The 144,179-nt window shown below is 39.4% G+C and overlaps 12 protein-coding genes, 2 non-coding genes and 1 pseudogene across 14 annotated transcripts; 14 read left to right on the top strand and 1 right to left on the bottom strand.

The window, feature by feature from the left end:
* The first annotated feature begins 1,881 nt into the window (after window positions 1-1,881).
* LOC131326291 (aldehyde oxidase GLOX-like) lies at window positions 1,882-3,747 on the top strand. Its single transcript, XM_058359029.1, has one exon. The coding sequence runs from the start codon at window positions 1,928-1,930 to the stop codon at window positions 3,530-3,532; it is 1,605 nt and encodes a 534-aa protein (XP_058215012.1). The 5' UTR covers window positions 1,882-1,927; the 3' UTR covers window positions 3,533-3,747.
* Window positions 3,748-9,868: 6,121 nt separating this feature from the next.
* LOC131326670 (aldehyde oxidase GLOX-like) lies at window positions 9,869-12,208 on the top strand. Its single transcript, XM_058359529.1, has one exon. It carries the CDS (start codon window positions 9,958-9,960, stop codon window positions 11,563-11,565), a length of 1,608 nt encoding a protein of 535 aa, XP_058215512.1. The 5' UTR covers window positions 9,869-9,957; the 3' UTR covers window positions 11,566-12,208.
* Window positions 12,209-26,584: 14,376 nt separating this feature from the next.
* On the top strand, window positions 26,585-31,165 carry LOC131326569 (aldehyde oxidase GLOX-like). Its single transcript, XM_058359401.1, has 3 exons — window positions 26,585-27,624; window position 27,869; window positions 30,546-31,165. The coding sequence occupies exons 1-3, from the start codon at window positions 26,629-26,631 to the stop codon at window positions 31,163-31,165; spliced, it is 1,617 nt and encodes a 538-aa protein (XP_058215384.1). The 5' UTR covers window positions 26,585-26,628.
* A 1,352-nt stretch (window positions 31,166-32,517) lies between these two features.
* On the top strand, window positions 32,518-32,627 carry LOC131328171 (small nucleolar RNA snoR100). Its single transcript, XR_009200445.1, has one exon. It is a non-coding gene; the product is annotated as a small nucleolar RNA snoR100 (small nucleolar RNA).
* Window positions 32,628-35,042: 2,415 nt separating this feature from the next.
* On the top strand, window positions 35,043-36,788 carry LOC131326471 (aldehyde oxidase GLOX-like). The gene has a single exon (XM_058359262.1). It carries the CDS (start codon window positions 35,073-35,075, stop codon window positions 36,663-36,665), a length of 1,593 nt encoding a protein of 530 aa, XP_058215245.1. The 5' UTR covers window positions 35,043-35,072; the 3' UTR covers window positions 36,666-36,788.
* LOC131326469 (aldehyde oxidase GLOX-like) lies at window positions 35,050-77,081 on the top strand. Its single transcript, XM_058359260.1, has 2 exons — window positions 35,050-35,067; window positions 75,332-77,081. Exon 2 carries the CDS (start codon window positions 75,334-75,336, stop codon window positions 76,954-76,956), a length of 1,623 nt encoding a protein of 540 aa, XP_058215243.1. The 5' UTR covers window positions 35,050-35,067; window positions 75,332-75,333; the 3' UTR covers window positions 76,957-77,081.
* On the bottom strand, window positions 47,222-47,329 carry LOC131328158 (small nucleolar RNA snoR100). The gene has a single exon (XR_009200435.1). It is a non-coding gene; the product is annotated as a small nucleolar RNA snoR100 (small nucleolar RNA).
* Window positions 47,927-49,587, top strand: LOC131326468 (aldehyde oxidase GLOX-like). Its single transcript, XM_058359259.1, has one exon. The coding sequence runs from the start codon at window positions 47,959-47,961 to the stop codon at window positions 49,585-49,587; it is 1,629 nt and encodes a 542-aa protein (XP_058215242.1). The 5' UTR covers window positions 47,927-47,958.
* Window positions 59,296-61,219, top strand: LOC131326467 (aldehyde oxidase GLOX-like). The gene has a single exon (XM_058359258.1). The coding sequence runs from the start codon at window positions 59,399-59,401 to the stop codon at window positions 61,031-61,033; it is 1,635 nt and encodes a 544-aa protein (XP_058215241.1). The 5' UTR covers window positions 59,296-59,398; the 3' UTR covers window positions 61,034-61,219.
* A 7,308-nt stretch (window positions 77,082-84,389) lies between the features above and the next one.
* On the top strand, window positions 84,390-86,355 carry LOC131326470 (aldehyde oxidase GLOX-like). The gene has a single exon (XM_058359261.1). The coding sequence runs from the start codon at window positions 84,547-84,549 to the stop codon at window positions 86,161-86,163; it is 1,617 nt and encodes a 538-aa protein (XP_058215244.1). The 5' UTR covers window positions 84,390-84,546; the 3' UTR covers window positions 86,164-86,355.
* A 14,226-nt stretch (window positions 86,356-100,581) lies between these two features.
* LOC131326465 (aldehyde oxidase GLOX-like) lies at window positions 100,582-102,468 on the top strand. Its single transcript, XM_058359255.1, has one exon. The coding sequence runs from the start codon at window positions 100,623-100,625 to the stop codon at window positions 102,234-102,236; it is 1,614 nt and encodes a 537-aa protein (XP_058215238.1). The 5' UTR covers window positions 100,582-100,622; the 3' UTR covers window positions 102,237-102,468.
* Window positions 102,469-107,630: 5,162 nt separating this feature from the next.
* LOC131326466 (aldehyde oxidase GLOX-like) lies at window positions 107,631-109,493 on the top strand. The gene has a single exon (XM_058359256.1). It carries the CDS (start codon window positions 107,686-107,688, stop codon window positions 109,297-109,299), a length of 1,614 nt encoding a protein of 537 aa, XP_058215239.1. The 5' UTR covers window positions 107,631-107,685; the 3' UTR covers window positions 109,300-109,493.
* A 3,406-nt stretch (window positions 109,494-112,899) lies between these two features.
* Window positions 112,900-114,569, top strand: LOC131326464 (aldehyde oxidase GLOX-like). The gene has a single exon (XM_058359254.1). The coding sequence runs from the start codon at window positions 112,953-112,955 to the stop codon at window positions 114,567-114,569; it is 1,617 nt and encodes a 538-aa protein (XP_058215237.1). The 5' UTR covers window positions 112,900-112,952.
* A 422-nt stretch (window positions 114,570-114,991) lies between these two features.
* Window positions 114,992-118,649, top strand: LOC131327894 (aldehyde oxidase GLOX-like; annotated as a pseudogene).
* A 14,002-nt stretch (window positions 118,650-132,651) lies between these two features.
* Window positions 132,652-134,501, top strand: LOC131326462 (aldehyde oxidase GLOX-like). Its single transcript, XM_058359253.1, has one exon. It carries the CDS (start codon window positions 132,707-132,709, stop codon window positions 134,321-134,323), a length of 1,617 nt encoding a protein of 538 aa, XP_058215236.1. The 5' UTR covers window positions 132,652-132,706; the 3' UTR covers window positions 134,324-134,501.
* The last annotated feature ends 9,678 nt before the right edge of the window (window positions 134,502-144,179 follow it).

Raw genomic sequence — 144,179 nt, 5'->3', positions numbered from 1 at the left:
ATATACAGTGAATGAAAACTTTAGTATTCTAACCAACTATGGTGAAGACTTCTATATGATTTTCATCGTACTATACTACCGATAGAGTCCTTATTAAGGGAACTAGTTTTATGATGTCAATTACCATGCATGTAAGTTCCCGTTTTTATTTTCCACCCATCCTAGTATTGGGCTTGTGAAGGCCTGTTTCGATTAGGTTCACGTTTCGTTGAGGGTTTGGGGTTCAAATTGAACAGAGTTGTTACGTACAGTATAACTGATGATGTAAACCATAGGATATACAATACTTGCTATATACTCAATAGCCGATAAAAGTACACACTTTTTTCATTCGATTTATACATAATGAAACTAGCGTGTGCCGTTGATGTACTCAACATTTTGTTGGGGAATCACGTAAAATCTCTATGTTCGCGTTCTCGTTTTTGTTCTCGATTATTCTTTGCGCATTGTGTATTTGTTGAGTTGGCAATTGCTTTTACGATTGTATAATTAATTAGTATTTAATTGGAGCAAAGGATATGAAAGGTAGTACGTGACACTTCATGGTTTTTTTGTTTTCTTTTTCCCCTAGTTCCAAAATGACACTTCACTTTGAAGTGGTAAAAACAACAGTACTACCGTAAATGAATGTCCACTCATTAAAAAAAGAACATTGAATGATTGTTTTCGCTTTAAAAAAAAGATTGGTTTAAAGCATCTCCAGCAGAAGTAATTAACATACTCCAAATTTGATACTTCTGACAGATTTTAGGTGCATCTTATGAAGAAAAAGTAAATCTCAAACTTGAAGAGGGAAAGTTTGTTAGAAAAAGCTTTAAAAAGCCTCTTTAAAATAGTTTGTTGTGTTAATTAGATTTACTAATTGAACTGTGAGTTATGGGGAATAAACATTTTTAACTCCCTTTCATCATATTGTGCATTTAAGTTCCTATTATATGAATGAGTAATTTGGCACATTTATGGTTGACTTGACTATATAAAGGTGGTTGGTACATGATCATTGTGTGATTTTACCTCAATTCGGTGTATTCTGTGCCTCGCTCTCAACTCTCCAGTCTTGATCGATCCGAATCTACGCCTCTCATCCATGGAGGTCTCATATTTCATCCTCCTTTTCATCTCTGTGTATGTGAGGGAGACGAAGGCACCATGGCGGCTGCTGCTTCTTTAATTTCCTCCCACGACGGCTGATTTTGGGTGCGAGGGAGATACAACCACGCAGGTTTTCTACAGAAATGATACGACCACCGCATAGGCCACCGCACGCCATGTGGGGCCTAGAGTGGACCCACAAAATATAAAAAATACTCATAAATTTTAAAATAATTATTTATGAGGTCTTATAAAAAATCAGCTCAAACAAAAATCGATACGTATGTTTTCTAAATTCACAGGGACAGAACTGCGAAATTTTATATCAGTAAGAAAACCGGTACCAAAACCAATACGGTATTCAAAACCGTGGTTCGGAAGGTTGCCGTCCCATAAGCGATACAAACAGCCGGCGTAATCAATAAAACTTACAAAGACCGGTTCCAAGGTCAGCGACTGAAGAATCATTTTTTGGTAAATACTGTACGACTTAAGGTGACGGTCTCATCCGTATTTACCAAAAAAAAAGTCATACTACGTATTTGCACGGACGAAGACAGCAATATTCCACTAGAAATTAAGCGGGGAAAAAAAAAAAAAAAACTAAAATACGATCAAACAGTTGGAGGGTGTGAGTCGTGGGACCCACATCAGTGGAGCCCTTTATCAGCGTTGATCGTCAGCCAAAAGTCCACATCAACTTAATTAGGCCCCACATTTCACGTTACTTCTCTCGATCTCCCTCTTCTCCTATCTCTATATATACAAGTACGTATTTCAGTTCCAATAAAGGTAGCAATATCAGCTGAAAACTCTCTCTCTCCCTTTCACCATGGGCGCTCGCATTTTCTTGTGTCTACAATTCCTCTGCTTGGCCTTCACAATCATCCCAACAAGTGCCCAGGACCTGGGCACGTGGGAACTCCTGGTTGAAAACGCCGGCATTGCCTCCATGCACACCGCCGTCACCCGGTACAACACCGTCCTCCTCCTCGACCGGACCGACATCGGCATGACCGAATTAATGCTCCCAAACGGCAAATGCCGCTACGACGCAAACGACCAGAGTCTACAGTATGATTGCTACGCCCACTCCGCTGTCCTCGACCTCTACACCAACAAAATCCGTCCCCTCAAGATCCTCACCGACACGTGGTGCTCCTCCGGCCAATTCCTACCTGACGGCACCCTACTCCACACCGGCGGCTTCAACGATGGCGCCCAGAAGTTCCGAAGGTTCAAGCCCTGCTTACCCGGTTCCTGGTGCAATTGGGTAGAGCTTGAAAACGTCGAGTTGTACAATGGGCGTTGGTACGCCACGAATCAAATACTCCCCGATGGTTCTATCATAATAATCGGGGGCATCAGCGTCAACACCTTGGAGTTTTACCCACAGCGACCTGGCGGCGCGGTCGATTTCCCATTCCTTGGCCAGGCTGCAGACGACCAGGGGGATAACCTGTATCCATACGTTCACCTTCTCCCTCAAGGAAATCTATTTATATTTGATGACACTCAAGCCGTGCTATACGATTACAATGCAAACGTGATTGTAAAAACTTATCCTCAGCTGCAAGGGGGCCCACGTAACTACCCGTCTGCAGGATCCTCTGTCATGCTGGCATTGGAAGGAGACTATTCTACGGCCACAATAGTAGTTTGTGGTGGGTCTCAGTACAATGCCTACCTTAATCAGACTATATACGAACCGGCCCAAAAGACTTGCGGGCGGATCGTGGCGACTGATCCCAATCCCTTTTGGGAGATGGATACCATGCCGCTTGTTCGGAACATGGGAGACATGGTGATGCTACCAACCGGAGATGTAATAATCATCAATGGGGCTCAGGCGGGGTCACAAGGGTTCGGATTGGCAACGAACCCGTGTTTGACCCCGGTTCTATACCAACCCAACCTACCTCTGGGATCCCGATTTACCATGTTAAACCCTGGTACAGTCCCGAGATTGTACCACTCGACCGCGAATTTATTGCCCGACGGGAGAATTTTGGTCGCCGGAAGTAACTCGCATTACTACTACGCATTCAACGGGGAGTATCCAACGGAACTGAGAATTGAGGCATTTTCACCGGGGTATTTAGCGGCAGACAAAGCAAATTTTCAGCCGGTAGTGGTGAAGGCGCCAAAAATGGTGGGGTACGGGAAGTTTTTCAAGGTATATATAAAGGTGCCGATTTTGGTGGGTGGGACAGTGGAGGTGAATTTTGTAAGTGCGCCTTTCACAACACATTCATTTTCACAGGGGCAGAGATTGATAAAGTTGGCTATCACCGGTGCCAAGCGGGATGGTACTATATACAAAATTGGATGTACATCGCCTCCCAATGGGATGGTGGCGCCACCAAGTTATTATATGATGTTTGTGGTTAACGATGGAGTGCCAAGTGCTGCTCATTGGGTCCATTTGATCGCCTAACCATATCGCCTAAACAACCGCTGATGTATGCATATGTAAATGTATGCCAAACATCTTCAAATGTTGGTTTTCTTTTGTTTTTATTTATTTGTTCATGTCGTCTCGACAAGGTTTTCAAGAATTTATTGTAAAAGTGTTGAAAAAACATATTTATTGTTAAGATTTGGTTTCACTATGTATCTTCTAAAAGATAAGGAAAAGTGGTATTTGTCCAATTCTTTTAGTTTCATTGGTAGTTAATTGATTGATTATTGTACAATAAACTTTTCTGAAACAATCTAAGGCTCTGTTTGGAACCTATGAAAAAGAAGGGAAAATAATTTTCCCTTATATGGTTTGAGTGGAAACAGAAAGGAAAATAACAAAGTAAAGAACATTAAATGTTTTGTTTCTCTTTAAAAAAAAGATTGACTTAGAGCATCTCCAGCAGAAGTAATTAGCAAGAGATAAATTCTTTCTATCTTAGGTTGAATACCCACGATTTCCACCACCTATTGTGGGGCCATCGGATGTTCATTATAAATATCTGAACCGTTCATCTTATACGACCCGCAGTGTAGTATATCTACGCAAAAATCAACTTGATTGAAAATCGATATGTGTACCAAAAATTACATTTTGGTTTATAAAATAGACGGTCATGGACAATTTGACTTTAAAGAATCATATCGTCCATTTTACAAATCAAAATTTAATTTTGATATACCTATCGATGTCTGATAAAGATAATTTTTTGTATGGATATACTATTTTGCGAGTCCTACAAGATGAACGGTTCAGATTAATATAACAAATTCATGATGGAACCCACAAATTGCAAACTTGGGGTGTTCTACCTAAGGTGAAAAGAATTTAATCTCAATTAACAAACTCAAAATTGTTACTTCAGGTTTTAGGTGCATCTTAAAAAGAAAAAAAGTAAATCTCAAACACGAAGAGGGAAAATATGTTAGATAAAAGCTTTTAAAAACCTCTTTAAAACTGTGTAGTATGTTAATTAGATTTACTAATGGAATTGAGTTATGGCGAAAAAACATTTTTAACTCCCAGTTATTATATTGTGCGTTTCAATTCCTATTATATGAATGAGGAATTGCCTTAATTTGTGGTTGGTCTACTATATAAAGGTGGTTGGTACACGATGATTGGTGTGATTTTCGTTAGAGAATTTGATCAAATATACATACGGTATATAAACACATTTTCAGCATACTGGTGGTTCTTGGTTTACTGGGAAATCCTTAGCTGAGCGTGCACACATAGCTTCCTAGATGATCGATCGTTGTATCTTGGGAGTTGAAAACAGCCAGTGCAAGAGGACATGTATTCTTTCTAAAGAGAGCACTATATCCGTGACTCAATCAATTAATTTTCTCTATTCTCCTATATATTTCTATCTACTTCAAATATTAATTATTTCAACATCTTATTGTTGTCATCTCTGATTATTATAGTCTACAGAAATTTTCGAGAATATTTCCAACAAAAAGTCAAATACTCCAACCACTAAATTACATATTAGTATTAAACTGCACGGAACAAACGAATCATCAACTCATAAAAGAATGGGTACCGTTGATCAGTACGTTGCTGTACAAATTAACTTAGGCCTCATTTGGCTTTAAAAGTAGGAACAATAATTTTTTTTCGTTTTATTCAAAAAAAATTTGTATTTGTTAGTTTTGTGCATAACTTTTGTGACTTATTAATTCATCTTGGCGAGAGGAATCGGAAAAGTAAAAAATTTTAATCGAAACTAGTAATTTTTTTCAAAAAAAACAAGAATAAGTAAAAAAAAGTTGATTTATTGACTTATTTTTGTCTTTATTCAAAAAATTATGAATTTCGATCACAATTTTTTCTTTTTTGATACCTCTCGTCGAGACAAATCAATAAGTCCCAAAAGTTTAACGCAAAATAATTAAATGCAAAAAAAATTCAAATAAAGACAAAAAAATAAGTTACTAATCTACATCATCCAAACCCACCCTTAGTTGTCCTCGTGTCTTCACAACTTACTAAAATACAAATTATTCAGTACTACTACCTTGGATGTTGAGAAGATGCGATTGACCTTTGTGGCTTGCTAGGCTTTTTCAGGTGTCCATCGGTGGGTTCTTGTGGTTTGGGATTCCTTCCTTAATTTGATCCTAGATGTTTTGGTTGGCATCCGCCTTCTAGATTTTATTGTCTGTAGGGTGGCGCTTTGCCATTGTGCCATTAGTCCATTTAACCTTTTGTAATTTCCGTTCAGTCTTTGTCGCACCAAATGAAAGGCGACTTTTGTGAATAATTACATTACTTATTTACTCCATATAAGAGGTGATTGGCTTGTTAATATGCACATAATCTTGCAAGTCTACTCCATATAGCCAGTTGTTTTGCTTTTGTTAGAACGTCTCCAAACCTTTACTTAAAATTGAGAGGTTTCAAAAAATTTTTTAAGACCGGTGCGGCGTTTTGACACCGTCAAATTTGACATCAACAAACACTCCTCTCCAATCATAGAGTCAAATCGTATAGTGCTAAACCATTTTTGACTTCTACTTGTTTCTGAACTCTTATAATTGTACTTGGCATGAGGCATAAAAATTGAAGCAAATGGGAAGGCTGCCAAATCCCCGTCGGATTTGGCATCGCAATTGGCATGTGGTTGGATTACAAGAGCAGGCAAAAACTGCCACAATCTTTTGTTAAAATTTAAGTCCACCGATTGTCATTTTTATTGATGCCAATAAGTGGCACCGATGATGATTGCCCTTTCTCTTACTTCATTCACGCCAATAGATATGTATTGAAAAATAACACGAGTTTAATTAAATTAATGGTCCAAATTTGAGAATTGCCAAACTGAAACGTATGAAACTGGTACATCATTTCTTTTTCTTTCTCTTTTTCTGGCAAGTCTGGCACATGATCATTTCAATGATATAGCATTCATAAAAATAACTTTGACAATGACATTTTAGTGCCGATAAGTGGACTTGCTCTACGAGAATGGGTACCCCGACTGCTTATTGTTCATTGTTTTTGTTGGACACCTCTCATATGTGAAGTAAACTTTTTAACAACTTGAGGAATTAAGGACCATATCGATCGAGGATTCTTTAGCAGTGCGCAGCAAGAATTATTTGGCCCCACTGCGCAGAGATAAACTAAACTTTCGCTGTTAGAGACGCAGACATATAGGTGAGAGAGACAACATTTTTTTTGGATAAGTAAGACAATATTGTATTCAAACGAAAAAGGATTGCAGATAAAGCCATGGGACAGCATAATTGGTCGGACTTCATTGGAAGAGTGGAATCAACCGGGGAATCTTGCAGTGCAGGTTGCATTGCAGAGCTGAAGGCGGCTGATCCGGTTGTCTATTTCGGCGATGGAGTAGGTGTCAAAATGGATAGCAGGATCGGCTGTTCTACAGCTCCTGCAGTGCAATTGCACTGCAGGATTTCCCATTCCGGAATCAACGTGAGAATGAGAAAGAAAGTAGAGATAAATTACATATTCAGTTTAATTACCCAAAAAAAAAAAAAGAATACATTTGTAGCTCAAGCTTCAGAAATTACATATATACGATCTAATAAGAAAGAATTAAGCTTTATGAATTAAGAGCCATAGATGGGTGGTTTCTGCTAGAATCATGTCCTTCATTATGTGTTGTTGTGATTACATCTGTGCTTGTTGTCTAATGGTTTGTGCTGTGGATTCTTATGTCGACACTTGTGTCGGCTGTTTATGCAGGGTGTCCTTGAGTCTATAGCCTGGTGTGCTTTGTGCAGTAACTTGTGTCTCAGATTAGGTGGTTTGGTGCTTTCCTGTATATTGCGATGTAATCTTTGCCTTCGGGTATGTTTGAATGAATTGACTGATTTCAAAAAAAATGTCCTTCATTATGATTGGATTTGAGACAGAGTGCGTACAGGGTGGGCGCTCCATTGAATAACACTTCATACTACGTAAAAGAGTGTATTTGTGAGTGTGCACTTGTGTATGTTGCTTACATTTTTTTTTTCTTGACCTTGTACGTTGTTTCTTCGCGCACATTTGTTGGTCAGAATGGATAAGTAAAATTTTGACCTGTTTTATTAATTTCAAAAAATATATATAATAAAAACAGATACACACTTTAGAAACTGAAACTAGAGAATATATCAAATCAGGAATTGGAAATTGAAGGTAAACATAAACAGAATATAGAAATGATTGTGCAAATCAAGGCTCGTTTCACCCATTGTCCTTATTCCGAATACGCTACCTCACCGAATTTGCTCAAGTGATTCGTCCTGCATCGCTATTTCCTGGATACTAGATATATCGTGGCTTCAAATGGTCGTAGTCACTGCACACTCAACAGCTCTTGCAAACAGCAATATGGTGCGAATTTTCGGTGTCTCATTATAACTTGAAGCAGAGAAGCCAATTTTATGCACACAAAGAACTAATGTGTTAGCTTAGGATCTAGCTCATTAATGCCGATCAAGATAAGCTTTTGTACATATGTTCTACTTCACGTACGAAGGAACCTAGTTAATCGACTCCGAGCAAATCAGTTGGAGGTGAGACCTAACTAGACCCAGTCACCCAAATCACTTGAACTACAAAGGACAGTCCAGCTGAGATAACAGAGAAGTCTTATTCACTGAGTAGGCCTTGTAGGTCCATGTGTATCACAAGATATATTTACATTTATATTTTCACTCGATAGATGTCTAGCCTACTCCCAAGGGAATGGGGATGGGATACTGCTAAGCGACATACGGGTGAGGCAAGTCCAAAGGGCACTAACCATCACACCAAACACTTGTGATTTTGGTGCGAATCAAACCCTCACCTTTCATGAGAAAGAGGTAAGAAAGTGCCGGTTACAGCCTTACATGCCTGTTGGCTGTATCAGGATATGGAATTAATTCAGAAAATATGCTACAGAAAAAAGGAAACCAACATTTTCAAGTTCGGCCCAAAGCCCAAAGACTATATATGCAGGCTTGGCCTTTTCATAAAGGCCCTAGTAACAAACCACCCATTAAAAATGTTCCCCCAGCTCATCAGGGGCTAAATATGTAGCTGTCCAATTAACGAAGGGAAACTCTTGTCTGCTCCAGTTCTTCGTACTTGTTACCTGTCTAATGTTAGTATTTAGTTAATTCAAAGTCTAGTTATGGGTTCAGATTACTTATTTGCTCTTAATTTGTTAGCTAGTATAGTTTCTCTACACCATGTTTATTAACTAGGGGTGACCGACTGAATAAAAAGAAGATACTGATCGACGATATTGACAAAAAAAGGGATTTCAAATTTGTTATAAATGGATTCTATCGCAATTTCTATGTACAACAAACCTTGAGTTTGGTTACGTAATAAATTTAAAATATCTGAAATTCTCCCACTCTACCACCAGCATATATATATCATCACCACCACCATCATCACTTCAACACCACCCCACCCTCCGTCCCGCAAAGATAGTTCACTACGAAAGACATACAATTTTATAGTTACTTGAAGTGATTCATGTTTATTTACGTTAATAAACAATAGATTGGCTGTACCTGTATACAAACCACCTAAAGTGAAAGAGGAACAAGAGCAATAATCCATACCATATTGGGAAGTTCATCACTTCAATATTTGTAGTACTCGGAGTATTATTTTTGTGAACATTCATTACTTCAATTAGTCCGCATGTTACTTGAACAGATCTCTTAGCTGTCCGAGTAGTTGAGGAGGACAGGAGGTTGTCCAAAAAGGGCACATTCAGCGTACCATGTAAAACTTTCAAAGATATCATACCGACTCGTTTGTCAATGAGATATAGGAGCAGATATGTTATCACCCCGAATATTATATTCGAAGGTCTTATATACGGTGTTTACCACCCGGATATAGACAACGGATATAATATTCCCCCTTTATATATATCCTTCTTTTTTTAAAATATCATTTCACATGCTATATCTACCCAAAGTTAATCTGATCGGCAAATGACCCGTAAGGTGGTGATTTTCGGTAGGAGTACTAATTATAATTTCAGGAGAACTACCTCTACACTTCGCGCGCAGCTTCCGCGACAGCGCAGTGGCCTTGACAAAAATTGAACTACTCAAGGCTGGGCTTTGACTTCACCGACAATCATCAACTGGAAATTCGTATCTTCTCTGAACTTCTTAGCGGATGACAACAGTATTATTCCCGAGAATCATTCACTAGAAACAAAGCAGAGGACAGTCAGTCAACAAGTTGGTAGGTGGGCAAAGAGCCGTGGGAATCTATCATTTCACCATCATCGATCCCAGTTAAGTTCAGCTAGAAACCCAAACTCTTCTCCCTCTAACGTAAGAAATCAATCTCTCTCTCTCTCTCTCTCTCTCTCTCTCTCAGGTAGACACACACACAACCGAGCAGTGAACACTCTCGCTTACACTATGGCCGCACCCATTTTCTTCGGTTTACAATTCCTCTGCTTCGCCTTCGCGATCATCCAAACCAGTGCCGACCTCCCGGGCACGTGGGAGCTCCTGGTCCCCAACGCCGGCATTGCCTCCATGCACACCGCCGTGACCCCGTTCAACACCGTCGTCCTCCTGGACCGTGCTAACATCGGCCTGTCCAATCTGTCGCTCCCGAATGGTGAATGCCGCGACGACCCATTCGAAGAGGACTTAAAGCACGATTGCTCTGCCCACTCCGCCGTCCTCGACCTCAACACCAACGGAATCCGTCCCCTTGAGATCCTCACCGACACGTGGTGCTCATCGGGCCAATTCCTCCCTAATGGCACCCTCCTCCAATCGGGCGGCAATGACGACGGCAACAGGAAGTTCCGAATGTTCACCCCCTGCGAAGCCGCTTCCTTCTGCGATTGGGTTGAGCTTCAAAATGTCGAGTTGTCCCAAGGTCGTTGGTACGCCACTAATCAGATACTCCCCGATGGTTCTATCATAATAATCGGGGGAATCAGCGTTAGCAGCGTGGAGTATTTCCCGCCGAGATCTAGCGGCGCAGTCGATTTCCAGTTCCTCGTCGAGTCAAGAGACAACCAGACGGATAACCTTTATCCATATGTTCACCTTCTGCCTCAAGGAAATCTTTTTATATTTGCTAACAATCAATCTGTGCTATATGATTACGATAATAACGTGATTGTAAAAAAATTTCCTATACTAGAGGGGGGTCCACGTAACTATCCATCTGCAGGATCCTCTGCCATGCTGGCATTGGAAAGTAATTATTCCACGGCCACGATTGTCATTTGCGGTGGGGCTCAATACGGCGCCTACAATAATCAAAGTGTAAATACTCCGGCTCAGGGGAGTTGCGGGCGGATCGTGGCGACTGATCCCAACCCCATTTGGGAGATGGAGGAAATGCCATTTGTTCGAATCATGGGAGACATGGTGATGCTACCAACAGGTGACGTATTAATCATCAACGGGGCTCAAGCGGGGTCGCAAGGGTATGGATTGGCGACGAACCCGTGTTTGAACCCGGTTCTATACCAACATGACCAACCTGAGGGATCCCGGTTTATGACATTAACCCCCAGTTCAATCCCCAGGTTGTACCATTCGACTGCGAATTTATTGCCCGACGGGAGAGTTTTGCTTGCTGGAAGTAACACACATTACTACTACACATTCGGCGTGGATTTCCCAACGGAGCTGAGAATCGAGGCGTTTTCGCCTGAGTATTTGACAGCAAACAATGCAAATTTGAGGCCGGCAGTAGTGAACACGCCAACGACGGTAAAGTACGGACAACTTTACAATGTATCTGTAACGGTGCCGACACCGTTGACGGGGATAGTCGAGGTGAATTTTGCAAGTGCGCCTTACAATACGCATTCATTTTCGCAGGGGCAGAGGTTGGTGAAGCTGGTTGTCACCAGTGTCGTGCCGAACGTTAATGGACAGTACATGATTGCGTGTACGGCGCCACCCAACGGAATAGTGGCGCCACCAGGGTATTATATGATGTTTGTGGTTAACCAGGGAGTGCCGAGTGTTGCTAGTTGGGTCCAATTGACCTCCTAATTTTCAAATGTTGGTTTTCATTTATTTTCGTAGTGACTTATATATACGGTCTGGCACGCATATGCATCCGAGAGTACTTTTATACCAAAACTACCCTGGGCAATTTTCCCTCCACTGCTCAGACTCCCTTCTCCTTTTCTATCAAGTCCACTCCACCCCGATCACCGCCTGTGCCCAACTCCGCCACACCACTGCCGGTAGCCAGCTTAACACTTACTCCATCAAGCAGATTAATTTGTGAATTTTAGCCTGTTAAGTATTTTACTTACTTGAAATTGGAGTTCCTAGGCAGCGGCCTCTTGGGCCTTGCCCTAGGACCGGGCCTGGTTGCGGTCGGTTTGGAATGCGATAATCACGGGTTGTGCTGAAAATAGGTATTCAGATATTGCTTTCGATAGGTTTCGGAGAATGCACTTGTGCACATCGGATTATGAGGTATTTGAAGAGACAGAAGCCATATATATACATGATCAAATTACTGATAGTGCGACGATGAGTGGTATTCAATAGTAAGTCATCGGAGGGAGAGAGTATACACCGGCCGGGAGTACTGAATAACCCATTGAGCTGACTTTCGTGAATGTACTGAAGTGTTTGTTCATGTGGAAGAATCGGCCATCAAGTACTATTCTGGTTTCTTATATATCATTTTGGAACATTTGTTTGGTTCTCATTTGATTTTTTTCGCATGTGGTAGTTTTCTGTCAATTTTTTGTAAATCAGCCCAGAAATATGAAACTCACTAGGTGGTTTAATTTGTTGTGTTTTGAAATTCAAAAAAATTCATGACCTCAAAGCAAATGAAATTCAGTAGGTTGTTCTTATGGAGTTCTACAATAGCTAGTTGTGTTTTGAAACCCGGTGAAATTCAAGTCGAAACTAATGAAATTCACTAGCTTGTTGTTGCATGTGTTTTGAAATCGAGTAATATTCACGAGCTCGAAGCTAATAAAATTTACGATGTGGTTCTTACATTTTTTTTTTTTTTTACTCAGCAAAAGAAGAATTTTATTAATCTCAAAACCATAGTTACAAAGTTCTTACATATTTTTCAAAGAACAAGTGTGTTTAGCAGGGAAAGAAGGCATCACAACGAGTGAATGAAATCCCAACTATATTGACACCCCATACGCTCGACAATCATATGCTAACTCGACTCCCATGAGGTACCACCGTTGGCAAGTTTTCAACCATACAATTCAAACACAAAACAGCAAAAGCCAACACCCACAAAAACAGCCAAATTTGGTCCTATTCTGAAGAGGGACAACCCACCTCAGAAAAGACTACCTGGTGTGCTCAACAACCCCAAAACAAAAAAGCCCACCTGGTGTACTCCCCAAGCCTAAAACCAAAAAACTAAAACCAACTTTCCTAGGAAAGAGACCCAACCTGATGGGAAAAACTTATTTACAGAACCTCCGTAAATAAAATTTATGGCACCCAATCTCCCGTGTTTAAAACTGTTTTGGATGGTCCGTGTTAAAAACACACTATTACCGGTTAGAAATATTTATTACCGGTCAAAGTTTAAATCCGTATCTCAACCATTTATTACCGAAACAGATGTCTGTGATTGTGCCGAGCCGTGAATAAGTTTCTTTCCAACTTAATACTCCCCCACCAAATATACAATTTCACAAGACAAGCAAAAAACTACTAACTACCAAAAAGAAAGAGACGCACCCAGACACAAGAGAAGAAAGAATAAAAAAACATAAGACTATGCCAACGCCATGATGAGCACATAACCAAAGACACATGAGAAGCACACCCACAAAACAGGAACACAGTTCAACACTAACAGATTGCAGCATCAATGAAGCTTTTTTAACCTGAAAATAAAGTCATCCACAGTGTAATCTTTGTCCCAAGTTATAGTTTTGACCCAGAGAGCCGCCCTTATCTTGATAGTTTCTTCCACTCTACCCCAATTAAAGTACTTGTGATCAAACACAGTTTCATTTCTTGTTAGCCAGATGATTCATATGACTGCAAACAATCATCTTTTTCGGCTTTAAAGTTCCAGTCATCCCACCATTTGAATAATTCCTCCAGTGATTGAGGTAAGGCTCATTGAGGGTGTGTTCTAGATTTCCCCCTTAAAAAATAAGTACTTATTTGTAATTTTCAAGCTTAAAAATAATATGCTTACTGAAATAAAAAAAAATGCAATATGAATCTTATTTGATAGATTTCGATGAGATCTATCAAATCCTAAAAAACAAATTAAAAAATTATTTCGTAAGCACATTATTTTTAAGGGAAAAAAATCGAAATGGTCCTTGTAGTTTAGTGTTTGTGTCAACTTGGTCCCTGCAGTTTGAATTGACTCAATTTACACTTTGTAGTTCTTATTTTGTTCCAACTTGGTCCAATTACTAACTGCCGTTAGACTTCGTTAACCCCAGACACGAATGAGCCCTTTTTCTAGGGTTAAAATCGTAATTTGTCATTTTCCTCTTACCCTAATATACCTCTAAACCAAAACACAGAGTCTCATTGTTCCATTCTCCATTTTTTTCACGGCTTCCATTCTCTATTTGTCGCGCCCGAAATTTTACCTTCAACCGAAACGAGTCTCGTTCACCTTCGGGGGGAAGGAGTGAGAGGGATTATGGCCAAAATAAATTATCCGATTCTTATGGATTGCAACGTGGTTCTTGAAAAAAAAAAAGAAAAAATGAGGAGTTTTATATTCTATAAAAGGGGTTCGGATATTTTGAAAAATGTTTGGATTTTAGAAAATGAAGTGAGTTTTATTTTAAAAAGAACCGAGCTTTCATCAAGCTACCTACATATCTCCGGGTAAAGGAGAATCAAGTCCGGCCATAGTTTGGGCCATAAAAGGGGTTTAGAAAAAAACTTAGTGTCTCCACCGGGTATAGAGTTTAGGTGTGCCTTGTAACCTTTTGAATATCGGAAGAATAATTCAAGTATTTTAGAAAAAAAAACACGGGCCAGAGAACCCGATTTTTAGAAAAAATTGACTCGATTTTGCTTCTTAGGAAAAGGTTTTAAGTCTGCGAGGTTAGAGAAGAAAGCGTTTGGTAATTTTCACTAGAAAAGGGACCCATTTGTGTCGGGAGTTAACGGAGGCTAACGACAGTTAGTAATTGGACCAAGTTGAAACGAAATGGAAACTACAGAGTGTAAATCGAGTCAATTCAAACTGCAGGGACCATGTTGACACAAACACTAAACTACAAGGATCATTTCGGTTTTTTTCCCTATTTTTAAACTTGAAAATAGATTTTTATTTTGTAAATATTTATCTGAGAAAGCAGAACAGGGCCTGAGCACCCCACCTTGACAGAATATTGCACCAAGTGTCCCACACATGTTCACAATGAAGCAACATATATATGATTTGCTGATTCCATTGATGCAGAGCAGAATTTGCACAATACTTCTTCTTCATTGTTAATGATCCCAATCTGAAAAGATATTCTGAAGTCACGGGCGGTGTGACAAGTGCCACCCTTCAAGAATTCCAAAAAAAAAAATTTACACGAAAACTGTTAAATAACATTCATGCATGTAAAATGAACACCAAAGGTACTTTGCTCGAGTGGCTAAGTTGTATGCCAATGAAATGTGATAGCTCCCCCTATTGGTGCTACTTGTTAATTGGGAGAATTTTTCATAAGTCCACTATAGCATATTTCAAACCCACTAAATCCACTTCTAAATTTCAAAACCCACTAAGTCCACTAATCTATTATTAATGATATAATAACACTGCTTAGTCTAAAATACCCCTGTTCTTTAAAAGTTGATTGCCCCGTTTTTCCATCAATTTCAAAAATATTTATTTGAAATTTTCGAACCCCGAAAATCTCTCACATTTCAGTACAAATGGAATCCCCACTCCCCCCCTTCCCCCCCTTTCCCCCCCTTCCCCCCCTCATTTCTCAGAACGAACCCCAGTTCGTGAAAAACGAGAAAAGCCCTAGACGGTTCGTGAGAAGAAATTGATCGCCTGACATTTTGTCGTCGGCCTCCTTCGTCGTCGGCGTTCTTCGTTCACCAACGGTCTCGCCTTCTCCATAATTTCAGACGGCCGTTCTTCTCCGTTCGTCGCCGTCCTACGACGCGTTTCAGTCGCCCATTCTGGTAGGGTGGTAGACGCCATACTTCGCCCATTGTATTCGGGTGGTAGTAGCTGTTCTACGCCGTTGTTCTCCTTCGTTCCAGTCGGACGCCGTCCCGCTCTTCGCAGTTGTTCGCTTTCGTTTATCAAAAACCGTCAAATCCTACATCGAAATCGATTACCAGGTATGTTTGTCTTTGAATATATGGTTATATGAATGGGTGGTTGTTTGAATATTGGTTTACAGGTATGTTTATTCCTGTATATATGGTTATATGAATCCTTTAGGGTTCTGAACGGTAAAGTGATGGTTAAGTTAAGATAGGGTTTTGATTGAAAGTAAATGTGGTTATATCAATATTTGATCCGTTAGGGTATGATTGAATTAAGTTATGTATTTCATATATGGTATATATGGCATATATGGTTATATAAGTGTTTGTTGTTTGATTGTTGGTTTACAAGTATGTTTATTCTTGATTAAATGGTTACATGAATCATTGGCTCAGTTATGGTTCTGATCAGTAAAGTGTTGGTTAAGTTCAATTAGGGTTTTGATTGAAAGTAAATGTGGTTATATCATTTTTTGATCAGTAAGGGTGTTGTTGATTTAAGTTAGGGATATCATTGATGGAATATATGGTTATATAAACTGTGTGTGAATAGATGTTCTGTGTGGCATAATTTTGAAATATGGTTATATAGTGATATGCTAATGCTTATGGTTATATCTGGTTAGGTTATCAGTCCAGTTTTTTTCCTTGACTGACGGATATATAAATTTGAACTTGACTGACTATCAGTTTTTGTTTTTTACGTCTATGATTTACATTTGATTTTCACCGGTCCATGTTAGAACATAATTTGTAATATCAGGGTCTGATGTATGTTCCCATGGATTTAATTTACTTATTGTATGTGCAGCAATGACTAAACCAAAAAGAACAGGTAAAGAGTTGGTACCTGCGGCGTACGCTACAGAAGCCCGTCCGTTAGCAATGATTGACCCCCCAAAAGAGATCAGGCAGAAGAAAACACCAAGGAAACGGACATCAGACCCTGCTGTCATAACTATAGAAAAAAGTAAACAAAAATCCGAGGTTGTCAAGTCTTCCTCCCCCTCCCCCTCCCCCCGGAAAAAGGTGTCCGCAAGGAAACGGACAGCAGACCCTGCTGTCATAAATATTGAAGACAGTGCACGTAAGTCTGAGGTAGTAAAGTCTTCCTCCCCCTCCCACCGGAAGAATGTGTCCGCAAGGAAACAGACCATAATTAATGAAGACATTGCACATAAGACTGAGGTAGTAAAGTCTTCCTCCCCATCCCACCGGAAGATTGTGTCCCCAAGGAAACGAAAAAGAACAAAAGAAGATGCCGTAGAAGCAACTGTCCAAAGTTCCTCCCCAACCCCAATTCATATCAATAGGAAACACCATGGAAAGAAGCCAGACACTAAAATGGTTTATGAGAGAAAGAGGAAAAGGCCAAATAGTGGAGACGTAGAAGTTATAGATCTGAACACCCCAACAAAGAGAGTCACACGGTCTGCTGAAGCATTGAAGAAAATGAAAAGGAGTAAGGACAAAGAAGAAAGGGAGGACAAAGGGTTTAGACGAAAACCAAAGTATCAAGTCTCCGAGAGTGGAAGTTTAAATAGAAAACCAAATGTTAACAAAAAGGGAAAGGGGGGTCAAGAAGAAGAGGAATGGGATGAAGACAAGGAAGATGAAGAAGAAATTGAAAAGGAAAAAAAGGTGCAGAAGAGAAAAGGAATGAAGAGCACGTCAAGCCGTCCAAAGCAGGAAAAAGTGGAACACAAGAGGGCCATTCAGTACAGGTAAAATTACATGATAATATGGATATGAAAGTAATGATATAACGTCATATATTTTATACGGTGAATGTGCAAGGATTTATATGTTTAAAACCTGTAATATATATGGTTATATATGATTTTATGTTTCATTTTAATCATATTGCACCATCATATGATTGTTGAATGTTGCATATTAAAAATGATATAATGTTATATATGATGTACATAATATTGGAAGGTTATATGTATTGTTGTAACCTGCCATATATATGGTTATATATGTTAATCTGTATCAATTTCATTGTATTTGCAACACCATACAATTGTTATTTGTTGCATATTAACTTTGATATAATGTTATATTTAATCTAACTTGAAATATATGATGTCATAATTTGAATTATATATGGTTGCATGTGATATTCTGTAACAATTTCTGTATTTTATGTAGGTCAACTTTAAACACTGTGGTAAAACTTATAAGGAGTATTCCTACTGGGCAATTCACACAACTTCAAGTTCAGGAGATCAAGAAGACACCATTTGCTGAACTTCTGTTGGGTATTATCGAAGCAAATCTGGATGAGGCCTACGTACGGAAGAGTGATACCGACGTTTTAAAGTTGGTAAAGCAGTATGAGGGGACGAGTGGGAGGTTTAAATTGGGTGGCAAGTCTGTGAGAATAACGTCGAAAGAGGTAACACTCATATTTGGAATACAATCCGGTCCTACAAGGATTGTACTAAATCCAACTCCAAGGGTACCGAAATCAGACTTTGCTGATCGACTTTGCCCAGGTCCCAAAGGCCAAAGGATATTAACAATTCCGGTACTAAGGGAATTCTTTACCAAGGCTGTTAAAGGCAACACTTTGCAGGATGCGAAGGACTTGGCACGTGTCCTATGCCTTTTGTTAATAGGGACATTATTTTTTGCAAACACACAAGCGAGAGTTAGTTGGGGTTACTTGGAGTTTGTGGAATATTTGGATAATAGCACCACATACGATTGGGCAACATTCATCACCGAAGATGTCATCCAAGAACTAAACAAAAGGGCTTCTTCCTTACCAACAAAAGTAGGAGGATGCGTAATGGGGCTTATGGTAACAATAACATCCCACTTTTTAACTTCCATAGTCTTTCCATTTTGTTGTTAAGTTTTAAACTAATTTGTGCTTTATTTTGAAAACAGTATTGGCTATGTGAGCATGTGTCTATAATTAAACAAGGAGATTCACAAATCATACCAAGGTTCATAAAGTGGAGGCTTGGTGACCTAACCAAGGAATTACGTACAAACAACTTGGACTCTCTTGATCCGCAATTGGTAAAAACTAGATAGAGTTATGTGTTTTGTTAAGGAACATAGATGATCAATTATAAAACAGTTTTGTTGCTGCATGTGATTTATAAACATCATTGTTTATGGTATTTTTTTGAAGGTATTATCCTCAGAGTTGCAGCCATACGACAAGGAGGAAGAGTTGTATCGGTTTTCCCAATTACCCGAACACGATGCTGATGTGAAGGCCAGTAAGTTGAAGACAGCAGTTAACAAGTCGGAGGACGAGGTCGTGGAGGATACAAGTGATGAGGATACGGATGATGAGCAGGATGAAGTGGTAAACCTCCGAGCTATAATCAGAAAGTTGACAGAAGAAAATCTGGAAAAGGATCGGATAATTTCTGTTCTTCAGAAGGAAAATGAGGACAAAAATTCCACAATTTCTGAACTCAGGAGAAGGATTGCGAATCATCCACAAAACACAACAGCTGGTTTAGGATTCGAAGGCATTTCCGCACAGTTTGACAAAGACCACCTTGAACACGTAAACATTACTTTACAGACAGAAATTGGTGGCATGATCATAGATAAAGACATTGTTGAAGAAAAACTGGAAGTCGCCGGAGATATCATTGATGATTTTGTGACACACAATGTTACACAAATGTACCAGGTACCTCATAGATATTAGGTTATATATGTATGGTTATATATGTAGGCAGTAATTTAACAATTATAAGTGATGACTGTTTTTTGAAAACAGACTACAAAAGTGGAAGAAGAAGACGAAGAAGAAGAAGAAGAAGAAGAAGAAGAAGAAGAAGATGAAGACGAAGAAGAAGAAGAAGAAGAAGAAGAAGAAGAAGAGGGGGGGTTTGATATTGTCCAGGATGAGGGTGGACCAGAGAAAATAATGGTGCCAGATGCAAAAGTGGACAGTACAACAGTAGAGGCATACACAAGTATACTAGAATGCAACACACCTAAAGGAAAAAGGGGAAGAAACAAAATAAAAGTGAAATCATCATCTTTGACCAGAGGAGTCAAAAAAACTTTAACCAGAGTGGAGAAGCGATCAGATGATTATGTATACGTTGAATTGAAAAAGGGGACAAAGAATATACCGAAACAAAAGTGGAATCCACGTGAAGCACCATTGATGCACTTGCTCCCGAATACCGATGCGAACCTATTGTAACAAATTGTTGATTGTTCTGACGCTGATATGACGTAAGTAAAAATACTAAACTAATCTAACCTCATATGTAAAGCTTGCATAACATGATATTTGCTGCTGTTTTCAACATGATCTATGAGACGAATCTTTTTTGGTACAAATTTTTTTGCGCATCACATGATCTCAAGTACATTTTTTCTTACAGTTTTTTGGTACACATGTTTGATAACAGTTGTACTGTCTGGACCAATGATGTGATGAGAGAAGTTGTACCTCTGGAAGACATAATGAAACTCTTGCAAGGAGGGGACGTCTCAAACTGGGTATGGAAATCATATCTTATATCATACTGCAAATACATATCAAAACTGCGTATTGGTCGATTCTGTTCTTAAATATGCAAACAAATGCAGATGATCGACGGTCTCGCGCGTATGTTAACAATCCAACTGGATAAAGATAACCTTAACATTGGTAACGTTGCATATTTCCCATGTACAATCTGGGTAAGCAACATATACTTTACTTCGTAAATGCCTGCTTATTTAAGGTTATATATGATTATCTGTCTAATATATTTGTCTGTAATTCTGCTGCTGCTGTAGTTCTGTTAGTCCAATTCTGTTATTCCAGTTGTAGCAGAAATTTTGGTACCAAAATCTAATTGAGAAGGGTTGCAACTGCTACTGATCCTGTTTATTTCTGTATTGGCTACAGTTTATAAGTACAAATGGTGTCTTATACGACTGGAATCTGATATTTCGTACAGCTATGTACCAGAATGTCTCCTGATTTCATTCGTATATATGGTTATATAAACGTTGCTGGAATTAAGATGCTTCTGCTGTTCTGTTGTGTGCATCAGATGTAATGTTATGTTTTCATTTGCACACAGCTGTTCTGATGTTTTATACATCTTAACTCAGTTGAACTTCATAATCTTACTTAATCATAAAGTACATTAACGTTAGAAAAACAACTGAGTTAAGATCCATAACTTTTAATTTACGAAGCATATCTTTAAACTTGGGTTATGAATGTAATATTATATAACGTTTTATAACGTTATATAATACAACCTCACATGGTACTATTGAATTACATGATATTTGCATTGTTTATCATATTAACTCAAGTAAGTCATTGCTATATGTTTTTTTTGCAATTACATGCATGATTATCTACATACTATCCTTATAAGATTTTCCAATGCATCAGACTATACTGCACAACGACAAAAGTGACATGAGAACAGTTCTGCTAGACGTAAAGCTTCATCGTGTGTTTGAGAACGTCCAGCAACATGGGTCTAAATACTATCGGTACTTGGTATTCCTTATGAATGGCAGCGGGAACAAACCGCTAAGATTTACACCGTACCATTGGACCATCCTGTTATTTGATGTTAGGAAAAAGAACTGGATGCACTACAATTCGTTGAAGAAGAGAGACGGCAGTGATCCAATTCTGAAAGACGCTACCGTTGTGGTACACTTACCAATACCATATACACAAATACTCATACTATAAATCACGAACAATATCAACACCACTAATGTTGTGCTTTCCAAATGTAGAAAAAATACGTGGAGAATTACATGAATGCCAGGCATGCTGAGCTGAAAAACCAAAGTACCGATACAGAAGTTCTATTTGAAGACCAGAAGTTCGATGCTCCAATATGCTCACCAAAAAATGCTCCACAACAACTAAATACATCGTAAGCTTCAAAAATCCTACATACAGCAGTTTGTCAAGAACTGAAAATAAACTTATCATATTTATTTGCCTCGAAACTATGCAGGGTTGATTGTGGGGTTATCGTATGCATGCTCATGGAACTAGTGGCGCACCTTGAGCCAATCCCAAAAACATTGCCGAAGTCTGAAATTGATCAGTTCAGAGCTAGTTTAGTCTCTCGATTTTTGAACGATGAAGGTAGAAGCTGGACAATAAAGAAATGGGAAGCCAGACGGATGGGGAAGGGATCGCAATGACCAATGAAGAGATGGACAGTGAGATGATGATGGTGTGCTCAGGACAATTGTGGTTTTAAGTTTTGTGTAAAGATATAAGAAAGATTGGACTTACATGGTACTAAACTCTTGAATGGTTCATTCCAAACGAAGTTTGACTTGACCACTGACTTGTAAACAAAATCCTATCTTATATAGGTCATTCCAAACAATCTTTTTTGGGCTGTAATAATGCTGCTGCTGTAGTTATGTTAGTACAGTTATGTTTGTACAGCTGTTCATGATGTTTTGGTACAGTTTAATATAATTGAGAAGGGTTACAGCTGCTAATGCCCCTGTTTATTACTAATCTGTTAATGCTCCTGTTTATTACTAGTATTATGTCTTGGATACTTTGTTAAAATAAAGATGGTGTCTTATCTCATCTGCTGCAGTTTGTTTGTATTCTGAAACTAGGTTCATGCTGTTTTTCTGCCTGTTATGCATCTGTTTTGATTCTGTTATGCTGTCCAATTTAAACACATCTGAAGTTCCAAAGGCTTTTGTAACAGAATGTATAAAACGGAATGTGTAAAGTTCTGCTGTTATGCTGTCCAAATCATGCTGTAATGCTATTAACAGAATGTGTAATCTCATTTTGCAAGCTGGTTTTTCCAAAAAAAGGATATATCTCCATACAACTGACAAAGACCAACCACAAGTTTTGCAATGAAAAATCAGGAACATAACTTTTCATGTGCAAAACATCCCTTTAAACCTTGGTAATGATTTAGTTATCAAAAAACTGGACAACATTACGAACATATATGGTCATATAATTGAGTATGACATACGTAACTTTAAAAAGCAGACATATATAATGTTATATAACGTTATATAACTATAATAACGTTATATACAGTGTACCTGAACATGGGAACAATCTGTGCAAAACTCATGTATACAAAATATTAAACTATTTATTTATCCATAATCCAAACGAAACAACTTCAATATTTAAACATGAATAAGGAAAAAAAAAAAAACTAAAACCCTCCAACTTTATTCCAGTCTTCATCATAATCTCTCCTTTATTCTCATATTTGAATCCTTGCCTCATATATCGCTTGGCTCTTTGCATGTTCTTCGGTTGTGCTTTGAAGCCTTGTGACACCTCCCACATTTATTTGGCCTAGTATATGAATCTTCACCCCTTGAACGAATGCGTTTTACTTTGGGCCTACCTGCTGGCCTCCTGTTCCGTGGAGGGTTTATAACTCGCTCACCTCCATTTGTAAAATCAGGAATGTCACTCTCTACAACTGAATATATGGGTTCTTCATATGAACGACGATACGCATCAACAAGGTATAACGGATCCATGTGGTCCACCAAAGTTCCTTCCCCTCCGCAAGCTTTTATAATAACCGTTGCAGCATGCCTACAAATGAAACCGGTAGACTGCCATTTACCACAAGAGCACGTCCTTTCCTCAACAGACACTACCTTAGGGGGAAGACAACGCACCTCGTACAAACCACCCTTTGACATAATAATCCTCCACGACCTTCCTTTCTTGATAAATCGAGCTAACTTCTTATCCATATTCGGACAAATAACTGAATTCCATTTCATCGACTTTACTCTCCTATCTGCCATTTGCTTCATAATTTTGCGACGAAGTTCATCAACTAAATAAAAAACAGGCATTTCACGAGCTTTAAGAATCCAATTGTTAAACGACTCCACAGCACTAGAGCTCATCTCACCGTACCGTTGACCTTTAAAATACGCGTTACTCCAATGCTCTTTAGGGACACTCGCAATAAAGGTCCTAGCTTTATCCCCACCAAATTGGTAAAAATCTTCCTCCGCAGCTTTGTAAACCGACACCGATGAAGCATATGCACATTTGTTGAACAATTCTACGAGCCTGTTCCGAAAACCTTTTCTAAACCGACCAGGAAAGTGATCCTTCAAGTTAAACTGTAGGTGATAAAGACAGTATGCATGATGACAACCGGGAAACATAACAGGAATGTTGTTGACAAGACCTGCGTTACGATCAGTAATAAAGGTAACAGGACGAGTGGACAATGTACTCCTCAAAAGGCCAAGAAACCAAGTCCAATTAAGATCATTTTCAGCGTCACAAATTGCATAAGCTATAGGGAATAAACCTGCACATGAATGATAAACGTATAACGTTATATGCGAACCTCTTTCACATAATAGAACATATAATGTTATATATTAAAAAATCTACAAATGAAATATAATATATAAGGACATAACATAAACAACGACAACAAACTTACATTGATTTGCATCTTTCCCTGTTGCAGCAAGGAGTGTTCCTTTGAATCTACCTTTCAAATGGGTGGCATCAAGACACAGAAAAGGCCGACAGTAATTGAAACCCCTGATACAAGCATCAAACGACACAAATAGCCGTGAAAACTCTTTGGTTACAGGATCAGATTCTAGCCTCAATACGCTACCCGGATTCGTAGCCCTTGCAGCTTCAACGTACCACCGAAGCCTATCGAATGAACCTTCATAATCTCCAACACATACTTACAAATAAACATGACTGTTGAATCCATAACAACTGCACACGTAACAATACACAACAAAAAGAAAAACCGATAAATAATGTTATCTATCAAAAAGAGAACAAAGTTTCAAACATATATGGTCATATATTTCCGTATGTCATATGTAATTCGTAACTCTATGTACAATGTGATATAACGTTATATAATACCAATAACGTTATATAAGTTGCAAAAACGTTTTCCGTATGTCATATGTAATTCGTAACTCTATATACAATGTGATATAACGTTATATAATACCAATAACGTTATATCAGTTTCAAAAACGTTATATAAGAACACTAACGTTATATGCATAATATCTGGAAAGGATAATATAGAAAGTTATATAACGTTATATAAGTAAAACTTTGTTATACTTACATATAATTATATAACGTTGTATATAGATACAGAGACTGAGAGAGAGACGACAGATAGAGACGAGAGAAATAGAGAGAGACAGAGACCACATAGAGAATGACAAAGATACCCAAGAGAGAGATAGTGCCTACAACATAAACAGAGAGATACGATAGAGATAGAGAGAGAGAGTGAGAGAGATACCCGATATGGAGGGAGGCGATACTGCTTGGATCAATACAGGGAGACGACAGACGATCACCGGAGAAAGATTATGCGAGATCAATCAATTTTCACGAGACTCCTCTTTCTCCCTGTCGCTCTATTCAGCGTAACCGTTATTCCCCGAGATCTTTGCGTGAGTGATTTCAAACATAAGGTAAGATAATGGGGTAAACAGAAAAGATTTCAATTGGAGGGTAAATTTGTAAGTCATTATTTCCCTTTTAAAATGTAATGGACTTTATGCCTTATCAAATATATATTAGTGGACTTAGTGGGTTACAAATTTGATCAGTGGACCTAATGGGTTAGAAGTAGGCTATAGTGGACCCTAGGCCAATTTTTTATTGTTAATTTTATTTTATGACAATATTCACCAAGAGTAAATTCATGTCGCCGGAGAAGGGATAAAGCGGGATATAGCGGTTTCCATGAATTCAATTGGTGCCACCTCTGTATGCAAATCCTAGCTCCGCTCCTGTTTGAAGTCTTAACCCTGCCAAGATAGACCAACCAACCAAAGCATTGGACTCTATAAGGTGCTGCATTTCTCCAGATAAGATCAAAGGTTTTGTCAGGAGTGGAGGAGTAAGCTCTGAATAAGTTGTAAAAAGATTTGACTGAGAAAACATTAATTTGAGTTGCAACCAACCCAAGATAAATCTATCCGACCTATATATCCTCACTTGCAACCACCCCAGAAGCATTAAGAAAATTAGATAGTGAGAATCCTTTTCCCAATCATACACAGGTTTCTTCTAAAGAGAAAGTTCCATTCACTAAGTGCAGCTTTCCCTGCCAGAACATCACCCAAACTTTCCTCGATCTTTGTAACAGATGACTCTGAAAAGATTAAGGATGCTGCAAACACAGGCTTGTATTAATTACCACCCATATTGTCATTTGAACGACACGACAAAATGCAATAATTTGTAATTCAAATTTTTTTTAGAGAAAACGCCCACTTAGTGATATAATTGAAAGAACAGGAGAAATTACGCGGAAGCCGCGACAGCGCAGTGCCTTGACGAATTGAACCACTCAAGGCTGGGTTTTGACTTCACCGACAATCATCAACTAGAAATTCGTGTCTCCACTGGATCTTCTTACCGGATGACAACAGTATTATTCCCAATTTCCCAGGGCTGACCGATAAACATTCACTAGAATCTAAGCGGAAAAAAAAAAAAAATTAAAGAACTCACCGGGGTGGTGTGAAGGCTCTGGGCTCGTGTGGAAACTCGTTTACTATTTCAAACGGAATTAAACCTATTGCAGAAGAAGACCCAGAAGCCATTGGGGCTCAGGCCGCCATTGAAACTGTTCTGGGTATTTCTCACATGGAGGACAGGTTGGCAGCCCTAGCTTGGGTTTTCTTTCAGTTGACCTTGCATCAATGCGACAACTGTTTTTGGACAACTTGATCATTTTCCCCAACTCAACCATCATCTCTCTCTCTCTCTCTCTCTCTCTCTCTCTGGACATATATATCTCAGTTCAAATAACGGCAGACACACAAAACTGAACAGTGAACACTCACTCGCTTTTCACTATGGCCGCTCCCATTTTCTTCTGTCTACAATTGCTCTGCTTCGCCTTCACAGTCATCCGAACGCGTGCCCAGCCCCCGGGCACGTGGGAACTCCTGGTGCAGAACGCCGGCATTGCCTCTATGCACACCGCGGTCACCCGGTGGAACACCGTGGTCCTTATCGACCGGACTGACATCGGCGCGTCCAATTTATCCCTCCCAAACGGCGTATGCCGCATCGACCCAAACGACCTGGCTTTAACGACCGATTGCTATGCCCACTCCGCTCTCCTCGACCTCGAAACCAACACAATCCGTCCCCTCATGATCCTCACCGACACTTGGTGCTCCTCGGGCCATTTCCTCCCTGACGGCACCCTACTCCATTCCGGCGGCTGGAACGACGGCAACACCAAGTTCCGAACATTCACCCCCTGCATAAACACTTCCGCTTGCGATTGGGAAGAGCTTCCGAACACCACGTCGCTGTACCAAGGGCGATGGTACGCTACCAACCAGATACTTCCCGACGGTTCTATCATAATAGTCGGGGGCATTGGCATCAGCAGCGTGGAGTATTACCCCCCGAAACCTGGCGGCGCAATCAATTTTCCATTCCTTGCCAATGCAGGAGACAACGAGGGGGATAATATGTATCCATACGTTCACCTTCTCCCTCAAGGAAATCTGTTTATATTTGCTAACAATCAATCTGTGTTATACGATTATGTTAATAATACTATTGTACTAGATTTTCCTCAGTTGGAGGGGGGGCCACGTAGTTATCCGTCTGCAGGATCCTCAGCTATGCTAGCATTGGAAGGGAATTATTCCACGGCCACGATCATCATTTGTGGTGGGGCCCAGTACGACGCCTTTAATAATCAGAGTGTGAATAGTACAGCCAAGGGGAGTTGCGGGCGGATTGTGGCGACGGATCCCAACCCAGTTTGGGAGATGGAGGAAATGCCGTTAGTTCGGATAATGGGGGACATGGTAATGCTACCAACAGGAGACGTATTTGTTGAAATCAGCACATGGGCTGCTGAAGTGTGGCTCCAATTCTCTCATTGGTCAAAGATGGCAGCCTTGGCAGCCTTTGTAGACTTCAAAAGATTTGCCTAAATCTTGAAAATCCCAGGCATGGGATTGCAGTAAATGAGCCTCTCGTGGCTCATGAATAGGGCTCCAGGTTTTGGCTATAAATTGGAGTCCTCTGCTTGGGGTTTGTATCTCTCTTGAGTGAGAGACCAGAGAGGAGAGTGAGGTAGTGTAGAGAGAGTAGAGCAGCGTGAGGGCTCCTCCTTCGGGAGGGAGCCGAGCTCATCCTAGGAGGCTCTGTCAAAAAGAGAATGATAGAGCATCTGAAAATCAGAGAGAGTTTGAGAGCAGCATATGTATGCATTTGTATCAGTCTCTGAGTGAGTGTGAGTTTGAGTGATTTTGTAATCCTCCTCTTCCTCTATAAATAGAAATTTGTCGGCCCTCTCCCGTGGACGTACCCGATTTTGAGGAACCACGTAAATCTTTGTCTCTGTGTTTGTATATGTGTTTGTGTTCTGGTTTGGTCCTTTGTTTCCGCAACAATTGGTATCAGAGCATTTGGTTACCAAGAACACAAACTCTGTTTCGGCTCTGTTTTCCGTTTCTGTCCAGAAAATTACAGTCACGGAATTCTGATCAAAAACTCAGTTTGATCACTGAGTCTCGTGCGTCTCTCCGAGACGATTCCAACGCACCAAGGCCCGTCGCGAACCGAGCACCACAGAAGCAGAACGCTCCGTTCGACGGCGGCGTTCACCGCTAGTTCTGTCCAGATAGAACCCAGTTCCGAAAAGTGATCGGAAATTTTTTTTTGATCAAAGACCCAAATTCGGATTGTTGAGACGATCACAACGGTGGTCGGAACGTCGTCGGAGGTGGCCGGAGGAGCGAGCACGCGCCGGTCAAAGGTGGGGCGTGCGGAGCGCGTCAGATCTGCGCGCGCGCGTGGATAGCGCACGCTGGCACGCGGAGAGCACACGCTGGCGTGTGGAGAGCGTGTGCCGGTCAACGCCACATGGGCGGTCAACGCTGACTAGGCGATGAGTCAGCGGCCCAGTCAGCAGCCACGTCAGCGACCACGTGGCGGTGCCACGTCAGCAGGAATGTCCCATTTTGGTGACACGTCAGAGGTCAACTGTCCACGTCAGCAGGTCAACGCTGACATGGCAGTCCAGTCAGCGGTACAGTGGCTGGTCAATGGTCAAACTGCCAGTTTTGGTTTTTTGCGATTTCGGGGCCATTCGGACTCCGTTTTTCGCGTATGATTAGTCGATTTTGACTATCTCGACGTTCCGGACGCAACCGCGGGCTCCATTTTCGGATTGGGGGCTCCTAGGCCGGTGCGAGCGCTTAGCGGAGCAGACTTGCAGAGATCGGAGGTTGATCGAGGCAAACATGCGCGGAGCTAGTGAGCAAGGATACACTCGGGTTGGTAGTGACACAGGCGCTCACTAGTGCATTGGTTTGCGGAGATGATTGACAGTGATCGGAAGCAGTCTGGTTCAATCGGATTTTGTGCTCTGTGATTGGGCACGGTGCGTTCGGGGTTCAGTCGCGGAAGATCTGGTCTTGCAAGGAGACACTCGGTCAGTTGGTAGATACACTTCCGGTGTGGGGGTGGTGAAACTTCTGATGGCTAGCAGTGACACAGGCGCTTGACTAGAGGGGCAGAACGGGATTGACGAACGCGGAAGGGGGTGATTGTTGGGGTACACCCTTAGTGGGTGGGTGTGACCACAGGGGATCACTTCCCCTTGTTGTATGAAAAGTGCAGTGTGTGCACTGTGTGTGTGTGAGTAAAGCTGAAGGTGGAGCTGCCACCGTTATTGGGGAATTTGATTTTGAATCTACTGCAGATCTGTCCGCTGAAGTTATTGGGAGTGAGTTTGATGGTGGTTCAAGCTCAGTCCACCTGATTCAATGTTAAGCACCTTCGGGGTGCATGCGCCTCTGGGGCGCCTGGCTCAATCGAGGTTGAGCATTTGGCTTGATGTGGGTCAAGCATCTGAATTTGTATATGAATCTGTTGCCGGGACTTTTGAGTTGTCGCGCGACTTGTCCGAATCTGTTCTGAAGTTTACTCGAAGACTTCGGAAATCTGGCTCTTCTGTTGGTTTGTTCCGGTATTTTGAATTTGTTAAGAGCATCTGTTATCTGCAGTCAGTCTGTTTGTTTGTTCTGTTTTGAGAGCACTGTTGTTTGCTTCTATAGTTTGCTCTCTTGTCTCTCTTTGTTTGTTCGAGTTTGTAGAGAGTCTGTTTGTTCTGTTTTTGGATTGTATTTGGGGGCAGCATCGGACTTTTTGGAGAATTGTCGTCAAGGTGGAGATTGTTGAAATCAGCACATGGGCTGCTGAAGTGTGGCTCCAATTCTCTCATTGGTCAAAGATGGCAGCCTTGGCAGCCTTTGTAGACTTCAAAAGATTTGCCTAAATCTTGAAAATCCCAGGCATGGGATTGCAGTAAATGAGCCTCTCGTGGCTCATGAATAGGGCTCCAGGTTTTGGCTATAAATTGGAGTCCTCTGCTTGGGGTTTGTATCTCTCTTGAGTGAGAGACCAGAGAGGAGAGTGAGGTAGTGTAGAGAGAGTAGAGCAGCGTGAGGGCTCCTCCTTCGGGAGGGAGCCGAGCTCATCCTAGGAGGCTCTGTCAAAAAGAGAATGATAGAGCATCTGAAAATCAGAGAGAGTTTGAGAGCAGCATATGTATGCATTTGTATCAGTCTCTGAGTGAGTGTGAGTTTGAGTGATTTTGTAATCCTCCTCTTCCTCTATAAATAGAAATTTGTCGGCCCTCTCCCGTGGACGTACCCGATTTTGAGGAACCACGTAAATCTTTGTCTCTGTGTTTGTATATGTGTTTGTGTTCTGGTTTGGTCCTTTGTTTCCGCAACAGTATTAATCATCAACGGGGCTCAAGCGGGGTCGCAAGGGTACGGATTGGCAACAAACCCATGTTTGAACCCGGTTCTATACCAACCTGACCAACCTGAGGGATCCCGGTTTATGACGCTAAACCCCGGTTCAATCCCTAGATTATACCACTCGACCGCGAATTTATTGCCCGATGGGAGAGTTTTGCTTGCCGGAAGTAACACGCATTACTACTACACTTTTGACTGGGATTTTCCGACGGAGCTTAGAATCGAGGCGTTTTCGCCGGAGTATTTGGCGGCAGACAACGTGAATTTGAGGCCGGTGGTGACAAAGACGCCAAAGACGGTGCAGTACGGGAATCTTTACAATGTGTATGTAACGGTGTTGTCGCCAATATTAGAAGACTGTGAGGTGGAGGTGAATTTTGCAAGTGCGCCTTTCGCTACCCATTCGTTTTCGCAAGGGCAGAGATTGGTAAAGTTGGGTGTCACTCGTGTCGTGTCGCAAGTTAATGGAGACTACAGGATCGTGTTTCAGGCGCCGCCCAATGGGATGGTGGCACCGCCAGGATATTATATGATGTTTGTTGTTAACCAGGGAGTGCCGAGTGTTGCTCGTTGGGTCCAATTGACCTCCTAATTTTCAAATGTTGGTTTTTCATTTTTTAATTCATTTATACCTTCTGTTCCATCTATGATGTTTTCAAAAACAAATTTTGAGAGAGTGATAAAACGCATTTGCTTTTAAGATTTGGTTTCCCTCATGCATTTGCAGAAAGATAGAAATGGGGTACTTGTCCAATGCTTTTAGTTCCATTGCTAGTTGATTGATTCCTGTACCATGGACTTTTCCAAAAAAAAAAAATCTAACACCTATCTAATCGAAAGACATGTTAATAATTCAAGAATGGGTGCCCTTCCAAGATTGTATTCGGGTGGAAATTTGTTACTGTATAATATAGCTTGATCTATATTCCGGTGATAATATGTAGATGCCGTATGGATTTTATAAATGGATATGCTTCTTCCGTTGATGAGAGAGAGAGAGAGAGAGAGAGAGAGAGAGAGAGAGAGAGAGAGAGAGAGATTTTGTGTGCATCTATGATATCAATGGTAGAAGTTAATTTACGTCGCCTTTCAGTTGGGAAAAAAAATTCCAATTTTCGCCTTTCAGGCTCTGAACCAAGGGGGAATTTCTTTTTCTGACTCTATCATTTCTGATTGTTTATAACTTGTTACGTTATTCTCCTCTCGTATTTTTTGTCAAGTTAACGTCCTGTAAATAGGGTAGCTCATATTAGGTGTCCGATTGGAAGATTTGGGGGTCCTGTCTCCCAAAAATTTCTTAATTTGGCCCTTGCTGATATGAGGTCTTCGGACCGCGCCTCTACTCAAATAAAATTTCGCTCCTTTCGTGTTAAAAGAAAAAACTGTGAAACCCTGAGTCCGTCACTATTTTGGTAGGTTCTGATTTTATGATTTAGTAGTTTAATGGGGTCACTTAAATATTAGTCCTTCACATGCAGGCATTTATGTTTCATCCCGATCACTATGGAAGTTACGTTTTTATCTCAAAATTTGAATAAGCCTGAAATTGCCCTTGTTTCATTAGATACCCTATTTTTAACTCATGTGTCAGGTCAGTTTATGTGCACCTCACCTAATCATGGTGGACCAATCCCACGGCCTACTTGTTAGGGTTTCAATTAAAACCAGAGCAAAACTCTATGTGTACTGGCCTCAAATGAGTTGATAACACATTTGGTTTCGAACCTAAAATCTTAGAAAATAGCAAACCCTAAGTCTCAAGTCTTGACCACTAAACGAACCCCATGGGGTTTACAAATGTTCATGTAACAAAAGAATTTTACACATGAAAATCAAATTTTTGGTGTTCATTTGTCAAGAAAAGAAAAACAATGAGAAGGTTCTTTATTTTGATTCAATGACTAGCTAACTATGGGTAATGTGTTTTTTAGTGCTCTGGACTATGAATGAAGAAAGCATGATAATATGCATATATAGTTGATTTTGGTCTTTAGGCATATCCTCTTTGATGCCTTTCGGCTTTGATTTGTAGGCTATGGTTCTACAGCAAAATGCCCCTCCTGAACCTCGGTTCTTGGAGGTATAGGGGTCCACTGTCAATAGTAATCTGAGAGCAATCACTTTATGCATATATATATATATATATATATATATATATATATATATATATATATATATATATATATATAAAGTTAGGTTCCGGTGAGGGATCCCTCATTTTATTAAAATGTGGGACTCCCCTTCCCGATTGAATTTCAATGATCCGAGCTGCTCAAAGTGATCAGAACGTGATTTTAAGGGTCCCCACAAGAAATCAGCAAAAAAAATGACCGGGAAGGGCTTCATCCGAGCAGTTTTCATTGAACTGTTCAAAAAAAACTGCTCGGATGACGCCCTTCCCGGTCATTTTTTTTGCTGATTTCTTGCGAGGACCCTTAAAATTACGTTCTGCACACATTGAACGGTTCGGATTTTCAGAATTTGATCGGGAAATGAAAGTCCCTCATTTTAACAAAATGAGGGATCCCTCACTTGAAAATTCCTCTATATATAATGTTAGGTTTGTCTCAAATCTCTCCTCCCCATACCCCAATAATTGAGGACTAGATGATCAAGTTCTGTTCTTATTGATGTTGTTGTAATGACTAACTATGGATAAATTTATATAGCAAAAAATAAAAAAACTATGGATAAAATTAAATCTGGGAGCTAAGTAATAGACCACCAAATTCTTCAAGATAAAGGTACTACCATAACATACACACTAAGAGCAAGTCTAATGGTTGGGCCCATTTTGGCTCTATCTAGGCATTTTCTTAAAATGGCCATGAATAGTGTCATTTGGCCAAGAAATGACAATGATAGGACCAATGGTGCATTTCCATTTGTAAGGCCATTTTTTCAACAATTCTCCTTGTATCCTTTTCCTAACTAACTTTCACCGACTATCACACTACCCACATGTAGTGAATCGGGTGCAATTTATTTCAATTAAGAGGGCAATATTCTTGAGCAAATGTGCAAGAATATTATCCTCATGGAACAATGTTTTCATTTTCTCAAGCGCGCGCACACACCACATGTACACAGCCACAGTTTTGTCGGGAAGAAGACTCGAGTGAAGGATCGTTGGTTGGTTTTTGATGATGTGGCAAAAATGGCCGAGCCATTTTAGGTGCCATTTCTTTTTGTTGAAAATGGCTGAAAAATTGGCCCAACAAATAGCCTCCCATTGGGGTAAGGTTTTATGTCAATTGTGCCATTCTTTGGGAATGGCTTGAGCCATTTCTGCACCACTGGACTTGCTCTAAAAGAGGAATAGTGTATACGCAATACGCTTTGAATTGAGGGCAATCCAATGGGTCCATAACGTACCTATTAATACATCATTAGGGAATTCATCATTTTTTTGTTATTTTGAAAATTCATCTTTCATTAGCGAATTCATTATTTTTGGGTTGTCACATATTTATACAAGCATGACCCTAATTTGCAAGGCCGTTTGGGACCAGATATTTATTCTTATAAAATTGGTTGATAATGAGTAACTCATTTAGAGACCGCAATTATTAATAGTTAAAAGAGGGTTTTAGCAACAAAATGGAGCATTGGGGTGCAAGGCCTTTAGGGACCAAATTGGTTGCAAAAAGTGATTTCAAACCTTATCATATGAAATATTGTCTCAAATCTCATTGGCAACCAAAATTTTGGCTTTCCCAACCAATGTATGTCTCGCCCTAAAACCATTATTTGTTGTAGTGATGTACCAAAAAAAAAAAAAATTATTTGTTGCAGTGGGCTTCTCGTTTGAAATTTTTTAAACAATATATGGAGTGCATATTTTTATGTTTACCAACTACTTCCATTTTCATTAACCCAAAAAGTTTGGCCAAGTAGATACGAGAAAGCAAATAAGTGCTTGTCTTATATGAGTTCGCATATTCAATTCTCAAGGAGGCCAAACATTCCATATCTTGAGGCCGCTAGAGAGTTTGTCTGTTCCTAAACTTCAGAGCCCTGATATTAGTCGCGGTGTAGCTAGTCCGGACATCCGATTTTGTAAAGAAAAAACCAACTACTTCTTGTACATTTCTTATAGGAAAGAAATCATTAACTTGTATATAGTTGGTGAATTGAATAATATTGGAGACATCGTGGATCATTCAATCCATTCATCCAAATCCATTCATCCAATCTGTTCCAAAAATATAATAGTTGATTGGTGAATGACAATGATAAGATCGTGGAAGCGACGTGCTATTTTCAAGTAAACAAGTCTCAGTTCCAAAAACATTCCCTATGAGTCCTGCAAGAAATCCAACTCTCTTCTCTGTATCCTAAAACATTATGGGTATTTCAGTTGACATTCCCCTCTCTCTCTCTCTCCACCAACCACCAACTACAGGGTTGGCGGTCGTTGGGTTTTATTACCTATATATATCAGTTCAAAAAGCGGTAGACACACACATCTGAACACTCTCTCGCTTAATTTCAGCACTATGGCCGCTCCGATTTCCTTGTGTCTACAATTCCTCTGCTTCACCCTCGCAATCATCGGAACACATGCCAAGGGGGGCTCCTGGCAAGTCATTGTGCCAAACGCTGGCATTGCCGCCATGCACGCCGCCGTCACCCGGTACAACACCGTCGTCCTGCTCGACCGGACTGACATCGGCCCGTCCAATATAACGCTCCCAAACGGCAAATACCGCAACGACACAAATGACCTGGGTCCACAGCCCGATTACACCGCCCATTCCGTTCTCCTCGACCTCAACACCAACACAGTCCGTCCCCTCATGATCCAAACCGACACGTGGTGCTCCTCGGGCCAATTCCTCCCTAATGGCACCCTCCTCCAATCCGGCGGCTGGAACGATGGCTCCAACAAGTTCCGAATGTTCACCCCCTGCGAACCCGGCTCCTTGTGCGATTGGTATGAGCTTCAAAACGTCAATTTGTTCGAGTGGCGTTGGTATGCCACGAATCAGATACTCCCCGACGGTTCTATCATAATAGTCGGGGGCGTCGGCGGCAGCACCTTAGAGTATTATCCACAGAGACCTGGCGGCACAGTCAGTTTCCCGTTCCTCGCCAATGAGGGAGACAACCAAGGGGATAACCTGTATCCATATGTTCACCTTCTCCCTCAAGGAAATCTGTTTATATTTGCTAACAATCAATCCGTGCTATACGATTACAATAGTAACGTGATTTTAAAAACTTTTCCTCAGCTGGAGGGGGGCCCACGTAACTACCCGTCTGCCGGATCCTCTACCATGCTTGCATTGGAAGGAGACTATTCCACAGCTACAATTGTCATTTGCGGTGGGGCCCAATACGATGCCTACCTGAATAATAATGTGAATCTACCGGCCAAAGGGAGCTGCGGGCGGATCGTGGCGACTGATCCCAACCCTTATTGGGAGATGGATACCATGCCAATTGTTCGAATCATGGGGGAAATGGTGATGCTACCAACAGGAGACATATTAATCATCAGCGGGGCTCAAGCAGGGTCGCAAGGGTTCGGATTGGCAACTGACCCAGCTTTGAACCCGGTTCTATACCAACCTAATCAACTTTTGGGCTCCCGCTTTACGACCCTAAATCCCACTACAATCCCTAGATTGTACCACTCGACCGCAAATTTATTGCCCGACGGGAGAATTTTGCTCGCTGGAAGTAACACGCATTGGGCATACACGTGGGTTCAGCCTTTCCCCACAGAGCTGAGAATCGAGGCCTTTTCGCCGGAGTATTTGGACAAGGCGTATTTCAGGCCGATGGTGGTGGAGCCGCCAGAGACGGTGTGGTACGGGAAGAATTTCGAGTTGCTCGTAACGGTGCCATTATTGGGGAAGATAGTGGAGGTGAATATTGCAAGTGCGCCTTTCTCTACGCATTCGTTTTCGCAGGGGCAGAGATTGGTAAAGTTGGTCACCAATGTAATTTCGAAAGGTAATAAACAGCTCAGGATTGGGTGTATGGCGCCGCCCAATGGGATGGTGGCTCCACCAGGGTATTATATGATGTTTGTGGTTATCGAAGGCGTGCCGAGTGTCGCTAGCTGGGTCCAATTGATCTCCTAATTTTCAAATGTTGGTCTTCATTTATTTTTTTCTTATTTATATATCGTTCTTTCCATAATGTTGTAAATCAGTTATTCTGAAAGCATTAATAAAACTCCTTTTTTTTTTTTGTTAAGACTTGGTTTCACTCATGTATCCGAAAAAGATAAGGAAAAGTTGTACTTGTCCAATTCCTATGCTTCCATTGCTAGTTGATTTTACTGTACCACAAACTTTTCTAAAAACTCCAACACAAAGGGAGCAGAAGTGAACCGATTGGAGGCGCGAGGCGTGGTCTGATCAGAACAGAAGGAGATGTCAGTGCCTTCACAAAAATTGGGGCACGTTCCGGGCGATCCGTATATTGATCAAGCGAGGCGTAAGTGTAGAGTGAACAATAATAGTAGGTCAGTGGCTGTTATGGAAATTTAGTTTCACGTTGCTTCGGAGTAAAATGTGTGATAACTTAATATAATATTAGGACTACTCTGTTCGTTACCAATTGGTTTCAAGATGGATAAAAAGTTTTAAATGATATCAAAGCGGAGCCCATTCCGCCCCATGCACGTTTTAAAAATTCACCATCCATACCCCACAATGATAAACCCAAAAGATGTTACACATGACAGACAATAGATGTGATTGAATGTAAAGTATGATGTTAAAGAAATATAATCACACATTCTTTGAGTGTGGAATAAGTGATCACTTAACATAAACTTTGGACCTCTTCATTCATTATCAATTTGTTTGGAAATGAGAGAGGATGTTCAAAAATATCTATATAATAAAGAAAAATTCTAAAAGCAGCCAAATGGGCTGACAGTAGTAGGTGTGTGAATATATATTAAATGGTGTAAAAAATAAATATAAATACATACTTTTCTTGGCTTCTAATGTGCTTATCGTCAGCCCAATGGGCTGAAAATAGCAAGACCGTTTAATAAAACAAAGCTGCTTTTGAATCCTAAACATAATCAACGCTCTAGATTTATCCCCTCATTCTGCATAAATCTCCACCTTCCAATGTTTCTCTTTTATTTTACAAAATGGCATTCTGGTATATACTTTGTTTTTTTATGACAAAAAAAAAAGAAAGAAGAGAGCACATTTATGGTGGAACCGAAATCTCAGACTCTGTTTTTTAATTTTCATTATTTTCAAATGGGTAAGATTCGAAACTGAAATGGAACATTACTTTAACAAAACTTCATCTTCTTTGATTAAGGTAATGTTAGTCAATACATAAATCACATCCTTCCTAATCTAATGGAATTTTTAATATATTATCTCATTCAAATTCAAATTTTGTCACAAATTATGGAAAGCAAGGTAATTTTGTGATTGATCCCATAATCTCCATATGCATATAGGTATCTACTGATTAAAAAATTGTTTAACTGATAGGTTCGCTTATAAGAAACTTTAAAAAAACAGAAGATTTACAGCTAATCATTTCGTCCTTAATTTTATGGGATTTCTAATATCAATTTTCAAAATAAATGGAGAGAGAGAGAGAGAGAGAGAGAGAGAGGTGGTTAGTTTGTTCTTAGGGGCATTCAACGTGGAGATCATGTGCAACCAAAGTGAGTGTGATTTACATAATTTTTCTATGATTTTATTTTCTTACGTATTCAAAAGAAAATTCATGGATTCCTATGGTTTTAGACGTCGTTTACAGATTTCCTGAGGTTCTTTTGAGCAAACCAAACATCAACCAAGGTAATGACATGAATTTAATTTAGTGTAATGTTTGTTCACGCGATGTGTGATTTTTTCCGAATATTAATTTGATTTTTGCCTAATCTTAATTTGATACAATTAAGCTTTTGTTAATTGGAAATGGGCTTTTTCTATTATCTATTGACAGATATCAATGTTTGGATTGCCCTCTTCATAATTGCTTTCTAGGGACACATCGTAGGCAAGAAAAATGGTATACAACCATATATTTTGTCATTTTATTATTATTGATTTTTTTCCCTACCCAAAATTAATATTGTTAGTTATAGTTAATGAAGTTTAAAATCCTATCAAATGCATGGAGTGTATGGTGCCTACCAATGACTAACACTCCTCTTGCTATTATTGATCTTTTCCTTTTTTTTTTCTTTTATCTTTTTACAAATCTATGATTCAAAAAACTTCTTTAAGAATTTTTTTTCCTTTTTTGGTGAATGATTCAGCCTTTAATGCTCATTCACGCTTTTATTTTTGTTTAATCTTGAAAAATTCCAAAGAGATTTTTTCTTAACAACAAACATATATGTTTAATTTTTGTTTTTTTTGTTTTATAATCTTTGCATTACAATGTTTGGATGGGGTGCAATGTAAGGCGAATTTCTTCGAGGACACATAAAATGGTTGTATTTGTGGTTAAACCACGTAAAGTCGAAGGAGCAAATAGGTAAACTCTCAATTTTCTATAATTTAATTGTGAGATATTTTTTTGTTGTAATTTAAACGTTTAAGTTTGAAAATTAGGTTTATTTCATGTGACACTATAGAAACATTGAAACACCCTCATTATGTCTATTTAAGCACATGTGTATTGCCCACAAATATGTGTAATAAAGTTTCTCTTTTTGCTCACAATATTACTAAAAAAACCACCTCCTTATATTTTGCACAATTTGTTTAAAAAGTATCAGTACTATGATAGTCTTGCAATTTTATTCTTTGTATATTATGAATCTTGACAGTTGAAGGGAAAACGGTTAAAAGTTAAAACTCATACATTAGGTTTGTATGATCCATATGTAGTGTTTTACGAAGTATTTTTGTGAGCAGATACATGAGAGAGGTTGAGATCATTTTCATTTAGAAATTCAAAATGCATATGTATCTTTGGTGTTGAGATCCTTTTGTTGAACTCTCGTTCATAGCACGGGTTTGTTGCTAGAAACAAACCAAAAAGAAACAAAAACAAAAGAAAATCATTGGAATATGGCAGTGGAGGTGGGTGGGTGCATGAGTCTTACTATTCCTGGTTCCAGGCTAGAAGGTAGCGTCAATGGCACATGAGTTTTACTATTGCTACAGGCAGATGAGGATAGAAATTTGGCGATGGAAAGTACTGAATAGGGATTCGACAAACATCTAATATGGGTTAGAATCTTATGAAAAATCTTGATGTAGAATGGTTTCGGATTTTCTTGCAAATCCTGATTAGTACCCATAATGCAATATATATATATATATATATATATATATATATATATATATATCTTAAATATCTCTTTACAGGAGATACAAAGATACATATGTTTTTGTGTTTTTTATATATCTACTCGAGACACGCATTTCCAGTATTATGTATTATTTTTTGTTTGTATTGGTGTTTGGATGGCGTTTTTATTTTATCAAAGTTTTATGCATTTGAGTTTGTGCAAACAAAAGTTAGGAATTGAAAAATTATTTGCTTTTCACTTGCTAATTCAAGTTAAACAGGTCAATAAATTTGTTTGGGTTATTGTTTTCCGCAAAGTTGAATTCATTGGGTAGGGGTTGATATATTAGGTTGAATGTCCAGTATTTGTTTGCGCATGCTGATTGTTCAAGCCATGCCATGCATTAATAGTCTCATATTACTTGAAAGTGAAAAAAAGTGATCACTTAACATAATGTTTGGACTTCTCCATTCATTGACAAATTAGTTTGGAGACGGATGTAAAGTCTCCATAGGTGGAAAACGAAGGATTTGCGTGTTTGAGAGAGAATTTAGAGATGGATGTAAAGTTTCCATAGGTGGATAGGGGAGGATTTGCGTGTTTGAGAGTGAGAGAACTGCATCAGATGGTTTGAATTTTGAAATCCTTATCTCACATGACGGCTGGAAAAGTAACAGCAACCTAGGGTTTAGGCTTTTGACAATTAAATGATAGCCGACATGTTGAACCCTTGAATCTGTTCGTAGATGTAATCTCATCCCTCCAGTCTGCCGCATAGGATAATTGTGAGAGAAACATTTTGCAAAATTATTATGTGTGATGTAATACAAATGTTAATTACCTTTAATAATTGAATTGTCAATTATGAGGAATAAACATTTTTACCATATTATGCATTTAAGTTCCTATTCTATGCGATTAATTAATTGCATATGTGGTTTGTTTAAAAAAAATGTTGTTCGTACACAATGATTGTGCGATTTCGATGACACTTTGATCAAATATCATCTGGTATACCATACATACTTTGAGGAAAAGTTAATATTATTACAATTATAACGGAAATAGTCCACAACCAAAGATTGGGCTAGAGACAAAAAGTGTACATCCCAACCATATATGTTGGCACCTAAGCCCTCGACAATTATGTGTTGCCCAAAATCCCCGTGAAAAAGAAAACAAAGAGAAACATGGTTAGCAAGACGCCAACCTACTAGTAAAATGCTACATGTTACATCACCACCAAAAACTTAGTAGCCCTATGGATTGGGGATCCTGTAGTGCACGGTCAGTTTCCCGTTCCTTGCCAATGTGGGAGACAACCAAGGGGATAACCTGTATCCATACGTTCACCTTCTCCCTCAAGGAAATCTGTTTATATTTGCTAACAATCAATCCGTGCTATACGATAGTAACATGATTGTAAAATATTTTCCTCAACTAGCGGGGGGGGGGGGGGGGGGGGGGGGGGGGGGGGCTCAAGTAACTATCCCTCTGCAGGATCCTCTGCTATGCCTACTTTGGAAGGAGACTATTCCACAGCCACAATTGTCATTTGCGGCGGGGCCCAGTATGATGCCTACCTAAATAATAGTGTGAATCTACTGGCCAAAGGGAGTTGCAGGCAGATTGTGGCGACTGATCCCAACCTTGCTTGGGAGATGGAAAACATGCCGCTTGTTCGGATCATGGGGGAAATGGTGATGCTACCAACAGGAGATGTCTTAATCATTAGCGGGGCTCAAGGGGGGTCACAATGGGTTCGGATTGGCAACTGACCCGTGTTTGAACCCGGTTCTATAAAAACCCAAAAAACGTTTGGGCTCCCGCTTACGACCCTAAACCCCACTACAATCCCTAGATTGTACCACTCAACCGCAAATTTATTGTCCGACGGGAGAATTTTGCTCACTGGAAGTAACACGCATTGGGCATACACGTGGGTTTAGCCTTTCTCCACGAAGCTGAGAATCGAGGCCTTTTCGCCGAAGTATTTGAACATGGCGTATTTGAGGCTAGTGGTGGTGGAGTCACCAGAGACGGTGTGGTACGGGAAGAATTTCGAGTAGCTCGTAACAGTGCCATTATTGGGGAAGATAGTGGAGGTGAATATTGTGAGTGCGCCTTTCTCTACGCATTCGTTGTCGCAGGGGCAGAGATTGGTAAAGTTTGTCACCAATGTAATTTTGAAAGGTAATAAACAGCTCATTCGTTGTCGCAGGGGCAGAGATTGGTAAAGTTTGTCACCAATGTAATTTTGAAAGGTAATAAACAGCTCAGCATTGGGTGTATGGTGCTGCCCAATGGGATGGTGGCGCCACCAAGATATTATATGATGTTTCTGGTTATCAAAGGCTTGTCGAGTGTCACGCTAGTTGGGTCCAATTGATCTCCTAATTTTCAAATGTTTGTCTTCATTTGTTTTTTACTTATATTTATATATATCGTTCTTTCCATAATGTTTTCAAGCACTTATTTTGAAAGCGTTAATAAAACCCTTTTTTTATTATTATTAAGACTTGGTTTCACTCATGTATGCAAGCAAGATCTGCATAGAAGTATGCCACTGACATAAGTAAAACCAAAGCAACAGTAGTATTTATATCACTCGTAGATGCGGCTAACTCTCCATGAGGTAATTGTATGATTTCCAAGGTAAAAGTGCTCCTGACCAATTTGAAACAAAAATAAATAAAAATATAGTTCCAATAAAGAGAACCTAAGGACCATGCTCTTCCCCAATTTGAGTTGTCCATTTCTTCAATAAGATAAGGAAAAGTTGTACTTGTCCAATTCCTTTACTTCCATTGCTAGTTGATTTTACTGTACCACAAACTTCTCTAAAAACTCCAACACAAAGGGAGTAGAAGTGAACCGATTGGAGGAGCGAGGCGTGGTCTGGCCGGAACAGAAGGAGATGCCAATGGCTTCACAAACACACAAACACTTATACACACTCACAAAGGGGTGAATCCCACATATGCTGAACACATGCAGTGTATGTGGGGCCTACCCTCTTTGTGAGTATGTGTGCAAGTATTTGTGTGTTTGTGTATGGTTGTAGCATTGTTGAAAAAAAATTGGGCCACATTTCAGGCGATCTGTATATTGATCAAGCGAGGCGTAAATGTAGAGTGAACAATAGTAGATCAAGGTGTGTTATGAAAATGTAGTCCCACATTGCTTCAGAGTGAAAATGTGTGATAACTTAATATATAATATTAGGACCTCTCGGCTTGTTACCAATTGGTTTCAAGATAGAAATAAGTTTCAAATGATATCATAGCGGGCCCATTCCACCTTACATTTTAAAAAATCACCATCCACACCGCATGATTACAGACCAATAAAAATGCTGCACGATAATAAATCCAAAAAGATCTACACATGACAGACTACAAACGTGATTGAACCAGACGAATAGATTAAGGAAATATAGTCCCACGTTACTTTAAATTGGAATAAGCAAATCAACGTTTGGACCTCCATTCAAAGTTTCCATAGGTGGGTAGGGAATGATTTGTGTTTTTGAGAGAGAGAGAGACCTGTATTTAGAGCATCCGCATCTCACTCACTACTCCCTCTTCTACACTAAAGTAGCGACCCAAACCCTGAAAATCACCGTTTACCAGCCTCGTGGAAATAACCGGAGGAGTAGCTGGAGCTACAGTGCCTCGTTTCTTCTTGCGAGGCCCTGTTCATCAACCATCCATTTTTTTACTATTAAATCTGTACCCCACTTGCCTTCACCGACAGCATGGCCTTCTCCAAGCAGCTCGAGCCCCGACTCCGTTACTTCACCAACCGCATGGCCTCGAGCGACGCCGGCAATGGGCCTTCTTTGATCGACTGGTTGGAACAAAAATTGGGGTTTTGATCGAACCCCTGTAATCGACGCCTTCGAGAGGGTGAGTTCAGAATAGAAATTGAGGTTTGATCAACTGGTCGGAACAAAAAGAGGGTTTTGTTTGGGTTGGGTTGAAAAACAGAGAGTAAAGTGAGAGATTGAGAGAGAGGGATAGCCTGGGTCGGAACAAAATTGGGTTTCCTTTTGTTGGGGTTGGGTCGGAACAAAATTTGTGGTTTTGATTGAGAGATTTTTTTAAAGATTAATAAAAAATAAATAATATTTTTAATAGGATAATTTTAATATAGAGAGCTTGATGCAGTAGACATTTTAAAAGTGAATAACTAAAATAATAAAGTAACTTTTTAAGGTGTAATTTAGTCCAAAATATAAAAAGTCTAATGTGGATGTCTTTAGATGGTTTGAATTTTGAAAGGAGAGAGAGAGAGAGAGAGAGAGAGAGAGAGAGAGAGAGATCTGTATTACGTAGATAGTTTGAATTTTGAAATCCTTATCTCACATCACGGCTGGGATTGTAACAGCAACCTAGGGTTTTATGCTTTTGACAATTAGCTTTAGCAGTGCAGCAAAATTCTTTGGCCCCACAATGGAAAGATAAAAAAAACTTTTGCTTTTAGAGAAGCAGACATATAGGTGAAACTATGACAATTTTTAAAAACGCTACTTTTACATTGGGGAAAAAAAGTATCATAAAAAATAAAAATCTGGACAGCATAATTGGTTGGACTTCATTAGAAGAGTGGAATCAAAGTGAGAATTAGTAAGAAAGTATAGATAAATTACATAGCTAAAGCTTCAGAGATTACATACACTAATAAGAAAGAATTTAGCTTTACGAATTATGATGACTATCAAACAAATAATTAATTAAGAGACGTGGATGGTTTGTTTGCTGGAATCATGTCCTTTGGTATGATTAATTGGATTTGAGAATTTGAGTGCGTACAGGGTGGGCGCTCCGTTAAATAAGACTCCCATCAAGGTAAATGAGAATATGAAGTACTTTTATTTATGCTGTGTTTGGATGGATTTTAGAGAATTTTTTAGTTTAGTTTTTGGGGTAATAGTAGATAGAAAAATAAGGTAATGATTGAAGATGGAGTATTGAGTGGAGAGAGATATAAAAAGAAATGAGAATAATGATTAGAAAGTGGAGAGAGAAATGAGAGTAATGATTAGAAGTAGGGATAATGAGTGTTTTTTGAGTTTGAATTTTTTTTTCAAGTTCTCATCCAAACAAATTCATTTTATGGAAAGCCAGGAGGAAAATAGATGAACAACATTAGAAATTTAAATTACAGAGCATATCAAATCAGGAACTTGAAACTGAACATAAATAGAAACAGAAGTTGGAAATTATTATGCAAAACAGAAGTTGGAAATGATTATGCAAATCAAGGCCCGTGTCAAATCAGGAACTGGAAACCAAACATAAATAGAAGGGAAACAGAAGTTGGAAATGATTATGCAAATCGATGTCCTTAAAACGCTTTAAACAGATTCAACGCCTCACCGAATCACTCTGGGAACAACACTACGGTGCATGCCCTCTTCCTCACTAGAACTCGAAGAGCAAAGGTGGATCGAAAATCGATTTTGCAGAAGTTATGGAATTGTGAATTTTCGGTCTCAAAACTTAAAGTAAAGAGGCCCATTTTGTACCCGAATTGGGAGACCTTCAAGTTGCAGTAGACTGAATTGGGCCATAATTCAGGAAAACCTTTTAGCCAGCTCTTCGATTTCGTGCGTCATGGTGAATTTTAACCTGCATTAAGTGTTGCAACTAAAGATGGTTCAGTTGGAGAGTCTAACGGTCCACTTTTATTTTGGATCAAAGACAAAATGTGTATTTTCAAACACCATCTAGACTACACCGTGCGGTTAAGATATTTTGGGTCTATTTGGGGTTTGCGGTTTGCCTCAAATGCCGAACCGTACAATTTGTAGATACCCCGTCATTTCTGTCAAACAGTATTGTCCCGTCACACCATTCACTATTTGTATGGGACAGCACTGCACCTATGTCAAAACCGAAGCTAAGGTCACGTAACTTTAAACCAGTTCCATTAAGGATCTAGCTAGATGTAATTGGTCTATCATAAAATTACAAACAACAATCCCCTAGATAAATCAGGATTCCAAATTCATAGAGTTAATTAGCACATGCCTATAATGATCACATGCTTATGATGGCATATAGAAAATGACATTCTTACACTTTGTCTTGTGGAGAATAATTTCTTTTTTATTTTCATAAAATGGATATATATATATATATATATATATATATATATATATATATATGATACCATGTCATATCTTTTTTAGGAATGTTGTTCAAAAACAAAATATATGTTCGCCAAAAAATATTGATATGTTAAACCAACCAATGTCCATAGAAGAAAGCACCATACCGCACCTACGTTAGAACCAAAGCTAAGCTCTCACCAATTTTAGGAGGATGATCACTATACCGACTATCATCCACTGGAGCTTAGGAAGAAAAAATAAGCAAAAAAGGACATCACTAGTATTGAGTTCAGCTAGAGAATTGGTTCTCATCTCTGTAACGTATAATTTGATTTCATCATTTTGCCCCCCACATTTGACACTAATCTCTCTCTCTCTAAAAAAAAAAAAAGGCTCTTAGCTTTCAGCCTTTCACTATGTCCACTCCAATTTCCTTCTCCCTCCACTCACTCTGCTTCGCCTTCACAGTCATCACCGTCACCCAGAATTCCATCCCAACGCGTGTGGGAACTCCTTGTCTCCAACGCCGGCATTTTCTCCATGCACACCGCGTTCGCCCGGTGCAACACTGCCGTCCTCCTCGACCGGACCGACATCGGCCCGTCCCGTTTAAAGCTCCCAAAAACCACCACTGCCGCATCGACCCGGACGACGCCGTTTTAATTAAAACGCGATTGTCACGCCCAGTGTTTACAAATCACAGCACATTACCACGTCTCCTTTTCTCAAAGTGCAAAGAATAATGTCTCCTTATAATTTAGTGCCTCTCGGGCACAATGTTCCACGTTCCTAATTAATTTGTCCTGAGCTCCGTACTAATTTATGATGAAAAAAGATTATAGTAGTAATCCATATGTTAATTCGAATGGATCTCTTAGCTGTCTTAGCTGCTGACAAGGTTGTCCAAAAAATAATCCAGACCAGCATTGGGAAGCTCGTTATAGTAGTCCACATGTTAGCTGTCCTGGTTGTTGAGACATGGGAAGGTTGTCCAAAAACGTCATGTACAGCGTACCCAGTAAAACTTTCAAAGATACCGGATACAAAGATAAATCCGTTTCCGTTATTATATAATTTCAGGAAAGTCACCTCGGTCGTCTTCCCAGCTTCCGAATTGGGGGATGGTGTGCAGAGAGTTCACAGCATCAAGTTGTGCGCATTCGGATTGTTGATTTCGGTAATTAATGGTTCAGATTAAAAATAAACTTATACTGGTAAAACAACAACAACAACAGAACCCATATAGTGACTGCTCTCAGAAAATCACTGAAACAGTAGCCCTCAATACCCGTTTTGCTGCTGAATCATACCCTCAAATCAATGCCAAATGGCATCAGAATGAGCTGGCCAAGAGACCCAATTCAATTTATGTGCACATTATCATACTTTTTTCATTGATAGTCCAAAGCACCGGTTAAAGAAAGATATTTATTACCAGTCAAAGTTAAAAACATATCTCAACTATTGATTATCGATATCAACGGTTCGGATGTGCACAGCACGGCGCTGTACCCCGGGTTCGCAGCTTCCTCGACAGCGCATGCAGTGCCTTGACGAATTGAACTAGTTAGGCTGGGTTTTGGCTCAACCGACAATCATATTCAATTAGGAATTCGTATCTTCACTGATCTTCTCAGCGGATGACAACAGGATTAAAATTCCGTGGGCAAACTGAACAATCAATCAATTCGTTGACTATTTCAACAGTCCACATGCTCGACGACGAGTAGAAAAACCATGGCGAAATAAATATATACCTTCTGCTACTGGAAGGTGACGAAAGCAGAAGAAGACCCAGAGGCCATTGAACCTACCTTTCACATGGAGGACAGGTTGGCGGCCCTTCTTTCAGTTGACCTTGCTAAAACGCGCCAACTGTTTGTGGCCTCTGTCAAGCCTTTGGGCAACTACTTGATAATTTTTCCCGACTCTCCTCTCTCTGCAAATGTCAACATCAACTTAACCCCCTCATTTCTCTCTCTCTACACACACACAACAGAACAGCGAACACTCTCTCCCTTTCACTATGGCAGCTCTCATTTACTTGTGTCTACAATTCCTCTGCTTCGCCTTCGCAATCATCGGAACTCGTGCCCAGTGCCCGCCAGGCACGTGGGAACTCCTGGTTGAAAACGCAGGCATTGCCTCCATGCACACCGCGGTCACCCGGTGGAACACGGTCGTCCTCCTCGACCGGACTGGCATTGGCTTGTCCAATATATCGCTCCCAAACGGGGAATGCCGTGACGACCCGACGGACTTGGCTTTAACACACGATTGCTCTGCCCATTCCGTTCTCCTCAACCTCGACGACAACTCAATCCGTCCCCTCGAGATCCTCACCGACACTTGGTGCTCCTCGGGCCAATTCCTCCCCGACGGCACCCTACTCCAATCGGGCGGCAACGACGACGGCACCACAAAGTTCCGAACATTCACCCCCTGCGCATCCACTTGCTCCTGCGATTGGGTTGAGCTTCAAAACATCACATTGTCCCAAGGGCGTTGGTACGCCACGAATCAGATACTCCCGGACGGCTCTATCATAATAGTCGGGGGCATTGGCATCAGCAGCGTGGAGTACTTTCCACCAAGACCTGGCGGCGCCGTCAATTTCCCATTCCTCGCCGAGTCGGGAGACAACCAAACAGATAACTTGTATCCATACGTGCATCTTCTCCCCCAAGGAAATTTGTTTATATTTGCTAACAATCAATCTGTGCTATACGATTACAATGAAAACGTGATTGTAACATTTTTTCCTCAGTTGCCGGGGGGCCCACGTAACTATCCGTCAGCAGGATCCTCTGTCATGCTAGCATTGGAAGGGAACTATTCCACGGCCACTATTGTCATTTGCGGTGGGGCCCAGTACGGTGCCTACCTTAATCAGAGTCTCGGCATTGCTTCGAGTGTGAATAGTACAGCCAATGGGAGTTGCGGGCGGATTGTGGCGACTGATCCCAACCCCGCTTGGGAGATGGAGGACATGCCGCTTGTTCGGATCATGGGGGACATGGTGATGCTACCAACCGGAGACATATTAATAATCAACGGGGCTCAAGCGGGGTCGCAAGGGTTCGGATTTGCAACGAATGCGTGTTTGACGCCGGTTCTATACCAACCCGATCAACCTGAGGGATCCCGGTTCATGATGCTAAACCCTGGTTCAATCCCCAGAATGTACCACTCGACCGCAAATTTATTGCCCGACGGGAGAATTTTGATCACCGGAAGTAACACGAATTACTACTACACATTTACCGGGGATTTTCCGACGGAGCTGAGAGTCGAGGCGTTTTCGCCGGATTATTTGTCAGCAGACAACTCTAATTTGAGGCCGGTGCTGGTGAAGACGCCACAGATGGTGCAATACGGGAACCTTTACAATGTGTATCTAACGGTGCCGTCATCGTTGGCGGGGATACTGGAGGTGAATTTTGCAAGTGCGCCTTTCACTACGCATTCATTTTCACAGGGACAGAGATTGGTAAAGTTGAATATCACTCGTAATGTGTCGCAAGTTAATGGACAGTACAGGATTGTGTTTCAGGCACCACCCAATGGGATGGTGGCGCCACCAGGATATTATATGATGTTTGTCGTCAACCAGGGAGTGCCGAGTGTCGCTCATTGGGTCCAATTGACCTCCTAATTTTCAATTGTTGGTTTTCATTTATTTATTTTTTAAAAAATTTATTTATGTCTTCCACAATGCTTTCAAGAACTTACATGTTCTGAAAGTGTTGATATAACACTTTTTTTTTTTTTGTTAATATCTGGTTTCCCTCATGTATTTACAAAAAGATATTAAGGAAAAGTGGTACAGTATTTAGTCCAATACTTTAATTAGTTCCGTTGCTTGTTGGTTCATTACCATGCCACAGACTTTTCGTTTTAACATTGATATGAATGCAAGATTATATGATCTATTTTTACTTGTACGGCCATAATTTTCCTGACCCACAGTGAAACCCTGCGTCAGTCCCTTTTTTGGTTGGTTCAGATTTTATTGCAGTTTTGTAATTGAATCTAGTTCGATAATAGAGTATTAAATAGGCATCCTAAATTCATCCCCTTCTTATGTTATGATATGATAATAGAGTATTAAATGGAATGATACTCCGGCTGAAGATAATCATATGGCGGATGAGGGTCCTTGCTTTGGGATTGTGCAGGGGGATATGCTTAGGGAAGTTTCGAATCCTCTTGAGAGTCTTTCATTTATAAGTCCTATCTCTCGGACGCCGAAATCCAATCGAAAGGGCTCGAGGTCTTTGACTAAAGAGAAGAGTGAAGAGATTAATTAGCACTTATGGGGAGAGATCCACCCATGATGCTATTTTAAAAATGGAAAGGAGGTTGAATAGATCTAAAAGAAAGATAAATTAAAGAGAAGAAACTTATTTCTGAATTTGGGATCAAGGCGGCCAAAGTTTCAAAAAAATCTAAGATGGTTTCTTCCTCCTCTCTTTCAATCAGAAACATTCAAACTAGGAATTCTACTTTATTCAAGAATGCTAGTAAGGCTTTGGATTTTGGTGCTCGGTTGGGAATTAAAATCGTAGGACGGATAAACTATAATTTGAAGAAATTGATTGAAATGGAAGAGGATGAAATTGCAGAAAGGAAAAATGCTTTGAAGAAGCTCGCGGAGTTAAAAGAGGGAGTCACATCTGATTGGGAGAAAAATGCTTCTATCTCTTTAGAGTTTTCGAGGCATTTAGTGCATTTTCGTTAGGTTTTGGAGTCAGTCTTTCGGTTGGCTTCAGATTCTTACTTTGGTCTATTTTCGCTATTTGTGGAGTTTTGCTCTTTAGGGTTTGGTTTGGAGTTTTTTGTTAATTTAGGCTTTAGAGTTGCAGTTTGTTTTCGCTTTTGTGGAGTTTTTGGGTCTTGGGTTGGTTTTCGGGTGTCTTTAGTTTAGGCTTTCCTTAGGTTTTTATTGTTTTGGTTGGTGTCTTACCGGCCCTTTTTGGTGGTTTTTGGTGTCTTTTGCCCAAGGCCGGCTCAAGACTTTTGGGGCTTGAAGCGAATTCCTATAGTGGGCCCATATACATTTTGCACAAACAAAAGAAGAAGCAAACTAACAAATAATCCAAGACGCACGAAATCAGTAATACCTAATTGTTGTTTAATATAATCCCGAGCAAAGAAAAGGCTGAACTTGAAAGCATCCAACTGAAAAAATTATGATAATTTATTCCCATGCAGGAAGCATATTTAAAACAATGAGTCTTATTTCGACTCCCTTATGAAAAGCAAATAAGTAGTGAGTGATATGAGTATTTGTTTCCCATCCCACATCGCCTGTGTAGGAATGAAAACACTCCGAAAGAGGCTATAGCTTATAAATGCCCGAGTAGTTCAGAGTCTTTACATTTTTGGAAAGTTTAAACTAGAATTCTCTTCCTATTCGATGGCGGGCCTACAGCACCATGTAATTTATAGTAAATCTATATGGACGGAATACCAAAGTTCAGGGGCCCTAGTATGGATCACAAATTGGGGGCCTGGAAGCATCTTCTTCCTTTCCCTACCCCATGAGCCGGGCCTGCTTTTGTCGGTGTACCTTTGTTTCTTTTAATCTTTGTAATTGTTTATAAAAATTAATAAAATCTTTTTTCTTAGAAAAAAAAAAACCATTGTTATGCAAATCAGTATAAAGTCCATGATGAACAAATGTGACATAAAATAAGACACTCTCTGTTACCATAGGTCATGTTTGCGCTCGAGTCTTCCTGTTGTGAATTGCGCCTTCCTTTCCGTACCCCTTCCTATCAATGAGCGGATAAAACTGTAAAAACTTTATATCCATCTCAAAATTAATTGGCAATGAGTAGAGAGGTCTCATATATTATTAACTGATCACCCATTCTACTCCCAAGCAATATGAGATTCATTTCCTTAACATCCCCCTTCATATGCAGCCGCTAGGGGTGTTACCGGTCCGGTTTCGACCGGTTTGGATGTATTTTTCGGTCGAAACCGGTTATCCGGTTTGAGATTTTTAGAAACCGGAACTGGTTGAAATAAATCGGTCCGATTTATCCGATTTTCATTCATGGGCCATATTTTGGGCCCAACACATCAAAAAATTTACAATTCAACCCATAAAATATCAACCAAAAATCTATAATTCAACCTTTTGTTCTTTGCCCAACAAAAAATTATCAATTTTGAGCCCAATACATAAAAAAAAAAAACCCATAAAATATAATTAAGCTCATAAAAACAATTTTTATGTAATAAATATCTTTATTAGACTAATATACATCACAAAATATCAACTAAAAATCCATAATTCAACCCCTCCCCTATGTTTATATATATATGTGTGTGTGTGTGTGTTATACATATATATAACCGGTCCGGTTTCAACCGATTTTTAGAACACATAAATCAGATCGAAATTATTTTTTCGGTTTATAAAATTTTATAAACCGGAACCGGATTGAAATTATTCAACCTGTTTAAAAATTTCGGTCCAGTCCAGTTTTTCCGGTTTCGATCGATTTTCCGGTTTCGAGTAACAGCCCTAACAGCCGCATTTTGAGGTCTGTCACGTGTGGCCACTTTTTGGGTCCTATCATTGTGCAATTTTTTTGCTGGTCTGTCATTGTAGGGTGTGAATTGTGAATTTTTTTAAATATGAGGTGGAATGGGCTCCGCTGTAATACCATATAGAAACTTTATGTCCATCTAAAAATCAATTGGCAATGAATAAAAAGGTCACAGATGCTATTAAGTGATCACTCATTCCACAAGTCTTTAATTGATTCCTTTATTACAAGTGCCTTCCTTTTCGTATCCCCTTCAGTCCTGCTATCTGCAGAGACAATTTACAGAGAACCACGCAGAGACAAACGCGTTTGGCTCCATCTCGGGTTTCGAAAAAATCTAGAAAAATATTCATAAATTTTTGAATATTATTTTATGGGGCCCTGTAAAAAATCAGGTCCAGCGGATATCGGTAAATATTATTTTTGGATTCGTAGGGGCGAACTAAGCCGCTGGACCTGATTTTTTACAGGACCCCATAAAATAATATTCAAAAATTTATGAATATTTTTCTAGATTTTTTCGGAACCCGAAATGGGGCCAAACGCGTTTGTCTCTGCGTGGTTCTCTGAAAATTGTCTCTGCTCGTAGAATTTTTGTATCCCCTTCCTATTAATGAGCGGATAAAACTGTAGAAACTTTATATTCATTTCAAAACTAATTGGCAATGAGTAGAAATGTCTCAGATGTTATTAAGTAATCACTCATTCCACTCCCAAGCAATGTGGGATTCATTTTCTAACATCTTCCCTCATGTGCAGCCGCATTTTGAGGTCTGTTACGTGTGGCCATGCAATTTTTGGATCCTATCATTGTGCAGCCTTTTTGCTGGTCTGTCATCGTGAGATGTGGATTGTGAATTTTTTTAAATCTGGGGTGGAATGGGCCCCACTCTGATACCACGTAGAAACTTTATGTCCATCTTAAAACTAATTGACAATGAATAAAGAAGTTTCAGATGTTATTAAGTGATCACTCATTCCACAAGTCTTTAATTGATTCCATTATTACAAGTGCCTTCCTTTCCGTATCTCCTTCCTATCAATGAGCGGATAAAATTGTAAAAACTTTATATCCATCTCAAAATCAATTGGCAATGAGTAGAGATGTCTCAGATGTTATTAAATGATCACTCATCTCACTCCCAAGCAATGTGGGATTTTTTTCTTTAACATCTCCCCTCACATGCAGCCGCATTTTGAGGTCTGTCACGTGTGGCCATTTTTTGGGTCCTATCATTGTGCAGGCTTTTTGCTGGTCTATTATCGTGGGGTGTGAATTGCAAATTTTTTTAAATATGGGGTGGAATGGGCCCCCCTCTGATACCATGTAGAAACTTTATATCCATTTTAAAACAAATTGGCAATGAGTAGAGAGGTCCCAGATATTATTAAGTGATCACTCATTCCACTAGTCTTTAATTGATTCCATTATTACAAGTTTGGGATCACTACGCCAAAAATTGCCTTTGCCGGCAGTTTTTTTACCGGCGGTAATAAAACCGTCGGAAAAGAGTCCTATTACCGGCGGTAATGACAAGCCGCCGCAAAAGGTAATTATAAACGCCGTTTATTAACGGCATTAGTAAAACCGCCGGTAAAAGTAACTATTACCGGCGGTAATGTAAAACCGCCAATAAAAGTAACTATTAACGGCGGTAAGCAAAAACTGCCGGTAATAATACATTATAATATAAATATTATTATTTTTCTAATAAAACACATAATTTTATGTAGCTTAGTGGGTAAGTGCCCGGGTATTAATCGACGGGTCGCGGGTTCAAATATCGGCAATGTCATTTTTTTTCCGAAACTATTAGCGGCGGTACAAAAACCGCCGTTAATAGTCCGAAACCTTTACCGGCGGTAATTTACCGCCGTTTTTGTATTCCCGACAATTGTTTTGCCGACGAAACTTTTACCGGCGGTAATTTATTTTTACCGGCGGTAATGTACTTTTACCGGCGGTTTTCAGACTATTACCGGCAGTTTTTTAATGCCGCTAATGGAAAAAAATGGCGTAGTGGATCTAATTTTGCACTCAAGGATCTTGGTCAGTTACATTATTTTCTAGGCATAGAGGTCCTTCCAGTCTGATGGCTTCATCTTGTCCCAAGCCAAGTATGCACTGGATCTTCTCAAAAAGACAGGTATGACAGATTGTAGACCTTGTGCCTCTCCTTCCTCTCGCAAAGTCTACAAAGATGCTTCAGATTCTCCTTTTGCTAATCCAGAGTTTTATAGAACTCTAGTTGGGTCTATTCAAATATCTCACCCTTACTAGGCCTAAGATTTCTTATGTTGTTAACACTGTTTGCCAGCATATGCACAACCCATTGGAGAGTCATTTTACTTGTGTCAAGCGTATCCTGAGGTACATCAAAGGGACTTTGACTCATGGCCTGCTCTTTACTAAAGGTTCTCTGCAACTCTAAGCCTATTCTGATGCTGACTGGGCAGGCAATGCCATTGATCGTAGGTCTACCGGTGATTATTGCATATTTTTAGGGCCTAAACTTGTGTCTTGGTCAGCTAAGAAATAAGCTATTGTGGCACGTTCCTCCACAGAGGCAGAATACAAAGCTTTGGCCAACTCAATTGCTGAACTGGTGTGGCTCATGCAACTTCTTCAAGATCTTCATGCTCCACTACCTTCAGAACCTCCTATTCTCTGGTGTGATAGTAGTTCTGCTATTGCGCTTGCCTTCAATCGTGTTTCACGCCCACACCAAGCATGTAAAGGTTGATTTTTATTTTGTTCGAGAAAAAGTTCAGCTCAAACGGTTAGTGGTCAAGTACATTCCTTCGACATTACAAATTGCAGACATCCTTACCAAGCCTGAAACTATCTCACGGTTTCAATGGCTGTCTTCCAAACTAAGGCTTCTCATTCTTCCAGCCACAGTTTGCGGGGGTGTGTTAAGCACTCAAGGAGCCGAGCATGTAGCTGATTCTAGCCCAGCTCAGGAATGTAGCTCAGCTCAAGAATGAAGCTGCCGGCTCAGCTAATTAGTGGAGTTAGTTAGCGTGGTTATTAAGTAGTTTAGTAGTGCAGTTAGTTAGTAGTGGTGTTGTATAAAATCAGTGGTGTGCGTTGTATTCTGTAACAAACTCAAAGATTAGACATGATGATAATTCAAGATAAGTTTCTCTCTCTAAAAGTTTTCAAAAACAACATGATATATATCGGGAATGGGGAGGGGAAGAGTCTCCAATATGATGGAAGCAACAAATCTGCATTCAAAAATACCACAAATTACTCTGGACCCAAGATTGCTAACAGCCCAATTTGAGTTTCCATGGCTATTCTATTCACATCAAATGGATCTTTGTCTGTCAATATCCTGGGCCTCGGGAAATCAATGGAGCGTAGTTCCATTTGTTAAGGGATGCAGACAAGTGGAAAGGAAGTTATTAGTAAGACAATCACACCCTATCCCAAACCAACGAAAGTTGATACGCGCGGCTAAGAAACTTGGGAACAAAAGGAAAAAAGAAGTCTACTGAGGGTGATCTTGAGCATTCCAAAATCTGCAGATTGCAAGGAAATTTGGTGGAAGAAGGCATCAAAAGAGTACTGTTGTTGGTCAGAGGTCCGATATATGCAACTGCCGGCCTCTATTGCACTCCCTATTTGGTCGGAAGGAATTCACAACAGGAATAGGATTCTACTGAATGAATCCCAAGCCTTTTTCTTGGGCTGTTACACAAAATAATGGGCAATGGCTAACAATGGCCATTATACTTTTTAATTCTACCATTTAATCTTGACTTCTCCTTTCCTCCCACCGCATGGGCATAAGACAAGCCATTCTTCACCCAGTTGTCCTTACCACCACTTAATTTGCTTTCTTTCCTCTACTTGTTTGCTCGTTTCAGTAATACCTTTGTGTCTTTCTGACCTTATATGATAATAGGAAACTACAGTATTTCCTACATCGGTGGATGAAGAATCGCGAGCATAATAATTTCTGTTTGACCATGTTCCCAGATAAAAGATGCTTTTGAGAAACGACAACCCAAAACGAAATTTCAAAGAAATACCTTGAATGAAAACCTAAAACCGACGAAATAGCCCGAGAGAGAGAGAGAGAGAGAGAGAGAGAGAGAGAGAGAGAGAGAAGGCATGCAAAATTGAGCGTTGGATCAGGCAAATCCCAGCAGTTATGGTGGCCCGCGGCAGCTAGGGTTTCCTTCATTGTCCATGTCACCTTAATGGTTTTAGGGACCAAACATATTGGTTGCAAAAGCCAAAATTTTGGTTGTCAAAGAGAATTTGGGACATTAAGGTGACCAAACATATCGGTTGCAAAAACCAAAATTTTGGTTGCCAAAGAGATTTTGGGACAATATTCCATGGACGGAAGGTTTGTGCTTAAAATATAGTCTAGAAAAGTCAAAAATCACTTTTAGAGGCCAAATTATGAGTTTGTTGCTAATGGGGTGAGCATCAGGGACAGGGACCAAATGCACAACTTGTCCCTAACAACTCGCGGCAAAAAATTTGGTCCCTACAGGCCTTGCGGATTTGGTCTCCAAAGGTCCATTTTGTTGTTAAAAACTTCTTTCAGCGACTAATAAATGTGGTCTCTAAAAGAGTTACTCATTATCAACCAATTTCATAGAATGAAAAATTGGTAGCATAAACATTTTCCTAGCTAGCTAAAATATTTGATTGCTAATAGAAAAAACCATAGAAGCCTACAATCGTAAAAAGTTTCAAATAAATGAGCAAAAAGATGATCAAAACCCTCCAAAGGGTGATTTTCCAATCAGAGTTCATAATTCCATTATCCCCAAAACAATGTATACACCATACAGTTGTCATGGTTCCTCGAAAACAAAAGAAACCGAAACAACATGGGAAAAACCATAGCATTGCCATCCCAAAACACTTCAAGCTAATACATTTCAATAGTTAGTACCCAAAAGAAGGCACAGTACCCCAAGGCAGACCTTTTAACTAAGTGGCAGCAGCAACCGTGAGTTAACATAACAGAACAAGCTTGATCATCTAAAATACAGCAATCCATCTTGGCCTTTGCAAACCTTGTCAGAAAGGATACTCCACTATGCAACAAAAGTTGTAGCAATTATGTATCAAGAGCAACAACAATTTGCAGCCCCAGCAGAAAAGCATCCACTATGCAACAAAAGTGGTTGAGCATCTAAAATACAGCAATTAATCCATCTTAGCCTTTGCAAACCTTGGCAGAAAGGATACTCCACTATGCAACAAAAGTTGTAGCAATTATGTATCAAGAGCCACAACAATTTGCAGCCCCAGCAGAAAAGCATCCACTATGCAACAAAAGTTCTGCCACTTAGTTAAAAGGTCTGCCTTGGGGTACTGTGCCTTCTTTTGGGTACTAACTATTGAAATGTATAAGCTTGAAGTGTTTTGGGATGGCTATGCTATGGCTTTTCCATGTTGTTTCCGTATTTTCCCAAAAAAAAAAAAAAAAAAAATTGGAAATGACCAAATGGTTATTGAAGCTGAAACCTTTCCTTGTACACAATCAAATTCTTCCATGATAGCCTCCCAACAAACTCAAAGTACTCCCTTTGGTTTAAAAGGCATACAGAGAATGAGAACACAAGGGAAAGTCCGTTAAAGAATCATTTAAAAGCAACCAAAACGTAACTTCGAACTCTTGCGTTAGTTGGGATTGGTTTTTGTGAACTTTTCATTCATTTGGGATCAGTTTCATTTTGGACTAGTAATCAAAAGTACCCTCTCTCTCCTGTATTCTAACTTGCTTGTTGGAGGGGCGAGAGGCGGAGCAAAGGAGGGACAATCCGAAGAAGCTGTGAAGAGAAGCAGCAAAGGAGGGACAATCCGGAGGAGCTGTGAAGACAAGCCACCACCCACAAGGTCTGATACCACTTGTTGGGAGTTTGTCCGATGCATCGATCAACCATTGCATGCTCAAGGCCCAATTTGTATAGGAGTAACTGCAAAGAGTTCATCACATTATTTGGGCTCAATATACATTGAATGACCCATATCCACTTAAAAAGCTAAGCCTTGTAAGTGATGAGTCATCCAATTGTATATTAAGGTCCAACTTTTTTTCTGTTTATCCGATGTGGGACTCAATGTTCACACTTGTTCTAACAGTTGGGATGTAGGTCGTTGGATTTGATGCATTGTTTTCCCGTTTCCCTTTAATTTTTGTAACTTCAATTCGTTGATTAATAAAATTTTCTATGTTGATAAAAAAAATAAAAAAATAAAAAAGCAGAGCCTCAGACCAAACCAGACGGTGAGATGGAGTCAAGGCAGCACGTAGCTTTTAACCAGTTCCGTTAAGGATGTAACTATAATTATTGTCCTATCATAAAATTACAAATCCCCTAGCTAGATAAATCAGGATTCCAAATGCATAGAGTTAGCACATGCCTATAATGATCACATGCAATAACATTCTTTCACTTTGTCTAGTGGCGGAAATATATATTTTTTTATCTTGATAAAATGAAAGTACGTGTATGATATATACCACGTCATATCTATGCCAGGAATGTTGTTTAAAATTAAAATATATCTCGGCCAGGAATTATTGCTCGGCCAAATTAACCACTATTAGTAGGAAAAAGCACCGCAACGCTTCTACATTAAAACTGAAGCTAAGCTCTCATCGGTCTCGGGAGGATAATCACTCAACCGACAATCATCCACTAGAGGTATAAGAAGAATAAAAAAAGGGAGTACATCACTAGTGGGACCAACATCAATGGATAGTGTCCGTGCTCGGGGGCTCCCTAATAATTTCCGGTCATCTAGAATTGTTTCTCATCTCTGTGACGTATAATTATAAGACTTCATCATATCTCTCTCTCTCTCTCTCTCTCTCTCTCTCTCTAAATAGCAAAACAGGCTCTTAGCTTTCAGCGTTGTTCACAATGTCCACTCCAATTTCCTTCTCCCTTCACTCACTCTGCTTCGCCTTCGCAGTCATCACCGTCACCCAGAACTCCATCCCAGCACGTGCCGACCTCCCCGGCACGTGGGAACTCCTGGTCTCCAACGCCGGCATTTCCTCCATGCACACCGCCGTCACCAGGTTCAACACCGTCCTCCTCCTCGACCGGACCGACATCGGCCCGTCCCGTTTAAATCTCCCAAACCACCACTGCCGCATCGACCCGGACGACGCCGTTTTGAAACGCGATTGCCACGCTCACTCTGCTCTCCTCGACCTCCACACCAACAGAATCCGCCCCCTCAAGATCCTCACCGACACGTGGTGCTCCTCGGGCCAGTTTCTCCCCGACGGCACCCTCCTGCAGTCCGGCGGCGACCGCGACGGCGCCCGTAAGTTCCGGAAATTCGCCCCGTGCAATTCCACGTCCCTCTGCGATTGGGAAGAGCTTCGAAACATCAAATTATTTAAAGCGCGTTGGTACGCCACGGATCAAATACTCCCTGACGGTACTATCATAATCGTTGGGGGCCGCACCGCCAGCAGCGTGGAGTACTTCCCGCCGAGATCTGGCGGTGCGGTGAGTTTGCCATTCCTCGCCAAGGCGGGCGACGTAGACGACCAGATGGATAACCTGTATCCATACCTTCACCTTCTCCCTCAAGGACATCTGTTTATATTTGCTAACACTAAATCCGTGCTATACGATTACGATAAAAACCAGATTGTTAAAGTTTTCCCGCAGTTAGAGGGGGGGCCACGTAACTATCCATCCGCAGGATCCTCTGCAATGCTAGCATTGGAAGGGGACTATTCTACGGCCACGATTGTGATTTGCGGTGGGGCCAAGTACGGTGCATACATTAGGCGGGAAGTGGATAGTCCGGCCCACAAGAGCTGTGGACGGATTGTGGCGACTAAGCCTGACCCTATTTGGGAGATGGAGGAAATGCCGTTTGATCGGATCATGGGCGATATGGTAATGTTACCAACCGGAGATGTGATAATCATCAACGGGGCTAAAGAAGGGACTCAAGGGTATGAAATGGCAACGGATCCGTGCTTGAACCCACTTTTGTACCGACCCGACCAACCTGTGGGACTCCGATTCATGACACTGAAACCTAGTTTAATCCCCAGAATGTACCACTCGACGGCAAATTTATTGCCCGATGGGAGGATTTTGATCGCCGGTAGTAACCCACATTACATCTACACATACGACAGGGATTTCCCGACAGAGCTAAGGATTGAGGCTTTTTCACCAGAGTATTTGGCGACAGACAAGGAGAATTTGAGGCCGGTGGTGGTGGAGACACCAGAGACGTTGCGATACAGGGAGGATTTTGAGGTGCATGTAACAGTGCCACTACCGGTGGTGGGGATAGTGGAGCTGAATTTTGCGAGTGCGCCTTTTGCTACGCATTCGTTTTCGCAGGGGCAGAGATTGGTAAAATTGGTTGTCACCAGTGCGGTGCCAGATGGCAGCGGACGTTACAGGATTGGGTCTACGGCACCGCCGAACGGGAATGTGGCACCGCCGGGGTGGTACATGATGTTTGCGGTCAACCAGGGGGTGCCTAGTGTCGCTCGTTGGGTCCATCTGATCTCCTAATTTTAAATATTTCGCGCTTCTCTATATTTATTGTTTTCCTTCCCTTTTGCGTTCTTTTTATTTTTACTTTCCACAGGGTTTTAAGGAACTTGTTTTGAAAATGTTGATGAAACATTTTCACCCAAAAAAAAAAAAAAAGTTGATGAATAACACCTTAGTTTGTGAAATAATAAAGTTATGGGTACATATGAGCTTATAAATACTTTTGTGTGAAAATGTTGGTTCAATGTGTTTTTTTTTTTTTTAATCTCTGTCGGCTGAATGGACAATGATGTACTCCATCCGCTAGAAGTAAAGGAAAAGTGGTACTCGAGTAGTAATTGTCCCATTCCTTTTAGTTTCGTTGCAAATTAATGGACTTTTTTGACAAGGCCGACAATGGGTCGAATAAGTTTGGCCCCATTCCAACACAATTTGTAAGTTTGCCGCACAATATTTTTCAAGAAAATTCGACCATGTTTGTTTTGTTATTTGGATTTTGGATTTTGGATAATGCATGGAGAGAGATAAAAAGAGAAATTAGAGTAATGATTGAGAGAAAATTTATTGAGAATCGTGCGAAAAAAAATAATACAAAATCCAAAATCCCCAAATGAACATTCGGCCATTCCAAAAAAAAATGTACATTATGGTTAAAATTTTGCCTTTCAAAATCAATATGAATGCAAAGGATTTTGTGCATCTCCCTCTCTCTCTCTCTCTCTCTCTCTCTCTCTATATATATATATATATAGACACACACACACACACCATGTATTATCATGAAACCTTTTGAAACATAGTGGATCGACCATGTTTTTCATGAATTATTTTTTGCAAAATTACCTTAAAAAATATTTTAGAACATATACAATAATCAAACCGACCATATTTTTAATGGTTAGTTCTACAAATTCACCATAAAAAAATAATGAAAATTTTGTTTAACATGACATATTCCGGTACAATAAACCAACCATACACCATGATTTCAGAAATCGGCTTCAAATTCATGACATATATATTTTGACATGACATATTAAGAATCACTAATACAAAAATAGATAAAGACCTCGGTCATTTGGTGTGATCTTTCACTTTTAATCTCGCATTTAAAATCGTGGTCTATCAAGGTGTAACTAAAAGTCGATCTATCTTTTAACTCCAGGATAAAATCGTGATTAAAACTCATTAAAATCGTGACTAAAACTATAAAAACTGTGATTAAAAATGACAAAATCGCGACCTTTAATAGCTTAATTATAAAACCGTGGTTGTTTAGAGAGAAATAATCTCAGTTTTTGAAAAAACCAAGATTAAAAGTGGCGTTTTGCTAAGGGAAAAAATCCCACATTATTTTTCCTAGTGGGTTTTGAACCCAAGTTTCTTGAGTTTTGCATAGAAGCTTCAACCAACTGCACCACATACACTTTTCAATGTATAATTGAAATATTTAATATAAAACATATGCGTTTAACATTAAAATATATTTCGAACATCATTTTGAACCTTTAAATATTAAAATTAGCAATTTTGATAACACATGAAAGTTGTAGCCTTTTGTGTTATTGTTCAAACCCAATTTGAATTATCTCAATTAATAGAGTTCTGAACATAAAGTTATACTCGAAATACATTTGGCGACGAAAAGCAGCCTTCATAAATTTTGTCACTAAAGGTACTCATTTGGCGATAAAATATATTTTCATCGCCGAAAGTGCCTCATTTTGTGACGAAATATTTTTTGTAGAATGGTTGAGAGTGACATTTATTTAGGGGTATTGCACGAGGAGTCGATTAAGGGATAAGCGACTTTCAGCTTTTCCTATATAAGAGCTTTCATCTCAAGTCTAAAAAAAATGTTCTCTAACTTAGGACCTCAGTTTCTAATTGACTGAGATTAAATGTTCTTTTTATCTCAGTTTTTCCGAAATGAGATATATATTCTTTCATATACAATCTCATTTTTTGGAAAACAAGATCTATTCTTGAAGTTACAATCTCACTTTTAAATTACTAAGATTAAAAAATCTTTTCATCTCAGTTATTTTCAAAACGAGATATATTCTTTCATATATAATCTCAGTTTTTTGAGAATGAGATCTATTCTTCAAGTTACAATCTCACTTTTTAGATTACTGTGATTAAAAAATCTTTCTACCTCAGTTTTTTCGTATAACTAAGATTAAAACTATAGTCTATAACATTTTATTACGTTTTTATAAAAAGTGAGATCTTTTTAGTTTTTGGACCGTGATCTTTTTATCATTTTGTAGTAGCGAACGTGAAATCATGATTTTATGAAATTGACTTCAAATTCATGACATATTTTGAAACAAAAATACTTCATGTCATGGCAAATGAAGAAAATAATCTACCATGAAATTAAATAAAACTAAATAAACCAAAATCTTCATTCTCATATCATGGCAAATGAAACTGAAAATCAAATTCATGACATATTTTGAAACAAACATATTTCATGGCAAATGAAGCAAATGATTTACCAAGAAAAAAAATAAAACTAAACAAATCAAAATCATGATTTTTCAGCGAAACTTGAAAAATCATAACATTCGACAAGTGGCGGCGGCGAGGGTTTGCGGTGAACCAACGACGGTGGGGCGAATACGTCGGGCCATCCGGCGGCGGCGGCAGTGATCTTGAATTTTGATCCGAAAAGAGGAGAAGAGAGAGTGTGGGTTAGCAGTGAACCAGCGACGGTGGGGTGGATATGTTGGACTGCAGTGGTAGCGATCTTGAATCTTGATCTGAGGCGAGGGTTTGCGGTGAACCAACGACGGTGGGGCGAATACGTCGGGCCATCCGGCGGCGGCGGCAGTGATCTTGAATTTTGATCCGAAAAGAGGAGAAGAGAGAGTGTGGGTTAGCGGTGAACCAGCGACGGTGGGGCGGATATGTTGGACTGCAGTGGTAGCGATCTTGAATCTTGATCTGAAAAGAGGAGAAGTGAGAATGTGGATTTTGCTGTTTTCTGTTTTAGAACATCAAATACCTGAAAAATCATAATATTCCGGCGAGTGGTGGCGGCGAGTCGGCAAGGGTTTACGGTGAATCGGCGACGAGGACGGGCTTAATTGGTTTTGCCGATATAATAGGAATTTGTTAGGGATTATTAAATGGCTTTGCCGATATAATAGAAATTTGTTAGGGATTCTTATTCTGAAATCACGCTATAGGACCTTTAAGATTAGTTTTCAGTCCCGAAAATCCCTACCTATATTTAGATATGTTATAAATAAAAAATTATTCGTAACTGTTCAAAATATGTCATCGACTGGCGCTCGACATCCGCACTATTGAAAACGCAATCCAACGACTGGCTCTCGACTTCCGCAGATTGTATATATGCAAGCGCCCTTACCTGAAACAGATTGTATGTATATAATACTCAATGTATATGTATATAATAAATGACAATCCTGGAATTATTTAAAAGCGGGGATGAAAACATAACTATTGAAAATGACCGGGATGGATATTTGCGTGGGATGGAGTCTGAGGATAAATCTTTATAAACTCCTTTTCTCAAATCGTGTCGATCAATTGAAAATTTATAGGACAATACCTCTAGTATTATATGTAATGTAGCTTTATGTTTAAAATTTTGCATTTCAAAGTAGATACAAATCCTGGAGTGAGAGATCTAGGTTGGTAGATGAAGTCTGCTCCAGTATGACAAACTCCATTTGGTTTCATTACCGATTTTTCTCTTTTTTGGTTCTTTCTTTGGTGTCCACTGTGTAGGATTTCTATCACCCCTGTGTGGGTGTTTTTGGTTGTTTTCTTCAGTGCTCTAACTATTTGGAGTGATGGGTTTAGTTTTAGTTAGAGTTGAGTATAGTCTTTGGACTGAGTTCCCTCCTGTTTGGTTTCTTGATCCTTTGTTTACGGATGAAGTTTCCTCTTGATATACTGTTTCTTAGATCTATAATATCATCTGTTATCGTTTTAGCGGGGAAAAAAAAAGTAGATACGAATGCATGGGATTTTATGCGTCTCCGTGTATGTATGACTATTTTTCTCTAGCTAATTGGTTCGATCGATTGAAAATATCTAGGACAATACTTCTAGTGTATCATATAATATATTCTCAATTTGGGTCTTGAGCTTTCATGTGTCAACGAAAAAGTTTAATAGTTGTGTACCCATCGTTGAAATTCTGCATGCGTCCATTTCTGTTTTGGTAGTTTCCTAACGTTATTATGTGGAGTATAATTTGGTGTCTTAATAGATTACAAAAATGAGAGGACTCTTTCTTTGAAGCTTTAGTTACCAGGCCAGTGGAGTTGTGGAGCATCCGCCTTTTTCATCGTACTGCCGCATCGAATATTATTACAAGTAGGGTACAACTTTAATAGTGTCAGTTTTTCACAACTAGATTTCTGTATTAGACCAAGGCAGTTTAGATTTCTGATTCTGCCATTGGATACAATTAGATTTTGGATTAGATTTTTGATGTAGACTTTTGGTCGAATAATGTTGGAACAAATTTTATATTTTGGGTAATTGAATTTTATTAACCAAATAATGGATATATATATATATATACACGCACGGGACGGTTCAAGAGACACCTAAAAAAACAACTAAAAAAACACCTCAAATCTCAAACTCGTAGTTCCCGATCAAATTTTTATGATCCGAACCGTTCAATATATGTAGAATGTGATTTTAAGAGTGCTCGCGAGAAATTAACAAAAAAAATGACTGGAAAATGCTTGATTTGAGCAGTTTTTATTTGAACCGTTCAATAAAAAACTGTTCAAAACTGTTCGGATCAAGCCCTTCCCAGTTATTTTTTTTGCTGATTTCTCATGGGTACCCTTAAAATCACGTTATGATCACATTGAGCGGCTCGAATCATCAAAATTTGATCAGAAACTATTATAATCGGGGCGGTTCCGGGGACACCCAAAAAAATACCTAAAAAAACAGCTCATAGTTTCCGATCAAATTTTGATGATCGGAGCCGCTCAATGTGATCAGAACGTGATTTTAAAGGTACTCGTGAGAAATCGGAAAAAAAAATGACCGGGAAGGGCTTGATCCGAACAGTTTCGAACAATTTTTTATTGAACGGTTCAAATAAAAACTGCTCAAATCAAGTCTTTCCCGGTCATTTTTTTTGCTAATTTCTTGCGGGCACCCTTAAAATCACATTCTGCACACATTGAACGGTTCGGATCATAAAATTTTGATCGGGAACTATGAGATTGAAATTTGGGATGTTTTTTTAGGTATTTTTTTGGGTGTCCCTTGAACCGTCCCGTATATATATATATATATATATATATATATATATATATATATATATATATATATATATATATATAAAATCAAACACTTTAGCTAAGGTGGAACAAAACATTTCTCTTGCAAACAAGAGGATAGACACCTATTATTAGGTAGACAAGAAAGAAAACAAAGGTATAACCCAATCTGAAAAACTATAAGCACTTGCCACACAAACATAAGCATCCAAATACACAAGGCAAAACTTGGCTACTTAATGTCATCCTAAGACTAAGGTGGTTCATGAGGAATTGAATTCTATATCCCTTTACGTGGAGGAGGAACTATCATTTGTAGGTAGCTTTCCGTTCCAAAAATCTTTTTAAAAAATAAGCTGTTTATTCACATTTTCAAACTAAAAATAATTTTTCATTTTTTTTTGCACCTTTTAAAAGATCTCAATGAGATTTTTGAAATAAACTCTATATTGATAGAAAAATTATTTACATAAACATATCATTTTGAAGCTTGAAATTGTCTTCTTAAAAAATAAGTACTTATTCGGATTTCTCAAACGGAGCAGAATCCTCCTATTGTCCTATTTTGTTGAAGTACTAGTACTGATATGGTTATCTTGTACACATACTTTCTTTGTATCCTTCAAATCTCTTTTTGAGATGTGACTGTTAGCCCATCTCATTGTATTCCTTGATTTTCAAGAAAAAGGTCTAGGATTTGAATCTATAAAGAGACTTCAAATCCCCTTTAGTTGTGGCCTTGAACCGGCCGGACGTGACAGAGAGTTCAAGAGATAGGGACTTGTTCTTTCAAGAGGGAATTGTTTTTTATTTTATTTTATTTTTTTGAGATTGGCGAGGAGGGAATTAATTAGTAACCAATTCTTTTACGTAATTCCTTCTAGAAGGTATTTTGGAACTTTATGAATGAGTTTTAAAAGGAAAAAACTGGTCCGGACCCCAACCGGCCGTCGGCTTGATCTAATATATAATAGAATACCTTCAGATTCAATTTGACATTTTCCCAAATAATATCCTTTGTAGTTGACATTTTCCAAAATAATATCCTTTCTGATTGACAGTTTCCAAAATAATTCTCATTGAGCCTATTATCGATTATTGTGCACACAAGGGTATATACTAAAATGTTTCCTTTTTATTGGCAAAGGTAACACTATGTTTTGAAAGATCTAAGAATAAGTCGGCAGTTATTCGTGCATATTTAAGAAAACTTACTTGCACACACATCCCGTGTGTTCGGTGTCTAGTATATTATACAAGACGGCCGGCCTCTCAAGCCTCATTTTTTAGAATTTATGCCTTAAGTGTCCTCGTGGGCTCCCTTGGCATGAACACATAATTGACCTTCGGTTAGGGGGTGTCTTTTGTTCTTTAACCATTAGCCTACACTTAACTGTCTTTTTTGGAGTGCATGGGAAGAGGGGTCCAAAACAGGAGCTACACATCAAAACCCCTTGATTCAATCTATAATATAAAGCATCGATGTCTTTTCCCTGGTGGGTAATTACAAAAGAGCAATTCGTGTTTTAAGCGTTTCTATTTACGGTTCATTGCACGATCACATCATTGCCTATAATTTGCACAATTGTTGCTCGCTTTTAGAAACGCAATGTGTCCGAAAGAATTTTGAATATTTTCGGTTTATTCCATTTCACATCTCTCTTGTCCGTTTATATGTAGAACTCATTATTTCCATGCGGTGTCTTCTACAATGGCATTGAACGTAATTCGGCTTTTTGCTTCATTTATAATCACCATTCAAAATAGTTCGGGGTGATTCTCCATCAGCACCAAATCCTGATGGCATTCTTTTGTTTCAAGAATGGAGAGCGATTTTCGCTAGGCTTGCATGAGAATCTACATGTTTATAAAGGAGAAAAGAAGTCACGGAGCTCAATCGCGACCGTCTAAAGTGTTTTTGGATGATCCGGATTGAAAATCAATTATGACCCGTAGTAATTAATTGTGATTAACTTTTTTCGAAAAAATTTTTATTAAAATTTGGACCGTTCAAAATCGAAATGAACACGCGAGACTGAACAGTTCCATGAAGTCTTTGTGAAAAAGACACTCTCGTTTATATAGATATCTTTTCGGATGACGAAGACCCAATTATGGGTATTCAAAGTGGGGTTCTAACGGTTTTGGGTGAAAAGTGATTTTCAGAGCGTGCTTTAGTTAACTGTGGCAAGTGACGAAAGAGCTGAACCAAATTTTAATGGAATTTGCAATGTACAATTTGCACTAAATTAAACGAGTTATGTTTCCAAAAATGTCTTAAAAAGCGAACAAGTTAATCTCAAACTCGAAGAGAGAGAAATAACTATACGTTCATGACATCGTCAAGTAAAGTAAATCAGTCCCAAAGAGACTAAAATTCAAAGACCGTTGATTTTGTCACTCTATTTTTTGTTATCACTACTCCCCTGCAAGTGCACAAAAAATACACTTGTAGGAGAGTAGCGTTCACAAAAAATGGAGTGACACGGGGAAAAATCATTTCCCAATTCAAATTGTCTAAAACAAAAGTCTAAAAAGTCAAATAGATAAAAATTAAATAATAATAATAATAAGTTACTCTCTTCGTCTCTTTTTAAGTGTCTCAATTTGCCTTTCACGCAGTTTTAGGAGTCAACATAATTGTACCTCCAAAATATTACTTTTCATACTTACCATCTATGAAGATATCATCATTACACTTTTACTCATCAACTTTTCAAAAAGGAATATATTTTTAAGAGCAAAATAAAAAATGTACCACATTTTATTCACTAACTTTACAAATGACACTTATTTAGGGACAGCCCAAATGAAATACAGGATACTTAAAAAGGGACGGAAGGAGTACATATTAAGTGTAGAGTGCACGGAACACGCGATCAACTCATAAAAAAATGGGTGATGAGTGGATTCAAGAATTTTTTTTTCACGCCGTAACAAACCTTCATCTAAATCTCCATACATTTCTCTCGCACCAGACAATTCAAAGAATGATACATTTTACTATAATGAATGTGATGCAGATTTGATTGCCATTGAGTACATGGATCAGCATCTAATCTAATACTATATTATTGCAGAGACACTTTTTGTGAGGTGGACTCTGAGTGTGACAAGTGGCATGAATCAATTGGTATATACTTTGCGGATCAAAAAAAAAAAAAAAAATTGGTATATACTTTGTTTAGAATTTTTCAGGGAGCACATGTACCTATGTAAGACTCCGTTCCGGAAACTTTCTTAAAAAATAAGTATTTATTTTGCCACTTCTTATTCAAAAAATAAGAAAGGTCATTCCACAAAATTCAAATAAAAAGTTTATTTCACATTTTCAAACTCAAAAATAATGTAAATGAAAAAAAAAATTCAATTTTTTTTTGCACCGTATTAAAGATCTCAATGAGATCTATCAAACAAGATTCATAGTGATAGAAAAATTATTTGCGTAAATACATGATTTTTGAGCTTGAAGTTACCTTATACAAAAAATAAGACTGTTGCTATGATAATGGGCGCCGGGGGAGGGGTACCGGCGGCCGCGCCGGGCCGTTTTCGGCCACCGAACGGCCGATCCGAGCCGTCCAAAAATTCTATAAAAAAAAATCGAGATAGATACACCAAAAATGGGTGCTCGGATCAAGCACCCTACACACCTCGGATGCCGTTGATTCCCGCGCTAGGCCCCTCAATTTTTTTTTATAGAATTTTTGGACGGATCGGATCGGCCGTCTGGTGGCCGGAGACGACCCGGCGCGGTAGCCGGTACGATTTCCCTCCCCCGGCGCCCATTGGTACCTATATAAATTCTTCCAAAATAAGTATCACCCTTCTTATTTTCCGGAACAACCCTTCTTATTCAACAAAAAATAAGTTCTTAACTTGTTTCTGGAACCCAACCTAAGTATTGCAATATTACACCTATCTTATAGATTTTTTTAAAATCCCAAATTCAAAAAATATCTACTCTTTGGCACTGTAGTATTTTTGTCTCAATAGTATTTATATTCCCCTAATGAGACAAAAATCCAATAAACTCTCTCAAGTAGTATATACTTATACAAGCACTTCTAATAAGTGCGCCCTTATTAGAGTTAAATGCGAACGTCGCTCGTAGCCGTTAGATCATAATTTCAATGGTCCAGATTTAAATGAAACTTTTATAGGGAAAAGTTAATTATGACCGGTCATAAACCATCAGCAGATTTGGACCATTGAAATCACAATTCAACGGCTGACAACAGAAGTCCGCAAATAACGAAAATAAAGACGCCCTCATTAGAAGTGCCCTGTATATACTTATATAAGAACACAAATTAATAGAAGTATAATCTTCATGTAAAACCCTTTTTGACAAAACACTATTAATACTTTTTGTCTAAGATGTTATTGAGTGATCAATTTTATCTTTTTATCGTTCTGTAACTGAAATATATTAAGGTATCCAATTTTTTAAGTTCATCCTAGGCCCCCAAATGTCAGAGCCGGCACTGGCTGCTTCAGCCCTCAAGTATCTTTGATCAATTCTATTGGTTGTACAAATCAACTCAGTCTTCTACGGTACTTCTCAACTCGCAAGAATATAATTTGAATGTAAAACTTGCTTCTCCCCTAAGAATTATTCAATGCTACTTGGGAAGAAGTTGACATTGATGCAATGGCACGTTTTATCTGTCTTTGTTGCACCAATTCAAAGACGGCCGTTGTTAAATAAATAGTTACATGCTTAAAAGATGATCGATTTGTAAATGAAGACATAAAAGAAATGGGTACCTCTAATTGGCATAATGTTTTTACATAACTCGGTGTCGGATCAGCTTGCGCGCACACCTCGACTAATTTTGGAGGACTAATATCTCCTTCCACTTGCACAAGCCGCAAAGGAGTTGATAGCACATAAGAGATTTTGAGCTTGTCTCCGGTTGTGTATGGTGTGTGTCTCATTGGCTTATATATTATTCATTTGCTTTGTTTGGCATCTTTCTTTTGTATTCCTGCAAAATTCTTTGGCCCCACTGTAACAAGATAAAGTATATAGTTTTGCTATATATTATAGACACAGACATATTGGTGCAATAATATATTGTAATCAAACGAAAAAAGGATTTCTTTTTTTTAATGTCACGGGACAGCATCATATGGCTGGTTGGACTTTATTGGAAGAGTGAAATCAAAGTGAAAATGAGTGAGAAAGCAGAGATAAATTACAACATAGGCGCTCCAAAGAGTACGACTTAAGATGTTTTGTCGCAATCCCATTTGGACTATACCGTATGGTCCAGATATTTTGGATCCATTCGAGGTCCATCTCAAATTCTGAACCGTTCGACTTGTGGGCTCAATGAATTATAAAATTCATGTTATAGTTATTTCATTTGTGTATGAAGTACCCTGAGCTACACACATTTGTGTTAAAAAAAAAAAAATGTAACTTGTTTGCAATTGTCACCTTTAACTTATTCTTTTTTAAATACGAATAGATTTTGACCAAGCCCTATTTATGCCGATCAAGCTTATAAGTTTTTGTTTTGATATTCTACTCTACTGGGCTCACAAGTAAATCAACTCCAAGCATTCGAGTTGAGCCTTAAATAAACCCATAACACTTTGAGCTCGATGGTGCAGTCGAGATGGAGATTGCCGAGAAGTCTTATACGTTGAGTACGCCTTGTCATCCCATGTGCATCCGGATGTGCTATGCACAAAATATGATACAACAAAGGCAAACCAGTGGTGAATTCCTAGCTTCGGTCCCAATATAGGTGTGGCAGGGTCTTCTATATATAATGGTGGGATGTGATGGGATAATATTTTCCTTGGCGGCTGCCGGTTGGGGAAGGTAAAAGGGTACCATACTTGCACTTTCATTTGTGCAGGACAAAGAAAAGAAGCAAACCAGTCTATTCAGGTTCGGTCCAAAGCCCAGAGACTATACAGGCTTGGTCTGTTATAGAGGTCTACTAACAAAACAAGAAAAATTGTAAAAACAAGTCTACAATAATCATCTCCCGTGGCAAAAACAAACAAAGCCAGAGATTATTGGGCCGAAAGCCTCTTTTTGAGGTAACGTTTGGTTATGGACAATAAGAGGCCGGCCTCGTTTTGTCATAGTGTAACTGTCCAAAACTCCAGGTTTTTTCAGGGTCACACGCTAGCTACCCGCTTAAGCCCTTTCTCTCAATGACGGAACCACTTGACCGCTATGGGCCGGGGCAAAGGCGCCTGCATAGTTTCGGTTTTTTTTTTATTTAATTTTAATATGAATACTTCAAGTTCACGTGATCAATTGGAAAGTATTTTTCAAAAATTGGGAAGTTCAAACTACATTTTCAATAATAGAGCTTAATCATTTTGAGCATAATATTGTTCGGCATCCGGAATTCGAACAACTGGGAAGTATTTCCGGGCTATATCAATAGTTGAACGTGATAATACGTGTGCTTATTATTCACAGTTCCCCACAATCCTGGGTTGAACATTAGGACACATTATTCAGTGTGGAAGGCACATTACCCATTGGTGCTCAATTCATATAGGATTGATTAATGATGTTGGACCAATTATTTTTTGGTAGTTATTTAATAGACAATTAACATGTGGCATTTTGTGAGTGGTTGGAATAATGTTTTACCACCAAATAATCTCTTCTAATCATTAACTATTCTTTATCCACGACAAATATGGACGAATCATCTGATCAAAGCAAAAATGAAAACACCTTTATTTTGGCATCTTAAAACGAACACCCAAAGCTAAGGCTTCATCTGATCAAAGCAAAAATGTCCACAGTCTCTCTCTATCAATTTTAATAGACACGTATCGTCTACCCCAAGCTATAAAGTGAAGATGTTAAAGAAAAGTATAAGTACATGTAGCTTTCAGAATCGGGAGGGGCTGTAGTGCATCCGCTGCACTACACCGTGTAGTGCAGCCGATCTGGCCATCTATCTCGGCATGAACGGCTCTGATTTAATCCGAGCTCCTACAAATCTTAATTGTCCATTGTTCGGATGAAAATCCGAGCAATCCATTGTCGGGATAAATGACCTGATTGGGCACACTACGGTAAGTGCACTACAGCACCCCTGGGTTTTCAAGTTCTCCCCTTAATTCGCTCTTCTACGTGGCCTTCTCTTGATAAAATTCATTTTCTTCTCTATCTTTTTCCCTACTACAATTTGCAAAATACAATAAGTTCAATATAAAAGGTTAGAAAAAGATGCCAAATTTTTTTTTTTTAATGCTAAAACACTCTTTCATTAAAACATTAAAATTTAATGGTAAATCATAAATAAATGATGGGTAAAAATAATATATAACAAGACTTTACTCATAGCTATAAATAACCTAAAGCATAATAGGGTTTTCCTCCACTGTTCCAATTTAAGTATCCATTACGATTTTACGTGTTTTTTTTTAATTGCTTATATCTCTCAATATATATTGCTAAAAATATGCAATATGTATCTTGTTTGATAGATCTCAATTATTTCTATAAGACAATAATTTTAAAAACATAATATACATTCAGACATATAAGCAATTGAAAATGACACATAGAACCATAGTAAACACTTAAATTAGGATGGAAGGAGTATATATGTATATCTCTATCATCTCATCTAATATTATATATATGGCCATAGTTCTGTAATTGTGTATATATATTGATTGAAATATCTACAATAAGATAAGATTTCTCGTACTATTTTTTTTAATCTACAATAAGATAAGATTTTTCGTACTCCCTATGTCCATGTTTTAGAGTTCAGTATTCAATTTTGGACTGTTCCTTAATAAGTATCCATTTTGTAAAGTTAGTAAATAAAAATATAATCATAATGTTTTCATAAAGGGTAAAGAGAGAAAGTGAAGGTAAAAATTGATGTGAAAAATGTAATGATGATATCTTTTTAATAAGTTGAAATTACAAAGCATGACACTTATAAATAGGCGGAGGGAGTACTATTTTGTTTAATATGTATTTGGCAGAATTTACATCAATTCTCATCCAGTAGTTGTTTCGTTTAGGTTCCTAATTTCATTATCCAGTAGTTGAATTTAGTATGTTTATAGAGTAGACATTTCAGTCATTGTTTCGAACTTTCTTTTAGGTTCCTAATTTTATTATTATCGGTAGTTGAATTTAGTACGTTTAATAGAGTAGACTTTTTCCTCTTCACGTTTCTCACATTCACCAACTAGAATTGAAGAACGTGATTAAAGAAGTTATTTCCCTTTATAGAGAAACTTATTCACGACTCACGGCTCCGCGCAATTTCAGCCCTTCAAAAAATATTTTAGACAACACGGATTATAAATAATCTATTAACAGTAATAGATTATCTATTACAGTTAATAGATTGTTTTCGATCCGAATCGTACGGTCGATAATGAACATCGTAAACCTTATTCATGATTCCTCCGTGGATAAGACTTTCTCTTTCCCTTATTAGATTTGGTTTAACCACTCGAAATTCGTATCTCAGAGGAATGACATGACAACAGAATTATTCCGAAGGCCAAACCAAAAAATCCTCCACCAGAGAGTACGCGGGAAAAAATTTAAACAATCAACCGGACAATTTTCCCGTTGAGTTCAGCTAGAAACCAGTTCTCGGCCGGGGAGGTGGAAACTAGCTAGCTCGTTGAATATTAGAATTTAAGAGTGTAAACCTGGATCCCAAACCGATAAGAACAAAAACGCAGACGATTAGAAAAACCATGGCGAAGAAGAAGAAGAGGAATGGCAACAGTTTGTGGGTCTCTGTCTAAGCGTTGGGCAACTAATTGATAGTTTTTTCCCAACTCAAGGATCATGTGATCGAATAAACGCTCAACTGAATAGTACTGAACGATGATCACCGGAATAAACGCTCGACTGAATAGTACTGAACGATCAACATCAACTTAACCCCCGCATTTCACATTCCTGTAGTCTCTTCTTCTTCCCTATATATACCACAGTTCAAGTAACGGGTAGAGACACACAACTAAACAGTGAACATTCTCTCGCTTAATTTCAGTACTATGGCCGCTCCCATTTCCTTCTGTCTACAAATCCTCTGCTTCGCCCTTGCAATCATCGGAACACGTGCCCAGGGGGGCACCTGGGAAGTCATTGTGCCAGACGCTGGCATCGCCGCCATGCACGCCGCCGTCACACATTGGAACACCGTAGTCCTCCTTGACCGGACGGACACCGGCGCGTCCAATTTATCGCTCCCAGTCGTTAACGGCGTCCAGCAATGCCGCAACGACCCGAACGACCTGGCTTTAACGACCGATTGCACCGCCCACTCCGCTCTCCTCGACCTCGAAACCAACACAATCCGTCCCCTCACGATCCAAACCGACACATGGTGCTCCTCGGGCCAATTCCTCCCTGACGGCACCCTCCTCCAATCTGGCGGCTGGAACGATGGCAACACCAAGTTCCGAACATTCGTCCCTTGCATAAACACTGCCTCCTGCGATTGGGTTGAGCTTTCAAACGCCACGTTGTCCCAAGGGCGTTGGTACGCTACGAATCAGATACTCCCCGACGGTACTATCATAATAGTTGGGGGAATCAGTGTCAGCAGCTTGGAGTATTACCCACCGACAGGCAACGGCGCGGTCAATTTCCCGTTCATTGGCAATGTGGCAGACAATGAAGGAGATAACCTGTATCCCTACGTTCACCTTCTCCCCAGCGGAGATCTGTTTATATTTGCTAACACTCAAGCCGTGCTATACGATTACAATGCAAACAAGATTGTGACAACTTATCCTCAACTGCCGGGGGGCCCACGTAACTACCCGTCTGCAGGATCCTCTGTCATGCTGGCATTGGAAGGGAACTATTCCACAGCAACTATCGTCATTTGTGGTGGGGCCCAATACGACGCCTACCAGAATAATAGTGTGAATCTACCGGCCCAAAATAGTTGTGGGCGGATCGTGCCAACTAATTCCGTACCTACTTGGGAGATGGATACCATGCCGCTTGATCGGAACATGGGAGAAATGGTGATGCTACCAACAGGAGACGTTGTAATCATCAACGGGGCTCAAGCAGGGTCGCAAGGATTCGGATTGGCAACTAACCCGTGTTTGAACCCATTTCTATACAAACCCGACCAACCTTTGGGCTCTCGCTTTACGACCCTAAACCCTACTACAATCCCCAGAATGTACCACTCGACCGCAAATTTATTGCCCGACGGGAGAATTTTGGTCGCTGGAAGTAACACGCATTGGGCATACACGTGGGTTCAGCCTTTCCCCACAGAGCTGAGAATTGAGGCATTCTCGCCGGATTATTTATCGGCAGCCAACTCGAATTTGAGGCCAATGGTAGTGAAGGCGCCAAAGTCAGTGCAATACGGGACGACGCTTTACAATGTGTATGTAACGGTGCCGTCAAACCCAACGGGGAATTGGGAGGTGAATTTTGCAAGTGCGCCTTACTCTACGCATTCGTTTTCACAGGGGCAAAGATTGGTAAAGATGAATATCACCCGCCCTGTTACGGAATCTAATGGAGAGTACAGGATTGTATTTCAGGCTCCGCCCAATGCGAAGGTGGCGCCGCCAGGGTATTATATGATGTTTGTGGTTAATGGGGAAGTGCCGAGTGTTGCTGTTTGGGTCCCTATAGTCATCTCCTAATTTTCAAATGTTGGTTTTTATTTGTTTGTTTGTTTGTTTGTTTTTTTTATTTTTTTATTTTTATGAAAGCTTATTTATGTTGTCTGTTCCCTAATGTATCCGCAAGAAGATAAAGAAAAGTGTTACTTCTCCAATTCTCTTAGTTCCGTTGCTAGTTGATTGATTATTGTACCACGGACTTTCTAAAAAATCTAACACCTGCATATTAAAAAGAAATTTTAATAATGCAAGAAATGGCCTTCTAAGATTTTGTCTGCATCTATAAAAAGCTCAGCACCAGTTTAAATATCTGTTGGAGAAAAAATATGCGATAGGAATTTTTTCGTAGAATAATAATTCTAAATAATATTCATCGATCAAATACAGCAATATAAATTAATAGAGAAAAGAATAAAATAGCCTGTGGGATAGTCGAGACACGTGATAGCGCTCTCCTAAGGAACAATATACCCCTTTTTGCACAGAGTTGAATTGTACTCTTTTCCCAAGATACATTGGCCTTCAAGTTTTCTTCTGTGTAGTAAAGCAAACTCATGAACCATGTAGTTTTCTGACACTCGAAAGAAAGCAACCAATAGAGTTTTTGAAATAGCAAAAGCTTTTATCTTCTAAAATAGATTACTGCTTGAAAGGAAGAAGGTAAAAGCATTTTTCTGTGCTAGTAAAACCAAGACCGAGGAAGGAAGTAGTATTCTAGTGTATTAGTATGGGCTTGTTTGATAACCTAAATTTAGCACTTAAAATTGAATCAATTAAATAATAAATGATTCAGTATGTTTGATAACGACATTTTACATTGCTTAGCAAATTAAGTATTACTTAAAATATAGGCTAAAAAGTTTAAAAAAAAATTAAGTAGCATTGGCTGAATTCTTGTGTACTTGCATTTAATCACCATACTATCACCACTTCGCCACCATCACCACTACCACCACCACTTCGCCACCATCACCACCACTCCACCACCACCATCACTCCCACCACCACTCCACCACCACCACCACAACCACTTCACCACCACTTCTCCACCACCACCATCACTCCCCTATCATTCCATCATTGCCACCACCATTACCACACTACGACCACCACTACCACACCGTCGCCGCCGCCACCACAATACTACCATTGCACAACTATCACTCCACCGACATCACCCATTGTCACCATTATACCATCACTCCACCGCCACCGCCACCGCCACCATTGCACCACCACTGCCACTGTTACATCACCATCACTCCACCACTACCATTATACCACTATCGCCAGCACTCCAACACCACCACCATTGCACAACTATCACTCCACCGACATCACTCATTGTCACCATTATACCATCACTCCACCGCCACCGCCACCATTGCACCACCACTGCCACCACTCACTGCCACCGTTACATCACCATCACTCCACCACTACCATTATACCACTATCGCCAGCACTCCAACACCACCACCACCACTGCCACCACACCATCACCACCAACACCACACCACCACCACAATCATCATTCCACCATTATTATAAGTATATAGTGACCATTAGTAAATTAAGAAAGAATCAGAACTAAAATTAATTTATTATTTTTTTAATTCAGTACTTAATATGTTTACCAAACAGCTTTTCAGCTTAAAAAATTCAGCATTTAGCTTTCAGTACTTAATTTTTCAGTATTAAGTTTTAGTTTTTAGTTTTATCAAACAGGCCCTATATCTCTAGCTACATAGGCATACGAGTATATATATAGAAAATACGGTAACGATACTCCTCTATTTTTTAGGAGAAATATTAGGAGAAGAGGAGACCAAGTCTATAGTGGCTTCAACCACCCTTAATAATCTCTAACAACATTTTCACTTAGAGCATCTCCGATCAAAGAGGTTAAAAGTGGAGATGTCAAATTATATTGAAGGCTTATGTGACAATTTGACATCTTTAATTTGACATTAAGCTCTCTCTCTCTCTCTAACCCTTATGTCAAATTACTTTGAAAGTTTATGGTCAATTTTTGAAAATTAGCAATCTAGAACGTTGATGTCAAAATTGACAAGTTGAGACTTATCTTCAAAACCACGTCACATCCCTTTAAAGCCATGTCACTTTTAGTATGATAGAAGGTATCGTGGTTGGATGGTGACTTAATGCCAAAACTAGTCATTTGATTGTCCACCTCAGCTTTGACATCTCCCGTTGGAGCATAGAGCATCTCCAACAGGAGTGGTCAAAAATGGAGATGTCAAATTATTTTGAACGCTGATGTGGCAATTTGTCATCTTCAATTTGACATCACGCTCCCCCTCTCCAACTCTTATGTCAAATTATTGAAAGCTTATGGTCAATTTTTGAAAATTGACAATCTAGATGTTGATGTCAAAGTTGACAAGTTGAGACTTCCCTTCAAAGCCACGTCACCTCACTTCAAAGCCATGTCACTTTTGGCATGATAGAAGACATCATGGTTGGATGGCAACTTAATGCCAAAACTAGCCGTTTGATTGTCCACCTCAGCTTCGACATCTCCCATTGGAGATGCTCTTAGAAACCCACGTGATATGATCACATGTATCTGAAATTTAATATACCAAAATCTAATCAAATATATCTAATTTAAATATGAAAAATTCTAAAATCAGCCAAATATGCTGACAATAGTGAGTGTGTGAATTTGTATTAAAGAGTATAAAAATTACACATAAATACATGCTTTCCTCGTCTTCTATTAGAGTAAAATTTTAAATTAGACCAACAATATCTTCCCTTTTAACATGGATATGAATGAAAGATTATATGATCTGTTATTGTATATACGGCAATAATTTGCTAATCATGTCAAGAGAAAACATCCTGTTTCCAGCCCCTAATTAATAAAGTTGATATCCATGACATCATCACCAATTAAAGGCCTGTTTAGACAAATAAGTCGCAGTGGCTTATTTTTTGATCTTATTCAAATTTTTTTCGTATCACTTGGCTTATCATCAATTTTTTGGGGATTATTGCTTCGTCATGACGAAAGAAATCTAAAAAGTAAAAAATTTCGATCAAAACCTAATTTTTTTGAATAAAGACAAAAAAAAAGTAAAAAATCTCTCTCTCTCTCTCTCTCTCTCTCTCTCTCTCTCTCTCTCTCTCTCTCTCTCTCTCTCTCTCTCTCTCTCTCTCTCTCTCTCTCTCTCTCTCTCCAATAGAACTAAATTGTCTCAGGGGATGCAAAGGATACAAAGAAAGATCAGCTAAGTTTTTTTTTACATATGCTCTACTCCACGGAACCTACAAGTTAATCTACTCTAAGCAAAAATATGTTAGGCCCATGTGTATCAGGATATGAAATCAGAAATGTTATTACAGTAAAAGCAATCCAATCTTTCAAGTTCGGCCCATAATTCTATGCCGGTTTGACCTATTTAAAGAGGTCCTAATTAACGTTTGGTAATTCTATGGACACTGACGAAACACAGACCGACACGCTGATCCATTCCATAAGTCGAATAGAGAGGACGCTGATCCAAGAAATAATGTAATATAAAATGGGACACTACTAATGCCTTTAAATTCTTATTACATGAACCACTTGATCGGGATACCTAATAAAACTCCATTTTTTATACCACCGATTAACCAGTTACGTACTCACGTGACATCTTCTGTACCCAATTGTGTAAAGAAAGAAAATTAGAAACTGCATAATTAAAATGGGACAGTTAATGAGTAATTGCTACCTAATTAACATAATTTGCTCATACTTATTGTTTGTTAAGCGTATTATTTACGAGGAGGATATTTCTTTACTCGATTTGTTTTGTGCGCAGTAGATGATATGAAAATGATTTTGGTACTCCACTTTTTGGTAACTATGCACCAAAATTTGTCAGTAATTTTTTTTTTTTTAACGGCATAAAGGCGATCATATTATTAATCCAACCAAAAGAGTACAACAGTTATACGAAATACGAGATACAATGCTAAAAAGCCGATGGCATACAACATCGCAATGATAAATTAGCGTTCCAACGAGATTGGCACTCTAACCATCAACAATCATATGCCACTCACAAATCCAAAGCAAAACAGGAAAACTAACCAATCAACCAGGCAAACTAAAAGAAAGAAAACACTAATTGTCAAATGGAAGAAGTGAAGAGTCTAGGAGAGAGAGAGATGAGAGAGTTTGGGGGGAGGGTTCCTCCCCTCTTTTACTAGTTCTCTTCCTACTTCTTTCCCTTCTCAATCCCCCTATAGTTCCAAACCCTCCCCTCTCCTCTTCTACCTCTATGGTTGAGAGATGACTGAGACTCTCTCTCATTCTCCCTATCATTTTGGACATTGGGGACCCAGATCTAGGGAACCAGGTCTGGGTTTTTGGCTCTTAGCTTCGATCAATTTTTATGACGGACTCTTGGGCTCTCCAACAGCAAAGGTAATGTCGTCATTGCAGCTCGACTCCGACGTGACCAGGCTACCGCTTGATGCAGATAATGATTTTTCAACCCACTGAGACGTGTAGATTTGTGGGTTCCGATGCGCTGCAGGTTTTTTTTTCCTTTTTCCTTTCGGTATTTTGTTTTTCTTGTCTAATGGGACCTTTTGTGTTCTTTGTATTTGTTTAGTCGTTAATATAAGTTTATGTTTCCTAAAAAAAAAAAAAAACGGAAACAACATAGTGATAGAACAAAGAAAGCATGCAAGAAATTATCCAGGAGATAAATTATGGGAGACAACAGAGATCTAAGATTATGAGAGAGAGAGAGAGAGAGAGAGAGAGAGAGAGAGTATCCCGGTAACAAACATCCAATAACTACGACGGAAAGACTAATCCGAAGCCGTAGAGATAACGTAAAGTCTCGGCTTCTCGCACACACATTTTGAACACAATTTCAATCACAATTGAATTTGAAGCAGTTCGATGCATATGTACCCAAGCACACAATTTTTATATGTCCAAAAGCGCTCGACGCACATGGATAGTCAATTTTTCTTTTACTCCCAATTAAGAAACAGGCATCGTATATCAACATGTCCTCTTAACCTCTGGTCAATTCATAATTAATACTTCTGATAAATATATGTGCGTGTATATATACTAGAGTTTGTCCGTGCCTGAAAGCACGGCGCAATACGTTTTGAACACAACTGAAATGAATTGCGAAACTATTAACCACCCCTGCCAACGAAAATAAATTATATGGGAAGAATTTTTTTACCCTTTTGTTTAGTTTACAAAAAAAACACACACACCAAAAAAATTGAAATTGATCAACCGATAAACAAAAATATTTCTTACCCTTTTATTTAGTTTACAATCTACCTTGCACTAATTTTATACATGAAATTTAAAGAAGATTTCGCCTTGTTTCGGAGAGAGAGAGAGAGTGTGCTAAAGTTTCAAAAATTACTTCTCTTATTTCAAAATCCGTCTCTTTTTTGGGTAATGAAATTTTATTGCTTTCTATCTTTCCATAACAAAAGAGAATTGGAATAGAAAATGTTAGAGAAGATTGAAAATAAGATTTTCTAGCCCTAGGACTCTTCTCAGCTGTAGGATTATAAGGGATAGTTTGGGCCGTTAGATTTATGTACATATGATTCAAATACTGAGCTGTTTTATTATATAGATATAGATATACACATAAAACTTCAAGTAAGGGCGCCCTTACCGTATTAAGTTACGGACATCCCTTTCCCAACAAATTTGAGATGATCCGAGCCACTCAATATGTTCATAATGTGATTTTAAGGTACCCGCAAGAAATCAGTAAAAAATAAAAAAGACCGGAAAGGAATTGATCCGAGCAGTTTTTGTTTGTATTTTATCGAAAGATTAAAATGAAAACTGTTCAAATCAAGCCATTTCCGGTCATTTTTTTTACTGATTTCTAAAGGGTACCCTTAAAATCACGTTCTGAACACATTGAGCAGCTCGAATCATCGAAATTTGATTGGAAAATATAAGAAAATGGGACGTCCGTATTTTATTTAAAATGAGGATGCCCTTACTTGAAGAGGACTCATATATGTATGTATCCTCATCTACTATTATATTATATATGGCCATAGTTCTGTAATTGTATAATGTGATTCAAACGAAAAAACCATGGTACGCCATAGGTATCATCTTCGTTGGCAGAATTTACATCAATTCTCATGTTTGACCCCAAAAAAATTAAATTAAATTTTTGTCTACTTAACGACAGCCGTTGTTTCGCTAGGTTCTATTATCCGGTAGTTGTATTTAGTATGATAAAATAGAGTACTGGAGTAGAATTTATCCTCTACACGTTTATCACAATCACGAACTAGAATTGAAGAATAAGAAGAAAAAAACAAAAGAGATTGTGGTTAATTAGGGGTCTTTTGGATAAATAATCCATTTGGACTATTTTTTGTTCTTTTTTTTTTTGCATTTATTATTTTTTCATCATTTTTTTAGATTATTGCATCATCATTACCAGATGAATTTTAAAAGTAGTAAAAAATTACGATCGAAACCCAATTTTTTTAATAAAGACAAAAATAAGCCAATTTTTTCATATTTGTTCAAAAAAATCTTGGGTCTCGATTTTTTTATTTATCAGCAATGAAAAAATTTATTAATCAACGATCCAAAGTTACATAGTTTAAAAGGAAACGGGATAAAAAGGCATCACAACCAACGACTTACATCCCAACTATGTTGGCACCTAAGTTGAGGACAATCATATACCGCCTGCTACCAAAGGAAAGGGAAGAAGTTGGCGATCGAGAAGCCAACCAAAACAACCAATCATAACAAACTAACATACAGACCATAATTTCCCCAAGACAAATGGGGAGAACCTGAACAATTAAATTATTTATACCGGCGGTCGAAACATTTGTTTCCTCTAATTCAATTACATAGCGCCAAGTTGTCATGTTCTATTAATTGAGACACTGTTTTGACGACATAGTGCAACGTAATTGATTTGGAGAAAACAAATGTTTATACTGTTAGGGTATATAATTTATTCTCATTCGATGTTAATTTTTTACTTTTTAAATTTCTCTCGTCATAATAACACAATAATCCACACAAAAGTCAACGCAAAACTAATAAATACAAAAAAAAAATTGAATATAGAAAGTGAAAAAAAAAAAACCCTTCCCTTGTTTAGCCACTTTGCTTATTTAGATTTGGTTTCCATTATTACATTTAACCGACATGACAACAGAATTATTCCATGGCCAAACTGAAAATCATATATCCACCAGAAATTACGCGGAAACAAATTAAACAAACAATCATTCCCCGCCGAGTTCAGCTAGAATCATTCTAGTGGTTGAATATTACTCCCAAGAATGTAAATTAACTTAATTGGTCCGAGAAGGATAAGAACAAGAACGCAGACGATTAGAAAAACCATGGCGAAGAAGAAGGAGGAGGAGGAGGACAGGGTGGCAACTGTTTGTGGGTCTCTGTCAAAGCGTTGGGCAACTAATTGATAGTTTTTTCCCAACTCAACATTTGACATTCCTGCAGTCTCTTCTTCTTCCCTATATATACCACAGTTCAAGTAACGGGTAGAGACACACAACTAAACAGTGAACATTCTCTCGCTTAATTTCAGTACGATGGCCGCTCCCATTTCCTTCTATCTACAAATCCTCTGCTTCGCCCTCGCAATTGTCGGAACACGTGCCCAGGGGGGCACCTGGGAAGTCATTGTGCCAGACGCTGGCATCGCCGCCATGCACGCCGCCGTCACACATTGGAACACCGTAGTCCTCCTCGACCGGACGGACACCGGCGCGTCCAATTTATCGCTCCCAGTCGTTAACGGCGTCCAGCAATGCCGCAACGACCCGAACGACCTGGCTTTAACGACCGATTGCACCGCCCACTCTGCTCTCCTCGACCTCAAAACCAACACAATCCGTCCCCTCACGATCCAAACCGACACGTGGTGCTCCTCGGGCCAATTCCTCTCTGACGGCACCCTCCTCCAATCTGGCGGCTGGAACGACGGCAACACCAAGTTCCGAACATTCGTCCCTTGCATAAACACTGGCTCCTGCGATTGGGTTGAGCTTTCAAATGCCACGTTGTCCCAAGGGCGTTGGTATGCTACGAATCAGATACTCCCCGACGGTACTATCATAATAGTCGGGGGGATCAGCGTCAGCAGCTTGGAGTATTACCCACCGACAGGCAACGGCGCGGTCAATTTCCCGTTCATTGGCAATGTGGCAGACAACGAAGGAGATAACCTGTATCCCTACGTTCACCTTCTCCCCAGCGGAGATCTGTTTATATTTGCTAACACTCAAGCCGTGCTATACGATTACAATGCAAACAAGATTGTGACAACTTATCCTCAGCTGTCGGGGGGCCCACGTAACTATCCGTCTGCAGGATCCTCTGTCATGCTGGCATTGGAAGGGAACTATTCCACAGCAACTATCGTCATTTGCGGTGGGGCCCAATACGACGCCTACCAGAATAATAGTGTGAATCTACCGGCCCAAAATAGTTGTGGGCGGATCGTGCCAACTAATTCCGTACCTACTTGGGAGATGGATACCATGCCGCTTGATCGGAACATGGGAGAAATGGTGATGCTACCAACAGGAGACGTTGTAATCATCAACGGGGCTCAAGCAGGGTCGCAAGGGTTTGGATTGGCAACTAACCCGTGTTTGAACCCATTTCTATACAAACCCGACCAACCTTTGGGCTCTCGCTTTACGACCCTAAACCCCACTACAATTCCTAGAATGTACCACTCGACCGCAAATTTATTGCCCGACGGGAGAATTTTGGTTGCTGGAAGTAACACGCATTGGGCATACACGTGGGTTCAGCCTTTCCCCACGGAATTGAGAATTGAGGCGTTCTCACCAGATTATTTATCAGCAGGCAACTCGGATTTGAGGCCAGTGATAGCAAAGGCGCCAAAGTCGGTGCAATATGGGTCGACGCTTTACAATGTGTATGTAACGGTGCCGTCAACCGCAACGGGAAATTGGGAGGTGAATTTTGCAAGTGCGCCTTACTCCACGCATTCGTTTTCACAGGGGCAGAGATTAGTAAAGATGAATATCGCCCGCCCTGTTACGGAATCTAATGGACAGTATAGGATTGTGTTTCAGGCTCCACCCAATGCGAAGGTGGTGCCGCCAGGGTATTATATGATGTTTGTGGTTAACGAGGGAGTGCCAAGTGTTGCTGTTTGGGTCCCTATCTCCTAATTTCCAAATGTTGGTTTTTATTTGTTTCTTTTAATGAAAACTTATTTATGTTGTCTGTTACATTATGTTTTATAAAAAAATTCCTGAAAGTGTTCATTAAACACGTTTGTTGTCAAGATTTGATTTTCTTCATGTATAAGCAAAACGATAAAGAAAAGTGGTACTTGTCCAATTCTTTTTGTTTCGTTGCTAGTTCATTGATTATTGTACCACGGACTTTTCTAAAAAAATCTAACACCTGCGTATTAAAAAGAAATGTTAATAATTCAAGAAATGGCCTTCTAAGATTTTGTATGCAATCTATAAAAAGCTCAGCTCTAGTTTGAATATCTTCCCTTTTAACGTGGATATATATGAATGAAAGATTATATGATCTGTTATTGTATATACGGCCATAATTTGCTAATTATATCAAGAGAAAATTAAATATTCGTCCTGTTTCCAGACCCTAATTAAGTTGATATCCATGACATCATCACCAATTAAGTCTCCATCCTTTTATTGCAAGAACCTCCGTTATGCCCTTATGAATTAAAATGATAACTCTCTCTCTCTCTCTCTCTCTCTCTCTCTCCAACAGAACTAATAGTCTCAAGGGATGCAAAGGATACAAATTAAGAAACATCAGCAAGTTTTTGTACATATGTTCTTCTCCGGAACCTACAAGCTTAATCGACACCGAGCTTTGGAGGTGAGTCCTAAATAAGCACAAATCCCCTGAACTACGAAGTGCAATCAAGCTAAGATGCCGGAGAAGCTTTATTCGTTGAGTATGCCTATTAGGCCCATGTGTATCAGGATATGAAATCAGAAAATATGTTACAGTAAAAGCAATCCAATATACTTTCAAGTTCGGCCCATACTTTGTTTGATTGGCGAGGAGGGAATTAATTAATTAGTAACCAATTCTTTTACTTTATGTACTAGCAAAGACCCGTGCTATGCACGGTTTCGAAGGTGAAAATAAAATTACATTACAAAAATAAGGTTCTGCAACACAAAAAGTAAATGAGGGAGGCTACTTTAATTTAGGCACACATTTAACACACGTCTAAATTTCTATTTAAGTATAGCGATATTTTGGGCACGTTGTATAATATTGTAGGGGTGTTTTGGTTATGTATCAGCGTGAGAGTTTGAGGGTTATTTAGTTCATTTGTCTATGAAAGGAGAACAACAATATATTTATCTCTTTTTTTAAATAAAAATATATATCTACATTTGGGTTTTTCGGTTTATACTCAACTCGCTTAACCCATGTAATGTTAATCCATTACTAAAAGCATCTCCAATCTTTCCCAATTTCTCTTTTGGATAAAAGGAAAAAAAATTCTTCTCCAATGACGGACCCAATTCTCTACCCCCTCTACCCCATTATGAGAAACTTCAAGCCTTGATCCATTTTCTTTACCCTTTTTTTCAAGGCTCACTTTTATCCCTTTTATGTACCATGTTGCCATTGTAATCCTTTTTTAGTTTTGCCCATTTCTCTACCCCCTCTACCCCATTATGAGAAACTTCAAGCCTTGATTCATTTTCTTTACCTTTTTTTTTTTCAAGGCTCACTTTTATCCCTTTTATGTACCATGTTGCCATTGTAATCCTTTTTTGGTTACAGATTGTATTTTGCCATTGGAGATGCTCCTATCCAATTAGTAGAGTTTTTTCAAATATTTCTACTCAAATTTTGGTAAGATTTTGGGCAAAGGACGGAGATGCTTTAATTAACCCAACCATAAATATTCAAAACATGACCCCTTTTAACATGTTCAAACCCAAACAAACTCGCCTATTTGTCAGCTTTAGGTATACCCATACTTGTTGCTTGTAACCAACTTACTCCATATCAATATAGTCTTAATGGCTAAAGATATATTCCAGTAGTAACTTATAGTTTATGCTGCTTACCATTTGGTGCGTTCATATTTAGATTTGACACACCAATTAGTCTTCGAGTATCCCTTTGTGATTGAACTATTTCAGATGTCGGCTGCATGTCGCTTCTTTCACCTATGTGTGAAGCAGATTATACATTTAGTTTGGCTTGATTAATAACAAAATTCAGATTGAAGTATAAAAACAAAAACTCAGGTTTAAGCATTTAGCGTCTCTAATGAAGAACTTGTTCTGAAAGTGTTTACAAAACGCATTTGTTGAATTAAGATTTAGTTTCACTCATGTATTGGCAAAAAGATGAGGAAAAATGTACTTGTCCAATTCTTTTAGTTCCGTTGATTGATTATTGTACCGTGGAGTTTTCTAAAAATCACACACTTGTATATTCAAAAGAAATGTTAGTTTTTGAAGAAATGGCCTTCTAAGATATGGTATGAATCTATAAAAAGTTTAGCATCTATAAATAGACATATATAATTAAGTTGTCATCTATAAAAAGTTGAGCATCTCTATAAATAGACATAATTAAGTTGTCATCTATAGAGGCCTAGGATTTTGTTTTTCTGTACTTTCTTATAAATAGTAGCCTTGGGGCTGCTGGGGTTGTAGTCAATTATTCCACTACAAGAAAAATTGCATTGGGTGACGAATGAAAATCGTCGCAAATTGTATGTTTTTCGTCACAAATAATATAGGTGACGAAAAAAAATTTGTCGACTAAAGGTTGTCGAGGATTCCTACCTGGTGACGAAATCTATTTTTCGTCACCTATAGTGCCTTTTGGTGACGAAAAATTTCGTCACGGAAAAATGACTTGCTGACGAAATTTTCTTCGTCACCTATTGTGCTTTTTTGATGACAAAAAATTTCATCACAAATTATTCCCTTTGGCTCGTCAAAGGTGACCCATCGGTGACGAAATTTTTCGTCGCGAAAGATATTCTTATATGTGAAAAAAATCTCATTTTCTTGCTCCTACGGGGTTTCGAACCCGAGTCTCCTAAGTTTTGCATGCAAGCTTTAACCAACTACACAACACAAACTTTTCAGCATATATTTGAAATATCTAATATATAACACATACATTGAACATTAAAATATATTTTGAACGCCATTTTGAACTATTAAACATTAAAATTAGCAATTTTAATAAACATGAAAGTCGTAGCTCTTTATGTTATTGTTCAAACCCAATTTAGATTATCTCAATCGGACTTCTGAGCAAAGAGTTATGCCAGAAATATACTTGGTGACAAAGCGTAATTCATAAATTTCGTCACCAAAAGATAAATTTTTCGTCACTGAAAACGTAAAAAGAAGACGAAAATAATTTTCGTCACCAAATTGGTTCATTTGGTGACAAAATATTTTTTCCGTCACCGAATAGTTATCTTTGGCGACAAAAAATAATTTCGTCTCCTTTTTTACTCTTTTGGCGACGAAAATTTTATTTCGTCGCCAAATAGGAGCCTTTGGTGACAAAAATATATTTTTCGTCGCTAAATAGTTATAATTGGTGACAAAATAATTTCGTCAAGGAAGTTATCAAAACAGTGACGAATTTATTTTTTTGTCGCCAAATATACTCATTTAGCGACGAAATTAAATTTTGTCGCCACTTTTTCGTCACTAAACATACTTTTTCTTGTAGTGTTCAAGGGCTTAGATATTAGGAAAATTTGTTCATCTTTTTGGGTTCTATCTAGGGTTTTTGTCTCCCTTTCGGGTTCTATCCGAGATTTATCCCTAAATATCTGTTTGGTGCTTCTTTGAGAGTTACAGGTGTTAGGGGTGCAGACAACTTTCAGTAGCGGTTTAACCCGGGGGTGTGGGGGCCCCGCCCCCGAACTGCAGCGAAAATGGTATTTTAAGGATTTGTGGTGTAATTTCCACATAAGAGCCGACCTATTTTACACTGAGAAAATGCAGGTCTCAGAGAGATTGCGAGAAGACTTATACTCTTGATTCGATTTCATAGTAGACTGGTGTGGCTCCCGTGGTTTTTCCTCACGTTAAGGTTTTTCACATATATCTTGTGTTCTTTCTTTTCTTATTCGTTACGCACTATTTTTTGTTTGCTTGCAATTTTTTGTTTGGGGAAAATACTAAGTTATCACGTTTTTTTTATACTTTAAGATGAGAATAAAGGAGTTTGGTACTAAGGGCAATTAACATTGATAAAAAAAAAATATCCCCTCATTTATTTTCATCATTCATTTACTAAACACTAATCTAGTTCCAAAATACATTATGCACATATCTCATAAACACTCTATCATATTCAAAACACATCCTGACCGAAATTTAAAATGTAACGCCCCACTATTTTCTAAAAATAAACTCCAAAATACATTGTATTTTCAAATGCTTCTAGGCCCCTATTTTCTCCATAAATAAATTACATCACCAAAATAAACTTAAGCCGCCTTCTAAATAATTTTCTAGATACTCCAAAATTATCAACTCTTCCAAGACCTCTCCGAAATTAATCCTTATATGCTCCCGATTCAATTTCCACTAATCCGGTGATAAGCCCTCTATAATGTAAATAATAGGGCTTATCTCTCTCATTTTTGTCACACACAAGTGCATAACTTGCTTGATTTAAACGATATTGCACGAAAAGTGTGTTTTTGGCGTTTTCAAGTTTAAGGTGGAAATAAGGCGTGTTTTGATGCCATGGATCAATTCCAAGGGTATCCGTACACCCGAGGCCACTTGGCACTCCATCGCCGAGTCCCAAGAATGATGAACAGTAGCTTTGGAGGGTGTGCGGGACAACGGAAGCCCAAAGGGCATGGAACGGCTAAAGAACCAAAGGAGAAAGAAATCTGTTCAGCCACTACCCGTAGTCCCAAAATGGTACTACCCGTAGCCAGTGATCAGAAGCTGTGTCAAAATTGCAAAACGAGACTACTACCGGTAGCCCAAAAATGGTCCTACCCGTAGCACCTGGAAGTTTGCCCGACTTTTGGACATTTCAGGAGTAGTTTAGACTTTTGTATCCCAAATGTCTGGGGCTATATATAGTTTTTAACCTCATTTTGAGAGGGGATCTTTCATTTTCAGCCCTAGGAACTTCTCTCTCTACCTCCCTCTCCTCTCAAACTCTTCATCTCTCTTCAAAGGAGATTGAAGAGTTGGGTTTTGAGGTATTTCGTCTTCATTAATGTTATAGGTACGGTTGAGATCTTTCGTAATTTTAAGTTTATTTTTGTTTTTATCTATGAATCGTACTTATCTTTTTATGCTTGTTCTTCATTCTTGTTCTATGGTTGAGTAGTGATAAAGGCTTGGTCATGGGGTGATTTCTATCTCGTGACTTGGGTAGTTTAATGGCTTCTTTCATTTCTTGTACTTAATGTGGTTTGTGAATGAATTAAGTCTATTTTTATGTAACAAAACCTAGGGTTGTTAACCTCTTTGATTATGTGTAGGCAAGGACTTAATCTCTTGCCACATATAATGCTTGGAGCTATGTCACTCTAAGTGTTTGCCAAAATGCCTCAAAGAACTTGTTGAACTCTAATCTTTGGTCTAAACTTAGGGTTGTTAACTTCTTTGATGCCGTGTCGACAAGTCTCCTTGGCACACGGCATTCTTGAAACTCTGTCACTCTAGGTGTTTGATAAAATGCCTAAATGAGTTCCTTTCCATCTCCAAACCTTGTTGTATGAGTTAAACTTGATTTTCATGGTTAAATCTTCCGAGTGAGATCAAATGACAATGACTCTCACTTGAGTTATCGAAGAGAAGCATTGAACGACCTAAGTTATGGGCGGAATAAACCCCTAGACCTTGCCGCTTTTAATTTCTAGTCAAACTTCATTTTCAATCAAGTTAGGAGGTAGAGAGAATTTCAATCACTCAAAAGTTGGCCGTCTCAAAGCCGAACCTAAAGGTTGGCGGTCCTAACGCTAAAAACCCTTCGTAAATCAAACCTCCGGCCTAGCTCCATTGGCTCCCTGTGGATTCGACCTCGGACTTCCGAGTTTATTATGCTGCAACCGACCTAGCCCTACGCTTGGGGCACTCTTTACTAGGACACACTTTGGTCGAGCAAGCATCCGGCTCCACACCTGAAAAAGAAATTATCCGGGAAGTAAACGATACACCAAGTTGAAGCAACAATCACAAGGGACCTCATACCATGTTCTCCTTAGTACATGACCAGTGACACTCCCTCAATACCTTCCTCACCGAGTCATCCTCGACCCATTCTGGCTATTGGATAGGCTATTGGTACATGAGTTCACTCGATCCCTGTACTAAACAATTCTATAGTACTCAGCCAACAACATCATATTCGATACCAATTATTCCACTTTCCAACAATATTCCACGGGAGTGAACAAATATCACGAGATAACCAAAAGGAGTACAAAATTGAGAGTGAAGAAAGAATTCCGGAAGTAGGAAGCATATCGTATACTCCCCGGATTACCTCAAATATATTGTGAACCATATGCATAACTGAGTACCACTACTCCAAACCAATTGAATTCGGTTTATCGTAAAACACCTCGGCTCCTCCCCTATTTTCTCTTATTTTTTCGACTACTCTTTTTCACCTTTTTTTTTCTCTCTCTTAAAACTCAATCAAAGAAAACAAGAAATGAGGAGGTGTGGTGTGATGTGCATGGGTGTGAGGCTTACCTATTTATACTAGTAAGAAGAATAATCTAGATCATATCTAAAGAATCAAATCAAATCTTTATAATATCTAAAAATAATCTTATGTAATCTAATCATATATTATATTATCTAATAATATCTAATAAAATCTATATAATATCTAATAAAATCTAATCCAATCTAATCCTATCTTTATAAAATCTAGGGATATCTTGGAAAAATCTATATCAAATCTCTCCTAAATTCATCCGTATCTTTCCTAGATTGTTAGGATCACAAACCGAAGGTTAGGGTTCTATAATAGTTGGGTACAAGGATATCATGGTTCAAGATACCAAAAAAAAATCATACGATATCAAAGGGTTTTAAATAGCTAGCTCCTAGAGTTAAATATTAATAATACAAACACTTTAATAAATGATAAAATAATTTTTAGTAAAAGAATTATAATAAAATATTTATAAAAAAAATTGACGTGAAAATTCGGATCATTACATAAAAAGTCAATAACCAAAATGCAAAAAGCGAAAAAGTAGGGTAAACAAACACGTCCTAAGTCATTGAACTCTTAAATAGTAAGAGCACAGCTACCCACGCAAACAAAACATGCAAAGATTTTATTGTGGTTGAATTGAGCTGATTTTCTTCGGCGACCCTTGAAAAAACATTTTATATTTAATGAACGGCTCGCGTTTAAGCGGGACTATTGATGGGCCTCATAATAAAATCTGTGCATATGCATTTAAGCGGGACTATTGATGGGCCTCATAACAAAATCTGTGCATATTTTGTCTGTGTGGGCAGATTTTTTGAAATAGTAATCTTCAGTAACGGCTTTGCATGTCAATAACTTTTTTTTGTTTCACTTTTCTTTGCAGATGGATCATGTAGACTTAAAGATGGAATCATTGAAGAACCGGATCATTATGTCATCCTAGAACTTAGTCATATTCTTAAGAGTTTGTCTTCTTTATTTTGCTTAAGATGGTTTTAAGACAAGATTTTACTTTGAGGTTTTTAATTAACTTGATGAATGGTAACTAGTATAACTGAATTTTATGTTGATAAATTTTTTTTTGGCCTACATTAATGATGTTCGTTCTTCTTTATGGTCTTAAATTGCCCATTTCATTTTAGAACTTAATGAGTTTAAACTTAAGATCAAACTTGAAAGCTCCAAACTTCAAGTGCCTATGCTTAGAAGCTCGAGATTGACTTGCATATTTTACTACCCAAGCCAAACTTATCACGAACACAAAACTTCAAACGCAAGCCAAGCTTGAACAATTAGTTTCAAAAAGTTCTCAATCTTAAGCCAAGCTTGAACACTGGTAGCAAGGAGTCAAGCCAAGCATAAACAATATTGTGTTTGGCTCAATTAGCCCCCTATGTTTGACTACAAAAAAAAAATTTTTTTGGTAAGTAAAAAAAAATTCATTTTTTATCTACTTAATATTTTAAATTCTGTGTCGGCGGTTGTTTCGTTAGGTTCTATTTTCCAGTAGATCTATTTTAGTATGTTAATAGACACTGCAAGAAATCGCAGCTTTCCTGACACTAGCAATAGTGAAATAAACGTGGGTAAAAGTCTTAGTAGGTACGGTCAAAAAGCGTCAACCATTGACATGAGGAGACTTTTTGTAACGACCCGAATTTTAGCCCTATTTTTTTAATACAAATTTATAATATTAAATTCTTACTTCAATAACTAATTAGATTAAATAATTAAAATACGTGATTACGTGTATAATTGATATTACCCAACGTGTATAATTGATATTACCCATTTAAATGTATATGAGATATATACTTTAGATATACATTCATCCATACTCATCTCTTATCATTCTTATCTAAACCCTAACCAGAATCCTATTCGAACTAACTCTCCACTTCTCTCCCACACTGTACCACCCCCATCTTTGTCCTTCAAACTTACACCCCACTTTCCCCTCACCCTAATAATTATACGTATCCTCTCTTTCTCTTCAAAAAATTAGAATACAAATTCAGTAACACACCATCTACTGCTGGAAATGAGTAGAGAAATAGAGAGAGAAAGCTCCAAGCTTTCATGGAGGTCTAGAGAGAGAATATGAAGTGGGTTCCAATTTTGCGCTCATCCGAACACAAATCTGCGCTATACCAACTCTAGCACAACCCGAGCATCTCCGCACCAATCCTCGATTACCCGAAGTCAGCCTTAACGTCCCGTTGGTCCGTAGTCTACTCCGATTTCTTCGAAGCCATCCGAAACAGTTTGAACCCGTTAACCACTTATTTGGCCAGAACCAAGGTAAGACAATCGCTCCCCTACTTTCTCCTAAGTATATTTAGTTCGTGTATGATGATTTAAATGAGCTATAGCCGAAGGAATCGAAACCACATAATCAAGCCGAAGAAACCAATTACAACTCTATTTTTATTTTTTTACAAATTCACTGTAGCATGCACGCTTTGTTTTAAGCATAATGTTCTCAAATTACAGTTTGCCCCTTGTATTAACTATAGTTCTAAATTCGATTCTTATATATAGTTAGTTCCGAAGTTAGGCCAAGTCTATGTTCTGACTTTATTTTATCTTTTTCTTTTCCTTTGTTACTTTTTACTGTTCAAAATGATAAACAGTAATTATCCTTGTTAAATGTTAACGTAATGATAATATGTTGAGTAAATATTAACTCAACTTTATTATAAGTAAAATAAAGCCCTTGTTAGAGTAAATAGAAGTTACTAATATTTTCCATTAACAAAACAAGGATGATAAAATCTTACTGTTTTTATTAATTTATTTTTTTAAACGGTCAAAGTACATTTTTATAGATTGAAAGTTAGAAATCAAGGATGGAAACAAATGAGACAAAGCTCGGTGCAACTACTAGGAGGAAGCAATTAAAAATGTACAAAGTATCATCAATTTATTTAACTAGATAAAGAAAAAGTTTATAAGCAAACAAAAGTATAAAATAAAACTTTCACTAATGTATAGTACTACTTGTGAATTATTAGGTTTTAGAATGAAGTTAATAAAAAGAGTGCTAGTATACAGAAGACAATTATATACATATTTCTTTGGTAAACGAATAAACACAGTTAGTAGAGCATATACCTACTATAAGCTAGGAATACAGTAAATTAATTACTTAGTGTCTTTAATTTATTAAGTCAGTAGTTTATATCTACACCTAGCATTATGATAGTTTAAAAAGATCAATAAACAAACATAGTTGCTCAACAAAACTTAATAAACCAAAAGCCATCGGCCCAATCCTAACTTTTACGTGTTTAATTACTCGCACTTATAAACTTCCATGCTTATGTTCACATTGAAATTTATGATGTTATTAAATGAGTTGTTTATAGATTTGCTATGTTGTACATGCTAGAATGGACTTAGGTTTATGGGATAGTTTCGAGTAGTGAATGCATAGATGTGATTAAGCAATGGAAAATGGTAAAGTTGATTGAGGATGTTGGGTACCGGTAAAGGACCCTGGTACGGTAAAATACCTTTAGTTGAGTTGGGGAATGGTAAAGAACCCCGAGTATGGTAAAGTACTCAAAGTGTGTGGAGGACGGTAAAGGACTCCGGGTACTGAATTTGGGATACGATAAAGGATCCTAAATGCGGTACAGTACCCAGTGTGTGTGTAAAGGACGATAAAGGACTTCGGGTACAGTATTTTGGAAAACGGTAAAGGATCCCTAAATACGGTACAGTACCCAGTGTGTAGATTAGAGGTATGGTAAAGTACCCAGTTTGTAGAGTTGGGAGACGGTAAAGGATCCTAGCAATAAGATAGTGCAACCCCTAATGTTGAGTTGTCATGGTGAACTGTTTCTTTATTATGGTTATAAGTGAATCCAAACTGAGTACATAATTTAGTAGTATTCGGTTAGAACCCTAGTGCAGGACAAATAAAAGAAGAGTTATTCCATGGAACGGTCAAAGTTGGTGGATGTGGGAGAAAATGACCTTGTAGAGAGGATCCTTAGATTTCATGTAAGACAATGGATAGAAAAGAAAAGGACAATGTTCTGTTATTCTGTACCTCTTGTGAATTGTTATATTGTTGATCTGCTAATTGTAAGCTAAAAGGGTTAGTAGGGTTGAAATTATCTACTGAGTTTCAAAACTTATTATAATGCCGTTGGGCTGACGTTTAATACCAGGTAATTAAGAGACCGAATGACAGAATCCGCTACAAAACGATCAGTACAGGGTGAAGACCTCCCAGCTGAGGAATGAGAATTTGTTGAGCCTTGGATGCCCTACCCTTAGAAGCTCTGTTATTTGACATACTTTTAACTAAATTTTCAAAAGTGTTATTAAAATTGTCAAACCCTATTTCATTTTGTTAATTTGTAAGGCAATTAAGTAGGTTTGAATTTGGTATATAATGTTTCCGCTATTAAACTCCATTTAATAAAATTTATTTCTTATATATCAGTTTTATGAATTATTAATTAGCGTGTCCAAAAATGGGGGCGTTACACTTTTGACCACCCAATCACGGTGTGACACATGGCAGAGGTCTGTGAGATTAAGGCTTGGCCAATTGACCATTGATTCCAGAGGCGACTTGTTAACCAGCCAAGGAAGGCTGGTTAGCCTTGGCCAAGAAGTCTTTCTTCATTAAATGAAGAAAGAAAGGTGCTGGGGGTTGTGTGTGAGAGGGGGAACATCCTCTGCCTCGAGATTGCTTCTCAGATGAATAAATATAGCCTGAGAATGCCCCAAAAGTCTTGTGATCATGGCTGAATAAAGGTAATGAGACTAAGTTTGACCAGCGTACGCAAGTAGTTGACCTACATGCGCAGGTCCAAGCCTGGTCAACGGTCAAAACTAACCGATGACTAACACGTGGCAAGTGGATCAGCGCACGCTGGTGTAGGACCAGCGTATGCAGGTAGGATTTTGGCTGATGCTTTCGGGTTAGGTTTAAAGGGGTTTTAACCGCTCAATCACAATAACATTCCTGGGGTGTTCTTAATCCGTTTCATCATTGGAAAATCAAATACTGTAAGTAAACTAATCCGAAAAGTCCAAAATAGGGTGTCTACAAGAAGATGGCGGTCTACATAGAGGCGGCCAAGATTTGCTGGACACCTTCGAAAGGTATACATTGAGCAGATAAATTCGGGACAGAATGCCCATGCTGATTTTTTGGCTTGGTTAGTCATAGCTATCCCTACCGAGTTTAAGAGAAAAGTGGTAGTTGACTATCTTGTCGAGCCGAGCATCGGCAAGGACATGAGCTTGGTCTTAGACGTAAACCAAGGCCCAAGGTGGATGGACCCATTTGGGGAGTACCTATGTGATGGGACACTCCCAGTGGACAAAAACGAGGCTCATAAGATAAAGACGAAGACTTCACGGTTCTGGTTGTCCCCAGATGGAAAGTTGTACAGAAAAGTTGTACAGAAAGTCCTTCACTGGCCCCAAATTGCTTTGCGCGCACCCTGAGATGGTGCAAAAATTTCTCCACGAGATCCACGAGAGAACATGTGGAAGCCATGCTGGGGGGCGGTCCATTGCCCATTGAGCAATCAACCAAGGGTACTGGTGGCCCCATATGCAAGAATATGCTAAGATGTACGTAAAAATCTACGAAAAGTATTAGAAATTCTCACCAATGATCCGAACACCATCCGAGGGCCTAGTGTCGCTCACGAGCCCTTGGCCATTTGCTCAATGGGGATTGGACATCGTGGGTCCACTCCCCAAAGCTTTTGGGAACAGGAAATTCATGTTGGTTGTCACAGACTATTTCACGAAGTGAGGGGGTGTTTGGGAGCTTACTTTTTAGCTTTTCATTTTCAGCTTTTTGGCTTTTTCACTTTTTGAATTATAGTCAAAATGTGTTTTGAATATGATAGGAGTGTTTGAGAGATATGTGTAGAATGTATTTTGGAACAGTAGTAGTGTTTGGGAGATATATGATCAAAATGAGTTATGAGTTGATTTTATACCATTTTGTCCTTGATTATTTATTGTCGTATTAAAAGGTGTATAAATAATGTTATTTATTTATTTATATATTTTTTGGGGAATGTAATTTTTTGGCCTGGACTGTCGAATTCATCGATGGCGTGGACGGCATCCTCAGGTTCACAAGCTATTTGGGGAATAATGTTCTCTCTCCCTTGTTCTCTCTGTGTCGTGGAAGTAATGGAAGTAATTACCTAACTCAATGAGGGTTTTTTAGTAATTTACCCAAAATGCAAAAATCCCAGAAGCCAAAAAGGACCTCCAGGCCTCATTCTCACTTTTTGCTTCCTTTGTCAAAATCCGGGAATGGGTTTTGTAAAATGGGTTTTGAGAATAGAGTAGCCAAACAACCAAAATGCAATAATAGGAATGGAAAAATGAAAACATGCACCTCCCAAACACCCCCTGAATAGAGGTGGAACCATTGGCCAAAATCACAGAACTGATGGTGGAGAAGTCCTCTGATTTGACAGTGCTGACTTTTTCCTAGAGAAAGAAAGTGGTGAACACTGATTTTGAGAAATAAGAACATCCTTCCTAAGAAAGTGACCTCACCCAATCCTTTTAGGGAAAGTCATCTACGGTCTACCGCAGAAACACAAGGGATTACTGCCTTTGTCTCTTCTGTCCTCCTGCTCCTTCTCTTACCCCTCCCGAATCACTCAACTTTTCCCCCTTTCTAATCGTCAACTAATCACATCTCTCCAGCTCACACGATATTCCACGTAAGCTACCCCTAAGTAGAAACTGAACCTACAGTCTTCCCGGGGGTTTTCCCTGGCATTTGCAGTAGATGCCCCGACTGCCAGTGTCGGGAATACTATACGGCGTTTTATAAACATGACCCGGCGTTTAATAAACACAGGTAAAAGTTTGCCGGGGTTTGTGTAAACGCTGGGGTAAGTTATTTTGTAAATAAAAAATAAAAAATTCCTTGATAGTATCATAGCTTATTCCGCTATCAAAAATAAGTTCAGGTTTTATTTGCCCCGCTTGCTGAAGCAAGCAAGCTGTCTATTCCTTTCCAACTACTAGAACACAATGGCTGCTGGAATTGACTTTTTCCTACACACGTTTATCACAATCACCAACTAGAATTGAAGAATACAAAGTTTTGTCCTTGTTTAATTTTTTTTTTTTTTTTGCATATTTTAATTTTTTGTGGATTATTACTTCGTCATAATGAGATGAATTCAAAAGGTAAAAAAAAAATTTGATCGAAATCCAATTTTTATTGAATAAAATTAAAAAAATAAACCAATAAGCCAATTTTTTTCTTCTTTATTCAAAACAGTTTGGGTTTCGATCTTAATTATATACTTTTAAGATTGCTCTCACGGCACAATAATCAACAAACAGATCGACGCAAAACTGGAAAAAAAAAAAAAAAAGCAGAATAATTTTGAATAAGGAAAAACAAAAAATAAGCCGCCACCTTCCGCGCGTTTTAGCCACTTTGCTTATGTAGATTTGATTTCCATTAAGATTAGATTTGTATCCTTCTCAGCGGATGACATGGCAACAGAATTATTCCCTCGCCAAACCGAAAATGATATATCCACTAGAAATCACGCGGATATAAAACTTAAACAACAATTAACCGACAATTTATTCATTCCCGTTGCCGTTGAGCTACAATAATCCAGTGCACAAGAGTGCAAAATTGGGTCACAACGGATAATAAATGGCGAACAAGAAGAAGAAGGATGAGGAGGAGGAGGATAAGGAGGACAGGATGGCAACTGTTCATGGGTCTCTGTTAAAGCGTTTACTTAACTAATTAATTAACAGTGGATCGAAGAATCAACATCAACTTAACCCCCACATTTGACATTCCTCATTCCTGTGTGTCTTCTTCCCTATATATATCACTGTTCAAATGACGGTAAGACACACAACAGAACAGAACAGAACTACAGTGAACACTAATTACAATATGGCCGCTCCCATTTCCTTCTGTTTACGATTCCTCTGCTTCGCCCTCGCAATCATCGGAACATGTGCCCAGGGGGGCTGGTGGGAAGTCATCGTGCAAGACGCTGGCATCGCCACCATGCACGCCGCCGTCACCAAGTGGAACACCGTCGTCCTCCTCGATCGGACTGACACCGGCGCGTCCAATTTATCGCTCCCGGCCGGCGCCCCATGCCGCAACGACCCAAACGACCTGGCTTTAACGACCGACTGCTCCGCCCACTCCGCTCTCCTCGACCTCAAAACCAACGCAATCCGTCCCCTCACGATCCAAACCGACACGTGGTGCTCCTCGGGCCAATTCCTCCCTGACGGCACCCTCCTCCAATCCGGCGGCTGGAACGACGGCAACACCAAGTTCCGAACATTCACCCCTTGCATAGATACTTCCTTCTGCGATTGGGTTGAGCTTCAAAACCCCACGTTGTCCCAAGGGCGTTGGTACGCCACGAATCAGATACTCCCCGATGGTACTATCATTATAGTCGGGGGGATCGGCGACAACAGCGTGGAGTATTACCCACCGAGAGGCAACGGCGCGGTCAATTTCCCGTTCCTCGGCAATGTGGCAAACAATGAAGGGGATAACCTGTATCCCTACGTTCACCTTCTCCCCAGCGGAAATCTGTTTATATTTGCTGACACTCAAGCCGTTCTATACGATTACAATGCAGACGTGATTGTAACAACTTATCCTCAGCTGCAGGGGGGCCCACGTAACTACCCGTCCGCAGGATCCTCTGTCATGCTGGCATTGAAAGACAACTACTCCACAGCCACGATCATCATTTGCGGTGGGGCCCAGTACGACGCCTACCAGAATAATAATGTGAATCTACCGGCCCAAGGGACTTGCGGGCGCATTGTGGCGACTGATCCCAACCCTGCTTGGGAGATGGATACCATGCCGTTTGTTCGGAACATGGGCGAAATGGTGATGCTACCAACAGGAGAAGTAATAATCATCAACGGGGCTCAAGCAGGGTCGCAAGGGTTCGGATTAGCAACTAACCCGGCTTTGAACCCTGTTCTATACCAACCCGACAAAAATTTAGGCTCCCGCTTTACGACCCTAAACCCCACTACAATCGCTAGAATGTACCACTCGACCGCAAATTTGTTGCCCGACGGGAGAATTTTGGTTGCCGGAAGTAACACGCATTGGGCATACACGTGGGTTCAGCCTTTCCCCACGGAGCTAAGAATCGAGGCGTTTTCGCCAGATTATTTATCGGCAGACAACTCGAATTTGAGACCGGTGGTGGCGAAGGCACCAAAGTCGGTGCAATACGGGAAGCTTTACAATGTGTACATAACGGTGCCGTCACCGTTGACGGGGACAGTGGAGGTGAATTTTGCAAGTGCGCCTTATTCTACACACTCGTTTTCACAGGGGCAGAGATTGGTAAAGATGAACATCCCTCGCCCTATCGTGTTGGAAGCTAATGGACAATACAGGATTGTGTTTCAGGCGCCGCCCAATGGGATTGTGGCACCGCCAGGATATTATATGATGTTTGTGGTTAACCAGGGAGTGCCGAGCGTCGCTCGTTGGGTCCCTATCGTCATCTCCTAATTTCCAAATGTTGGTTTCCATTTGTTTTTCTTTTAAATATTTATGTCTTTTTTTTTCATAATGTTTTCAAAAACTTGTTCTGTAAGTGTTAATGAAACACATTTGTTGTTAAAATTTGGTTTCACTCATGTATCCGCACACATATAAGAAAAAGTGTACTCGTCCAATTCTTTTAGTTTCGCTGTTATTTGATTGATTACTGTGCCATGGATTTTTCTAAAATTCAAATTAACACTTGTGTAATTTAATGGCATGTCAAAGTTTCTGACCATTAAATTAATTAGTTGGCGATGCATTTTTGGCCAGCATATGTCGTCCCTCCCCCTCTCTCTCTCTCCCCTGTTCTGGAACTCATTTCCACTTGCAAATACGAAGGTATGACTTCTTGGGTCGCCGGCTTGGGAGCTTGATCACTAGGGGGCTAGGAAAGAAAATGACTGCTCAATGACAAAGAAGAGTGTATTTTTAGCTTTATTCTGTTAACGATTTAGTCTCGTTTCTGTTCGGATTTAGTGCGGTGATTTATTGGTCATGTGCTTGGTATTAGTTTTATTTTTTGCGAACCTGATCTCGCTAGCCAAATTTGAAATAGGGCTGCACATACTGTGCTCTGATTGCCATCTCAAATGGTTTGTCCGGTCAGTGAACGCCATTTGCCCACATGGGATTCTTCTCTGTTTTGTAAGCTTTCTCCTCACAATTAAATACAACTGCTCACTTTTGTCAACATTAAAAAAACGCCCTTTGCGGCAATGGATGGGGGGAAAAAACGGGTAGTAACGCCCTTTGCTGCAATGGATAAAAAAAATATATGTCTTATTCCAATAATGTAATTAAATTACTTATTCATGAACCACTGAAAAGGTAAGAAGTTAGATTTGATCTGGATACCTAATATTCAAATTGTGTTGAGAAAGAAAATAAGAGACAGAGTAAAACGGAATAGTGTAAGAGAAATTGGTACTTAACATAATTTGCTCATACTTATTGTTTGTTAAGCGTATTATTAATTTACGAGGAGGATATTTCTTTACTCGGTTTGTTTTGTGCGCAGATGATGTGGTTGGATATAGATAGTTGGATGTCGAGTTTAACAAGCGAATTTATATTTTTTGTAAGTTCAAGAGGAGTATCATGAAAAGGGAGATATAGCACGGATGGGTAGAAATTGTCAGTAATTTTTCTTTTTTTTAACAACAAAAAAGCGACATAATATTAAACCAACCAAAAGAGTACAACAGTGACATGAAATACAAGATACAACGACAAAAAGAACGGCATCGCAAGGATAAATTAGCATCCCAATGAAGTTAGCTCTAACTATCAACAATCATATGCTGCTCACCGCCCCGGAGCAAAACAGGAAAACTAACTAAAGGTTGAGCAATCAACCAGGCAAACTAAAAGAAAGGAAACAAATAGTGGTAGAACAGAGAAAGAATGCAAGAGATTGTCAGTATTACATTCCCCTCCGGGAGATAAATAATTATGGGGGACAACAGAGATCTAAGATCCCAGAAAAGAAAAAAGGGAGAGATCAAATACCCTTCTTAGGGTGGATTTGGTTTAAAGGTCAAATAATAACTTATTTTTTGTCTTTATTCAAAAAACAATCGCATTTGTTAGTTTTGCATCAAACTTTTGACTTATTAATTCGTTTCGGCGAGAGGAATCGGAAAAGTATAAAATTTTGATTGAAGCTCATAATTTTTTTTAAAAAGAAAAAAATAAGTAAAATAAAAAGTTGTCTTTTTTACTTATTTTTTTCTTTATTCAAAAAATTATGAGTTTCGATCAAAAAATTTTACTAATAAATCACAAAAGTTTGACACAAAATAAACAAATGCAAAGTAAAAAAATTCAAATAAAGACAAAAAAATAAGTTACTTAATAATGACAATGACGGAAGGACTAATCTAAAGCCCAAGAGATGTCATAAATTCTCAAACACACGTTTAATTAGAATACAACTTCAGCCACCAAAACAGTTCGATGCATGTGTACGTACAACTTTAAAACACAGTTTTACGTTCTGAAGCGCTCGATGCACATGGATAATCAATGTTTTCTTTTACTCCCAAGAAACAGGCCATCATATATCAACATGTCTCTTGATCTTAACATCTGGTCAACTAATAATAATTCTGATAAATAAATATAAATAGGATTATTCTAACATCCGTCCAAAGAGTGCAGGATAATAGGTAAAAGGTGCATTGATATCCGATAATTTTTTATTTTTTTTGTAATTAATCCATTTTATAAAGCAAACCAACTGTAAACCACGGGAAAGACCTAGCATTACAAAAAAGAGAACCAGACACAACCTAACAACCACCTATATGCCTAGAAAAAAATACAAAATAAAGCAACAAAACTTTACATTTGATCAAAAAATCTAGAGCTAAGACACCATGTCCTAGCTACCAAACGAGTAGCATCACAAGGCTTCACACCACGCCACGAACACAAGCAAGCTCTAATCTCTTCAATGATCAGAGTACTCAGACTCAAAGTAGAGGCCCCTTGCCCCCTGAAAAATCCTCTTGTTCCTCTCTCTCCAAATCCAGTAAATGGAGGCAGCCAAAGAAAATTTGTACATTGTGCATAAACATGAATTGCCAGCTCTATGATTGACAGCCCAAGCCATCTCATCAGCAAGAGTAGCACTCTGTCTAAATATATTGTTTCTTTTTAAGAGTGTATCCCATACTGCACTAGAATATGCACAAGCAAAAAAAATAAGTGTTCATGTGATTCGTTTTCAACCTGACAAAGCACACATCTTTGATCACTAACCACTCCCCAGCTATAAAGTCTATCTTTAGTGGAAAGTCTGCCCAGAAACACCGGCCACTCAATAAAAGTCCAATTTGGCACATGGTGTGAGAACCAAACACACTTAGCCCATGGGACCAAAGGGAAAACTTGCCTCATTCATTGCCATGCTGATTTTGAACTATATACTCCAGATTTACACAAAGTCCATCGCACACAGTCAGGTACAGAGACGTTAGGGATTAAAGAGGGAACAAAATTTGATACAATCACCAAATCTTTTGCAAAGAGGACCCAAATTATGCCAGTTGTCAACCCAAAAATATGTAGACTTACCATCACCAATAATGTCTTTGATCCAAGGTTGAATCTCATCCCTAAGTTTGAGAAGTTTTCTAACAGTCCAAGAAGCCTCTTGAGGAATTTTTACCCTCCATACACTATGATTCCTTAAAATAAACATGTGAATCCATTTAATCCATAGAGTATCTGCCTTCATGCAAATAGCCCACAAATGATGCATCATAGAAGCCTTATTCCAAGTTTTCAGCATACGAAGGCCCAACCCACCTTCCTCTTTAAGGACGCACACTGCATGCCATGCCACCTTTGCACCAGAGTGCTTTAAATCAGGAACAAACCATAAGAAGGATCGTAATAGCTGTACAATGTCATTCAGCACCCGTTGAGGCAAAATAAAAATAGAAGACCAGTAGATTTGAATGCTAAATAGAACTGATTGTATGAGTTGGAGCCGACCACCATAGGTAAGGATTTTATTGGACCAATATTGTATTCTGACCAAAGTCTTTTCCTTCAGCTGAGCACAATGATGAGCACTGAGCCTCGTAGAGATCAAAGGAACTCCTAGATATTTTACTAGGAGAGAGCCTTCAGGGATAGGAAGGACTAGTCGCAAAGCCTCTTTGTAAGCTGCCTCCACCCCAGCAAAGAATATAGTGCTTTTTTGCATGTTTGGCTGAAGCGCAGGGAAGTGGTAAAAGTCTGACAAAGAGTCAGCAATCAATCGAAAAGAAACCACATCAGCCCCACAGAGAACAAATGAGTCATCAGCAAAAATGAGATGGGTGATATTGAGACTTCTACACTTATTATGGAAGATAAAACCCTCATTTTGTCGAACTTTGTATTGCAAAAGACCAGTGAAACCTTCCATAACCAACAGAAACAAATAGGAGGAGAGAGGATCTCCCTGTCTAAGGCCTCGCTTCCCAGGGAAAAAACCTTATAGCTCACCATTAATGACAATTGAAAACATAGGGGACGTAATGCAAGCCTCTACCCAAAGAATGAATTGATTAGAAAACTTCATAACTCTCATCATATCCAAGACAAAATTCCAATCGACTGAGTCGTATGCTTTCATGAGGTCCATCTTAATAGCGCATCTAGGTTGGCCATTGTCCTTATGATAGTTCTTTACAAGCTCTTGCATTAGCAATATATCATCCATCATCGATCTACCTTTTATGAATGCTGACTGAAAGAGGCTAACAATGAGAGGGAGAATAGCTTGTAACCTGTTTGCCAAAACTTTTGTAGCACATTTGTAAACCACATTGCAACACACAATGGGACGAAAGTCCTTAATGGATGAAGGAGAAGCCATCTTGAGAGCCAAAGTTATAGCCGTGCAATTCCATTGTCTTGGCATGATTCCAGTGTCAATGAAAAGTTGAATAGCTTGCAACACATCCTCCCCCACAATGTATATTATCCTTCGCCTAGCGGGTGGAGGTTAGCAAAACCGATATAAATATATGTGTACATATATAACTACATCTACTATTAAAAAAATTGAACGGTTCAATAAAAAATTGTTCAAATCAAGTCCTTTCTGGTCATATTTTTTGCCAATTTCTGGCTGGAACACTTAAGGACACATTGAACGGTTCAGATAATTGAAATTTGATCGGGAAAGGGGAGGTTCGCAACTTAACAAGTTAAGGAATCTCTCGTTAGAAGCTTGGTGTATATATGTAAATTAAAGTAGAGATTTTCCTCTACACGTTTATCACAATCACCAACTAGAAATTGAAAAATTAAGAAGAACAAAAGAGAGAGATTGTGATTAAAGAAGTTGTTTCCGTTTATATTATTATATATTTGGTTTCAAGCGGCAATCATCCACTCGAACAGAATTGTTCCATTCCCAGGCCAAACCCGAAAATCATACACTAGAAATTAATTACGCGGAAAAAATAATTTAAACAAACAACAATCAACCCGCTAATCATTCCCGTACGTTGAGTTCAGGTAGAAATTAATAGAATCCAGTGGGTGGGGGAGGTGGATAATTAGCTCTTAATTTGAATATTACAATCAAGAACAACGCAGACGATTAGAAAAACCATGAAGAAGAAGAAGAAGATGAGAAGAAGAAGAAGAAGAACAAGGACATAGAGATCGAACAGCTGGAAGGCAACTGTTTATGGGAGGGACTCTGTCAAAGCGTTGGATATACAAATAATTTTTCCCAACTCAACGATCGTCCGAATAAACGCTCCACGGAATAGTGAACGATATATCAACATTTGACATTCCTGTCTCTAGCTGCTTCCCTATATACTATATATATCACAGTTCAAACAACGGTAGACACAATACACAACGGAACGGTGAACACACTCTCTTGCTAATTAGTTTCACTATGGCCGCTCCCATTTCCTTGTGTCTGCAAATCCTCTGCTTCGCCCTCGCCATCATTGGAACGCGTGCCCAGGGGGGCTCGTGGGAAGTCATTGTGCAAGACGCCGGCATCGCCGCCATGCACGCCGCCGTCACCCGGTGGAACACCGTCGTCCTCCTCGACCGGACCGACACCGGCGCGTCCAATTTATCGCTCCCGGCCGGTGCCCCGTGCCGCAACGACTCGAACGACCTGGCCTTGACGTACGATTGCTCCGCCCACTCCGCTCTCCTCGACATCGGATCCAACACGATCCGTCCCCTCACGATCGAAACCGACACGTGGTGCTCCTCGGGCCAATTCCTCCCGGACGGCACCCTACTCCAATCCGGTGGATGGAACGACGGCTCCTACAAGTTCCGAATGTTCACCCCTTGCATAAACACTTCCTCCTGCGATTGGGTTGAGCTTCAAAACATCAATTTGTCCGTGTGGCGTTGGTATGCAACGAATCAGATACTCCCCGACGGTACTATCATAATAGTCGGGGGCGTTGGCGGCAACAACTTAGAGTATTACCCACCGACAGGCAACGGCGCGGTCAATTTCCCGTTCCTCGGCAATGTGGCAGACAACGAAGGGGATAACCTATATCCATACGTTCACCTTCTCCCCAATGGAAATCTGTTTATATTTGCAAACAATCAATCTGTGCTATACAATTACGCTACAAACGTGATTGTAACAACTTATCCTCAGCTGCAGGGTGGCCCACGCAACTACCCTTCCGCAGGATCCTCTGTCATGCTCGCATTGGACGGGAACTATTCCACAGCCACAATCGTCATTTGTGGTGGGGCCCAGTACGACGCCTACAATAATGAGACTGTGAATCTACCAGGCAAAGGGAGTTGCGGGCGGATCGTGGCTACGGATCCCAACCCTGCTTGGGAGATGGATACCATGCCGCTTGTTCGGATCATGGGGGAAATGGTGATGCTACCAACGGGAGACGTATTAATCATTAACGGGGCTCAAACGGGGTCGCAAGGGTTCGGATTGGCAAATAACTCGTGCTTGAACCCGGTTCGATACCAACCCAACCAACCTTTGGGCTCCCGCTTTACGATCCTAAACCCCAGTACAATTGCTAGAATGTACCACTCGACCGCAAATTTATTGCCCGACGGAAGAATTTTGCTTGCCGGAAGTAACACTCATTGGGCGTACACGTGGGTTCAGCCTTTCCCGACGGAGTTGAGAATTGATGCGTTCTCACCAGATTATTTGTCAGCAGCCAACTCGAATTTGAGTCCGGTGGTGGTGAAGGCGCCAAAGATGGTGCAATACGGGAATAGTACTTACAATGTGTATGTAACAGTGCCGTCAAACTCGACGGGGACTTGGGAGGTGAATTTTGCAAGTGCCCCTTACTCTACGCATTCGTTTTCACAGGGGCAGAGATTGGTAAAAATGAATATCGCCCGCCCTGTTTCGAAAGCTAATGGACAGTACAGGATTGTGTTTCAGGCGCCGCCCAATGGGATGGTGGCGCCACCAGGGTATTATATGTTGTTTGTGGTTAACCAAGGAGTGCCGAGTGTTGCTGTTTGGGTCCAAATCGTCATCTCCTAATTTTCCTTATTCTTTTGAATAATTTACGTCGTTTGTTTCATAATGTTTTCAAGAACTTTTTTGAAAGTGTTTATCAGCCACATTTGTTGATAAGATTTGGTTTCACTCATGTATCCACAAAAAAGATAAGGAAAAATGTACTTGTCCAATTCTTTTAGTTTCGTTGCTAGTTGATTGATTATTGTACCATGGACTTCTCTAAAAATCAAACACTTATGTATTCAAAAGAAATGTTAGTATTTGAAGAAATGGCCTTCTAAGATATGGTATGTATCTATATAAAAAGTTGAGCACTATTTTAAGTATTTGTTAACTTCAATATATATTGGTCCTGTGCGCTTAGGCCTTTGGGTATTCTAGGTTGTTTCTTAGGCTTGGCTTTAGCCTTTGTGGTGTGGGCTACGTCTCTATGGATGTTCTCAGTTAGTTTCTTACCAATCGAGAGTTTGGGTCTTGGACTAAGCATATGATTATTCTTTGAATATGATGCTGTCTCTTTGTTCTTAGAGGACTTTCTAATAATTTCAAAGATTAATGAAATTTTTTTACCTTTTAAAAAAAAAATTATCATCCTAGAATTTGTTTGAATCATTAAGTTGCTATCCTCAAATTTGAAAAACCGAATTCGAAGCCCAACTCTCTCTCTCTCTCTCTCTCTCTCTCTCTCTCTCTCTCTCTCTCTCTCTCTCTCTCTCTCTCTCTCTCTCTCTCTCTCTCTCTCTCTCTCTCTCTCTCTCTCTCTCTCTCTCTATCTCTATTTTACTTGCCGGCCGGTTTGCAGATATGATAAACTTAACGGACTTATTGATCGTACTTACTGACAATTTTGCCAAACAGGATAAATTCAATATCCACACATGATAAACATTACAAAAATATTAATGACATTTTTACTAACATGATAATTTTGTAATATACGCACATTTCGACAAACATTGTATATTTGTTACATATGAACATTCCAACAAACAAGATAAATTTTAAAACCTAGAGTATCCAAAACATGATAAAGAGGTTAATAAAAATAGGTTACAAAGACGATAATCTACCATGAATTGTAATGAAATATAAATTTAATTATCATAAGAGCCATTTGTTATCTTAAATCATAAAATTGTTACTTTTTAATGATAACTTTTGTAAAATTTATTTATCGTCACTTTGACATCCAAAAAGCCAAATACAACCCAGAGGCAACTGTAATATCTTGAAAAGTCATCAAAGGCAACTGTAATACCTTGTATAATTATTTATTTTTTGGTGGCATTCTTGATATTAATAGATAAATTATTGTTTATATAGTTAGTGATTTCTTGAGGTAGTATAGTGTTAGGATTTCTGGCCATCATAACACCATCATATATTCACACATCTTACACATCTTATTCTTCTTATTTGGAGCAAATACATCCTTATGTCTTATTAAGGACGGGTTTTTTTATTTTTTATTGAGTTCTCTTGGAGCGATACTCTGCGCCAATCACAACACACCAGGCGTAATTTCATCCTCAAATTTACCAACACAAATATGAGACCCACAGTATTTACCAATCACAACACATGTGGAGTACCACATGTCCCCATGCACGTTCCTAATTTTATCTTGTGCTTCACACTAATTTATGATGGAAAAAGAGTACGATGTATAATACATAACGGTACTGCAGTGACACCATGTAACACATTATAAATGCATTTACAAAGGTTGTAATTGTGGACTAAAACCCCCTAAAGCCAAAGAGGAACAAGAGCACTAATCCAGACCGTATTGGGAAGGTCATTACTTCATTTAATCTCCGAGAGAAACTTTTTCACGGATCTTCCATAAACATGCTCAATCTTGCGCGTCCATTTCGGCTTTGGACGGTCCAGATTTCAATAAATTTTTTCCAGGGAAGAGAGTTCTTCCCCAGAAAAATTTCATTAATATCAGGGCTGTCCAAAATCGAAACGGACGGACGGCCGAGATCGCACTCCGTAGAAACTTATTTCGGAGGCCTGTGAATAAGTTTTTCCCCATGTTACTTGAATGGAGCTATTAATTGTTGAAGGTTGTCTAAAAGCGGTTTTATACGGCAGAGCCAGTAAAACTTACAAAGATACGAGACAGCAGTGGAGGTATATATGGTACACGCAATCGAGGGTAACTTGATCCCATTCACTTTGATTTCCCATAAGGGTATTTAATTGATAGTTTGTACCTAAATTGCCGCCCCAACTTACTTCAAACGCATAAAAATTCCAATAGTTGTCTTCTTTTCGAAAGTTAATAATATTAGGAATGAGACTATCATGCACATATTCACCTTACAATTATCCTTTTAGTTTAATTTTTCTTTCGACTGGCTAATAAAAAAAAACTCGCTAAATTTTGACCTTGCTGACTAAAAAATATGGCTCTGCCCCTATACAAGATACTCCTTCTATGCCAAATTACTTGCCCTTTTTAAAAACAATGTTTTTAATTTGCACGTAAAAAATAATGTAAAAGCAATAATTTTTTCCCAAATTTTTTACACTAATTTATAAGATCTCATTAAGAAGAAACAATTGGTGTAAATTATTTTTCAAAAGAATTCTCATAAACAGATTGCTATTTTTCATGTTCAAAATGCATGATTTTTCAAAAGAAGGCAACCAATTTAGGATGGAGAGGGAATATAAAGATAGCGATTGAAGTTGTTGTTACCATTATTAAAGAAAAAATTTAGGAGAATCACCTCTGTACTATCCATTGAATTAATAAGTTGTTGTTACCAGAAAAAAGTTGTTTCCATTATTAAAGCAATTTCTATAATTAAGTTGTTGTTTCCATTAAACTACTTAATTAAGCTATTCCCCTTGAAATTCCTATCTTCACTGATCTTCTCAGCGGATGACAACAGTATAATTCCCTGGGCAAACCAACATTCATTCCCTCGAAATTCACAGGGCAAAAAAAAAATTGAAGAACAATCAACCAACAATCATTCCCACATCAGTGGAACCCATCGATCAGCGGGTCCGGCTCCGAGATAAAGCCGAAAATGCGATCGGTTTAGGTTTCGGAAAATTCCAAATTTTAGAAGCTCCTCTTATTTTGATACAATTTATAATGGTCTAGCAAAAAAGGCTCAACATTAAATTTTCGCTTTGGGCCCTAAAAAATTCCGTCGGTCACCAATAGGTGGGTACGCTATGTTTGTCTAAAATTGTAAGATATGTTTATCTAAAGTTTGAGATTATGGTTGTAATAACCATACTTGTTTGAAATAATAAAATTAGGTGGGAAACTCATTGACTATTTCGAGAGTATCCAAAAACGGAGGACAACAACAACAACAATAAAAACTCAAACGACCAAAAAAATCATGGCGAATAAAGACGTGGAGGGCAGAATGGCGGCCGTTGGTTTTCTTTCAGTTGACCTTTGCAAAAATTCGCCTACTCCCTTTTAATCTGTTGGGCAACTACTACTTCATAATTTTTCACAACTCAACAGAACAGTGAAGGGTCGACATCAACTTAACCCCCACATTTGACGCGCGCTCTCTCTCTCTCTCTCTCTCTCTCTCATCTCTAAATATACGTCTCACATTCTCACTATATAGATATCTCAGTAATAAGGGCAGACACACACAACTGAACAGTGAACACTCTCTCTCGCTTTCACTATGGCCTCTTCCATTTTCTTCTCTCTACAATTCCTGTGCTTCGCCCTCACAATCATCGGAACACGTGCCCAGGGGGGCACGTGGGAAGTCATTGTGCAAAACGCTGGCATTGCCGCCATGCACGCCGCCGTCACCCGGTACAATACCGTCGTCCTCCTCGATCGGACAGACATCGGCGCGTCCAATTTATCGCTCCCAGTCATTAACGGCGTCCAACAATGCCGCAACGACTCAAAGGACCTGACTTTAAAGACCGATTGCTCCGCCCACTCCGCTCTCCTTGACCTCAAAACCAACGAAATCCGTCCCCTCACGATCCAAACCGACACGTGGTGCTCCTCGGGCCAATTCCTTCCTGACGGCACCCTCCTCCAATCCGGCGGCTTCAACGACGGCAACACCAAGTTCCGAACATTCACCCCCTGCGAAGACACTTCCTCTTGCGATTGGGTTGAGCTTCAAAACATCTTGTTGTCCCAAGGGCGTTGGTACGCCACGAATCAAATACTTCCCGACGGTTCTATCATAATAGTCGGGGGTATCGACGCCAACAGCGTGGAGTATTACCCACCGAGAATCGGCGGCGCGGTTAATTTCTCGTTCCTCAGCAATGTGTCAGATAACGAAGGGGATAACCTGTATCCATTCGTTCACCTTCTCCCAAATGGAAATCTGTTTATATTTGCTGATAAACAATCCGTGCTATACGATTACATTAATAATGTGATTATAAAAAATTTACCTCTGATAGGGGGAGGACCGCGTAACTATCCGTCCGCAGGATCCTCTGTCATGCTAGCATTGGAAGGTAACTATTCTACGGCCACGATTGTCATATGTGGTGGGGCTCAATACGACGCCTACAAACGTTACAAAGTGACGAGACTGGCCCAAGGAAACTGTGGGCGGATTGTGGCAACTGATCCCAACCCTGCTTGGGAGATGGAGGACATGCCGTTTGTTCGGAACATGGGGGATATGGTGATGTTGCCAACAGGAGACGTAACAATCATCAACGGGGCTCAAGAGGGGTCCCAAGGGTTCGGATTGGCAAATAATCCTTGTTTGAACCCAGTTCTATACCAACCCGACGAACCTGCGGGCTCCCGCTTTACGATCCTAAATCCCACTACAATCCCCAGAGTGTACCACTCGACCGCAAATTTATTGCCCGACGGAAGAATTTTACTCGCCGGAAGTAACACGCATGCGGTGTACACGTGGGTTCAACCTTTCCCCACGGAGCTGAAAATCGAGGCATTTTCGCCGGATTATTTATCAGCAAACAAATCGAATTTGAGACCGGTGATAGCGAAGGCCCCACAGTCAGTGCAATATGGGTCAACGCTTTACAATGTGTATGTAACGGTGCCATCAAACACAACGGGAAATTGGGAGGTAAATTTTGCAAGTGCGCCTTACACTACGCATTCGTATTCACAGGGGCAGAGATTGGTAAAGATGAATATCGCCGGCCCTGTTTCGGAATCTAATGGAGAGTACAGTATTGTGTTTCAGGCTCCGCCCAGTGCGGAGGTGGCGCCGCCAGGGTATTATATGATGTTTGTGGTTAACCAGAGAGTGCCGAGTGTCGCTGTTTGGGTCTCTATCTCCTAATTTTCGAATGATGGGATTCATTTACTTTTCTTACAGTATATATTTATGTCATCTGTTCCATAATGCGTTCAATACCTTGTTCTGAAAGTGTTTATAAAACTCAATTGCTGTTAAGATTTGGTTTCACTCATGTACCCGCAAAAGAATAATGAAAAGTGTTACCGTTCCAATTCTTTCAGTTCCATTGCTAGTTGATTGATTACATACCACAGACTTTTCTAAAAAATCTACCTCCTCTGTATTCAAAGAAAATGCTAATTTCAAGAATCATCATCATAAGATTTTATACATCTGTTCTACTCCACGGAACCTACAAGTTAATAGACTCAAGTTGGCATTTTAGAGGTGAGTCCTAAATAGACTCAAATCTAAATTTAGCAAGAAGCCAAATATGGAAACACCGATTGGGACAAAACCCACTCATGTTGGCCAAAAATTCCGCAATTTACTATTGCATTACCGAAAATCCCATCCCCACTCCACCACCACCTGATCATCACCGCCACCATCATCACTTCACCACCCCCACCGTCATCACTTCACCACCCCCACACCCTTCGTCCCTCAAAGATAGTTCTCTACGAAAAGGCGTGTAATTTTTAGATAAAAATGAAAGTACTTTTGTGCATAATTTGGTGTCCAAAACTTTATAATGATTGGAAGTACTATATTTCTTGATTCGGAGATTTTTTTTTTTTTTTGATTTCTTGATTCTTGATTCGGAGATTGTACTTCTTTCCGGAGTGGACAATCTTTACAGAACGGAAGTGATGTATTTTCTATCCTATATCGCTCATCTAAGCTACACAAGCTTGGTTTTAATTTGAAACCCTCAAATAAATCTGACAAAGTTACTCAAACAAGATAGCACAATCATTGTAGAAAGCTACAACAAACCGATAGATTATGGTCGGGCAGGCCATATAAGCTAACAAAATGTTCCTCCGCCCTAGCCTCACCAGGCCTCTACCAAAACTTCGCGGTGGGATCTCAACAAAAAAATTATAATTCAGACTTAAAAGACAAATGACTAAGTAAGGGTTTCAATAGACAAATGGCTAAGTAAGGATTCAAGTCCATATACAATCCTTTAAAGTTTAAACAGCAGCAGTTGAAGAGAGATCGACAAAGGCCTCTCAACATGTTTTTTAGATGAATCCATGCAAACATCCCCGAAGTAGGACATCAAGAATACGATTTTGCACTTCTCGACAAATCTAATCTGTTTCATTTCATTTCGAATAGAAAATTAAAAATTTCCAATTTTCCGTTACCTACTGTTTTGGACTAATCAATATGAAATTCAATTCTCAATCGACAATATTCAATGCGATCTGATAGTGCCCTCGATTGCAAGTCTGAAGTGGGAGTCCTCTTTCTTTCAGGTTCTTCCCCCGTGCACAAAGAAATAGAGAAGAAATCCAACCTTTACTTGAAAACAAAAATATTTTCAAGAATTTGGTTTCGTAGGTGTTTACCCCCGATTCAATCGGGAACATTTAAAATTGCAAAAAATCTTTTTCCAAAGAACCAAAACATAACCAAAGGGCCCACAAAAAGAGACCCGGCCATTAAACCACTACAATGACAAAGCATGCCACCTCCCCCTCTCACACCTCAAAGGACCAAAAATTCTCAAAAACAATGATAAAGCCAAAAGACACAATCCTCTCACCCTGTCACAGAGACCCTTCCACTCGGATTCTAAATAGATTACCCTCTTAGGCAACCCTCCCACCCTGACCAAAACGCACCCACGAAGAAACTCGCATACCATCCCAGTACGAATAGTACCTTTGCAACAATGAATAAAAAATAAAAATAATAAAAAACTGTGATTTTTTATTCCTAAAATTCCTAAGAGACGAGAGGCAATTCTCCATCAACTTGACTATGTCGTTTAGATCGAGTGATTGATGTATTTCATATCGTTGATAAGGAAGCAATTAATCTAACGATTTTAAAATATGAAAAGTCATTGAGGGCAACTGTAATATCTTGTCTATTTGTATTTTTTTTTTTTTTGGTGGTATTCTTGATATTAATAAATAAATTATTGTTGGTTTCCTGAGGTAGCATGGTATTAGTACTTTTGGCCATAATAATACCATCATATATTTAAATGTCTCATTCTTGTTTGGAGCAAATACATCCTTATGTCTTATTCCAGAGGGATTATTGAGTGCACTTGAAGCAATACTATGCACCAACCACAACACACCAAGTGTAATTTCATCCGCAAATTTAATTTACCAAAACAAAAATTATGGGACCCACTGTATTTACAAATTAATCACAACATATTTGGAGTACGTACCACATGTCTTTCGTCCAAAAGCTTAGAATAATTTCTCCTCATTCAATACCTCTTAGGCACCCCACATATTTGGAGTACGTACCACTGTATTTACAAATAAATCACAACATATTCGGTAATTTATCTTGTGCTCCACACTAATTTATGATGAAAAAAGAGTACAACATATTAATACATAACGATACTGCAGTGACTCCATGTAGCACATTATAAATGCAGTTACAAAGATTGTACTTGTAGACTAACGCCCTAAAGCCAAAGGGGAACAAGAACACTAATCCAGATCATATTGGGAAAGCTCATTACTTCATTTAATCCCCATGTCACCCGGTTCAATAACGTCGTCCTCCTCGATCGGACTGACATCGGCGCGTCCAATTTATCACTTCCGGTCGTTAACGGCGTCCAACAATGCAACAACGACCAAAAGGACCTGGCTTTAACGACCGATTGCTCCACCCACTCCGCTCTCCTCGACCTCAAAACCAACAAAATCTGTCCCCTCACGATCCAAACCGACACGTGGTGCTCCCCAGGCCAAGTCCTCCCTGACGGCACCCTCCTCCAATCCGTCGGCTTCAACGACGCCAACACCAAGTTCCGAACATTCACCCCCTGCAAAGACACTTCCTCTTGCGATTCGGTTGACCTTCAAAACATCTCGTTGTCCCAAGGGCGTTGGTATGCCACGAATTAGATACTCCCCGACGGTTCTATCATAATAGTCGAGGGTATCGGTGCCAACAGCGTGGAGTATTACCCACCGAGAATCGGCGGCACGGTTAATTTCTCGTTCCTCAGCAATGTGTCAGATAACGAAGGGGATTACCTGTATCCATTCGTTCACCTTCTCCCAAACGGAAATCTGTTTATATTTGCTGATAATCAATCCGTGCTATACGATTACGTTAATAATGTGATTATAAAAAATTTACCTCTGGTGGGGGAGGACCGCGTAACTACCCATCCGCAGGATCCTCTGCCATGCTAGCATTGGAAGGTAACTATTCTATGGCCACGATCGTCATATGTGGTGGGGCTCAATATGACGCCTACCTTGGTCACAAATTGACGATACCTGCCCAAGGGAATTGCGGGCAGATCGTGGCAACTGATCCCAACTCTGCATGGGAGATGGAGGACATGCCGCTTGTTTGGAACATGGGGGAGATGGTGTTGTTACCAACAGGAGACGTAATAATCATCAACGGGGCTCAAAAGGGGCCCCAAGGGTACATATTGGCAAATAATCCTTTTTTGAACCCAGTTCTATACCAACCCGACGAACCTGCGGGCTCCCACTTTACGATCCTAAACCCCACTACAATCCCCAAAGTGTACCACTCGACCGCAAATTTATTGCCCGACGGAAGAATTTTGATCGCTGAAAGTAACATGCATGAGGTATACACGTGGGTTCAGCCTTTCCCCACGGAGCCGAGAATCAAGGCATTTTCGCCGGATTATTTATCAGCAAACAACTCGAATTTGAGGCCGGTGGTGGTGAAGAAGCCAAAGACAATGCAGTATGGGAAAGCTTACAATGTGTATGTAATGGTGTCGTCACTGCTGACGGGGACAGTAGAGGTGAATTTTGCAAGTGCACCTTACTCTACACATTCGTATTCGCAGGGGCAGAGATTGGTAAAGTTGGTTGCACCCGTGTCTTCAACGGTAATGGACGCTGCAGGATTGTATTTAAGGCACCGCCCAATGGGATGGTAGCACCGCCAGAGTATTATATGATGTTTGTGGTTAACTGACCTCGTCATTTCGTGTCAAAAATATATTTATAAAATCTTAGAATTAACTACTACTCCGTAGAATAATGGTCAAGACCGAGTATCGTTCCGACAGAGACAGTATGGCTCAGTTACGACAAATTCAATTAATTTTTAGATTAGTTCGGGCAAGGAAGTTTGGTTGTTTGACTTTGGAGAGTTTATTAAACTAAGAGAAATAATTAATTGGAAAGTTTGTAACAATTGGAGAGAAAATCGAGGGTTCGAATCCACCTCGACCGCATAACTCCAACATGCATAGGCGATATTAATTATTCGAATCAAAAGGGATTATTATTAGGGCTTGCAAACCCTAGCAATAATCATCTAGAAAATAATTGAGTTGTTAAAAGATATAGATTATCCCATAGCACGAACTGTCTCAAAAGTACGATCTAGCCACCTTACGGCATGGCCCGTCTTACGAGTATAATCTATCTCACAACTCCAATCACAACAGATGAAAACCATTGTATAACTCATATTTGAAAGCATGCATACAAATACTCAATAGATTAAAACCATCAAAATCATTCCATTCAATTAAAACGGATAGGATTCTTAGTTATACAATCGATCTAAATAATAAACCTAAAATCCATACATAAAATAGAGTTACTTGGTGCGAGGTTTCATCTTCCCCCTAAACAAGGGGGTTTAACCGGCCATGGAGAAGAAAGATGTGATCGAGATTGAAGAAGACATGGAAGACATGAACAAATCTCCCTATCACGCCTCTTTCTGTCGTCTCTGGAAAAGTAAAAGTAACCTAAGTATTAAACTAAAGCCTTCCTTTTATAGTCTCGGCCCAAAACAAATAAGACTTAAAAACGATTGAAACGTAAAATTGACGTGCTGTTGCCCACTGGTTCGGACCAGCAATTCCATTGGCCGGACCAGAAAAACAGTTTGTTCATATCGTGCTCCATCTTTGGTCGTCCGTACCAACATAGCCTTGGTCCGGACCAGATTTCCAGGTTTCACCTTTTTGCTCCTCTTCTCGCCACGGATCCTTCTGGAACATCCTTAACTCACGATTATTACTCCAAATCCTTTCCGAATGCTCCGTAAGCCTTGAAACACTACAAACCAATTAAATCTCGTTAAATAACATTAGATAGGACCAACAAAGCCTAAGTTAGTGGGAATAAACGGGTGCTTTTCAGCACCTATCATTAACCAAGGAGTGCCGAGTGTTGCTCAATGGGTCCAATTGATCTCCTAATTTTCTAATGTTGGTTTTTATTTATTTTTTTATTTAATTTATTTCACCTGTTCCATAATGTTTTCAAGAACTTGTTCTGGAAAGTGTTTATAAAACGCATTTGTTGTTAAGATTTGGTTTCACTCATGTATCGGCAAAAGGATAATGAAAAGTGGTACGTACAGTTCCAAGTCTTTTAGTTCCGTTGCTAGTTGATTAATTACATACCACGGGCTTTTCTAAAAAATCTCGCTCCTTTGTATTCAAAAAAACAGTGAATAATTCAAGAATTGGCGTAAGATTTTATACATATGTTCTACTCCATAGAACGTACTACAAGTTAATAGACTCGAGCGTTGGAGGTAAGTCCTAAATAGCTAGACTCAAATCACCTGAACTACAAATTAAGTGCAGTCGAGCTAAGATCACGGAGAAGCCATATTCATTGAGTACGCTAGCTTATTAGGCCCATGTGCATCAGGATATGGAATTAGAAAAAATATGCTACAGTAAAAGCCTTAATGTGCAAACCAGTAAAAATGTTCCCTTATTCGCTCATCAGGGGCTAAATATTTAGCTGTCCAATGAACAAAGGGAAAATTCCAGTCCAGTCTGGAATTCTTCAGGGTCGCAATCAAATATAGGTTCGATCAAGATTTATTTCACCAGAGTACCAAAGGCAACCGTGACATCATTATGACCATAAAGTCCCAAGGTATGAAACCCCAGAAAAAGGCTGGCCCAACTCAAATGGGATATGATAGCTTCTCAAGCGGCTTGCAGAATGCGCAGTTATCAAAACCAAAATAAGGGGGTGTACCCTTTATTACGGTCACCGGCATTACTTCGATGGAACAACCGCCTCTTACGTTGGTGGATCGAAGAACTCCCCGCTTTATCTTTTTATTTGGTGTACCTGCAGCTTGAGGGAAAAACTGTTGGAGAGATTAGGGATTTAGTGGATATTGATTTTGTACGTTGTAGAAATTTCTCTGTCTCACTTTGATCAATATCAACAATTTGAATTGGAGACTTAGGAGTTAGCCTAATAGTGCAGCCTCACAGGTGCTATAAACTCCTTTGAGTCAGTTTAGACAAAACTTTGCTCTCGTTTTAAGTTCGATCCCCACAAGTAGGCTGTGAAATTGGTTTTCTGTAACGACCCGGATTTTTTTTGCCCTTTTTTTTACAAATTTATAATGTTAAATTCTTAATTCAATAACTAATTAGATTGAATTATTAATTATACATTATTATGTGTATAATTGATATTATTTTCACACTTATATAAGATATATATTTATACTTTCGATATATAAGTATCCATACTCATCTCTTATCCTATCTTACCAAAATTCTATCAAAACCAATCTTCCACTCCCCTTCAAACTCTCCCTAAACTATATCTCTCTCTCCTTCCGCATTCCACCACCTCCATACTTATCCCCAAATCCCCACTTCTCTCTCACAATACAACACTCCTAGTCCATTACATAAACAGAAACAAGAAAAGAGGGATCACACCCTTTCAATTTTCGTCCATATCACGTTCCTCTGTTCACGGCCTGTTTCTTCCTAGTTGCTGTCGTTTTTAGGCCTAAATTTCTTCACGAATGTTGTAGAGGGCGTCGAGAGCTTCGATTTCGACCCAAGAATCACCCAAAATGGTGAAGGATTAATAGAGTTATTGCTGTCCAAAGATCAGTAAAATTCTCGGATTTCTGTTTCCAGACAGCAAACAGGACTTATGAAAACCCCCACTTTTCTCCTAGTTCGAATGGTTTTCGGGCTTCGACTTCTTCACAAAAGTTGTAGGGCGTTTCAAGATATTCGCGTTAGACACAAGAATTGTCCAAAACGGCAGAGGTTTGGTCAAGTTATTCCAGTCCAAAGTTGCTGCTAGAATACCGATCTTTCGCCGCCAAACGAAAACCCACCGGACTTCACCGAATCGTTTTGTCCGGATTAAAGGTAGATTAATCCTTCTCCTACTTCTCCCTAAGTATATGTACTCTTTACATGAGGATTTTTAACAAGTTTCAATTACTAAAATCGAACCCACGAATCGAAATCATATAGTCCAACGTTTTTCCCCTGTTTTTCGAAAACTCACCGTTCCTGGACGTATTGTTTTTGAAAATTAACACTAAAAATACAGTTAACCCCTTTACGCTATTGAATGTATTGTTTTGGTCCAAAATTTAATGATACGTTATTTACAAATTGCAGTTTTAAACCCGAGATGGTTAACTATACAGTTTCGACCCACTGTTATATTATCACTAATATGGTAATCTAACTTCAAAAATCGACTAATAAAAGCATAGACGTAATACTTGAATAAAATTATTATTTTTTTTTATAAAAGTTTCTTGTATAGTTATTAACTTTTTATCATATAAGACTAAGGGCAACGGCCCGTTGATAAAAAGTTACGTGATTGCCTCGCTTGTTCTTTGTTTATTTCAATTATTATTTTGGTAATATGCATATTGCTCAAACTCTTACTTGATATGCTAGATTGGACCCTAGAGATAATGGGTGGTATGCGAATAGAATTCACCTAGACGATACTAGGTAATTGATGAATTAGAAAGTTTTATTTTTAGATTGCCTGCAGGCGTGATTTTGAGATATAATGAGATTTGTGATGAGATTGAAACTGGCGAGTGTCCAATGATGAATTGATAAACTGGAGTGTGTCCAGTGATGATTGTGAAGTGATTTGTGAAGTGGTGTATAAGATAGGCCAACCCTAGTTGTGGTTCAGGCATGAAAAACTTTTCCCTTGTTGTAGTTATTGGGTTGCACACTCGGTATATAACTTAGGTGTATCTGCGACAGCAAAGGGAAGTAATCTCATAGGACCGATCATGGCTAGCGGTTGGGGGAGGAAAGATCTCGTTGAGAAATCTTAGATTTCACATTAGGTTAATGGATAGTAATAACTAGTTTATATGGAAAATCTCTGTTTTACTTGTCGCATCCTTATTATCCGATTACTTGTTAGCTGTAAAGTAAAAGGGGTAGTTGGGTTGGATTATTCTACTGGGTGATTTATCACTCACGGATACGTCTGTATCCTGGCAAATCGTTTGCTTCGGCGATCAATTTGCCAGTGGGCGCAGGATTCAATGAAGGGGATTCAATGATGATGCAGTTCGACACGAAAAGAATATCAGGAACGGAGATCGAGTATGCTCGGGATTCGTATTAAGCTTAGAGTAAACTCTGAAGTTAATGTATTTTGAATCAGTAAATTTTCTTGAAATTGTATTAGCTAAACTTTAATTTAGAAAATTTTATTTATTTAGCAAATTTTCTTAAGAAAATTATTTTATTTTACTCCCGAAAAATCGGAGCGTTACAAATGGTATCAGAGCCTAGGTTCAACACTCGGCCTTGGGTAGATTGGGTAGATCACATTCTAAGAGCGTAAATCCGAATAGCTAAACGTTTACTGTATCTATTACTTCCCTAAACTACAATATATCTTACCTAATTATATCATATAAATATTTTATTTACCTGTCGCAATTCAAACTCTGAGAAGTGACGAAATCGACGTTGACTTTGATCAGAAGGAAGCGACAGAGGAGCCGTTTCCCTTTTATCATCTGTTGGTTGATCAAACGAGACGAAGAATCCCAGTACGAAGAAAGCAAAGAGACAAATCTTGACAATGGAGGATAAGGTACTGTCGAAAGAGGCTACTCAATAAATAGAGTACATGTCGAAAAAGAATTTCCTTTCTCTAGGCGGATAATGATCGAAAGTAGGATAGGATCAGTGTGAGAATGTTGTTGCACGCACTTCCTTTTGAGAACCAAATATTTAAAAACCTCATGACCCTAAACCTAACCTCGTAGAGCAGTAATTACAAGATTGGCATAAAGGGTCATGAACAATATCATTCTCTATGGTCACTTTGTCAATCTCCCCAAAAGGACAATACGTGTAGCCTTGATGCCAACGACAACGTAGCCTACATCGACAACAATGATTAGGTGAATTCCGAGATCAATACCAACTCAAATCCCAACGCAAGATAAAGTATCAACTGCATTGTGCAGCTCGTACGAGCAATTACTGACTACACCTAAACTCCAACCTCAAGCTCCAAACAGCCCCTCGATGGATAGATCATAGTGGAAGGAGTCTTGACCTACATTTAGCCTGTGATTCTTAGGTCACAAGATGAATTAACTTTGACCTCAAGGTTCAACTATTAGCCAACTGCACTATTATCAAAAGTGATAAAGAGAAGCGAAAAATCATTTTCGCAAGTGAGGTCTTACTCATTTAAGGGGGGTAGACAAGACTTTTCTGCACCCAACGCACACAAAGCAAGGTGGCATGATAAGCCCTCTGAATGAGTAGCAAGACTCAAGTTGAAAGAATCGGATCGTATGGAGTTGGGCCTTCGTCACATCATCTGCGAATACAAGTGTTCCCTGAGAAATTACCAAGATTACGGCCACCAAGAGAAATCGATCTCACTATCGAGCTATAGCCCGGTACGACTCCAATTTTCATGGGCCGTATCAGATGACTCCAACAAAGCTACGCAAGTTGAAAACGCAACTGCAGGAATTTTTAGGAAAAGGTTTTATCCGACCCAGTACCTCACCATGGGGAGCCCTTGCCCTATTTGTCAAGAAGAAAGAAGAAACGCTCCGACTTTATATCGACTACCGCCAACTCAACAAAACCACAATAAAAAATTAAAAAAAAACCGATACCCTCCACCAAGAATAGACGATTTGTTGAGAAGGTCGACTTGTTTCTCAAAGATTGATCTAAGGTCTGGAATATCGCCAATTGTGAATTCGAGATTGTGATATACCTAAGACGGCATTCCGCACACATTACGGATACTATGAGTTCATAGTCATGCCTTTTGGATTAACCAATGATCTTGTAGTTTTCATGTGCCTGATGAACCAAATTTTCACGCCGTACTTGGACAAATTTGTTGTAGTATTCATCGATGACATCCTTGTATACTCTCCAACGGAGAGAGAACATGAAGACCACTTAAGAATTGTCCTACAAGTACTCCAAGGGACCAAGACAATCATCTGTATGCAAAAGCCAACAAGTGTGAATTCTAGATGAAAGAAGTCAAATTCCTAGGACACGTAGTGTCAGAGAAAGGAATCTCAGCAAATGACAGTAAGGTAGAAGCGGTCATGGGCTGGAAAAGACCCTCAATAGTGTTCGAGATTAGAGATTTCTTGAGATTAGCTGGCTACCACAGAAGGTTCACTCAAGATTTCTCTATTTTGGTTAAGCCATTGATTCGACTGACCCAAAAGGGGTTAAGTTCGAGTGGAGCGAGGCATGTGAAAAATCGTTCTAAGAACTTAAGAACAGATTAACCAGTGCCCCTATATTAACCATTTTCGAGCGGAATGTGGGGTATACAGTGTAATACGACGCATTCAAAGACGGATTGAGAGCAGTACTCATGCAAAATAGAAGGGTCGTTGCTTACGGATTCCGACAATTGAGACCGCATGAAAAGAATTATCCAACTCACGATTTGGAGCTAGCGGTAGTAGTAGTCGCCCCAAGATCTTGACGACATTATCTATACGGAGAGCAGTTTGAGGAAAGGCAAACGAGGTCGCTGATGCGCTGAGTCGCAAGAATCGAGGATAAGTGGCTGGTTTAGCTATGAGAGAATGGAAGATGATGGAAGACCTTAACGGATTCAAGCTTCAGCCAACCGCAAAAGGCACCGACGCGTGTCTCTTTGCTGTGATCGCAACTCCAGCCTTACATCGAGATATTCTTTTAGCCCAAACCTTTGAACAAGAATGCGACTTCATCCGACATCAACTCTCAATTGGAAAAGCAGCAGCCTGGTGGGAGATCCACGCTGATAAGAGCCTTCGCTTCCAAGGAAAATTTTTTGTACCAGACATCGGTATCCTCCGGGAAGCAGTACTTAAGGAGTTCCATCCTTTCAATTTCACTGTCCACCAGAAAAGCACCAAGACGTACCAAGATCTCTGCCGACAATACTGGTGGGGTAGAACAAAGGATGTAGACAAACACGTTCCAACATGTCTCACATACTAACAAGTAAAAGCAGAATATTAGAAATAGATGGGACCCTACAACATTACCTATACTCAGATGGAAATGGGAACACATCACCATGAATTTTGAGACGAGACTGCCTAGGTCCCCACAATTGAACACTTCCTTTTGTGTGATAGTCAACTGTTTGACTAAATACACACACTTATACCAAAGCGTATGATGGATTCAATGGACACTCTCAGCTGACTCTACATTCGAGAAATCATGCGATTACACGGTGTATCGTATATATGTGATCGTGATTCATGATTCACGTTGACCTTTTCAGAAAAGCCTGCAGAAGCATTGAGAACCGATCTTTGTCTCCGCATTGTCTTCCATCCGCAAACAGACAAACAATCCTAAAAGACGATCCAGATCTTAAAAGACATGTTCCACGCTTATGCCCTAGACTTTAAAAGAAGATGGGAACGATATTTGTCTCTAGTCAAGTTTGCCTACAACAATAACTATCATTCCAGCATAGAAATGACACCATACGAAGCTTTGTAGGAGCGACCCTGTGAATCGCCGAATTGATTGGACTAAACTAGGAGAAACAAACCTATTAAAACCAGAGTTAGTTCGAAAGACAATAGAAAAGGTCAAGACCATTAGCCAATGACTTCTGGCCGCACAAAGTCGACAAAAGAGCTCCGCCGATAGAAGGACTAGACTGCTGACCTTTTAGACTGGAGAGCTTGTGTTCTTAAAAATCCGGCCACAACGAGGAGTTATTTGATTTGGAAGAAAAAAAAAGAAGAAGAAGAAGAAAGAAGGGAAATTATCATTGTGCTACATTGGACCTTTTGAAATTTTGGAGAAAATTGGAAAAATAGCATATCGTTTGGCACTGCTGCCACAATTGAAGCGAGTCTATAATATGTTCCACATGTCCATGCTCCAAAAATACATGTCCTAAATCAATAATTGGGAACTCGTCAAACTTAACGAAGACATCACCTTCGAAGAACAACCAATGGAGATCTAGGATCATAGTGAGAAGTACATCTGAGGCAAAACCATTCAACTCGTCCAAATCCTTTGGCAACATCGAAGAATTGAGGAATCAACGTGGGAACGACAAGATACTATGCACATAAACTACCCTCGTATGTTTCCACTAGAACTTACACCCTAATTTCAAGGATGAAATTTTGTTAAGAGGGGTAAATTGTAACGACCCGGATTTTTTTTGCCCTTTTTTTAACAAATTTATAATGTTAAATTCTTAATTCAATAACTAATTAGATTGAATTATTAATTATAAATTATTATGTGTATAATTGATATTATTTTCACACTTATATAGGATATATATTTATACTTTAGATATATAAGTATCCATACTCATCTCTTATCCTATCTAATCAAAATTTTATCAAAATCAATCTTTCACTCCCCTTCAAACTCTCCCTAAATTATATATCTCTCTCCTTCCGCATTCCACCACCTCCATACTTATCCCCAAATCTCCACTTCTCTCTCACAATACAACACTCCTAGTCCATTACGTAAACAGAAACAAGAAAAGAGGGATCACACCCTTTCAATTTTCGTCCATATCACGTCCCTCTGTTCATGGCCTGTTTCTTCCTAGTTTCTGTCATTTTTAGGCCTAAGTTTCTTCACAAATGTTATAGAGGGCGTCGAGAGCTTCGATTTCGATCCAAGAATCACCCAAAACGATCAAGGATTGATAGAATTATCGCTATCCAAATATCAATGAAATTCTCGAATTTCTGTTTCCAGACAGCAAACAGGACTTATGAAAACCCCCACTTTTCTCCTAGTTCGAATGGTTTTTGGGCTTCGACTTCTTCACAAAAGTTGTAGGGCATTTCAAGATCTTCGTGTTAGACACAAGAATTGTCCAAAACGGCAGAGGTTTGGTCAAGTTATTTCAGTCCAAAGTTGCTGCTAGAATACCGATCTTTCGCCGCCAAACGAAAACCCACCGGACTCCACCGAATCGTTTTGTCCGGATGAAAGGTAGATTAATCCTTCTCCTACTTCTCTCTAAGTATATGTACTCTTTACATGAGGATTTTTAACAAGTTTCAATTACTAAAATCGAACCCACGAATCGAAATCATATAGTCCGACGTTTTTCCCCTGTTTTTCGAAAACCCACTGTTCCTGGACGTATTGTTTTTGAAAATTAACACTAAAAATACAGTTAACCCCTTTAGGCTATTGAATATATTGTTTTGGTCCAAAATTTAATGATAAGTTATTTACAAATTGCAGTTTTAAACCCGAAATGGTTAATTGTACAGTTTCGACCCACTGTTATATTATCACTAATATGGTAATCTAACTTCATAAATCGACTAATAAAAGCATAGACTTACTAATATTTGAATAAAATTATTATTTATTTATTTATTTATTTTTGATAAAAGTTTCTTGTATTGTTATTAACTTTTGACCATACAAGACTAAGGGCAACGGTCCGTTCATAAAAAGTTACGTGATTGCTTCGCTTGTTGTTTGTTTATTTCAATTATTATTTTGGTAATATGCATATTGTTCAAACTCTTACTTGATATGCTAGATTGGACCCTAGAGATATGGGGTGGTATGCAAATAGAATTCACCTAGACGATACTAGATAATGAATGAATTGGATAGTTTTATTTTTAGATTGCCTACAAGCATGATTTTGAGATATGATGAGATTTGTAATGAGATTGAAACTGCCGAGCGTCCAGTGATGAATTGATAAACTGGCGTGTGTCCAGTGATGATTGTGAAGTGATTTGTGAAGTGGTGTATAAGATAGGCCAACCCTAGCAGTGGTTCAGGCATGATAAACTTTCTCCTTGTTTTAGTTATTGGGGTGCACACTCGGTATATAACTTAGGTGTATCTGCGACAGTAAAGGGAAGTGATCTCATAGGACCGAGCATGGCTAGCGGTTGGGGGAGGAAAGATCTCGTGGAGAGATCTTAGATTTCACATTAGGTTAATAGATAGTAATAACTGGTTTATATGGAAAATCTCTGTTTTACTTGTTGCATCCTTATTATCCGATTATTTGTTAGCTGTAAAGTAAGAGGGGTAGTTGGGTTAGATTATTCTACTGGGTGATTTATCACCCACGGATACATCTGTATCCTAGCAAATCGTTTGCTTCGGCGATCAATTTGCCAGTGGGCGCAGGATTCAATGAAGGGGATTCAATGATAATGCAGTTCAACACGAAAAGAATATCAGGAACGGAGATCGAGTATGTTCGGGATTCGTATCAAGCCTAGAGTCAGCTCTGAAGTTAATATATTTTGAATCAGTAAATTTTCTTGAGATTGTATTAGCTAAACTTTAATTTAGAAAATTTTATTTATTTAGCAAATTTTCTTAAGAAAATTATTTTATTTTGCTCCCGAAAAATCGGGGCGTTACATTTTCCAAGATTAGTCAAACTGTGTGTAAACTCCCCTGAACACCTCAGATATGTGGGAAAAGAATTGTTAGACCACAAGGCGGTGCCCCAAAACCACTAAATAATTACTCCAAGTCTCTGCTTCTACCAATTCTTGCCAGTGTTAAAGTGTAAGATGTAGCAATGTATTTTGGCCAATCATTTTGGCCGTTATCTTGGATGGCTCCCCAGACTTGTATCTTGTTCTGGGGTCCATTCAATTTTTCATTCAATGTATTTTCATGTTCTTTTTATTTCATTTTCTTTTCTATATGTATTGCCTCATTCCTTGTGACTTGCATTTGTTGATAACATCCGTAAAATAAATTTAACTTGATCGGTCATCCGTAATTACATAAACAAAATTTATAAGATATATAGTTCAATAATCTAAAATATATTATGTCAAAGGACCATTTTATAGAAATTATTCATGTATGTAGTGATGATCGATTAAGCTGATTTTGTAAACATACAATATTGTCGAATCACTATTGCGGACTAATAATGGAGTCCAAAAAATTAAAGTTTAGCACATCTCTCCAATGGGTCTGTAAGGCCTTATTCGTTGTGGAGTCTCAAAATTCTTAAGCACGGTCTTCAATAAATTTTTTTCGGTGACGATCTCTAAATAAAGTATTTTTTATATAGTTGTGGTACTTTGCTGAAGTAGTATATAGTGTTAGTATTTCTGACCATCATATATCATATATATTCACACGTCTTATTCTTCTTGTTTGGAGCAAATACATCCTTATGTCTTATTCAAGAGGGGTTTTTTTGTTTTTTATTGTGTGCTCTTGGAGTGATACTCTACGCCAATTACAACACACCAGGCGTAATTTCATCTTCAAATTTACCAACGCAAAAATTATGAGACCCACGGTATTTACCAATCATAACACATGTGGAGTAGCACATGTACGTCCATGCTCCAAAAGCAAAGAATAATTTCTCCTCATTTACTGCCTCTCAGGCAGAATGCCCCACGTCCCTAATTTATCTTGTGCTCTACACTAATTAATGATAGAAAAAAGAGTACGATGTATAATACATAGATAACAGTACTGCAGTGACACCATGTAACACATTATAAATGCAGTTACAGAGGTTGTACTTGTGGACTAAAACCCCCTAAAGCCAAAGAGGAACAAGAGCACTAATCCAGACCGTATTGGGAAGCTCATTACTTCATTTAACCCCGAGAGAAACTTTTAACAGAGCTTCCGTAAACATGTTGTTCACGTACGGAATCGCTCAATCTCGCGCGTCTATTTCGGCTTTGGACGATTTAGATTTTAATGAAACTTCTCCGAGAAAAAGTCCAAAGTCGAACCGGACGGACGGCCGAGATCGCGCTCCATAAAAGCTTATTCACGGAGTCCCGTGAATAAGTTTTTCCCCATGTTACTTGAATGGACCTGTTAATCGTTGAAGGTTGTCTAAAAGCGGTTTCATACGTACGGTAAAGCCAGTAAAACTTACAAAGATACGAGTCAGCAGTGGAGGTATATATGGTACACGCAATCGAGGGTAACTTGATCCCACTCATTTTGATTTTCCATAAGGGTATTTAATAGTTTGTACCCAAATTAGTTACTTTAATCCCACAAAAAATTCCTAAATTGCCGCCCCAATTTACTTCAAACGAATAAAAATTCCAATAGTTCTCTTCTTTTCGAAAGTTAATAATATTAGGAGTGAGACCATCATGCACATATTCACCTTTCAATTATCCTTTTAGTTTAATTTTTCTTTCGACTTGCTAATAAAAACATAACTCGCTAAATTTTGACCTTGCTGACTAAAAAACATGGCTCTGCCCCAATACCAGATACTCCTTCCATCCCAAATTGCTTGTCCTTTTTAAAAACTATGTATTTAATTTGCACGTAAAAAATAATGTAAAAGCGATAATTTTTTTTCCCAAATTTTTTACCCTAATTTATAATATCTCATTAAGAAGAAACAATTGGTGTAAAAAGCGATAATTTTTTTTCCCAAATTTTTTACCCTAATTTATAATATCTCATTAAGAAGAACCAATTGGTGTAAATTATTTTTCAAAAGAATTCTCATAAGAGGGGTGCTAGGGACACATCGGGTGTGGCACCTCTCAGCCACACCCCTCTCACATACAGGTGTGGCCCGTTTCAGTGGGCCCCGCCTGTATGTGAGAGGAGTGTGGCTGAGGTGTGCTACACTCAATGTGCCTCTAGCATTTTTGTTCTCATAAACACATTACTATTTGATATGTGCAAATGCATGATTTTTCAAAAGAAGGCAACCGATTTAGGATGGAGAGGGAATATAAAGATAGCGATTGAAGTTGTTGTTACCATTATTAAAGAAAAAATTTAGGAGAATCGCCTCTGTACTATCCATTGAATTAATTAGTTGTTGTTACCAGAAAGTTGTTGTTTCCATTATTAAAGCAATATCTATAATTAAGTTGTTGTTTCCATTAAACTACTTAATTAAGCTATTCCCCTTGAAATTCCTATCTTCACTGATCTTCTCAGCGGATGACAACAGTATAATTCCCTGGGCAAACCAACATTCATCCCCTAGAAATTCAGAGGGAAAAAAAAAATTGAAGAACAATCAACCAACAATCATTCCCACAACAGTGGAACCCATCGATCAGCAGGGCCGGCTCCGATATAAAGCCGAAAATGCGATCGGTTTAGGTTTCGGAAAATTCCAAAATTTAGAAGCTCCTCTTATTTTGATACAATTTACAATGGTCTAGCAAAAAAGGCTCAACATTAAATTTTCGCTTTGGACCCTAAAAAATTCCGTCGGTCACCAATAGGTGGGTACGCTATGTTTGTCTAAAATTGTAAGATATGTTTATCTAAAGTTTGAAATTATGGTTGTAATAACCATACTTGTTTTTTGAAATAATAAAATTGAATGGGAAACTCATTGACTATTTCTCGAGTGTCCAAAAACGGAGGACAACAACAACAATAAAAACTCAAACGACCAGAAAAATCATGGCGAATAAAGACGAAGGAGATAGACGTGGAGGGCAGAATGGCGGCCGTTGGTTTTCTTTCAGTTGACCTTTGCAAAAATTCGCCTACTCCCTTTTAATCTGTTGGGCAACTACTACTTCATAATTTTTCACAACTCAACAGAACAGTGAAGGGTCGACATCAACTTAACCCCCACATTTGACGCGCGCGCTCTCTCTCTCTCTCTCTCTCTCTCTCTCTCATCTATAAATATACGTCTCACATTCTCACTATATGGATATCTCAGTAATCAGGGCAGACACACACAACTGAACAGTGAACACTCTCTCTCGCTTTCACTATGGCCTCTTCCATTTTCTTCTCTCTACAATTCCTGTGCTTCGCCCTCACAATCATCGGAACACGTGCCCAGGGGGGCACGTGGGAAGTCATTGTGCAAAACGCTGGCATTGCCGCCATGCACGCCGCCGTCACCCGATACAATAACGTCGTCCTCCTCGATCGGACCGACATCGGCGCGTCCAATTTATCGCTCCCAGTCATTAACGGCGTCCAACAATGCCGCAACGACTCAAAGGACCTGACTTTAAAGACCGATTGCTCCGCCCACTCCGCTCTCCTCGACCTCAAAACCAACGAAATCCGTCCCCTCACGATCCAAACCGACACGTGGTGCTCCTCGGGCCAATTCCTTCCTGACGGCACCCTCCTCCAATCCGGCGGCTTCAACGACGGCAACACCAAGTTCCGAACATTCACCCCCTGCGAAGACACTTCCTCTTGCGATTGGGTTGAGCTTCAAAACATCTTGTTGTCCCAAGGGCGTTGGTACGCCACGAATCAGATACTTCCCGACGGTTCTGTCATAATAGTCGGGGGTGTCGGCGCCAACAGCGTGGAGTATTACCCACCGAGAATCGGTGGCGCGGTTAATTTCTCGTTCCTCAGCAATGTGTCAGATAACGAAGGGGATAACCTATATCCATTCGTTCACCTTCTCCCAAATGGAAATCTGTTTATATTTGCTGATAAACAATCCGTGCTATACGATTACGTTAATAATGTGATTATAAAAAATTTACCTCTGATAGGGGGAGGACCGCGTAACTATCCGTCCGCAGGATCCTCTGTCATGCTAGCATTGGAAGGTAACTATTCCACGGCCACGATCGTCATATGTGGTGGGGCTCAATACGACGCCTTCAAACGTCGCAAAGTGACGATACTGGCCCAAGGAAACTGTGGACGAATTGTGGCAACTAATCCCAACCCTGCTTGGGAGATGGAGGACATGCCGTTTGTTCGGAACATGGGGGATATGGTGATGTTGCCAACAGGAGACGTAACAATCATCAACGGGGCTCAAGAGGGGTCCCAAGGGTTCGGATTGGCAAATAATCCTTGTTTGAACCCAGTTCTATACCAACCCGACGAACCTGCGGGCTCCCGCTTTACGATCCTAAACCCCACTACAATCCCCAGAGTGTACCACTCGACCGCAAATTTATTGCCCGACGGAAGAATTTTACTCGCCGGAAGTAACACGCATGCGGTATACACGTGGGTTCAACCTTTCCCCACGGAGCTGAGAATCGAGGCATTTTCGCCGGATTATTTATCAGCAAACAAATCGAATTTGAGACCGGTGATAGCGATGGCCCCACAGTCAATGCAATATGGGTCAACGCTTTACAATGTGTATGTAACGGTGCCATCAAACACAACGGGAAATTGGGAGGTAAATTTTGCAAGTGCGCCTTACACTACGCATTCGTATTCACAGGGGCAGAGATTGGTAAAGATGAATATCGCCGGCCCTGTTTCGGAATCTAATGGAGAGTACAGTATTGTGTTTCAGGCTCCGCCCAGTGCGGAGGTGGCGCCGCCAGGGTATTATATGATGTTTGTGGTTAACCAGGGAGTGCCGAGTGTCGCTGTTTGGGTCTCTATCTCCTAATTTTCAAATGTTGGGATTCATTTACTTTTCTTATAGTATATATTTATGTCATCTGTTCCATAATGCGTTCAATACCTTGTTCTGAAAGTGTTTATAAAACACAATTGTTATTAAGATTTGGTTTCACTCATGTATCCGTAAAAGAATAATGAAAAGTGTTACCGTTCCAATTCTTTCAGTTCCATTGCTAGTTGATTGATTACATACCACAGACTTTTCTAAAAAATCTACCTCCTCTGTATTCAAAGAAAATGCTAATTTCAAGAATCATCATCGTAAGATTTTATACATTTGTTCTACTCCACGTAACCTACAAGTTAATAGACTCAAGCTGGCATTTTAGAGGTGAGTCCTAAATAGACTCAAATCACCCAAACTGCAAAGTGCAATCGACTTAATATTACAGAGAAGCCATATATATTCGTTGAGTACAGTAAAAGCAAACCAACTTTTTTCAAGTTCGGGCCAAAGACTATATATATACTGGCTTGAACGAAGGGAAAATTCCTGTCTAGACTAGTTCTTCATACCTATGACCTTCTAAGTTACCTCAGAGTCTATAGTTGTGGGTTCAGATTACTTTTTTGCTCTTTGTTGTTATTTTTGCACACTTTTTGCTACAGTTACGCTTTCTCTTTTTTTTGAAAGGCAAAAAAAATTTCATTAATCTCTGGAATTTTTACAAAGATTAATAAGTACAATGAATGATGGCATCATATTTCTAATCCGAGACTCAACCAAGTAAACAACGCAGAGAATATCATATGTTCATCCGAAGCCCAAAACCCAAATTTAGCAAGAAGCCAAATATGGAAACACCGATTGGGATAAAACCCACTCATGTTGGCCAATAATTCCGCGCAATTTACTATTGCATTACCGAAAATCCCATCCCCACTCCACCACCACCAGATCATCACCGCCACCATCATCACTTCACCACCACCACCATCATCACTTCACCACCACCACACCCTTCGTCCCTCAAAGATAATTCTCTACCGTGTAATTTTTAGATAAAAATTAAAGTACTTTTGTGCATAATTTGGTGTCAAAAACTTTATAATGAATGGAAGTACTATATTTCTTGATTCGGAGATTGTACTTGTACTGCTTTCCGGAGTGGACAATCTTTACACGACGAAAGTGATGTATTTTCTATCCCATATCGCTCATCTAAGCTACACAAGCTTGGTTTTAGTTTGGAACCCTCAAATAAATCTAACAAAGTTACTCACACAAGATATATAGCACAATCATTGTAGAAAGCTACAACAAACCGATAGATTATGGTCGGGCAGGCCATATAAGCTAACAAAATGTTCCTCCGCCCTAGCCTCACCAGGCCTCAACCAAAACTTCGCGGTGGGATCTCAACAAAAAAATTATAATTCAGACTTAAAAGACAAATAACTAAGTTAGGGTTTCCATAGACAAATGGCTAAGTAAGGATTCAAGTCCAAATACAATCCTTTAAAGTTTAAACAGCAGCAGTTGAAGAGAGATCGTCAAAGGCCTCTCAACATGTTTTTTTAGATGAATCCATGCAAACATCCCCGAAATAGGACATCAAGAATACGATTTTGCACTTCTCGACAAATCTAATCTGTTTCATTTCATTTCGAATAGAAAATTCAAAATTTCCAATTTTCCATTACCTACTGTTTTGGACTAATCAATATGAAATTCAATTCTCAATCGACAATATTCAATGCGATTTGATAGTGCCCTCGATCGCAAGTCTGAAGTGGGAGTCCTCTTTCTTTCAGGTTCTTCTCCCGTGCACAAAGAAATAGAGAGGAAATCCAACCTTTATTTAAAAACAAAAATATTTTCAAGAATTTGGTTTCGTAGGTGTTTACCCCCGATTCTATCGGGGACATTTAAAATTGCAAAAAATCTTTTCCAAAAAACCAAAACATAACCAAAGGCCCCACAAAAAGAGACCCGGCCATTAAACCACTACAATGACAAAGCATGCCACCTCCCCCTCTCACACCTCAAAGGACCAAAAATTCTCAAAAACAATGATAAAGCCAAAAGACACAATCCTCTCACCCTGTCACAGAGACCCTTCCACTCAGATTCTAAATAGATTACCCTCTTAGGCAACCCTCCCACCCTGACCAAAACGCACCCACGAAGAAACTCGCGTACCATCCCAGTACGAATAGTCCCTTTGCAACAATGGATAAAAAATAAAAAACTGTGATTTTTTATTCCTAAAATTCCTAAGAGACGAGAGGCAATTCTCCATCAACTTGACTATGTCGTTTAGATCGAGTGATTGATGTATTTCATATCGTTGATAAGGAAGCAATTAATCAACGATTTTAAAATATGAAAAGTCATTGAGGGCAACTGTAATATCTTATCTATTTGTATTTATTTATTTTTGGTGGCATTCTTGATATTAATAGATAAATTATTGTTGGTTTCCTGAGTAGCCTGGTATTAGTACTTTTGGCCATAATAACACCATCATATATTTACACGTCTCATTCTTCTTGTTTGGAGCAAATACATCCTTATGTCTTATTCAAGAGGGATTATTGAGTGCACTTGAAGCAATACTATGCACCAACCACAACACACCAAGTGTAATTTCATCCGCAAATTTAATTTACCAAAACAAAAATTATGGGACCCACTGTATTTACAAATTAATCACAACACAACATATTTGGAGTATGTACCACATGTCTTTCCTCCAAAAGCAAAGACTAATTTCTCCTCATTCAATACCTCTTAGGCACCCCACGTCGCTAATTTATCTTGTGCTCCACACTAATTTATGATGGAAAAAGAGTACAACATATTAATACATAACGATACTGCAGTGACTCCATGTAACACATTATAAATGCAGTTACAAAGATTGTACTTGTAGACTAACCCCCTAAAGCCAAACGGGAACAAGAACACTAATCCAGATCATATTGGGAAAGCTCATTACTTCATTTAATCCCCTTGTCACCCGGTTCAATAACGTCGTCCTCCTCGATCGGACTGACATCGGCGCGACCAATTTATCACTTCCAGTCGTTAACGGCGTCCAACAATGCAGCAACGACCAAAAGGACCTGGCTTTAACGACCGATTGCTCCGCCCACTCCGCTCTCCTCGACCTCAAAACCAACAAAATCTGTCCCCTCACGATCCAAACCGACACGTGGTGCTCCCCGGGCCAAGTCCTCCCTGACGGCACCCTCCTCCAATCCGTCGGCTTCAACGACGCCAACACCAAGTTCCGAACATTCACCCCTGCAAAGACACTTCCTCTTGCGATTCAGTTGAGCTTCAAAACATCTCGTTGTCCCAAGGGCGTTGGTACGCCACGAATTATATAACTTAGGTGTATCTACGACAGCAAAGGGAAGTAATCTCATAGGACCGATCATGGCTAGCGGTTGGGGGAGGAAAAATCTCGTTGAGAGATCTTAGATTTCACATTAGGTTAATGGATAGTAATAACTAGTTTATATAGAAAATCTCTGTTTTACTTGTCGCATCCTTATTTTCCGATTACTTGTTAGCTGTAAAGTAAGAGGGGTAGTTGGGTTGGATTATTCTACTGGGTGATTTATCACTCACGGATACATCTGTATCCTGGCAAATCGTTTGCTTCGGCGATCAATTTGCCAGTGGGCGCAGGATTCAATGAAGGGGATTCAATGATGATGCAGTTCGACACGAAAAGAATATATCAGGAACGGAGATTGAGTATGCTCGGGATTCTTATCAAGCCTAGAGTCAACTCTGAAGTTAATGTATTTTGAATCAGTAAATTTTCTTGAAATTGTATTAGCTAAACTTTAATTTAGAAAATTTTATTTATTTAGCAAATTTTCTTAAGAAAATTATTTTATTTTACTCCCGAAAAATCGGAGCGTTACAAATGGTATCAGAGCCTAGGTTCAACACTCGGCCTTGGGTAGATTGGGTAGATCACATTCTAAGAGCGTAAATCCGAATAGCTAAACGTTTATTGTATCTATTATTTCCCTAAACTACGATATATCTTACCTAATTATATCATATAAATATTTTATTTACTGTAGGGAGGTATTCCCGAACAAGTACATCTAGTTGCCGAACACGTGGTGTATAAGAACACGTGAGAAATTGAACATGACTGATCGCCGGTCAGTGCATTGAACAGCGATAAGGGCCAATGACATGAGAAGTCATGGGTATAAACTGACTGTTCGGCAGATAGAGACATTCCGATTACATTGGACCAAGTTACATGTGAAGTAGCTGGTCCAAGCAGACTGTTCGGTTATGATACAGCCGAATAGTAAGAACCAAGCACGTGATACGAGGGATGACGGGTTGAAAGCAATGCAATTGATATCCGAACAAATGGTACGTGGGACCATAGTTTGAATATAGACAGGACAGTCATCGTGCTAGACAATGTTCGGCAATAAGAAGGTCGAACAGGAGGAGAGCTCCTTAGAAAGGCAATGGTCCAAATTAAATTGATAAAGGACCAGTTACATGTGAAGTGATTGGTCCAGGCAGTCTGTTCGGCGATGAGACAGCCGAACAAAGAAAGAAATCCAATCAGATGTTGAAGTAAAGGGAACACTCTGGAAGGGTCCAGAAACAGTGGTATTCCGTTAAGGGATGAGATCCCAAGAATATAGGATCTGAGAAAAATACCCAACGAGTATGGGATGTTCAGCTCTTTATGGAAAAGAATCCGAAGAGGATTCTTTTCTAAGAAACTCATAAAGGAAACGAGAATCCTTGATATTCTAGGATTCCAATACGAGGTAGGAATCCTAGGCAAATAGGGATGCTTGGGCAGCAAGCATACATATGTCTATAAATACGAAATAAACTGAGAGAAAAGAGATACGCAATACTTTGCATTCTTATTGCTTTCCTACTGATAATTAGGGTTTGATTGCTAGTACGTGATACTAACTTTGGCATTGGAGGGCCTTTGCCACGAGAGGCAAAGGTGCACTCACCCCCTGTCTATTTTGCAGATTAGGGTTCCGACGACGAATTAGGGTTCCGGTGAAAAGACACGAATAAGCCGTTGCAATCCAATTGATTCGAAGCATCAATTGTTTTCATCCCCCTACAATTGGCGCCGTCTGTGGGAAACGAACCAAGCTTTTTAGAAAAATAATCATGATGGAAGAAGATCCAGTTACTCCGTTTAGTCCAAAGGACCAGTTGGGTGGGGGAAGAGATAAATCCCCACCAGGTGCTCCGAGAAAGCCCACTGGTAAACATAACGGGGATAACTCCAGAGAAAAAGGAGATAAAACTGCTACTGGTTCCACGAGAAGGAGTAAGTCTCATCGAAGAGATGAGTCAGTTACACATTCAAGAAGTATACAGAATGATAACGATGTCATTGATAAAAAGAGAAGGGAAATCAAGGAGTATGCTCGTTTAATCAGAAAACGAGAGTACGAGATACAGGAATTGCAACGGGTACGAGAGCACCCAGAAGATTCTGGACTTTCTCGAAGGAATTTCCAGAAGGATGGACGGACTCTGGTAGTCCATAAGCAGGCTCATTCACGAAGGAGAAGAAGCAGGAGTCCTAATAAAGGGCGATACGAAGCTTCTCCACGAAAAAGAAGAAGCAGGAGTAAAAGCCAAACACCGGAGAGACGGGCTTCTTCACGAAAAAGGAGGAGCAGAGACCAAAGTTCCACCCCAGAAGAGGAGGGGACCAGGAAACATCATCGAGATAGGTACGAAAGACCAGATGCTGATTGGGCCAAAGCTACGGCTCGCAAATCTAAGGAGATCGAGGATGGGAGAGTGACTGCACGAGAAGCAGCACGCAAGGCCCTAAGTAATATTGCAGCCTCCCCCTTTGCAAAAAGGCTACAAGAGGCTAAGTTGCCGAGCAGAGTGAAGCACGGTACATTCGTACTTTACGAGACAAATACGGATCCCGTGGCTCACATACAGCATTATCAGCAGGCTATGTTCATGCATGAAGGGGATGATGCCATCTTATGCAAGATGTTCCCCTACAGTCTTAGCAAGGTGGCTTTAGCCTGGTTTCATAAACTGGGCCCGCGATCCATACGAGGATGGAGGCAGTTGGCTGAGGAATTCATTGCTCGGTTCCTGACGAGCAGAAAGGCCCCAAAGACCTTTGAGAGTCTATCCACCATGAAACAGGAGGAGAACGAGCAGATCAGGGATTATGCAAAGAAGTACTGGGAAACTTTCAACGAGATTGAAAGTTGCAGTGAGGAGTATGCAATTGCCACCTTCAAGACTGGTTTACCTGTTCGGGGAGAGCTGCGTCGCTCATTGAATAAACATCCGGTAGCCACATTGGCTAAATTGATGGAACGGATAGAGCAACACGCCAGAATGGAGGATGACATACTCCGTGAGGATGGCAGGATTGTCACCGAACAGCCGAAGGCGCCTGCCAAAAAGGTGGATAAGCCAGAACCTAAAACTTATAGAGAGAGAAGGGAATATGGGCAGGCTAAGAAAGAGCCGTACAAGGATAAGCAAGCTCATGATCCCAAATCTTTCTTTTCTATCACTACGATTTGGAAGGAACCAATATACAGGATTCTTTATCGAATAAAGAATCAGCCATATTTTAAATGGCCCCCAAGTCTAGGCGGAGACAATGATGCCAAACGTGCTACGAATCAGCACTGCAGTTACCATAAAGATTGGGGCCATATCTGAGGATTGTGAGATGTACAAGAGACACCTTGATGAACTGGTCTCACGGGGCTATCTCAAGGAATTCATCTAGGAGGATCCAAAAGAGAAAGGGAAAGCTATAGAACTGGGTTACGAGCAAAACCCTAAAGGAGTAATCCATATGATACATGGGTTGGCCACACCTTATACGAGAAATGAGGTTAGGCTGTTACAAAGACAAGTCAAGCACGATCAGCACGTAATGCGACTGGGAAACAAGAGAGGGCGAGAGAATGATGTGTGCAACGAGAGCATAGCGTTCACTGATGATGACCTGGGAGAGGTCCAAATACCCCACAACGATGCTATGGTTGTAACCCTACGAGTTGGGGAATATGACATTGAGAGGATTCTAGTGGACTCAGGAAGTTGTACAGAGGTGATGTACTACGATGCATTTAAGAAGTTGGGATTGGCCCAAACAGACTTAGAGCAATCTATAACATCTCTGATTGGGTTCGGTGCAGGAGCAGTCTGGCCTCTTGGAAAGGTAACACTACCTGTTCGGGCTGGATTAGTGGTGTTGAGGACTGATTTTTTAGTTGTCGATGTTCCTTCTTCCTATAACGCGATTATAGGAAGGACATGGTTGCACAAAATGAGAGCAGTCTCCTCGACTTATCACCAGATGGTGAAGTTCCCAAGATCGAATGGGGTTGAGGTACTTAGAGGCAATCAGAAAGTGGCACAACAATGTTTGATTTCAATCATTAAAAGAGCCCCAAAGGTCCACCACGTTCATACATTAGAAGTACCAGATCAATCAACTATCGAGGATGTTGGAAGGAGTCCGGCTGAAAAGGTGGTTGAAGGCTTGGAGAAAATCCAGATCAACGAGACTGATCCGGAAAGATATTTCTTAGTAGGGGAATCATTGCTAGCAGAGGAAAAGGCTGAATCAATAAAATTTCTGAAGGAATATGTTGATGTATTTGCATGGGTGCCAGAGGAAATGCCCGGGGTGGATGCAAGTGTGATCTGTCACCATTTAAACGTTGACCCTCAGCATAAGCCGATCATTCAGAGAAAACGGAGGGCAGCCGTGCAGCATGTGGATGCAGTAATTGAGGAGGTCGATCGTTTACTGAAGGCTAAAGCAATACGTGAAGTCTACTACCCAGAGTGGTTATCCAACACCGTTGTGGTGAAGAAAAAGAATGGGAAGTGGCGAGTCTATGTAGACTTCACAGACCTGAACAAAGCCTGTCCAAAGGATAGCTTTCCTCTTCCAAGGATTGACCAGTTGGTTGACGCAACCGCTGGCTATGAGCGAATGAGTTTTCTCGATGCATATCGAGGATATCATCAGATTGCTATATTTGGCCCTGATCAAGAGAAGACCTCATTTATCACACCACGAGGGTTGTACTGCTATAGTGTTATGCCGTTTGGGCTAAAGAATGCTGGGGCAACTGATAAGCCCTAAATAGTGTAAATAATGGGGCTTATCTATCCCATTTTTCTACTCTTGCAAGCGTTTTTTACCTGTTTCTATTTGATTTTGCACTCAAGTTGTGTTTTTGTTGGAAAGTAGGTAATCGGAGCGAAAAGGACGTTTCCAAGGCTCCCAATAATCCTCGGAGGAATCCGAAAGCATTCGAGTACATGTGGCACATTAGGAATCACTCCCCGAGTCTCAAACGAAGTGATCAAAGCATGAAAGGAAGGTTCGGGGCTCTCAAAGACCGAAAGAAAGAAGAAAACAGCAAAAACCAGCCAGAGAAACATGGGGTATCAATACCCCCAACACTGGGTATCAATACCAGGAAGCATGCTGTCCAGAGAGGACAGAGGTATCGATACCTCTTTTAGGGGTATCAATACCCGGTGTCTGCGCGCGAACTTTTTAATGGCATTTTTGTAATTATGTTGTAAAGGGGGTATATATATCAACTTAAGCCCGATTTCAGGGCATTCAATACCTGCATTTTCTCTCTCTACCTCCATTAAAGCTTTTGCTCCCACCTCTCTCCTCATTCATGCTTTAAGGAGGGATTTTAGGTACGATCCGTTCAATTTCGAAGCATTTCGCCTTCATTAAAGTTGTAAGGAATCTTCTCCTCTTCGAGGATCTTGTGTTTATTTCGCATTTAATCTATGTTTAGTATTTTCCTTATCTTTACCCTTGCTCATTACATGTCTCCTTTCATTATGTGTGAGTAGTGTAGCAAGGCTAGGTTGTGGGATGGTTAGCATCCCGCAGCCATGGGTATTTCTTGTTCTTCTATTGTAAATCTTCATTTTCTAGCTTAAGCATGTATTAGGGTTCATTTTATGTATCAAAACTTAGAGGTGTTAATCTCTTTGATCAAATGTAGGCAAGGGTTACACTTCTTGTCACATTTGATGCTTGGAGCTATGTCCCTCCATGTGTTTGTTTAAATGTCTCAAAAGAACCTTAGACATGCTTAGCACCCTTGTAAAAAGAGAAGAATTAGATTACCTTTGTGTTATGGGTGTTGATTATCCCTAAACCTAGCCTTTAGTTTAAACCTCCAATTAAAAAGCCGTAGTTAGGTTAAGTAGTCATTCACCTAAAATTCTCAGTTGGCCGTCTCAACGCCAAAGTTTGGTTGGCGGTCCTAACGCCAAAATTCTCTACGCAAGCTAATCTCTGAACCAAGTTATGGATGCGCTCCCTGTGGATTCGACCCCGGACTTCCGGGTATTATTATGCTTTCAACCGACCTAGCCCTATGCTTGGGGTATTCTTATTGCAACACACATTAAGGTCGCAAGCATTTTTGGCGCCGTTGCCGGGGAGCGTTTTCTTTTATAGCTTATTTTGGAGGTTCGCAAAATCACTGTAAATATTCCATCTTTTGTTTTTAATTTATATTTTTATCTTTGTAGTAGAATGGCGGCGTCAAATGAGGAAATAGTCCCTCCTACCGCCAATGTTTTTAGTGCTAAGCTGAGCGTGCTTCAAGTGTTGCCCCCTTTTCATGGCTTAGCCTCCGAAAATCCATGTGCGCACATCATAGAACTTGAGGAGCTTTGCATGAGCGATAAAGTGGCCTTATTAAAGATATTTCCATCATCTTTGAAAGACAGGGCTAAGAGTTGGTTTCATTCATTGAACCCAGGATCAATAAATACATGGCAAGATATAGAAAATCAATTTTTCAAAAAAATTTCCCCAATT

The sequence above is a fragment of the Rhododendron vialii genome, chromosome 5a (assembly GCF_030253575.1).
Source record: "Rhododendron vialii isolate Sample 1 chromosome 5a, ASM3025357v1".
NCBI classification, from domain to species: domain Eukaryota; kingdom Viridiplantae; phylum Streptophyta; class Magnoliopsida; order Ericales; family Ericaceae; genus Rhododendron; species Rhododendron vialii.
Note: the sequence above shows the minus strand (reverse complement) of the source record. Positions and strands in the feature narration are given on the sequence as shown.

Coding starts and splice junctions, on each gene's coding strand:
- LOC131326670 (XM_058359529.1), top strand. CDS start 9,958: ATGGCCGCACCCATTTTCTTCGGTTTACAATTCCTCTGCTTCGCCTTC.
- LOC131326465 (XM_058359255.1), top strand. CDS start 100,623: ATGGCCGCTCCCATTTCCTTCTGTTTACGATTCCTCTGCTTCGCCCTC.
- LOC131326464 (XM_058359254.1), top strand. CDS start 112,953: ATGGCCTCTTCCATTTTCTTCTCTCTACAATTCCTGTGCTTCGCCCTC.
- LOC131326291 (XM_058359029.1), top strand. CDS start 1,928: ATGGGCGCTCGCATTTTCTTGTGTCTACAATTCCTCTGCTTGGCCTTC.
- LOC131326569 (XM_058359401.1), top strand. CDS start 26,629: ATGGCCGCTCCCATTTTCTTCTGTCTACAATTGCTCTGCTTCGCCTTC.
- LOC131326466 (XM_058359256.1), top strand. CDS start 107,686: ATGGCCGCTCCCATTTCCTTGTGTCTGCAAATCCTCTGCTTCGCCCTC.
- LOC131326462 (XM_058359253.1), top strand. CDS start 132,707: ATGGCCTCTTCCATTTTCTTCTCTCTACAATTCCTGTGCTTCGCCCTC.
- LOC131326468 (XM_058359259.1), top strand. CDS start 47,959: ATGGCAGCTCTCATTTACTTGTGTCTACAATTCCTCTGCTTCGCCTTC.
- LOC131326467 (XM_058359258.1), top strand. CDS start 59,399: ATGTCCACTCCAATTTCCTTCTCCCTTCACTCACTCTGCTTCGCCTTC.
- LOC131326469 (XM_058359260.1), top strand. CDS start 75,334: ATGGCCGCTCCCATTTCCTTCTGTCTACAAATCCTCTGCTTCGCCCTT.
- LOC131326470 (XM_058359261.1), top strand. CDS start 84,547: ATGGCCGCTCCCATTTCCTTCTATCTACAAATCCTCTGCTTCGCCCTC.
- LOC131326471 (XM_058359262.1), top strand. CDS start 35,073: ATGGCCGCTCCGATTTCCTTGTGTCTACAATTCCTCTGCTTCACCCTC.